The following is a 144179-nucleotide window of genomic DNA, read 5'->3' on the forward strand; positions in this document are numbered from 1 at the left end:
CAAAACACAAATACAGTGACAATAAACTCAACTCAACAGGCCAAATGTAGAAAGTAAACAAGATTCAACCGGAGTTTCACAAAAAAAAGTAGGAAAAAATGCAAAACAGGGTACAAATATGAGGAGAAGACAGGAAAGTATAACTATTTAAACTACAAATCTGCATCATAAGATTGTGTATGTTGATGTTTCTCTCTGTAGCAAATTTTTCAATGTCTGACAGGAAAACACCTCCTCTTTCTGTCTGTCAAATGTAAATCAGGCTCCCTGGCACTAGTCTCTGATGTGCTACACCAAAAAAGATCAGGGTCTGGCTTTACTTGCGTTGATTTACTTTAGTTCTCTGCCGTTTTTTGCTCAGTGGGTAGTGTACAACTGGCCTGGGGGGAGGGCGGAGGTGAGACCGACTGCTGCAAGTTTCATTTTGAATCAAAAATCAAAAGAATGGACTGTAGAGAAGTGCAGACAATGATGAGTCTCTGGTTACTGCAGAATGAAGGGTGTCATTTTTATCACAGTTTTAACTTTTAGATTTGTTAAGTTTTCTTTGTGTGTGAGTGTGTGTGTGTTCACAGCTCGATTTAGCAGATAACAAATAGTGTATAAGAACATGTCATACAGGAAAACTACCATCACAGTCAAAGCTGCACATTATACAATAGTTTGTTCCAGACAGTTTTGCCTGCAGAAAACCTGTGTGCTGCCAATATGACCATCAATACTCACTTTAAAAAAAAAAAAACTGTTAGAAAAGGTCAAAACTGTCTTTTTGTGAGGAAAAAGTAAAGGCAGTCCTGGAGACAACACCATTGACAACATCAGTCTTCTACGGATATTGGAAAAAGGTAAATATAAAAAGGAGAACTGTTACCTTTTTTCCTTTTTTTAATCATCTTGCACAGTTCAAGTTCTTGTTTCTACTACATACTATGTAAGCTTGTATATTCTAGGGTGACTAATTTGCACATTCCTGCACAGTTAAAACATTTGTATTACTTTTTTGTGATTTATAAACCCTTGATTACACTTACTGCTAATTTGACTTATAACAGTGCTTATTATTTACCTTGTAACACCTAATACCTACTACTGACAACACTTTATAATCTACACTGCCCAACCCCCCAAAAAAGTCGCTCACTCTAATATTTTCTTGGACTGCCTTTAGCTTTGAGTTTGGCACTCATTATTTGTGGCAATGTGTTGATAAGCTTCTGGGATGTCACAGCATTTATTTCTGTCCAGAGATGCATTAATTTCTCACCAAAATTTTATATTGATGATGGAAGAGTCAGACTGCTGTGCAAAGTCTTCTCCAGAACATCCCAAAAATTCTCAATGGGGCTGACATCTGCACTCTGTGGAGGTCAATTCATGTGTGAAAATGATGTCTCATGTTCCCTAAACCACTCATTTACGATATGAACCCCATGAATCCTGACATCGTCATCTTGAACATGCCTATGCCATCAGGGAAGAAAAACTCCATTGATGGAAAGACCTGGTCATTCAGTATATTCAGGTAGTCAGCTGACCTCATTCTTTGGGAACATAACGTTGCTGAACCTGACCAACCCCAGATCATAACCCTAACCCCCACAGCCTTGTAGACACTAGACATGATGAGTGCATCACTTCATCCTCCTCTCTTCTTACCCTGATGCCCCCATCACTTTGGAACAGGGTAAATCAGACCACATGACCGACCACATTTTTTCCTCGAAGATGATGGTTCTCTACTATCTTTCCAGGTTTTAATAATGCATTGAACAGTTCTTAACCTGATTTTAGTAGTTTCAGAAATCTCCTTAATTGTTTTGTTTGCTTGATGCAGGCCAGTAATTTGACCCTTTTGAGACAGATTAACTTCCTTTCTACAACCACAGGATATGTTGTCTTCCAACATGGTTGTTTAAGAAATGAGAAGCTCCTCACTGCATCAGCTAGAGTTAAATAAGTTGTTGCAGCTGAAACATATTCATCACTGCAGTAATTATCCAATGGAAGAATCTTACCTATTTGCTCAGTTAAATCCAGGTGGCAACTTTTTTTTGTAGACAGTGTATTTACTGTTATGGACTAAAGTTAAAAACCTACTTGGCAATAAAACCTTTCAGATTCTGGTTCAGTGTCAATGAACTGTGACCAAAGAAAGTTTTTCTTCTGTAAACATAAAGTCAGAATAAACTTAGATTTGCATTAACTGATCTTTGGCAGATGGCAGTGCAACACAACTATCAGAGCTTTTTCACTGACAAGCCCCAAGAACAGTGACAGTGAACCAAAACTGTAAAGTTGTGTGGCATGAAATTAAAAAAGTAAGCTGACAGATATTATTATTCTTTTTTTTCTGTAGTTCAGAACTGCAGAGTTGAGTGCAGATTGGCACATCATTACAGGCAAAACTTGTATATTACACAGGTATTTGTCATTAATCATCTGATCCTTAAAAAATATAAATGTAATAGTAGTGTAGATTTAAGATCAGGATTCTTTTTACACATTGAAGAAACAGAAGAATAACTAATAATCAGTTAATGTATTTTGCAAGTTGATCATCAGTACAAACCTAAAAAACATATTCTTTCAATTGAAGGGGAATATTCTACCAGGTGATTATAGATACATGAGTATTTGCTATCAAGGTATGTCGGCATGTTGTGTTTTTATTGTCACATTTAACACCTACACAATGTACATTCCACAATAATTATCATGTTGCTTCCTTGGGAGGCTTCTCGCAGCATCCTCATCAGGTTTCCTCTGATGAGTAACCGGCTCGTAAATGAGGCACTTTTCTTAGCACATAGCGAACTGTTGCTGTATTCTTCCTCGTCGTTGCCATGGCGATTGCAATAGGAAGTGACTGCCTGGGATTTTGTTTCACTTTATTTTCTAAATTCATCATTCCTTTGGCCTCTCCTTCGTTCTTCCCTCTTCCCCCCTCACCGTCTATCTTTAAGGGGATGAAAGGCAGGATATCAGCCTCTCTCCTCTTCTCCCAAAGCCAGTCAGTTGCAGACCCAAGCAGTGAGAGGGATTATCCCTCTATTTCTATTAGTCACACACTCATAAGCCATGTATCACTCTGAAGCTTTGTGTCAGCAACTCCGCATCCAGAGTGGGGAGACTTCTCATTATTGGTGGATTGAGAGGTTTTAGCTTATACGGAGAGCGCAATATTGTGAAAGTCGTGTCATGTTTGAAGCAAAATGCATTTCACAGATTACTCCACGGTGTAATATGTTTCAACTTTCATTACTGCTATGACTCCTTAATTGGCCTATTAGTTCAACTTGGAGAGAGGCTGCATTGGAAGGGTTCTTTAATTACACCCATTTGTAAAGAAATGTTGGAAAGATCTTTGCAAACTACACACTCAGTGTCCATGCATGGGTGTGTGCATGGAATGTAACGGCGATCTTGTATTTTATTAGTATAACAGTCATAACGGTGCTTGTTACAGTTATAGAAGGCGCACATTGATAAGTAGATGGATACATTCAGCAGGTCTGACAAGTTATTTATCCATAGCCTGCATATAGCTGCCACCATTCTGCTTCTTCTCCTGCATTCTGTCTCATCACACTGCAGGAGAAGAAGTATCTCGACACCCAGGGAGGCTGCCGACAGCAGACAGATTGTTTCAATGTTCTGACCTTGAGTGATGACGATGACAACTCCGCTTGCTGGACTCTTCTTTCTTTCTTTTCCAGCCTTCTCTTTCACCGTCCCTGCAATTTACAGTTTATTTGTCACTTATTTATCTCTTCATCTTTGCACTGCTAAACGTTACCAGTATTTGGCAGGAACGATCAAGCAGAGTAACAAACACGAATGTTTTGGCCATGTGCAAGCGCATTTTGGCAAGCCTCTTTTTCTCTGAGGTTTACTCATGTGAGCGTTCCAACTCAGATTCCCTTCTAAAGTGCACAAACTTGTCATAAATGGTTATTTCAGCTTGATAAATGCCATGTTGAACATTCACATTTACCTAGCAGATTAATTGAGATCATAAATCTTAAGTGACAAGTGTTTTTCCCCCTGTGGAGAAAGGCTCATGACTGGTGCGACAAGCATGAACCACTTGTGAGTTTCCTTTGTGCCTAATATAATATTTTAAGCACAAGAAAACTGAATGAATGTGACAAGTTCCTTTACTCTGACTGGATTCTGTATGAGGACCGTTTCTCCTGCCATTACAGCATTTGGAGAGTGTTGTTTTGTGTTCCAACACCTCTGTGACCGATGTGAATGCATATTATACCCTAGCAACTGTCCAGAATCACCATAGCAACTACCTCACACACATTAATCACCACAAAGACCCACAGAGAATTGCTTCTTTATTCATCAACGCAAACCAACCAACAACCAACAAACATTACAACAAATGAATATCACCTTTATATCATTTTTAGCAGTCCGTATGGTGTTTTCTATATATGCTAGAAGACATAAGAAAAGATAATGTAAGCTCAAACTACATTAATCCCAAAAGACATATCGCAATAAACTATTCCACATGAAACTGGAATCTTCCATCCATTATCTATACACCGCTTAATCTCCATTATGGCTGTTGGGGGAGCTGGAGTCTAACCAAGTACTTGTTTTCAGCTAGAAGATCCCCGGTTCACATCTCTCTGTGTGGAGTTTGCATGTTCTCCCTGTGCATGTGTGGGCTTTTTCTGGCTTCCTCCTACAGTCCAAAAACAAGCTGAGGTAAATTGATGATTCTAAATTGTCCATGGTTGTGAATGTGACTGTGCTTGTTTGATTCTATGTGTAGCCCTGTGATGGACTGGTGACCTGTCAGCTGGAATAGACTCCAGCCTAATGAGGATTAAGCGGTGTATAGATAATGGATGGATGTCTTTGAACATTAACCTGTTCTATAGGAAAGTCTAAAAAAATTGCATGTGAGTGAAATATTGCACCTGAAATTGAAATATTAGATACAATTAGCAAATATTGCACGTGACATTGCAATGTCACACATGATAGTGAAAATTTCACATGAAAATGAAATATTGTACTTGAAACATGAAATATTGCTCATTACATTGACATGTTTTACATTAAAGTGAAATGTTGCACATGTAGTGGAATATTACACATGAAAACAATCACACATTATACTAATACCCCAAAAGTGACAAAAATATGAAACAAAATCCGAAGCCATGTTGCTCTACTGAGAACAAACAGATATTCCTGCTTTGGTTAACAATTAAAGTGCAGAAAAAGTGAAAAAAGGTGAAAAACATAAGCACACAAAATGCACCTCTGGCTGACTTCGCCCAGGACACTGCAGGCTGTGAAGTAAAGTTCTATATCATGACTAATATAAGCAGCCAGCGCTATGGCTGAGCGTTTCTGCCTTTGAACTGCAGTGTACTGATGACCCTCCAAAAAATACACATTTTGTATGCGAAATACCTAAGAACCTGACCAATCCTGTCAGCTTAGGAGATGGGGCTTTCCGGACCACTCTTTAGCATTGATTTCACGTTCTAACATGTATAGCTCAGTTACTCTTGCCATTGTGTAGCGAAGAGTAGTTGCTGACAGATTGAAAAGTGAGCAGGTGTGCTCCAGCTGCAGCACTGAGCAGGTGTGGTTGGTGATATAGGCCTGAATGTCAAACATTTGCACATTATTCTAAAGGAAGCAACAGCAGAGTTCCTCTAAGCCATTTTAAGGCACAGAGGGTTATTAAAACTTCAAAATGTTTTGGTTTTTTTTTGATGAACAGAGAGGAATTTTTTTTAGAAGTTTAATCAATGCCAGGAGAGCAACTTTGAAATATTCATGTTCTGCAGCTCAAGAGCAGGCTGTGCTTAAAGCTGTTGAGTTTCTTGTCGAAAGCCTTGAAAGTATTGCATAATGTTTTTGAGTAGTTTTCACTGTGGATTTGTTTGTGTGTGTCCAGCTTATCTTTCGATACATGGAACGTGAGATCATGAAATACTAATCAGTTGTAACCACAGACACACACACAGTCAGTCGACAAGATATCGAAGCTAATAAAGTGGGCATGCTTCAATCTACAGCTCATATTTGTGATCACGTAGCTACCAAACATAAAACCTCCTCTGCACACAAACAGCACTCATGGTGAAGATAAAATGCTTAATCTGTTTCACTCGGGAGGTGTGATAATGATGATGATGTGTGTCTGTGACTTTGACATACTCACTTTGAAAAATACTTCCCATGTGCAGCACCATCAAGCCCAACCTGAGGAAATGTGTGTGTGTTCAGGAATAAAGGTTAATTCTCCTCATGGCACAAGTGCAAGGAACAAAAAGTGTGTAATAAATTTTAATGCACATTTATCCTGAGGCGCAGGGACACGTTGATGGCAGAGTGTTTGTGCATTCAGATGTGAAAGAAGCTCCACCGGCTGATGCTGAGGATAGTTTGATGTGATACAGAAGGCGGTGTAGCCTACCATGAAAAATCTTTTGGACTGTGCTGAAAGGAGGAATAAACATTTAATGGATCATCCTTATATTTTTCCAAATGCGTAAAAGGCTGAACACAATCTTTGTCATCTTCTTTGGACTGTATCTGCTTCTTAATCTTTCTTTCCAGTTCCATCTCTGCTGTTTATTTGACAAATTCTTGTCATTTGAACTTATTTAGACTTGAAGCAATATTTGTTTTGTAAGTGAACTAAGAATATCTAATATACCAGTGGAAGTATTCAAGACTGTCCTGCAAATGCAAACCAGAACACTCCTGGGGGATAAACCTCCTCTTTGCATCTTCCTTTGTTCTCGGTGCATCTCATTTTCAGTGACGTGACCTGATTTTTGACAAAACATAGTGCAATTACAGGAAACCGTCACGTCTAAACAGAAAGTTGAATTTAACAAGATTTCTGTGACCCTTTATCTAATGAAGTCCTTCTTAAAGAAAAGAAAAGGCATGTGGGAATACATTAAAATTTAGGCAACAAAAATATTTAGAGAATGAAGTCCATTTTCAGATTTTTTTTTTTTTTTTTTGGAGCTTTAGAGAAATAACAGGTGTTACTTGGATTTGTTCCATTGAATTGTCCCATCAAGTGAAGTCAGTGTGACACAGCATGCACAATGAAACAGAAGAAGCTAAATGGGATTCAGCCATCATTCATTTCATTATTTACACCTGTGCTTTTCCTACAGTTACATGTCAAAATATTTTCCATTAACCTCCTAACACTCACCAGTTTCAGTGTGAAATGAGTGAAAATTCTGCTGCTGTATTTTCGGTAGAATTAGTCCATTCTGAGTCATCATTTCAAAACAGGAAGCCCCACAATTCAAACAGCATAAACCATTTTAGGATGCCGATACCACAGCATCTGCAGCAGCGATAGTTTGTCACTCTGTCGTAAGGCTGAGTTCACAGAAAAACTGTAGTTTCTCTCCATTTATCATCTATTGAGGCACATTCTGATGAGTAGCTTGTATACTATTTTCCAATTAACAAGTCCATCGAGCAAGATGCTTCCAAGCTTTTAGTCTTTAATTGTAAAAAGGAGTGCATGTTTGGGGATTGCAGTGTGTTAAAGTTAAAATTAAAGTAAATTTTAAACCATATATAAAGCAAAAGAAGTAACTGCAAACTAAAAATGCTTGCATTTCACTTTAACAAAACACAGCTTTCTACCTATTTTGCCACATCATCCAAGCTCTGTGTATGATGAAAATATCTCTGCAGTTATTGTAAATCCGTCCATCCATTATTGATACACCACTTAATCCTCATTAGGGTTGCGGGGCGGCTGGAGCCTATACCAGCTGACTTGTAGTGAGGGCAGGACACACCCTGGACAGGTCACCAGTCTATCACAGGGACACATAGAGAGACAGACAATCACACTCACATTCACATCTATGGACAATTTAGAGTTACCAATTAACCTGAGCATGTTTTTGGACTACGGGGTGAAGCTAGAGAACCCGGAGAAAACCCACGCAGAGAACACGCAAACTCCATGCAGAAAGATCCCAGGCCCAGGGCAACCGGGGGTCTTCTAGCTGCAAGGCAACATCGCTAACCACCAAGCCACTGTGCAGCCCCGCTATAAATCCAGTAAATGAAATGAAATCCGATATTTTACTGAGGAAGCTCAGTTATGAATGCAGACTTTTGAATGTGTAAAAGGTTTAAACAAAAAACTTGTTTGGTTTCATATTGAGTTTACTCAATATGAAAGTATGTGTTTCATATCACAAGCTTAGATTAATAGCAGCAATGCTTAAAATGAAGAGTGGATTTAAAAAAAATCAACGAATTCAATAAATGGACAACTCTAGTGCAAACTGAGTCATTGCTCTGACTGTGAGCGGCTTTCTGTTAGCAAGTCCTGTGAGGAAAACATCAGTGAGACACCAGCGTCAGCCCTCGAAGTAAGCAGATGATGCGAGAGCAATCACTTCATTTCCGATTCCACTTGCAACTCTTTTTTTTTTTTTTAATTAAAGAGATCAATATTGTTTCCTGTGCTCCAATGAGTGCACATAAGACTTTAATTTTGGACTTTGTCTTCCTGCCAATTGGATGTCGGTTTTTTCTCTCAGCAACAGGCTAGATTTAGATGAAGTAATCAGCCTCAGTGTGGAATATGTACCTACATATGAACCAACAAAGCCCACTGGGGCCTTTTAAACATGCCAGACTACAAGCAGTGTAAACAGGTCGATTTGTTTAGTCCATATTGCTCATATTTTACCAATAGATCTTCTTACTGATATTTCACAGCACAGTTATCTTCTGCTTTTCCAACACGTGCAAAATAACAACTATTAGCAGTGAAAGCGTAATGCACACAGCGTAATATACTATGAATCTGAATCACCTATAAGTGATGTGAATATGGTTCTCGTTTTGTTCATTCAGCCTGACCACAATCCGCTCTCCCGTTTGAATATATATTGAAAACTTAACACTTCTCTTTTTTGCGTTGAGGAATCTCAGAGCACCGTCATTATCTGTGGGTCAGACTGATTCAGGTCCTGTTGTGATAAGTAGGAGGGAGGTATCAAAACAGTGTGAGATAGGATGTGTGTGGTGGATGGTGGTGGATGGTGTGTTTTCATTTGCACAGTGTGTGTTCCCGCCTTGTGATAGAGTGGATGACACGTGGAAATAGAGGTCGCTGAAGGAAACCCCTTCACCTTCAGTGCGCAGGCTTTAAAGAAATATTTAAATGCGTTGCAGGTGGGTTTGTGTGAACGTGGCTCAGGAATAAAGCAAGTCCACTCATTTGAATTCTCTAGAAGTCAGTGACGAGCATCAGTGAATGTCTTTTGATATTATATCAGATGGCTAAACAGCATGGAAGCCGTAATTATTCCAAATTTGACTTGATGAAAACTCCAAAAACACAAACTCAATTGGAAAATAGTGTTTTTCTTTTTTTCCCAGTGACAACACTTCCCTTATTGTTTATTTCACTCTGCCATCTGGAACATGCTTCCACTGTGTTGTGTGAACATGTGGTTTTACTTTGTATGACTACACCTATGCTCTGCTTCTCACAATACCATCCTGATTTTATTTATGCTTTTCAGAATGCTTTCTCAGCTCCGTAGTTAGAAAAATCACCTGGGATTGAGCTAGATCCACAGATGATATATCAATTGCAGGATACGCTGCAGGAGAACATCAGTACATCAGGCCCTCCTGACTCTGTGCAGCACAGCGCTCACACTGACAGACGGTGAAGAATTCCAATTACTGACCCTCTACAGATTGGCAGAGTCACACCACTTAGCAGTAGACACCCTGAAGGACTCTGCAGAGGGGCAGATTATTCATTTAAAGCCTCTCTGCTTGATGAGCTGGTGCAACTACATGTACAAAAGAATACTTCAAGTGTTCATCTGGGCCAGCTGCCACCCGGCAGAACAAAGCTTCCTGCTACAGTCACCGTCTCTATTCTGTAGACTGGACCACTATACCGCTGACGTTGCATTTCTGCATCACCAGGATACAGCGATCAGCCACAACATTAAAACTGCTGACAGGTGAAGTGAATAGCACTGATCATCTCAGTACAATGCAGTTAGTCTGACTCACTGGATGCAGGATGAAGGTGTAAAACTTGCATTGGCCGAGACGGGAAACAACAACCTCGAGCAGCAACACAACACAGCACACTTCATATTGAAAATGGCAAGTTGACAACTAGGGCTAGCTTGTTTTCCAGGCAATTGGTAACAAATGTCTTAGGAAAAAATCTCTTCATAAGCCTTTGTTTACTCATCGATGACAGGACTGTATGAGGCTTACACTTAGCTTAATTCTCTATCAGTTGTAATTTAACTACAGTTTCACAACCCAGTCCTGTCTAGCAGCATTCTGATCCCAGCCATCATCATTCAGTGTTGATTTTACACATCTTTTAACTCTTGCAGTGGCATGTGCCAGTGAGACTGTCTTGACCAATGCACCAATGTTTAATAAAATTCTGCAAGAGCCGCATACCACGAGCAAATCTTTGGCTTTACTGAGTCCAGTGACCTCCTCGTCCAGAGCTTAAGTATAGACTGGATTCACCTGTTGGGCATTGACTATCAAATTATATTTGTTTCTTTTCAGTCAAAGTTTTATCACAACGTAGACAGATATCTTTTATAGTTTTTTAGTGTTTTCTTCTACAGGGAATTAACGATGACAATGATCAAGTTTTTCATCTATGTATGTGAAAGTGTTCTGCCATTTGTTTTCCTACAGTACAACAACAGTGAGGTGCAGCCAGACCATTGTGTACTACAGAATGAGCTGGTTAAGCAATGCAATATTTTTCAGGTAAATCTTGGTTGCTGGCATCCGTGGTGATCTTGCTTTACCACTTACCATCCACCTCAACATTGTTACAGACCAAACACACCCCCTTATGGCCACAGCCTCCATCTTAATTTAGCAGGATAATGGACCCCATCACACCACAAAAATTGTTGAGAAAAAGTTCGAGGAACGCAACAAATAGCCCTGACCTCCAAACTCACCAGATTCTAATCTGATTGCGCACCCACTGGATACGAATTAAAAATGTAAATATCATCAAACAATGTGTAACGATAACCTTAAACCTTAACAGTGAATAACTGTGAGTCAATGCAGATAAGTTTGGATGTGTTTAGTGAATTTAGTAAGTACATCTGTAGCCTTTATGAGCGACAAAATGTGCCTTTTTAAATGCAATCCCTTTTTAAATGTCATCAAAACTGATTTTCCCTCTTCATTGCTTCTTTCATCCAGTGTTCACTAAATGTAAAGATGTAGACGTCTTTACATGTAAGTTTATTAGTGAATACCAAATATTTGTGTTGTATAGTCCTTAGTGTGTCTTTTTAATGTGTCCTCTTTTGTTCTGTTATCAATATTTTTGGTGTGTGCATCTGCAGTGACCGTATATTCTGGGAATCATTAAAGTTTCATCCTCCTATCTGATTGAGCCTCGGTGATTAGGAGAAAATGCAAGCTAAGGCTAAATTCGGTCCACATCAGCTGATAGCAATCAAAGGACAACACTAACATCACCCTGAGATCTGGATGTTTTGCTGTGTACAAAAATAGAAAACACGGTCGCACGAGGGAATGAAAAGAGTGCCTTTCATTTTTCAATTTTCTCAGCTCATTCATGTTTGCTTGTAGTTTGGCTGACTGCCCCTCCACAGCACGGGGGTGACGATAAGCTTCGCTGTTTTAAGCGTCTGGCTCCAGTACAGTGGCTATTTATTGGCCGAGAAGAGAAACTGACTTCGGAGATGTGAGGAGGAAAAGTGAGGAAAGCACAGAGAGTGAAAGAAAGTAGGTGGGCGTCCTCGAAGGTGTTTATTACGTGGCCGTGGCGTGAAACAGCAGGAATGTAACGGGCAATTTCAGCTGTTGTCCATGTTCAGCAGCAGTCTTTGTTTGGCAGCTTGTAATTATCACACACACACTTTTTTTTTTTTTTTTTAAAACAAACAAAGTAGCACTGCATGTTTCTAGTGAAACACTGCACACACCACCATAGGTTGTACTGAAACCCCATAAACTAAACACTGAAAATAATAGCTGAAAGTGTATACAGTATGCATGTGTCAGTTTGGTGTGTTTTTCCCAACTCATATTACCAAATTTGTATTTTCTGTAGTGGCAAAGATTGTAGCAGGTGTTCAACTCTAACTCAACTGTCAATATGCGTATAATAAGTATAACAGGGTAAATATATAATTACAGGACTTACATTATCTCAACTTAATAATAAGAACACAATCCAAAGAATTTTTGAATGAGCTCATTTTATTCTTATCTATTGTTTAGCTAATTAGAAGGTGGTTGTTATTCAATATGGACAGTTATTTAGTTGGTTTTTTACTGATATCCAGTCATTTTTTATTAATTAGTGATTGTTTCCATAGTAAATAATGGAATTTGTAAAGACATGATCATAATGAGCATAAAAACATTAAGTTTTTTTACTTAAAAATGTATGCAAGATATATCCCATGGACTTCAAAAGTCCCTCAATTCTATATTGACCCAATAGGTAATAAGTGTGTATGAGAAAAGTACAATAGTTGAAATTAATATTGGGCTGTTGTAAATGTTGTTGTGCAGATTTAGAGCATTTAACTGTAACAGGCACTCCAACTTGCTTTTTTTTTGTCTCTGTCTTACTTTTCCCCAAGGGTAACCTCACCAACCTCCTACGAAAAATAGTTTAATGGATTTGCAATGCGGAGTGCTGAGGCCTTTTCAGATTTTTCATAATTAGGAGGAGATCAAATGGGCTAAATGTGCCCCGATGTGCAGCACGCTCACACTTCAGCCTGATGCAGAGAAGTCATAAGTTTAATGGAACATTAGTGATGCAGAGGGCAAATCGAGGTTAAGTCCACGGCAAAGCACCGCTATTAGAACAGGCGCAATGCAGTATGTGTTGTGGGATAAAATTTGTATTTGTAGCATGTAACAGTTTGCAGTTTATTAGGTACACCTAGCTAATACTAATGCAGGACAATACAACAGCGCGTGCAATAAATCCTGCCTTCATAATGGCTATAAATGCTCTGTTTTAACATCTTTTAGAGGGGTGTCTGCCCCCTCTAAAAAGAAATCTGTAGACAAAATATTACAAAAACCCCTTATTATAATGCCACACCACCTTGAACTTCAGCCCTTGAAATGCCAGAGAGCCAAATTAACAGCCCGCTAAAACAGTTTCAGCTAAGCAGAACATTAATAACATGCAAGAAGGTATTTATTATGCTTTTTTCAATAAGACCAGGCCAAAAAAGGGAAAGAAAAATTTGCAGACAAATCACAGGAAATACTATGGAATATTCAAGAGCTGGCCAAAAGAGCAACGTGACTTGGGTCTCAAATAAAAGCTAACGTCAATCACAGTTTCTCCACATTTTCAGCATGTTTTTTTTTTAAAAATATAAGGCATTAATCAAGTCAAATACTTACACATTTATAACCCTGGTGCATTATAGACTTCTTTCACCTTCCTTTAACTGACAGTTGAATGTATATGTAAGTTTTGAATCTTTGGTCTACTAGATTAAGCAGGAAGCTATGGTGGTAATAACAGTAAGTACAGGGGTCTGTCTGTGGCTTGGAGGCACAGTTGGAGTGAAAGCCGCTACATAATTTGGGCAGGTTGAAGCCGAGTCAGGGACAGTGCATGGTTCAGGAATTATAATTGCCGACAAATAGCCTAGTGCGGAATATGCACTCACTCTAGGCAGGGTAGGAAAACACAAAAAAAGCCACAAAAAAGCTTCATGAGTGGCTGCTGTTAGGGGGAAATACTGAAAAAGGCAGAAGTAGCAGACAATGTAATGAACTCAGAATAATTAATGGTGCTTATATTATCATTGAGTGTATAATAGAATAGATTTGATTTTTTTTTTTTAAATTTTAATGACAAAAGGCTGAACCTTTGGTCCTGATTTCTATTCAGCCAACCAAGAATAAGTGCAGAGGTTTGTGTTTGAGCGTTTCTGTTTGCATGCAGCTGTGGTCTGAGGAAAAGTCCCCTGCAGTGACACCAGGATGACTCACACTGCAGTGATTAATTCAGAGCGATTTGTTCAAGAGGTTTATTAACACTGAGACTGAAAGTGTATCTCAGGTAGTTGAATACATTTTGAGGGCAATGCTCTCAATCATAGTCGCACTGAATTTATTTCTTCAAGCAATTTCTTCCACTTTCCGCAAGTCGCTACATAATTACATGGCTTAGTTAACTTGGAGTATTTGTTTTCGATAAACAACAGAAAACAGGATTTTGCTCATTGTTTAGAGTGATGTTGACTGATGGCACGACATCTCAATTTCCAGTTTGTACATTCACTCCTTTTAACACATGCGGCGTCGTGTCACACAGAGTACTATAAAAAGATTGACACATTTTTTGCATATTCCAGTTGTGTGTTTGGCCTCTTTTATGTGACAAAAGCGGAAAAGATTGTGCACTCTCGACCCTCGATCCTGAAGCCTCGCTCCTCGATATGCGTTTTAGCAACCAAGATGTCTCTTAGAATTTAAAAAGATTTTCTGGTCATGTGCAGGAAGATAGAGGAGACAAGGATCCTGAAATGAGTGAAATGAGCTTTTGCTTTGGTTTTCTATGCATATTTTTATGTCCAAGTCCCCGTATTGGCGCTTTAATGTGTTTGCTGACCCGATTGATTGGACCAGCACCCGACTGTGGACCTCCAATCCGGTCACGTCAGTCATCTCCACACCTGTTAAAAGCAATGTCAAGCTGTCAGCAGGTGGTAGCTGGTGTGTGTTGTGCAGCTCAACCATGTGTGTCTTGCTATGGGATTTGTGTGTACTTTATGAGACGCTGGTTTTCTGTCAGGATTGTGGGCTAGTTGTAGAGACATAGTGATGCTATTCTCACTTTTTGTTTTGGATAGAGAGTGTAGGCAAGGCTGAGCAGGGTTTAGTTTAGAGCTTTTATTTTGTTAATACAGAAGTTATGTGTAAGCCTGCCATTGGAAGTTCATTTCCAGCAGCTTTGTCTTTCCCTTCCATTGTCTGTGTGTTAATAGGTTGTTGTTTTTTGGTACAGGAGACAACCTCCAAGCAGCAACCTACTGAAACTAAAAATATCAAGTTTTGCAGAGGATTTGGATTGCACGGTGTTTTTGTTTTCACTAAATTATCCATTTCAATCTCAGTGCTTGCCTCCCTAAATGCAAATATTCTACTAAAAACAGTTCCACTTGTTGCTATCTTGAGGGAACACTGTCACCACACCTTTCGCTTAGACCTGCCCACTGTGATTGGTTTTAAATAAAACAAACAAGGCAGTTTTTCCCCGAAAGCAGAATGATAAGGTGCAGCCAGACCATTATGTTCTGCAGAATGGGCTGGCAAAGCGAGATGAAGGGAAGTGTAGTTGTAGTCCGGTTTTGTGCACATTTCTTTCTTTCATTTATTATTATTATTATTATTATTATTATTATTATTATTATTATTATTATTATTATTATTATTATTATTATTATTATTATTATTATTATTATTATTATTATTATTAATAATAATAATAATAATAATAATAAAAATGGATTAGATTTATATAGCGCTTTTCAAGGCACTCAAAGACTCATTTGAGTAGTATCCTCCACCCTCTGTTCCTTCATTTATTTTATACATATATAAATATCTACAACCTGTGTTGTTTTATTTTTGTTCATCACCTACTTCATAAAACCAAAATCAACTCTAATTCAGCTGCAACCATCTGGCTGTGTCATTTGTTATTTATTTTTCCCCAAGCGAGGCTGGGTCGTAACACTGTGTTTCACAGAGATTTCACAGAAAACTCCTGATAAAAGACTGAAATAATGCAAACTGCTCAGTGCCAGAGAGGATGTGATGGCCAGAGCCAATAATTATAAATTCCTGCTATCAGACTTTTTTCCCGTCTTTGTGTATGAGAGAGAGAGAGAGAGAGAGAGAGAGAGAGATCTTATCATCAGACCCAGAGGCCAGAAGGTTTTCATCACTTCACCCTTATTATGCCATTTACAACTGCAGCTTTTGGATAATTACGCCGATTTCATCTATTGAAACAGAAGCGCTGATTTCTTCGGTTAATGACCTTGGATGTCTTCCTGAAATTCGAGGTATCTCGCCGAACCACAGGCCATACTCAATTAAAAAGGAATGTTCAACTTTTAGTGTCTCTAGAAACTTTTTTGCATTCAACCGCTGTTCATTAATGTTTACTTTGTGAATGTGAAATTAAATGGCTTATACATAATAAAAGTATTTGCATCATTGTTCATGCTGTAAAGGAATAAATTTTGTTGTGTTCAGAAAATGTGAAAACAAAACAGAAGCAAAAGACTTGCAGGATGACACAGTGATGCTGAAGTTTTAGTTGCCTTTTATTCATGAGTAGGACTTCGAATAACATCATGACCAATTCCTCACCGATAAATTGCTGTCAGGCTAAATTCTAGAAAGTTCTCTGACTGTGGTTGCTGAATACATGATGAGTTCTTCCATCAGTATGACTCTGTACTGTACTGCATGCATGGGAGGAGGCTCTGCTGCTCTCAATGGGCTCAATGCAAAGATTTAGACCTTTATGTGACAGAACTTATTTTTTAACTCAGCCCCAGCTCTGTCTGTTGTGCTGCATTTTGTGTTTGTTACAGACGTAGAATTAGAATTTCTAAACCTATCAAGAGCTCAAGCCCACTTATTCGTGGATGCAAAAGCATGTGTTGCGTATGAGTTTCATATTTTGCATTCTCAGGTGGTGTATGAACTCTAAAACACTGGTTGAAATTATACAGGTCTGCTGTGCCGTGCCCACACCAGTGGATCCCACGTAATTTCACATGCACCCCATGTTATTTTGTTCTGGCACTGGGTCCATCAGTGGCCTTGTCTGTTTGTCCTACTGTTTGTCTCCAATGCAGTCTCTCACTTTGACATGTGCTTAATATGAATATTTTTAGTAACCGTGTTTCCACTCTCAGAGAAGATTGGCATGAAAGTAATCCAGCTAGACTTACTCCAGCTCTTCCAAAACTAGCCTTTGTCAGTACAAACAGAACTGCAACAACCTTGACCTTGGAATGACAAAAGATCTTATTTAGGAAACAGCATAGAAGAAGTCGGTGCTTGCACTCTTGAACTCCAAAAACTTGGCTATTTATTATGCATAGTTGACATGCATAGTTTTAAAAGTAAATTTTCTTGGCACAGCAGAGTGAAACTAAATGCAGAAGTTGAATTTGTGTTTTACAGGTTGGCTTTACTTTCAAAAGACCATTTTTCCAGCTTAAATCTGAATTTTCTGGCTGTTGAAGATGAGGCAAGCTACAGTTGAAATTATAACTACCTTGCAGTATGTTTTACTGCAAATCAAGAGGAAAATACTTTTTCAATATGAACTCCATGTTGAAACTAAGGGAGCTTCCTTTATCTGACTTTGACTCAGACTTTGATCAAGTTAAAGGTTGTTCTAAAACACAATTGGATCATATCTCAGATTAAATTTCTGAAGAACAGAGGATTGTGACAGTGACATTGGGAGACCTAAAATCAGAATGAGCAAAATATCTAGATTAAAAGTGCAATAAGTTTAGGGCACCACTAATTCTCCCTTAACTCTGCCCTGTTCCCTGTGCCTGCATTAATTGCATTACTGCGGCCAGAACAGGGACCTAGGAGGTGCCTTTTAAATTAGAAGGTGCACAGCTCCTCCAACTTGTGCTTCTTCTTGTTGATTGGTCCAGTGATCTGTGGCAACCCCAAAAGTGATAACGTGATTAAGCGGTCAGCTGATTAGATGCCTTTTCGAGAAAAAAAAACAGCCATTTACTAGGTGAATGGCTATCATGGGCTCGGGCCAGTCAATGCCGACTGCTTTGGCAAAAAAAGTCTGAAAAAAAGGCAGAAAGACAACATCTTCAATGTAACTTAAAAATACAGCACTACTTACATTTAGGCGTGCAGCTAGTTCAAACTATTATTGCATGTTAGAATAATTATACTGCTAAGCAATAATAAGAATGCAAGATTCCCCTAGATTAGAATGATTACATGCAGATGTGAGATCTCAGTGGGGAAATACTTCTCAGCAGATCTGCTAGTTACAAACTGAGCTGTTCAATTCTTTAAAATAATTTAAAGCACAGAAACTAGTGTTATTGGTAACATTCAATTAAAATTGCCACTTAAAAGCACTTTTTAAAACGTTCTTTGTAGTTTTGCTGTTGTATTTTTGGAAAACAGTCAGAAGACACCAATCTCTTTAAATGAGAATCCCTTATGTAGGCCTGTCAATGTTCTAACAGAAAGCTTATATAGTGTCCTCACATTAAATTAAATCCAATCAATTTTAGCTCACTTTTGCAAACCACTAATTAGCTGTTTTTTGTTTTTTTTTTTTTTTTACACAAAACACAGACTGCACCTACTTGTTGAACAAGTGTAGCGTGAGTGATAAACTGGCTCTTTTAGTGTTCCATACCTGCCTCCAAGCTTTGGTATTCCTCTAATCTATGCTAGGGCTGGTTCTCTTAATAGTCTAGTATTTGATCGTCCTTGTTCTCATGTATTTTTAAACACAACTATGATCAATTTTTCAAAAAGGTTTCATTATGCTGTAGATCTTTATATTTTCTAGCCATGGATATGATTTGTTCTATGTGTCTGAATCAATATTGAATGAAATATTTACATAAAAGGGCCAAATTAAGTCTTGACAGTTCTCAAGCTCTGATGTCAGAATCAAATTATCAGCCAGATATATCTGCACAAGGATTATTTTATTGGTGTAGTAGAGAAATGAGGCAGCAAGAAGATGGAAAATAAGGTTAGATAGGTGAAAAATTACATTATGAAACTAAAAATGTGTGTAAGAAAAAGTGTAAATAAACGATTATAGACAGTTCGAATTATATGATTACATACAAATACATAAAGCAGTATATACAGCAGAGTTTACAGACCAAGGGAAGCTGTTTGATGCCTCATGTAGTGTGTTAAGATACCAGTAATGTCCAATAAGTTCAGTACAATCACATAATTACACAGTTCAAATATCGTTGTATATAAAATTATATACCATATATGTGAAAAAATGTGCGATAACACAGAAATACCTATGACAAATATTCAGAGCACACTTTCTGTTTTTGCATCTTATAAATAATACAGGTGACAATTAAAATTCAACATTTTGAACATACTGTTTGCATCACTCTAGGGTTTAATTAGCATCTTGTATGTGTTTTGTGATTATTATTATTCACACTTTCGCTTGAAAGCATAGAATAATTTTAGCCGTGTGTTTATATGTTGTTTGAGCAGAATGTTCAATTAAACATAAGTTAAAAAGGTGCACCTTGTCAGTCTAGTTTCTGTTATACAGTGTGGAAGAACGTTTTCAGACACCCTTAAAATTTTACACAATCTCAAATATTATCATGAAATATTTGTGGAACAATCTTTTTTAGGTTTCATAGGTGTGACTGCATTTGACAGATGCAAACAAATACAAATTATATTTTTTTTGTTTATTGTTTACAAGAGTTTTTTTAAGGATTTGTTTAGTATTATGGCTGTGATTGTACTAAAAGAAACTGCACTTGAAGAGTGCACCTAAGAGTGATTCATACATGCAAATATATGGAGTGTCTGAAAACTTTTTTCCACTCCTGTACGTTGACATTTTTGGTTTGATGCGTGACCTGATGTGTAAAAATATGATTTTAGCCGCAGAGTTGAGGGAGGTCATAGCAGCTGTAAAAACGATCTGCCAATCAGCTGCAAAGTGGACAGAATATCTCCATGAATGACTGCAGTTGGTGTCTGAAACTGCTCAGCCGAAGGAGGCTTGAACCACTGATGCAATGCAATTGCTGCCGAAGACGAAACGTTTCATTACTTAAACTAGAAACCTAAAGTCTCACATTAAGTTCTCACATATACAATTTCCTCCATGCGAGCAGTGCAGTGAAATGATCTTATCGGTTTAAGCAGGCTACTCCCAGAGGTTTTTCTGCCGCTGTTGTAGATGAGTCACACACTTTACGAGCACCAGAGAGGAGATCCTGCAGCACAGTGGAGCTGCTCAAGAGCTCTTCACAAAGCATTTATCTTTCTCCCATCTCCTCCAGCATTCATGCTACCTGCACCTCCACTACTGCCCCTAATCGAACTGCTCTTGAAACACCTTTTTGTCTGCCAGTCACCTCTTCCTCCCTAGAGTCCATTTTCTCTCCTCCTCTGTGTGTGAGGATGTGTGTTTTGCACTGCGTGTGTTAGTACTAGTCTCTGTCTACGGTTTTCGGCACACTTTCTTTGATACCGCTCATCTCTCAGAAACGGGCTTTCATATGATAATTCAGACGGCATTATTCGGTGGTATTGTTCAAGGTGTTTTGATGTATGGAAAGAGGCATGTGGAGCTGATATGACAGCAGGGAGGGGACGTGGAACAGGGGAGGCCCAAAGTAAAACTGCAGTGACAGAAAATGTAAATGTTAGGTGCACAGAGATAGGCAAAATGAATTATGTTGTATCTTCAAAAGAGACAGATGTCTCACTAGCTGGCAGCTCTAACCATCCACACTTTGAATTCTATAGCTCATGCTTAAACCGGTGCAGTGTTGAATATTAAAATGCAATTAAACATTTTCAAAAGGAAAAAAACATTCTTATGTAGTCTGTTTCGCTAGTTAGATAAATATATGATTTACTAAGCCAACTAGGGTAACTAGTTTAAGATAATCATGTGCAGGTGCTTTGTGTGTTTCAATTTTTCCATCAGTAAATGAATGTGTGAAGCTCTAAAATTTTACTCGAGGAAAAGATTGCTAGCGAACCCTAAAAACATTATCAAACAGAAAGTATCAGACTACGATTAAATGTGTCTCTTTACCAAAGTAACAGACATATTTCACTGCTAACGACACACTAAAATCCATCGCCCCAAACTCAATTCTTCAGACATTTCTTTCCCACATTCACTTTGGTGGTTCGAGGGAGATTAGGTTTATCAGCAGTGCAATTACCATTTCTAAGAAGAGCCCATGGCCGTCTTTAAACACTGGGATGATGTGAAAGAGAATTCTTCTTATACTACATTTCCTTCTCAGAAGAGCAGTAAACAGATTAGGGGGATTTTAAAAAAAAAAAGCTCCCCTTTGCTCCTCAGCGCTCATACAGAGACTTGACACAATAATCACACTCTTATGTATTTTCTGCACAATGTGTCATTAATTTTTTGACGTGATTAACAGTAAATTCCTGGAAGTCACGCTGGGAGTGCAGTGCTGCAGCTGTAGTAGGTGAGGGATGGTCTGGCACAGTAGGAAATCACTGGAAATAGAAATGGACTGCACTTCTATAGCACTTTAACTGACAAAACACTACTATTTGCCTCTTATTCACCCGTTCATACGATGGCAGTGAACCTACCGGGTAAATTCAACATACTCACACAATATACCATTAAATCAGTAGTGCAACCATTGTGGCATCTGCCTATGCTAAAGCTAATTTTAATCATTCGATTATTACAGATATCGATTAAAACTGTGATTTAAAAAAAAAAACATAAAACTGCTGGTTGCGTTTACAGTGAACAAAACATTTGGGCCTATTCATTTTATCAATTATTAATCAATAAACAAAAGAAGTAATTGTTGGTTTTGCAAAATTGCATATAATGTGAGTTATCACATCAACAATAAAAAATATTTCATCTATCATTTACTGTTCAGACTTTTATACTAGTTCAGTAGCAAGACACACTACAGTAGAAATGAATTATCTTACACAAGAGCTCTTAAAGTGGAATTGCTTATGTAACTGCTTACATAGCAGTTCATTTATGTCAGTCCTCTCTGCTTTATAAACCCGCTCTCTTGCAGTATAATGCATTACTTGACACGGTAATGTACCTTTCATTCATATATTCATCCACCAGAAGAATCATACAGCTTCTTTACGGGGACACTGAGTGCTACTACTGATCCAACATCTGCCTGGAACACCTCCAAAAAGACTGAGGGATGAGACATCCATACTACATTCCTGAAGCACTTCAACTGACTTCTTCCAATGCGAGGTATTGAAAGATTGATACAAAAATCCTCACTCCATCTCACAGACTGAAAATAAGTCTCCTGCAGAGAAACCTAAACTCAAGCATTTATATCAGTGATCTTTGGGTCAATCATCACCCAGATCTTGAGATATGAGATAAGGTTAGAAATGAAGATTGACTGAGACTTTTTTGGTTTTCAGTTCTCCTTTTACCACAACAGCATTGCATTCCTACAGTTTTAAATCCATCACAATGCTTTTTCATCAGTTCATATTTTTTCCTATCTCAAGCTTGGAGGTGTTGATCAATCATTCGCAGCCACATCAGTCAGAGGTCACAGCTAACTGAAGCCAAAAAGAACAAGAAGGGAACTCGGGGAGCACAGACCTCTGCCAAAGTCGATGCTCTGTCTTGCAACTTTTAAAGAAAGTGATCTGAACCCACACAAAAAGACTGTAGGTTCCTCCTTCGCCCATGTCTCAGTTCTCGGCTGAGCTTCATGAAAATCAGCTTGGTAGTTTTTCCATTACCCTGCAAACAGCCAAACACATAAACAAAGCAATAAGCACCAATTAAACCAAAGAGGCATTTGCTTGGTGGAGGTAATAGCATCATCTGCATATAACAGAGATAACACCCTCACATTTACAAAACAAAATGCATTTAGTTCACTTCATTCTCCCTCCTAATGTTGACACTCCAAGACTGACATATTTAATGAATTTAAATATTTTGGCATAATTATGAATCGAAATCTCATTTTTAACATTCAATTCTTTCAAGAAATAGTTAAAATAGTTGGACATTTTTTGACAAATTGAAAGCCATCCGTCTGTTGATGCAGCTAAGGACAAACAGCCGCATCACTGGTTTGCTAAGCAACTTTCTATTAACATTGTGAATAAATGCATCAAATTGGAATATTTGTGTTTGGTGGAGCATATAGTGCTCAACAAATAATACTGCAGAATGCAAATAATGAACCAAAGATTTGTATTTATGATCACTTGTAGAGGTGTGCCATACTTTCTTTGATATTACTATTACATGCACTTTTTACTCCACCCCGTTCCTTGGCGGAGTGCATCGGCGTATGTTTGTCCTTCTGTGAATCCGTCTGTTGGCAACATTACTCCAAAACAAACGAACGGATTTGGATGAAATGTTCACGGAAGGTCAGAAATGACACAAGGACCACCTCACTAGATGTTGGCAGTGATGCGGCTTATAGTCTAGATCCACGGATTTGTTAAGGATGTTCCTTTGCGAGATAGGGGCACGGCACTACTGTAACTATGACAACAAGTGAACACTAGATCACCTCCCTGCTGACGATCACATGATTGCGATCCTACTACAAATCCACTGCTCCCACTGCATATTTAGGTCATGCAATTTGATATTCATATATAGCGTACACATGCATAACACACACCTGTGCTTGCCGCAAGATCATTTTTTCATTAAAGATGTCATCCATCGGAACTGATACTCTCTGAGAGCTGTTCTTGTTGCACAAGTGGTTCAAAAAGTGCACCATTTGTGTGCTTTTTGCTGTCAAATTACAGAATATAAAGGTTCAAAGGACTAGTGCAGGTGAGTCTTGATATAAGGTTGATTGGAGCATGGTTGGATAGAAGTGAGAAATCGACTGTAAGAATTCAAAATATCAGTACAATAAATAATGCATCGATTGAATGTACAGACAGTGATTGCTCCAGAATCCCTCCCTCAGTGTCGGACACATCGGCGCAGGACTGTTTGCTGTGCAGTTTCCCCGTGGATGCATCCATCCAGTTCAGAATCTGCCAGCTATGTCAGCCTCAGGATGTCAGACAGACACAGGAGCCCTCAGTGTGTCTGCATGTGTGAAGCTCTTACATTCATGTTTGTAGTCAGTAAATACCACAAAGCCACCTTAACACATCTAATAAATGTGATTTAAAAGAGGAAATTGTGTTGAAATAAGTAGGAAACTCCTTCTCGGTGAATCTGCGCTCTTTTGCCAGAGGAATGTAAACACTTCAGTTACAAAGTATGTTACTGAGTGGTCTCTGCGCCTGGTTTCTGGAGTAATTGGTGAGCGTATCCTCTAGTTTCTTGACATTTTCACAGGAATGAGGAGATATTTCCTCGTGTTTCAGAAGAAATGGTAGGAGGTATTAGTTTCTGACCTCTGTGAGATTGACTGTCCTCGATTCTGTGACATTTCACATACCATGAAAAGACTTTTGCATTTCTGAAGGCGCAAACATGGTGAACTTCTGCATCGGGTTTGATTGTAAAGAGAACTGCAGGCATGCGTGACCAGTCACATCGGGTTTTGCAGTAGAGAGAACATGTGTCGACCTCTGTGTGGTGTGTGGGAACATTTAATCTTGGATATTCTTCTACCTATTATTGATTTATTCAAAAAAAAAAAAGGAGAAAAATCTGTGAAATATACCTTACAAGTGCAGCAGTGAGGCAAAAGATTACATATCTGTCCTCAGATGCCTCAGCAGAAGGTTGTATCTGTTGAAGTTTTCCCTTGGATGCATCCATTCAGGGAGTTATTTCAGCCTCAGGACTGTGAGACAGGACAGGCAGCAGTAGTTGATGTGTGTGTTGTGTTTGTGTTGCAGAGGGACAGGGAGGTTCCTGTGCTCTGTGTGTGCTTGGTGTACAAATCGCAGCATATCTGTGTCCGCTGCATCTTTCTTTAGCCTTCATCTTGATTCAAAGGAGCAGCAGCTATCGTACAAATAGTCGTGTATCTCATGTACCATCTCATAAGTGACCTTTTAGTCGATTCGCAAATGTTGCTACGTAACTGTTAAAGACACGCAGTGCAGTAGATCTCACTGTGCCTTCGCATATGGTTTATGATTCAATGTAATCTGTCGTGCAATATGTGCGGTATGAACATAATGTGGAAGTGGCTGCCATAAAGTAGCAGTAACACCTTCCTTGTTGTGTCTACAGTATGAAACATGACACACAATGAGTAAATCTGCACACTGATACATAAGCATTTACACTGGTAAATTCCAGCTCTTCCAGTTAAAGTGTTTCTGACATTTTGTATGCTGTGTAGACCTTTGTAACTAGATTTTAATCATTAAGGCCAATTTTACAAATGAAACAAAATGACTCCAAAAATAGAAAGAAAAAAAAGCCCTCCTAAAGGCAGATGTGATTAAATGCCACAGTGGTATTAGCAATGCGTGCCCTATTCAAATTACAAATCAGATATTAATTCTGTTACATGAATAATTTTCTTAAAACCACATTGAAAGTGTGACACACCAGGTGCCTAAGGGTTTGTTTTTTGCTTTTTTTTCACAACTGTTAACATTAAAAAAAAAAAAATTCTGCCAGAGGTGATATGCGTCATTAATATTCTCTATAATATTCTACATAAATGTAAATAATTTACGTTGTTTAGGTGTGAACATGCTAATAGCTTGCCCTCCTGAGACGTCTGTATTTTCCGTCACATTTTATTTCATTAAGCCAGGATGGGCTTTAATGAAATGTCTTCCTTGTTTTTGATACTCAATGAAAATATATTAATTTCTTTCCTTGATGGGAGGCTTCTTTCTTGTAGATTGCAGCGGAAACCTGATCTCTATTGGCCCCCTGTCTGAAAATGTGCACCATACTGTCAAGATTGTAGGTGTCTTCCTGGATTCTTGTTTCAAATTTAATAAACAAGTCAGCAGTGTTGTGAAGAGCAGCTTTTGTCAGCTTCCCATCACCAAAACTGTTGTCAACTTTGTCTCAGAAGGACCTGGAAACTGTTATATAAGCATTTATTAGCTTGCAACTGGACGACTGTAGCTTCCTGTTTGGGTTATGGTTGACACAGTTCAACTTTACCACCTACAGTTGGCTCAGAGAGCAGCTGCCAGACTTTTACTGGTACAAATAAAAACAGCATATTGTCCCACTTCTGGCTCACTTGCACCAGTTACCAGTAAAATACTGAACAGTGTATAAAATTTTACTGTTTCTATCTGATGTTCTTAATGATTTAGCTTCACAATACATCACTGATATGTGAACTCCATTTTTCCCTCTAGGTTACTTAGGTTATCATCACACCCTGCTTACCCATAATGTCCCCACAACAGTGGCTGTCATAACCTACAAGTTCCAATAATGTTTAATGCAAAAAGTTTAAATGCAATATAAGTGATGTCAAATGATAAAAAAATTTATCAGATTAATCATAAGGTTGCTGTGGATTAATTTCAATTTATCACCATTAAATAGCACTCATTTTTAATCTATATTACTCGAGTTTCATTTTGAATGAGGAAACAAACTCCAGAAAGATTGGAATATATATGTTCTAAATGTGTTTATTAAACACATTTAGTCATTCTGCGCAGCAGACCGGTTCATTGCATTAAAATTTTTAATCAGAATAATCATGATGATGGATTAATCCCCATTAACACGTTAATTTTGACAACCCTATGAAATATACAATATTTCAAATAAAGTTCCTACAAAGTTTTAATTAGCAACGTGAGTCATAACATATTAACTGCAGCATTCAGAGCATGTTTTAAGAATGTTGTCGGGGATACATGATGAAAAAGGAAGAATATTCCCACATCATTCTCAAACTAACATTTGAAAAATGTTTTCAAGATGTCATGAAGGCCTCAAGTGGCAGAACATGTTTTATAAAACTAATGTAATACATTAACATTGATAGAACATTAGGCCTGAAATATTCAGAGAATGTTTTGGGGATGATGATGTAACATAAATAGAATGTTTTTCTGTACAATATTCCCCTAATGTGCCACAATGTTGCATGTTAACAAAGGAAAGACGCTCCCAATTAGACATTCAGTAAACGTTTTAAAAAGTTATCCTTCCTATCCTTCCTCGTCGAGGTCATTACTGAAACTTTGCAGAATTTCCTCACAACGTTTTGACTACAAAACATTTCTAGCAGTTACTCCTTTCAGTTCCCCATTCACACCTCAGAAAACCAGAGTCCGCTTGGATTTTTTTTTTTAATCAAGACCGGGCTCTGGAACAATCTCCTGTTTCACGTTAAATCCCATCCACCATTGGCCATTTTAAATCACAATTAAAGCCTCACCTTTAATCTTAGTTTCTCTTTGTCATGCCACTGCTTTGTGCTCATTGGTTTCCTGATTTCACTCAGTTTTCTGTTTTGATTTTATTGTTAAACAAAACATACTTTTTCTGGCCTGTCCTGTTCATATGACTGTTGTTACATGTGTTCAGTTTATTCTCATCCTTGTAACCTCCTCCATGCATTTGTATGCAACACAGCACGTTGATAACTTTCTGTCCTTTCTCTGCTGTAGTTTGTGCTTTGTCCTCTCTGTCCTTCCTCCCTGTACCTGTCTGCAGGTGTTTCAACCCCTTCGAATCTGAGATGGATATTTACAACTTTTTACAACTCTTCTAAAATAGCACCAGCTGCCCTCAGTGTAATTTCATGGTTACATCAACTTGCCATTTATTTGGCTTTTCCCCCATTAGATGAGCAACAATGCACAAACACATAGTGGGGTTATTTTCTATACTAAATTAAACATGCTGGGATTTTTCACCACTTGAGAGCAACAAAACTAATTTTGTCACACTTCCTGTGCTGCGAGAGTAACAACATCATCTATTTGTAGTCACGCTTGCGACTACTTGGCAAATGTTCCATCCAACGTTTACTCCTTTTTAGCTCTGTTTTTAGTCTCTACCAAGTGCTAAGAGAAACATCTGCCAAAAGCAGATATAAATCTATACATCTTATAAATATTGATTGTGGAAACTGTAAAGACACTCAACTACATATATACCAATGCTTTACAGTGTTCATTAAGACAGATGTTCATTTTGACGCACTTAAACTCCCCAAAAAGTGATGAGATTGCCCTCTATTTTCTCCTCTTTCTTGACTAAACTATGGGGAATTTTCTCACACTGTAATTCTCTTTCTTCTCTGAGGGAACTTCTTGTGTTTCTATGACTCACCCTGCCATCATTTGGTTTCTTAAGCTCCATACTGTACACTTTATTTCCCCAGTCCCTTCTGGCATCTACTTTCCACCGAATTAAACCCAATTTTCTTCAATGGTGGAAGAAATGATAAGTGAAAAATGCGTTTACCCCTGTGACTAATAGGAAATACTTATTAGTATTTTTGGAAGAAGAGAGTTAAAATCGACTAACAAAATCCCTACAATTTAGCAGCATGTTAAGGAGGAGATAATACATTCTGCCATTTTTCTCAGTCTGTCTTTCTGATGTGACTTCACTGCCAGGTGACGGGTGATGAGAGTGATATGCTGCCGAATGAAGACCTTGTTTCAGGATAATTAGAGATGGAAGAGAAAAGAGGAGAGGGAAAGGGAAGTGGATAGGTGTGGAAAGTCTTATCTCAGAATGAACATCTGACTGTTAATGAGCACCAAACCGGGAGCCTCAGCGAGAGCCGTGATTCCACAGCATGAAACTGTGACATCATTAAAATCTGAAGGAATCAGATTTGAGACCGGTGTCCACACAGGTCTGATAATGACTGGGTGACGATTGTGATTTAGTTTGCTTATGGTTTTTGATTGAACCTTAAATCATGTCACAACAGACCAAAGGAATCCAATGAGGAGGTTTGCTCCAAACCATGTGTTGGTTTCAGCTTAAATGTGACAATTTTTGGCAATTGTGAATTGCTTATCTCTGTCTTAATGTTATAGTCTTTATTCTGAAAGAAAGTTGCTAATTTTGTAGGGATTATACCAAATCTATATGCGCAACCCTATGATACACATGTGTATTAGACTATAGAATAAATTACCTTTAAGAAATTATGTCCAAATACAGAACTTTTAAATACAATTGTTGAGACTGCAGGAATGCACTGAATGAAATATGTGACATTTAAAGCTGAACTTTGTCATATATGATATATTGTATTGTAAAGAGACACAAAATGACCAAAAGGAGACACAAAAAACTCCACAACAAGACACAGAACTTCTACAAAGAACAAAACAACTACAAGAGATACAAAATCATGACAAAAGATGCAAAATGGCTTCAGTAATTTACAAAGAGTTCCTGCTGTTTCATCGAGAACTCGGTTCAAATCACTGTCTATTTTAGTTTAATAACCTGAAATCCTAATCTGATTCACTGGACAGACATTTCTACCCTCGGAGCTAGTTTCCTAAATTCATCATTTCTGGAATCAGCGAGCTGTGGCCCAATCACTCGAACAAAGTGCTTTAGTGTCATTACCACAATTAAACAGCATCCTGCCCATGCTGGCAGCCTCGGCCCACAGAAGAAACTAAATCACTTGAGTCATAAAATTAACACATTTGTAGCCAGCATGTGCACATGAAATGGATCCAAGCTGGTATTTAACATCATCTCTTAGTAATCCGAGCTCTCGTAGAGCACAATTTGCTGTCTGCAGCACACACTGAGTTGGCATCCGTTCCTAAATATGACTGACATCTGACCAAGGATTATCCCATTGCCCCACTTTCAGTGGGACTGGTGAGCAGGGAGTGCTGTGTCGTAAATAAGCTGCACAGACTGCACAGAGATCAGTGTGTGTGTGTCTGTGTGTCTGTGTGTGCGTTTGACCGCCTGTATATCTGAATCCATTCACATCTGTGTGTGTGTGTGTGTGCCTCTTAAAAATATGGCTGAAGCATGAACATCCACACACATTCACATTAGCCTGCGTGAGCATATGTTTACTTGCGTGAGGGCGTAACCCAGTGTCTGCTTTGATTCAGTGGCTGTTTACAATTTTAAAGTAGTAGTCAGAAAAACAAAGTAGACATAATGAATTTATTTGCAAGCTTATGGCCTAATGAGTTCCTGAAATAAAATGTAAATAATAAAAAGCCAGAGTGAGTGCACCACTGAGCCATATGTTCTGTTTTATGCAGTAACAGTACAGACAGACGGATTATTATGCTGCCTCTGTAGCTGCTCCCTGAGAGAGAGACACGACTTACATCCCTTAACCCAGACATGTCTTTCTAAATAATTGAACTCTGTTCAGTATTTTGAATATTGTATGTACTGAGCTCAGCAGGGGCTCCCCAGCAGCAGTGAGGGTCTGTGAGCTGAAGTGGGTGGGAGAAACTAGGCCAGAACAAAGTACAGACACACTTGGGGCCTTTTTAACACCTCAAAGTCCCAACCAAGGTCTGAAATGAAGTTCGTGTTTTTGTCACATTTTGTACATTTAACCGTTACCAATTATGTCATGTACACAGTGTATATGACATACCTACACTGTATAAAAAAGAAATTTCAAACAATATAATTGTATTTTAATAACTAATTTTTTAAACAATTTGCTGTTATTTTACAGAATTTGTGAAATTACAGAAAACTAGTAAAATCGTTGGGGGAAAAAAGTATTAATTAAAAAAACCCTGTAACTAATGCCCACATCAGGAATCTGTATTTTTATAAATGATCCAATTTTTTTTTTTATTATACAACATTTGACTGTAAAATTATGCTTATTTATTGTTTATTTTTTATCTTAATTAGCAAAAAAGCAGTATATAATAGATATTTGCAATTATTTGGAAGAAAATATATGTATAGTAAAGACTAAAAAAAAATAATGAACATATTTTCAAATTATTATTTTACAGATTTGTCTGGTTTTGTTTAATTACAAATATCCAGTAAAATAACATAATAAAGTATTAATCTACATGTGGACTCTAAAAAAAAAAAGAAGAGGAAAAAACTGTACATAATGTCCACATCAAAACCTGTATTTTTGCAAATAGTAATTTATTCTGTTACAATTACACAGTTTTGCTACTTTTAAATCAGTTAAAAACTATCATTATTTTTACGGATATTAGCTGCTATTTACAGTTTTTAAAAGGTGCAATACTCCACTGTTACTTAACGTGTTCTTTCTTGCACCCTTGCAGACAGATTTTCACCCAGTTTTTACATAATTTTCTATAGTGTGCGTCCTGTCGTCATCATCTATGTGTCTCCATGTATTTGACAGTGATTGGTTTGTAGTTGAGGACCCAGAATGCAATCCAGGTCGTCAGGAAAAGAAAATGTGTCTTCCCCATTTTTTTCATTGGCATCTCATAACTTTATATTCTGCACCTGCACTGTTTTTATCTTCAGAAGGGTTTGCTTTCTGATATCTCATATCCTCTCTCTCTTGCATCCTCCCTGAAAATACCTGGAAAGTTACTGCATTTTTATGAGTTTTTATTGTTATTGATCCAAAAAAAAAAAAAAAATGTCTTCACTGAACTGAACTAAAAAGTATGGAAGTCCAAACCAAATGAGTCAGATGTGAAAGGACCCTTAGATTAACAAGTGAACATTTATTGATTTAAATTAATTAGTCTTTTGTTATCATACAATGCATTTGATTTCACTAAAAAATATACCATAACTACCATCAGGCTCACTGCTGTTTTTATCTGTACTGTAGATCAGCTTTACACACAGAGAGAGCAGGAGGCTGGAAATCCATTTTAAAAGCCCAGTGAGTCTTGTAAATGCATTAAAAAGAGGCACAGTTTTGTATGGTGTAACCAAAAAGCTCCTTTGAGGTTTTCTGTCCTTTTGAGTTCATTAATAACCTGCTCACATCACCTGCACACAGTATTAGGGTGGATGAAACCTGAGTCTTAAATGTAATGTCTACTTTTTTTTTTTTTTTTTTTTTTTTTGCATTTATTCTGGCTGGCTTTTTAAAATATGCTGCTCACTTCCATCAGCCACCTGCAGATGATTTTAGATTTCATTTTTGAGAGAGTCAGAGCCGCATAACACCACATCCACCACAGATACCAGATCAAGAAGATGATATTCAATAGGCCAATGTGCCCTTAGCAGCTCAACTCCCCCTTTGACTCTTGGCGGGTTTGAATCTTTCTGCATCATCTGCTTGCTTTTCCAGATTTCTTGTCTATCTTGTCTTTCTCTGCCTATAAGGCAAAAAGACAATATTTTGCATAAAGTTACTGTCTTTCTTTTGCACTGGGAGCTCTGTGTATCATCTGATAAATGTATCAGGTGGCATGATGCTACTCTAGCAATACAGTAACGCACATGAAGCAGTTTTTTAAATTTTGCAATCTTGGTATGGAGGATTGGTGATTTTTTTTTATATACAGTCATGGAAAAAAATTATTAGACCACCCTTCTTTTCTTTAATTTCTTGTTCATTTTAATGCCTGGTACCACTAAAGGTATATTACCTGAAGAATACAACTACTATTGAAAACGGTCTCATAGCTACTGATGTAAGTACTTAGGTGATTTTGATTATCAAGAAAAGCATGGAAAATGTCTAGATATCAGCTCTTAAATTAAACTTTTGTGAGCTATTTTTGTTGTTATCATTATATTTGTCCATACAAATGTACCATTAGTTCTACCAGGCATTAAAATGAACAAGACATTGAAGAAAACAAGGGTGGTCTAATATTTTTTCTGTGACCGTACAATACTTTGTATGTCAACTTTTGTTTGCTGCATAGGCTTGAATTTGGTTCTGTTTTTTACTAGAGTGACAAATTGTTTATTTTCGTCCTTCAGTGATGAGGTAGTGCTGCAATGGATGATGATGTTAACTATATAGAACATTTTGCAATGGGAGAAAAAATAACCTTGTTTGTTGTAATAACAGGATTTTTTTTTTTTTTAACCCGCCAATGTGTGTTATCTGTAGCGCAGACAGTCTGTGTATTTGATGGCTTTTGTGCTCCATCTGCAGATAGCAGTTGCTTCAAATGGAAGCAATTTTTTTTGAATAATGTTTTTAAGCTGTTTGTGCAAATTGCTGTTTAACCCTGTTTTGTAGTATGTCAGTGTGTCTGTTGTTGTTGTTGAACGTTTTTACCACCTACAATGAACACTGATCAGCCTCAATATTAAATAATATTGTCTAATATTATGTTGCCCTGTCATGGCAGCTCCAAAAGCAGCTCTTACCTGTTATCACATGGACTTCTCAGTGACCACCATGTTGGCAGCTGGGTCAGTATATAATTGAAGGATTTTTGAGGTTCATGGGACATATCTAGGATGCATTTTTATCAAAAGTAAATAAAAAGTAATGGTTTTTTAGCTTCATTATCATTATGTATTATGGAAGCAATCACTTGTTAATAAAAAATGACTGGATATCACTAAAATGTCAACTAAATAACTGTCCGAATTTAATAACGACCACCTTCTAATTAGCTAAACAATAATAAAATTAGCTTATTCAAAAACTGGTTTGTGTCCTTTTTATTAAATTGAGATAATCATGGCAGATACTTGTTTTTTTGGCAATATATCAAATTTTATATGGAAAATAACTAATTGTATCTGTGTCTGAGAAATCACTTTCAAGTAAGTTATTCATTACAAAAACACCTCTCAAAGAAGTGTGTTAATTCCAGATCACATGACCTGCTCCACATGATGTCATTTCCTCCTGAAGAAAAGACTGGAATGACTCCAAGGCTTTCTGAGTTATTTAATATAAAGTAGTGTGTGAGTCAAGTGTGGATTTATCACATGTCAACAGGTTTACTACAATATCTTTATAAATAACTTTCAATTTCAATTTTACTCAGTTTATATATAATATTTAGAAGAATATTTCTCTAAAAATGCCATTTGGTGTTCAGTTATAGACAACCATAGGCCTAAAAACAGCAAAAATGTCAACTATGACACCTGTCAACCATGTTACAAAAAGTCCCACAATTGTATATTGACCCAAAAACACATCTAACATTTCCACACAGATGTCGTAGTGTCTCTCTTCCTCATTTGCCCGTTCACCTCATCAATTTTTTTAATCACAATTGCACATTTAATGACTTACAAAACTGGAAAAATGGCAAATCAAACTTGAAGGCAGAATAGAAAACTGTCAGCTTCTCCCAGTGTGCATGCAGGCATGTCTAGTCCGGCTTTAATGAAATTCCTCACTGCTATCCTGCTGTCCTCGCCATTTACCCAGCTCCTCTCCTCCTGTTGTAATTCCCTGCAGGTCCGTCCCCCTCCTCTACTGTTTCTCTCCGTCTCTTCCTTCTGTTTTTCCTCCTCCACCTCTGAGGACCGACTGCTGAGAGGCAGCGTTTCTCTGACAGCAGGTGGGACGACGGAAGGTGGAAAAAGAGGTGTTGAGCACAAATTACAGATGGCCATATGTGTGAGAATATTTAAATATATGTGAATTTTGATCGTTAAACTACATTTGATAGACATAAATTACTGTAATTTGCAAAGGATTTTAATATAGTTAGAATAAATAGGTGAAAAAGTGCAACTAACAACGATAAAGCAGCCCAGCTGCTTTGTAGCTTTTGCGGAAAGATGGAACTTGAATGAAATGAAAACTGGTAATAGGGAGATATGGTTGCATGTCATAATACTGCAACAACCGTGGTTCAGTTCTGGCCATCAACCAGTGTTTCTTGTTAAAGTCACCTCTTTTTATGTTTGTTGTCTGAGCTTCCGCTACTAGTTGTCCAATAAAGGCAAAAATGACCCAAAAATCTTTAAAAATGAACTTCTATAGATGGGGAAGATCTGACTGTTGCAGTGGCTGGAGTTTGGAATGTGAAATTGTGAGAATAATTAATCAGAATATCTGCAGAGTTGAGAGGTAGAATTGGGACCGAGGAGGAATTTGTGACATACTATTGGATCTCAATACAGTGCTTTATAAAGGATTGCACCACTGCACTTAAAAAAATCTTAGTTTTAATTGGCTGGATGGTGCAGACAGTAAAACTGAACAGACATCTAAATCCATTCATGCATTTCCTTCGGCTGTTTCTCCTTCTGGGGGAGCGTTCCACTTTGAATAGCCGGACAAAGCAGAAATGTGGATTTACAAATGTGGAATAAGGCAAGCATTGCACAAACAGTCTATTGGGAAACAGGGACTGTAAACAGTGATTTTTCCTCCAATGTTTATTCCAGCCTTCCATTATGAGTTGCTCTTCCAGATACTGGCAACAGAAGATTTTGAGTCCCACAGGCTTAAGTGAACAGACTGGAAGCCTTTTGCTCCTCGGTTTGTGAGGCTGATAAATGTAGTTCTAAGGCCTGTATAGACTGTTAACCCTCTGAACCCCAAGCAGTTTCTGGACATTTTTTGCTCCTGACACAGTTTCCCTCACTGTGGGTTCATTTTTCAGTGCAATGTAAAGTCCTAGGCCTCTATGGAAACAGCATAACCACGACTAGAAGAAAACTCAGAAATGTCCTTTGTGCAGTATTACAGTACAAAGTTATATTGACATAAATGCTACAACAAAGAAAATCAAAAGTCATAGTTTCTTGCTTATTATTTTTTCAAGAGTTTTCAAGAGTAGCCCTGTACATGAACTGGTTCATTGGCCCTTCACACAACTGCATTTGCCCTGAAACAACCCCAGATCGTCACTGATCCACCCCCATGTTTTACTGTAGGGGCAAGACAGTCTGGTTTGTAGGCTTGTTAATTCATTTGTTTTAGGCATCATGTGAGAGCTGACAACTTCTGAGTTGTGCTACAGCTTGAATGTCAGCAGGAAACCATTCTAGGCCTTTGCATGTGCAGTGCTGCTTATGACATGAAATGGCCTCTTTCATATCCTGGGAATACAATGAAGCTTAAGCATGTCAAATAGGACATAAAGTATTCTGTAATCAGCTGCATTTTTTTGTAGTGTTCATTGTATTCTTCAAGGAATGTACCTTTAGTGGTAGCAGGCATTAAAATGAACAAGAAATTAAAGAAAACAAGGGTGGTCTAATATTTTTTTCCATGACTTTATTTGACTAATTTGTTGCTATAGTTGTCTCCTATGTGCTCTGTGTGAACACTACCTGCAGTTCATCCCAGTTCAACCAAAAAGTCGCACAATTTTTGTCACATGGTTGTTTACTGCAGCTGAGTCACTTACCCTAGTTTCATGGTTGAGTAACATTTTCTGTTTTCATGGAACATAGTTATTACTACAGTTTATATTTGACACATTTTCAAATGAGACATAAATAAAAAAATATTTTTAATGGACCATTGGCAAGTTTTAAATCCAGTGATTCTCTCTGTTTTTACAGTTTTTGGCTATGACAAGTGGTGTAATTTTGGAGTTGTTCAAAGATAATTTGTCTTTCAAACCTGCTGCTGGGTTTTTTGGTCCTACTGATAAAATTGTCTGCACTGCAGCTAATGTAGTATGTGATAGAATACATGTTTGTAGTGTTGTTTGGGTAAACGTTGTGCTCTGTCATTTTGCAGGTTAACAAAATCTTGTAAATGCTAAAACAAGAGAATATGGAGAAACACATTCGTTGATTTGACCCATTTCAATCAAGAACAATTTTTTGAAAACCTCCTCTGTAACTCTGAACAAATATTTCACTCCAGTGGTTTCAGTTGTTTTAAAATGTGAGCAAAACCCAACCTCTACTGCTGTTCATTACAACGTGTGCTGTGAAAGGAGCTGAATCATGTGCCACTGTTATCACTGTGTACCTGGAAAATTGCACCTCGAAATTGTCAGATAAGTTTCAAGTCCTCTGTCTGCTCCTCCGTTGGGAGACAACAGGATGGGCACATGCATGGCTGTTCATTTCTAAATGCCAGCCTTAATCTCCCTCTTTGCCAATCAGCTTTTCCTCGCTTTATCTTCTCCTACGTCTTCCACTTCCTTCCTCAATATCCCTCTCTGCTTTGAGAAAACACCAATGACCTGTCTGCAACAATCAGTCCTTCTTCACGTCAATGGTAGGATTTTAGCATAAATTATACCTTTGGAGGCTATTTGCCGTTATAATTAGAGAGCTGGAGAGAGGATTAAGCGGCAGTTCATTTCATATCTGATTGCCAATTGTCCCTCGCAAGTAATCAGGGCCATGAGGTCCTTTGAATGAATGGTCTAATAAGCTTGGTGAGGATTGTACACTTCTGCAGTGTGAAGAGAGGAAACAGATCCTATAATAAGAAGTCCTGCTGAAATCAGTGAGCTTCAAAAGTCATGTTCTCAAAGACTATTTTGTCTTGAAACGCTGACAAAAGATACATTAGCATATCCAAATGTGGCTTTCTCTTTTTTTTCTTTGTCTTTCAATACAAATTTAGTAATTCCTTCAGTCATTCAGGGGTTTTATCTTGGTCTTATTATATCCGACCTTGGTTAACATATTCAGAAAATGGACAGTCATGCACCTTCTCTTTCCACCAGCTGCTCTTCTTCACCTGCTCCGCCCAGTTCACAGCATGTCAGGGTTGTGTTAGCATTGTGTAAGCGCTGCATAAGCAACCATCTGTCCAATACGTTCCGACTCTGAGTCAGTCCCCGTTGTGTAATCTGTGTGGGAGTTTTTAAAAAAAATTAAAAAGGCTAAACATCAGAAAAATTATCACCATCTTGTGTCAAAAGTTTTTCGTGTTTGCAACATTTCTGCAACCATTTTGCACTTCAGAGGAGCTCTACTGGCAGTCCAGCAGCTCCCAGCATATCTCCACAAAATGTCCACTTTAAATGTCAAAAGCAAAAGTTGTATGTGTTTGATAAAAAATATATATATTCTAGATATGCTGTTGTTGGATCTGTGTGACTATTCACAATACCTGCAGAAGATGCCATTAACTTCCATTTATCTTTTTGTCAGAAGGAAACTGGTGTTTTGGTTTCTTTTATGTATTTTCCAGAGAGATATGACCCAAAAAAGTTGTGTACTGACTTTGAGAAATCAGGTAGCTTTGCTGGTTTGTTTGAAGACACAGAAATACACAGTAGCCTCTTCTTTATTTACAATAACACTTTTTATTACATCTTCTTTATTTGCGCTTGAAACCCGATGAGTATCCGTGTTGAGTATCGTTGAAGGAAAAACTGTCATTTATGTTGCATATATCATAGGCCGATTGAGCTATTACTGAAAATGAATCAATGATTAAGACTGTTTTATGGCAATACTGAATTTTAATATAATGTTGACTCACCATGATGAAGATTATTCATGTATTTGTTTGCTGTATTCCCCAAAAACAGGAATTCCTCTATGGCTATATTATCCTTTAGCAATTTTCCCCAACTCATTTTCCAGGAAAGATTAGATTTTAATACGCTGTGTACACGTGTGAAATTATATAAAGTGTACTGTGATATAGGATCACCCACCTCGAGCAGAGAGAAACACTTGACCATGAGGGTGATTTTAAGATCGAAAAACGGGCAATTCTGGGTAGAGAGAAAGAGGGACCTTTTATGGAGCCATTATGAACCAATTATGGAAGAACACGGCCATGAACGCAGAATAAAGAACGGCTGGCGTTGTAGAGAGAGCTGTGTGCTCAGTATAAATAGGAAAATATTTAGTTTTGCAAGTGGATCATCACCTGTCATTTGGAAATACTTTGGTTCTATGCCAAATGACAACAAGCAATTACTGATTGGCTTATGGCCACGATGCAGAGCTTTACAATACTGCTGCTGCTGTGTCTTGGGAAAATAAATGACGCAGATTTGCCTCACAAATGTGATGACTTTTGTCTTGAGGCATTGCTGTTACACTAATGGGACAGATAGTCACGCTTTAACACAATCAAATGTGTCCTTTTATTACCACTGCTACCTTACAGGGCTGCTACATGGTAGTTTTTTAAGGCAAATTTATTGCTATTTGAAGCAAACTTAGCGTACTTTTAAATTGCTGAATTTACTGTATGCATAGTTGTATTCATCCAAAGACGGTTTATTTCTGTCTTTTCACTGCCTGTTTCACTGCGCAGTAATGAAAAACACAAGCAGCTGATGGATTCATTAGAATACACGACTCTAATTTGGAAACCCAGCTATTCATGTCACTCAGAACAGAAGCCTTATCTGCTATTCACAGAGGACTCCCGCAGATGAATAATATATCCAGTAGCCATGAAGGATACAGGTATTTTTCTGCTGCTTTTTCGCTGTCAATCACAGGTGTGTATCATTATAGCCGGCAAATGTGCTCTCTGCAGCTCTGGAAAAGTTCCACCCGTGGACGACAGAATACATATATAATAGCACGAGTCTGAGTGGGAGTGTGAACATCTGAATAATACAAAAAAAGCCTTCTCTGTTGTTGAAATTGAGCTCCCACAAGGCCTACATTAGGCGCCGTGTGAGTGCTAAATAGACGCAGCGGTAAGTGGGACTGACAGGCACACTCAGCACAGGTCACAGCTTCTTTTATTTTGAATTCAAACCAAGAGAGGAGGGACAAGGATGCACACTGATAAATTACACCAGGTATCGCTACATATCAACTAACGACATCACGATATCTCATTAAAGCGCTCTTGACAACGGATCCAACGTTACAAAATTGGGTAGAATAAATAAATAACAGAATAAAATAACAGTACAAGAACAGAACTTGGCTGCATTTGAAGCCCATCTATGAACATACACAGCGGAAAATTGGAGTTTTGGCAAAAAGACACTGATATGCACAATATCTCCTTTCCCCTTTCTGTAACATTGTGTTTAATGAAGCTACAAGACTGGCAGCTGAAGCAATATGCAATTAGCTCACATGAAGGAATTGTAGATCTATTTAAAAAAAAAAAAGGAAGAAGAAAGAAAAATGTCCTAGTAAAAGCTACTACAATGCATACACACAAAACTAGCCTGAATGCACAACTGTATGTACAGCTGGGGTCACTGAGGGGGGATTTCAGGATTTCAAATGTATGGCACAGCACATTGAAAATGTGATTGTATTTATAGCTACCAAACAGCCATGATGGAGAAATTCATTCAGCCAACTGAGAGTAAATGTGGACGGACCAGCTATTTCAAAATGTGTTACAGGAGACATTTTGGGTCTGAACATGAAGTGATCTGTGTGTGTTTCCCAAGCATGCCTGAGGTTAGTTAAAGGCCAGAAAGAAAAAAAGTGGGGCTGAAAATGAGTTTACAGTAACTACAGTATACACACTTGAAAAAAAAATTACTCCAAACTCCAGAGAATCTCACAAAGAGGAAGCGTGAAATTCAGCATCGACTCGTGCCTTTGTACAAAGAGTTACCTGGTAATCACATACAAAACATCCATACATTACAGTAAAAAATAAATATATCATGACAGTCAATGAATAATAAATTAGAGGAGGGGAGTAAACATGGTAATGAGTGAGCAGACTGTGTGTGTGTGTGTGTGTGTGTGTGTGTGTGTGTATCTGCAGACGATGATAATCCCAGGAGAGCAAACATCACATGCCCCTCGATAAGAGAGGGGGCACAAAAATGGGCAGACAAGGTAATCAGAATATGACCTAGCATGTGCTTGTATGTTTTAATGTCTGCATGCATGTTTTCACTCTATATTATATATGTAGCTGCTGTTAACACGTGTCTCTTTTGTCTGTCGTTCTAAATATTCACCTAAATGTTTGTGCGTCTATATCTGCCTGTGTGTCTGTATACACGTCTTCATGTCTGCGTCTGCATGTGTCTATGTGTGTGTTTACATCCTTTAACTCAGTGGCCCTCGCCGCTCGGGGGTTTAGCGTCGTGGCCTCCCGTCCCTCCGGGGAGCCAGGGGGAGACGGAGTGCGAGGTGGTCTGCTTGGCCATGCTGTAATGGCTGATCACTGTGTAGAAGCGGCCCCTCGAGTTGGCGTCCTGGGCGGCGTAGTAGGCCTCCAGAGAGGCTGGGATACACCGCTTGTGCTGCGAGGGAGCAAGAAGAACAGTCAGGTTAATATGATTTGGCAGGACAGTACCGGGTCAATAAAGAAAGCCAATGAAACGTTGAACAAATAGAGAAAAATATCAAAATCCATTTTTCATGACCACAACTGGAAGTGGAATATATATTAGAATCATTTTCTACAACTTATATTTCATAAAATATGATGTTTGGTGGTTTTGGTTTACATATTTTTGAATAAAATACGTTTCTGTCAAGTACACTGATATATCTTGCTGACATATTGAGAAGGTTCACAGCTGTGGTTTAATGCTTTGACACCTCTGACTCATACGTGCATACACAGTTTTCTGATTTTGTGTAAGCAAACACACATACATTAATTAACTATAGCTGATCCCCTTATCCAAAGTTGGCCTGGTTGTATGAATAGATCATAAAGTCATTATGTTGAAACTCATTTACAACAAATGCAGCTTAATGGCCCAAATCTAAATAATTATGCACTTTTTTTTCTTAGTATTTTGTCGGTCAAAGGACTGGTATCTAGCCGGCCAGTACCAATTAGCCCAATTTAAGCCATTTTAATAAATAAATGTGTTGAAACCCAAGTTTAGACTCTGTTATTAAGAGTAATGAATAAGTTACACAAGCACAAATAAAGACTTTAAATGGGATTGAAGTTAATGCATTGTTTAATATTGCAATGCCCAAAGTAATGAAATGATAATTTGATGGGTTTTAATCTTTGCTAGTTAAGGTTTAGAAAATAACAATTTTCTTCACTATTACACTCACAGGCAACCGGCAACTACAAACAACTTTTGAGCAGGATTGTTTTCTTGTATGTGCAAGAATTGAAGTTGTGAATCAATCAACCCATCTTAAATGTCAATATGACAACAGAGACTATTAGTTTTTTATTGGCTCGTTTCCTTGACATGTGCTTTAAGTGAAGATCGGATCTCCTATCTCTTAAAAAATGCGGATGAATTTCACCCGGATTATGCAAACTGTAATCAGCCTATTTCCTCACTTGGGGGGAATAGTGTAGTCGTGTCTTTCTGGTGCACTCTGGCAGCACAACATCTCTGCTTCACAGCTCCAATTACTGTAGGTCAAAATAAATAAATCAAAATCAGACAACCATCTGTGGCACAGCATAAATTATAATGTTACCAGCATCCAGAGAGCATTACGTAAAACACAAGAAATAGTTTTAAGGCTAATTACCTGGAGCTAATTATTTTTTCTGATTCCAACTGTCACTTGCTACAGCTTGTTAATATTTTTCTAGTTAACAGTACAATCATGGTTTTTGCGAATTGAAAAATGGACTTATTCAGTCCCCATTTTCAAACACAAAAGCTCAAAGGAAAGAAAAACACCAAGATGCTCAACTTTTCCTCATTTTCCAGTCTTTCTAAATGTTTCATATGTGAGTAGCCAACTTAGTGTTTGAACATGACCCACTCTGTTCTCTTACTAACTTTACACTATATTTTATGGTCCCCATTAAAAATTGCAATAGAAAAGAAAATTGAGTCAATTTACAATGTTAATTAAATGTAACCTCAAAAGAATTTGAACAAAACCTTTTCTGAAAAGTTCATTTTAATCGCAGATGCAAAATAATGGCTTCAGACCAAGAATGTCTCACAAGAAAGTGGTGATGGACCTTGGAGAGCTTTGATAAACAACACTGTTTACTGCCAAGGTCACATCTGTCCCATCACAAATCAAAAATAAATAATGAGCATTTTCATGAATCCCACTTTGATTTAATAGTAATAGGAATAAGAAAGAGGAAACAGACTGTGTGGAAACATAATGAGAGGAAGAGAACTCAAGGCCAAAAAATACTGTAATGGAGCGTATGTGTGAATTAGCATATTCTGAGTCTGTGCGGAATTCAAATGTGCCTGATTGTGTGTACATTTGCAACCTGAAGGTGTGCTGTGTGTGTGAGCCTATCGACACTTTTGCACCTCGTGAACGTGCATGTGACACTGCTAATAATACTTCAGCAGACTGCAGTCAGAGCCCCTGCAGAGGTTGTGGGTCTGAAACTAGATTTATTCCACCTTAGATCTGTCTAGAGACGCAGCCCTCCAAGGTGACCTCTTCCGAGGTACAGTGGAACTTATAAGTACAGTGCAGCGGAAATCAGAGGACGGGAAGCCGTGCACATCCACACACTGTAAAACCCTAAAAGTGTGATGTACAGTGTTATTCCGAGCGGCAGATTGTTGGACAAAAATGGCAACGTGAGCCATTTTCTTTTACGAGCTCAGCCGTAATGATCGGGAGTCAATCATAATTGTGGTAATTATTGTAAAATAGGCAGTAAGTCTGATTTTTCTAATTTTCATTTAATAGTCGACACAGCTAATGACTTCTGAGAGCGGACTCAGCGGAGCCGCTTTCTTTGGCTTCTGTATCAAGGAACAAAAGCATGAAATTACACTTGATTACACTGGTCCTAACAAAATCACTGATATCATTGATTGATGATTGCCCATCAGATGAGGCTTCATTAGCGTCTTCGGTTGCCATGACCTCAGACATTAGTGAAAGTAGGGCGGAGGTATTTTATTTTCTCTTCTCCCATAGGAGACTGTGCTCACCTTTAATTCTTTATTTAGGTAGGAAAGTAGAAAGAGAGACAGTGAAGGGCAGAGACGACACTTTAAAAAGGTGAATATCTGCCAACATGGCAGTCTAAGTGTAGCGTAAATCGAATAAAGCAATTAATCACTTACTTAAATGACAGAAAAATACAGTGTCAAGCTTTCAGTGTGAGGTTTTGCTGCTTTAAAGTGAAAATCATTTGGGTTTTACTTGTTGGTCTCACAAAATAAGCAATCTGAAACCTCTGGCTGATATTTTTTTGCCGTTTTTGTACATTTATTTACCTTATTCTGTGTAATTGTGACAGAAAAACAAAGTGCAGAACTTTCAGTGTGAGGTTTTGCTGCTTTTAAGTGAAAATCATTTGGATTTTACTTGTTGGTCTCACAGAACAAGCAATCTGAAACCTTTGGCTGGCTTTTTTTAAAATTATTTTTGTACATTTATCCACCTCATTTGGTATAATTATGACAGGAAAATAAAGTGAAGAACTTATAGTATGAGGTTTCATTTGGATTTTACTTGTTAGATTCACAAAACAAGCAATCTAACACCTTTGTCTGGCATTTTTTAAATGTGTTTTTGTACTATTTTTGTATATTTAACCACCTCTTTCCTTTTAATCATGGGTGTGAATTCCAGTTGTTCTCATCAATGAACCAGCATCTGTGAAAGCTGCTTTGTCCAGTTTTCACCACATGACTTTTGAACATAGATTTTCACACCTTCAAACAGTTTGACATTTTGAGAAATAAGCTTATTTTTTGCAGAGTTGATAGATAAGGGAGTAAAAACATATAAAGCAGTTGCTAACAACCAGATATCTTAACAAAAAAGCTTGGAAACAGCAAGATATATGATGGTATTTCCCAAAATATCTAAGTATACTCAGGGATTGAAGAAGCGTTCCTGGTTAGCCATAACAAAGAAAGTTATCTTAACATTAGCTAACTGATCGATGATTTTAAGGCTTTGTCTTGGCTCTGTGTCTTCATTTTAGATAGACAAGCTTCCCTCCACCTTCTTCAATAAAACACACTCAAACCTAACTGCTGTGGAAGCACCGATAAGCCACAGAGCTTGAGAGATTGTTCATCTCTTCTCAGCATGATCACATTATCCCATTCGAGATGTGACAGTCTGCGCATCATTTATTTTTCTTAACTGCGAAGCCGCCATCCTCTGACCCGCCGTACAGTCCAGCTGGCCTGTTAACCACCTGACTGTCTCTGGATAAACGCGCCCTCGGAGCTGTATAATGACAAATCCAGGCCACTTACGGGTCTTACCTTATAAATGAATCCATCTGGGCAGGCGTGGTCGTAGGTGAAGGCTTTATAAACCACCAGGAACACGATGCAGGCGAGGAAGGCCAAGGCCAGGATGATCAGAATTGTCACCTGGAGGGAGGACAAACGCTGGTTAATGTGTGTGTGAGTGTGTGGGAGCAATAATGGAGGATGTGGTTTATATATATGAGGCAGGGTTAGGGTTAGACAGTGAGAAAGATGGAGGATGTGCACCGGTGCTTGTCGCTGTGTGTGTGTGTGTGTGTGTGGTTATAATAAATGATACGATGCTGCTGACTTAGGTCAATAGCTCCTCAAGGCAAGGTGTTCCTGTTGAGTTATGTGATGAATGAGTCGAGTTGCGATGCTTAAAAACTACCTTGTTTCCACGGACACAGAGAGGGAAATCGGTGAGGTAAATCAGCAGCACTGGAGGATTATTTCGCTGCTGTTTAACGCTGTTTGTTCTTTTTTTTGTGTGTTGCTACATAATGAAGGATTTCTCTGAATCCATTGCCTCCAATTTGCCTTTCTCACAGCCAGACATTTTTGTCTTATCGCAGTAAGAAAACAAAGGTGTTACTAAAAACATTAATGGTGATTCGGTCCTATTCAAGCATCCCAAAGAGCTGTAACAGCGAGCTAACATGCACAACACCAACTAAAGCAGTTAAAATGATTTCAACTATCTTTTTTCCCCCCTAATATTTGGAGCACTTTTTCTGTGACATATAAAAATGCTCTCCTGAAAAAGGCCTGTTGTAAATATGAACTTCTAATTAGCTGTGGCGAAATTTACACGCATGCCTCCTCCTCGTTAGATTACAAATGTCGTTCAAAAGTGCGAGAACAAATTAAGCTCATTAAAGCTACTTCAGAGTCCCGCAAAATTTTCTTGTAATCCTAAAAGATTTCCCCTCCTGCTCTGCAGATGGTGAAGTTTTCTCATGTGCTGTCAGCTAAATGTGCACGACTGTAGTGAATTTATTGCTCTGTGATTGCATTTTCACCTGCACATACACCCTGCTGCATTATTGTTACCAATGACTCCAAGAAATTTGTCATTAGTCCCCAAGAAAATTAGTATTTTGATTATTTTTAGCTGATCTGAACAACTATACAGCTACACTAATCATCAGTTTGATTATTTTGTATTTAATTTGCATGCATTTTGCGATATATATCATTATTGCTTCTTGAGAGCCATCTCCAATGTTAGAAAAATGCATCTGATGATATTATTAGACATTAGCTAGCATTTTGGCGCCATAGATTTCAGTTGTGTTTTTTAATCAGCCACATGAATCAATCAGGGTCCTTCCTGCCACAAACCTGCACTGATTGTCATCGCGCTCAAGTCAGCAAGAGAAATTAATTAGCCCTTCATCTCATTTCCGAATGTTTCCACCTGTTAACTGCCAAAAGCAGAAATTAAAAAAAAAAAATAAATAAAAAAGCTCTCTATTTCTCGCTGTAAACAAGGAGGTGGCAAAGATAATTATGGATTTTTATTCCCTGACAGTGCAAGCAGCTCGGAAGTGTCAAAGCCAAACTAAGCTGTCATTTGTTGTTTGTCTCAACTAAATGTATTATTTCAAAAAGAAAAACCGAAACCAACTCAAATGTTCTGGTCAGTTTTCACAACAAGGAAGTATGAAATGTTATTAGCATTTGCTTCGACGAGCACTTGTACGGAATCAAAAATAATTATGCAGTGTGAAAAATGCTTAACATCACCCAAAAGCAGAGCTAATCTAAAAACGATGGAAATAATACATTTATTTTCTGCATGCCGATGCAAATGTGTAGTTTGAGGTGTGAAATATTCATTTCCCTGGCAGGCTAGACAATGCTGTAGTAAAGTAGATTAACATATAAAAGGATTTGTTTCCTCCTACTTTCTACCTGACACCCTGATTGGGTGCTTCCGAGTGAGCGTTTAATTAGAATTATGCAAATCAAAGTGCAAAGGATAGCTGTAGGTATGTGTGTGGTAAATGCATATGGCTTCATCGCCCCACATGCACAGAATTTTTTAAAAAAGAGGCGTCATTATAAAATAGAACCTTCGATAATGGATGGATGTTTCTAATTTCCTGTTTCCTGCCGGTTTTTAAACCTCTTCCCGACTCACTGCTCTCTATACGATCTGTCACAGCGAGATGTCAGAGCAATTACACATGGGTGTGATCATCGGTCTCCATCAGCGTTATGGGGGTGGACAGGGACACGCAAGCTAAGTGACTGTTTACTTGGTGTCAACTGGGGGACACGACTCTCAGCCTTGGTTGCCGCTGACAACCTCAGTAAATTACATCTCCCCAAATCACACACTGTGATACATAAAAAGGACACGTTTAAAGTCACGGTGACCCGTCTTTTGGAGCGGGAACAGACGTGGAATGACTGATTAAGACCCTCCCTGACCCCCTTTTTTTTCTGAATAGTGATGCACATGAAACAGCTTATTAAGAAGAAGGATTACTGTAAAGCTGAGAGAGTGTTTAACGCGTGTGGACTTTGCACACTTTGAAACATGAAACGAAGTCTCAAGTAGCTCATGACAGAAGAGATTTGCACTTTTTGTGTAAAAGTGGATGAAATCCAAACTGTACATGCATTTGGATTGTTTGAAATAGTGGCTGAGGCTGTTTCCCACATGATAAAATATCTGCACACTCTTTAATGACTCTCAACATTAGGTCATGCCATGACACATACAAGAAACAGATTAGTGGGATTAACCCTGGCAAGGAGGCGTATGTTAATGTTGACTCTTAATTGTAGATTCAACAGCAGCAGCAGCAGTCGGAGCAACAGTTCAAGCTTTCTTTGTAACAGAACTGGTTGCTTTAAAATCCCTGTTGATGCAGCCGTAGCCATGTGGCGTATAAATCCATTAAAAATCTAGCCTGACCTTTCTCCATTATTCATAATCTGGCTGAACTCTGCAGTAAACCTTAGGAGGTCATCGTGGCAACGCTACAGCTCAGGGATGACAACTGCCTTCATGCACCAAGTGGATTCCTACTTTTATTTACTGGCCTGCTGCAAATATTCCTCTGTGATGGGATAAGGCTCTTATTTATCTGATGACAGCTGAATCTGAAGGGTGCAGCCACATTATGCACAAGCAAATGGGCATAATAGAAAAGAGCACAATGCAGCTGAATACAGTAGAATAACACAGTTCTGGTCAATACGGAAGGATATCATCACCCAGCGAGGCCGCTTCACCCACCCACATCAGCCTCATCCTATTTTCTATTCACTACAGGCAATATGACTGTTTTGTCATTAGCACTCCGCTACGTGCCATCCTACACCACTATCACCTCCAACACACCCACCGTCCTCTTTGCTGTGTGACACAGATAACAGACAGACATTTGTTTGTCTTGGATTCAGGTGGAAGCGCAGCATGTTGCTACGATTTGGACAAAGAACAACGTGTCCTTAACAAGGATTGGCTCCATAAGTGAAGGTTGGATTGACTGCGTGGCACGTAGCTGGGCCCCGCTGGGCTTTAATCGTTCCACCAAATACACCCAGGGCTGATAGACAACCTCATGCGTCTCTTTATGCAGACTGAAGAAACATTCGGATTGTATTTAAAGCTGCACAAAGCAAAGAGTTTTATCCCAAAAGGCAGTTTTACCAGCATCCCAGTTTTCGTGAGGATTCACACCATTTGACTGGAAGTGGCAAATACAACACAGATATTGATATTATACACATAACTGCAAAAAAAGTTTTTTGTTATAGATTTTTCCAACCCGATTTTTAGCACCTCACTCAGTCTGCAGCTTTAATAACAACCTCATAAGTTATACATTAAAATGTGCGGTTCAGTCAGGAATGTTGTGCTATGACTCTTGGTAGCAATTCGTAATATGGTTTTACAAAATTCCTATTGAAATGAATGGGAAGTCAGCAGGACAACTGCCAAACCCAGCCATCTTTGGAACCCTGTAGCTCTGGCATATTTTACAATAGAAACTTCATTCAATGTTTAAACAGGTCAAAAGGCTTTAAATGTGATTCATTTAAATCTGGGTGTTGATATGTTTTCAGTTTTTTACGCAGTCATAGTTGAAGTTTAATGAGTTTTTGAGTTTTGAGCAAATACTTTATTCTAAAAGGTGCAGTTCACCTTGTTTCCTTCTCACAATGTTTCCTCTACATGAATGATTTTTGTATCAAAAATGTAGCCATTTTTGTCTTCTTTCACACAGTGTGAGTCTCATTGATGTATGTTTTTCTTCATAAATCACGTCGGAGCACGGAGTGTGTCGACCACAACTCTCATTGACTCCCATTATATCTGTGCTCTAAAATGTACAGCAAAAACTGCAAGGCACACTCAAAAGTTCTTCAGAAATGTTCTAGTTATAATTTAATTATAAATCCAGTATAATAAAATTCAACAAGAATCGCATAGAGATAGAAAAGGCATAGAGAGGTGTGCATCTGACATATTTTGCTAGATATGTCTGAATGGTTTCAATAAGCTTGTCTAACTCTCAGCATGACAGTTTATTTTATTTACAAAAATGTCAAATTTCTATCTTTATGATTTGTTGCTTTTGCTGTTAAAATCAAATAAATGTCAGGAAACTATTAAACTGTTGAGCTATAAAACCTCAGAAATGATGTAAAAAAACACCCAGCTCACATTGCCTGATTTGTCTGACCAACATTGCAAAACTAAAGAAAATTTTATATATTCAAAGAAACATAAAGTAGCAAAGCATTTCTGAATGATCCCTCTGATCTGATGCGTACGAATCTTACTGTCTTTTCTTCTTGCGCAGCATAGAGTTATCAGTGTGACGACAGGCAGCTGCAGTTGTGTATTATAGGCAAAGACAAACAATCAAAACAGATTATAAAAGATCCATTAGGATTGTTCCTGTGCTCCCCAGCCTTCTCTCATCTCTGACTGCAGATTAAGCATCTAAAGTTTACCCACTGTTTACCCACCTTCTTTCACAGCACACACACCATCTGCCTTTTTCCTCAAATGCCGACTCTCTCTGGAATCTGGATTGTAGAAAATAACTGATTGTGAGTGCAGCTTTTTCCGCAAAAATGCATTTAATTATTTACGGCTACATCGCGAGTTCAGAGGCGGTTTGCTAAATGGATATGCCTCTCCACAGCCTGTTTTACCATCGTTTGACATATGATTTGTCTCCTTTTTTTTTTTCTTTCCCAATGCCGTGCTGTGTTAGAATGCAACACGCCACCCACACTCTCACTGCTGTAAGTTGACAGGCCATATGGGGGAGCAGACACCTCCTCACATCCACTCGAGGAACAGAGGAGGATCTCGTGTGTCGGGGTGAGAGAGAGAGGAGAGGAAAAGGTGGGTGTCTGGCAGGAGAGAGAGAGAGAGAGGAAAAAAAATGGCTGATAAAAAACATAACAGAGTGACAGAGTGAGCAAAGTGAGAAATGAGGGAAGGGATGACAAAGACAATAAAGCGGCGAGCAAAAAGGCAGGCAGAGAGCGAATGATGGAGATCCAGGGGCAGATGGAGGATCTCGATCCCTCTATTGGCAGCAGGTGGCAGAGGCAGACAGACAAACAGAGAGGCAGGCAGGAGGGCAGCAGACTCGATGGGATATCGGTTGATGCATCAATCAATACACCGCGGAAGGAAGCATAAACAACTACTCTTCATTCATCTTCCTATTACCCCTCCAACACCTTCTCAATAGCAGCACAAAAGGCGGTTTCATGGATTATTTCCTTTGCGCCACACATGCGAGACATCTCGAGCTACATGCATTAAAAATAGCTATTAATATCAAATGAAGAAGTATTAAATATGTTTTATCTGGGCTGTAATATCTCAAATGCCTTCGGGCGAGTTTGTTGATTAATGAAATTAATGAGCTCGGTGACAGGTTGAGTTAGTGCAGAGCAAAAACCTCGACTAAAATTATACATTAAAGAAAGGAAAAAAAAATCTTAAAGGTCAGTGAATTGATTGCAGTGAAAAAGCCAGCATGTTGATCAGACTCAACATCATAAAATAAAGAATAGCTGGTGTAAGCTGCCCCTGAAAAGCCAGTTCAGGGCTATCGCACGTTTGCTCTAATTCTGTTCATTACAATATAATAGGTTAATCACTGCGATTTCACAAAACAGCTGCATCGCTAAAATGAGGTCAGGAGAGGCAAGAAATGAGAGTGGACTGATCATCAATCACTTTGTAAATGGACTTTCACTTTGACAAAACTAAGATACATGAAGCCAATATGAGAAGCTAAGAGAATATGGGGAAATTTCCACTTAACTGTCCAGACTCCAGAGCAAATCTGGGTTCAAATTTGACTCCAATTTCTATAATTCGATGTTACCAAATGTTTCCTGATTATCTTAACAACCATCTTTCTCCAAATTTTGGCTTGTAATGATCTTCCAGATGCTACCAATCACCTTGGTGAGTACAAAAGTATCACCACAGATGAAAACAATGACTAAAACTAAAAGGAATGCAGAGTAAAACCAAAAAATAGTGCTGAAATCGCCTTGAAAATGTTGATTTCATTTCATTTCAGCTCTACAGGCTGACTTGGGTTTCCAGTGGCTCTAAAAATTCAGTAAACCAATCAGATTGTGTATTCACAGCAGCAATACCAATCTACAAATGTGCAATCAGTAATTGGAACTGGTGATGAAATGATTAGCCGATGAACCAACAACTGCAATTAATCATTTAAGGCACTGGCCCGTAACAATCGCTCCAGTCTGTTCAAGTAGGAGCTAAATGGAAAACCGTCATCATTTAGACTATTTTTACATCTGTTCCTTTGTTACATGTCAAAATGTCTGCAGTTAAAATTTTAGTATTCATAAAGTAAAACTCATTTTTTTGGTTGCAGCTTTCCATTTGCATCTCTTCTCTGTTTTATAGCGTTGCACATGTTAGGGTTTTGGACTGTTCCTCATATGAAAACAGATCGTGCCTTCTGGAAACTTGCAAAAGCCATTTTTCTACTTTTCCCCCCCAAACCAGTTCAGAACATAAAAATACACAGTTAAGTAAAAAATATTCCACATTCATTCCCACGGGAAACTCACCAACCAATCTAGCCACAAGATTCAACTGCGGAATGGAAATGTGCCCCGCAGAGGTAGAACCAACCCCTCAGCTATTCAGCACATGTATAAGCATTTAAGTCAGGGATCAGCTAGCTACATAAAAATGTAAATGAAATATTCTCTTATCCTCTTAAGGCGGTTTTGTCAGGATGAAATTAATGAAGTGGGTGTCAGGATACCTGTTAGGGCAAGTGGTTGGAAACTCCAGCTGATAAATGAAAGGTCACAGGTTTGATCCCCGCATGTCCTTGGGCAAAATACAGCCCTCATACCTGCTCTGTCACTATACATGGAATATAAATGTGCAGGCTGTGGATATGGCCATTAGGTAAATGATGCCCAATAAAAATGAATCAGTGGACTACTGTACCGGCGCTTCAAGGCGGTTTGATGATCTGGAGACTAAAGCAGTTTGGGAAAAGACAGCAGTGGTCATCTGGGCTCCACAACTAGTGCATTTAAAATCCTATTAAAGCAAAATGACTTGTGCTTGCAGAAAATCTACACCTATGACTAATATATTATATATACATTGGATTATTAATACATTTTACTGCTGCGGTTAGTTGAAGTAGAGGTATTTTAAACCACTGGATCACAAGTTCAGATGACTGGGATGACATGAAAACACAAAATTCTGATTCATTTTGCCGATTTTTCTCAAGTCTATATCATTCACCTCTTTAGGCTTAAATAATTATTTAAAATGAACAGTCTGACAAGATCATAAGGGGAATTTGTCTCTTATTAAACTGTAAACAGCTAATGAAAGTGAAAAGGACTCATTTAATTAGCACTGCTGCATTTTATAGCGCTCATTACTTGTGTTGTTTCTGTAAAATATTCATATGAGAAGTAGCAAGCTATCTGATAATTATGGTGGAGTAAACAGAAATACATTGTGTGTCTTTGAAATGCAGTGGAGAAGCAGTATAAAGCAGAAAAAAATGAAAAGGTACACATAATACCTGAAAATAATACTCTAGTACAAGACCGATTACTGGATTTTTGAGAACGATACAGATTTTTAGAGAGTAAAAAAATCAGATAATGACATATCTCTTGATATTCTGATAAGTAATATTGAGAAGGGAACATGATGGGCTTATTTTTTATTAACTTTCTAGCAATTTGTTTAATAAAATGGTTAGCAGCAATGGTTAGTGTTAACATGAAGACACCACATGACTCCGCACCACTGTGTGGGATACTCTGCTACATGTTCTGCAAACAGTACTGCAAAAAATAGAGTTGGAGCTGCTCTGCTGTAGAACTTTCCAAGTTATGGCAAACATCTTTTTCTGCATTAAGTTCTGCACAAAAATATTGAACAACTGTAACAGGCTAGTCTTAGGCAGTAATGTTGGTCAAGTGATGTATCAGTCGGCTCTATTCAGTAGTTTCTCTCTAGCACTATAGTTGTTAGAGGTATGTTCAGATACTAGCATGGTGCCACACTTCAAGAGAAAACCTCTTTCTTTTTTTAAAATATGGATTTTTACAGCTATTTTGTGCTACATTTGAGGAGAGCACACTTCACAGGTTTCCTTCTAGTTTCCTTTTTTTGCTATACTGAGCGCTAATCTTCTACGCTGTTTTCCCCCCACAAAGACTCGCAGTGAAAAATTCTCTTTGTTTTTCGTCCCCGGAACAAAGACGACTCTCAAAGCAGGCCTTGTTTGGGGAGCCAGCCATGCCAGAGCAGAGTATCTGAGACAGGGCAAGAGGAATGTCAAGGAGACGGCGTTGGGGGATTTGGGCTCTCAAGGACAGGTTATCCGGTTGAGACAAGCGGAGCTACAGTGGTGTGGCAACAAAGCACAAACACAAAGTGCACTGTCGCGATGCATCGCGTCTCGGATGGAGACACAAACTGTTAAAATGCCAACCCTGAGAAAACACACGATTTTGCTCTGTGTTCAGGTCAGCTGAGGTCTGCACACAAGAGAAAGTCTCCTCCAGAGCCTTGATTCATCCAGGCAGCTCAACAACTACACTGTTCACTCTTTTCCTTAAGAATGTGACATTGGGGTAGAGTTTGTTAATGTAGTGCTCATGCTGTTTTTCTGTGTAGATCCACTATTTCATATAAAGGTCACTTAGGCTGCAGTAATGAAAAGGACTCACTCAGTAAAGCCACATCAAATTCTATGTGTTGAAGTTGACAGATTTTTAAAAAACTGTTGCATTTAAAACCTACATTCGAGCAAATATAATCTCCCTCTCTCTGACTGCGCACATCCAGAGGTGAATGAGATACAAACATTTTGTACTTGAGTGTCCTCTGCAGCCTCCTACATAAAAGCACAGTAAGAGTTGCTGAATGTTCTTTTTAACCAGACCGCGCTGGCTATTGCACTGAACTGTGGGAACAAAGTGAAAGCTTTGCATCCTACAGATTACGCGCTGAAAGGGAAATATACAAACCGCATGCAGACGAGAGGACTTTTTAAAATCCTAACCCACCGTGAAAATAACATCACGTCTAACAGCTGACTTATAATACAGATTATAGCTATTCAGGTTGAAAATGTGTGGTTTTTAATCATCTTAAACTGCAGGATGAGCATCCATATTAGTCAATTTGATTCATAGTAATTAAACATTTGTCAATGTTGACGCCGATGTAATGATGAAGGATCCAAGTGCTCCAGTGCTTTGCTGGGAGATTTAAATTCTGCACACTAAAAGATAACGTGAATCTGTCCATGGTGACTTGGCCTATTTTTCTGGAGAAAAGACAGGCGATATACAGTCTCCAAAAAACTTGTTTTTATTGAAAATTTAGGATTCTTGGGACATGAAGCTGAATGTACAACATGAAGGGCTGACTATACTGGAATACTAAAGGTATTTTCTGCGCGTGTCTATGCACAACATCAATGTGAATTTTAACTTCCTCCTCTGTTTTGTAGTAAGACGCATCGTTAAAGAACATCAAAATTCTCTCACATCCACAGAGAACCCACAAGCTCAGTACCAAGCGAGACAGTGGCGGTTCAGCAGGAGATGAGTGCTAATTATGCTAATTTTTCCCAATTAAGCCAAGTCTCTATGGAGACAAAACTTCAAAGGTTTTGTCGCTGCACACTGTCGCATTCGTTAGAGACGCTGCTCGGAGGTGAATGCGCTCTTGGGGTACAGACTCCAAATCAAATAGCAGGTGGGCTTTACAAAAAAAGACATACATAAGAAACAGTATGTGACAGAAAATGCATAAACAGGAGCATGAAAAATAAAGGTCACATGCAACCCTGAAAAACCCTTCAGTCCAGGGATATGATGATACTCCCTGGAATATGAATCGGAAGCCTGCTGTGCTGTATGTGTGTGTGTGTGTGTGTGTGTGTGTGTGTGTGTGTGTGTGTGTGTGTGTGTGTGTGTGTGTGTGTGTGTGTGTGTGTGTGTGTATATATATATATATATATATATATATATATATAGTCCTTATTCACATATATTAACCAAAAATGTTAATATTTTGTGTGACCTCCTTTGGCCCCATTAACACTTTTTGACGGTGCTATTGAGTTCCAAATAGTTTCTAGCTGTTCCCAGAGATGTCTTGGATTTTGAATTCAATAAATCCCAGATCTGTTTAATAGGATTCAAGTCTGGACTTTGACTTGGCCAGTCCATCAGTTCCAGTACTCCAGATTCTTTCTCTTAGTTTTGAAGTATGCTTGGGGTCATTGTTCTCCAGCTTTTCAGGGGACGTAAACACAAAGATGCTGTTCCAAGAGTTCAAACTTGGACTTGTCCGTCCAGAGTACCTTCTTCCAATCATCTACAGTTCAGTGTTTGTGCTTCCTGGTAAATTTGAGGTGTTTTTGGATGTTTGCAGGCCTCAGGCCACTCTGTCTTTCTCAGTGAGTTCTCTACTCTTCACCATTTTAAACAGGAGTGAGGAATTTTAAACTGAATTCATGTTTTTATACCCAAATTTGAGCCAGCACACTGGACTTCTCAAAGTGAGAAATGAGTCAAGAATAACATACAAGTCCTAAAACAAATTTTTCTGTTCAGGAATTTTCGCAAATAACTGTAATTTGGCATCTCAATCAAAAAATAATATTGTGCTTTACTATTATATTTTTTCTGCTGTTTTGTAAAACAGTAAATTTGAAATTCATAGGTAACAACAACAATTCTATTTTAGCATTAAAGATGTTGTTTTGATTAAAGAGCTTGTACATACTGGCAGATTAACTATTACAGAAACATGAAAAAATATTTTGGTAATCAGCAATACTGTTAATTTAGGGCAGTGGCGGCAAACACCTTATACTATTTATGTATATATGTGTGTGTGTGTGTGTGTGTGTGTGTGTGTGTGTGTGTGTGTGTGTGTGTGTGTGTGTGTGTGTGTGTGTGTGTGTGTGTGTGTGTGTGTGTGTGTGTGTGTGTGTGTGTGTGTGTGTGTGTAACACTCATCAATTATTCCAACTAATCTGAATGCATCCTGAATAATGTGAACAGACTCGAGAACACTTAAACAGACACTAATCATGAATCCGTAATAAGTCTCTGAGGAGACGCTAAACATCTGGATTATATTTGCTAATCAGCTCCAGCTCTGCTAGATGAAGATGCTGCAGGAGACGAGAGATTATTAATGATGAGACTTTCCTGCTAACACAGAGCACACCTCTAAACAGCTGTTTACATCACAAGACAAGGTTCATTACTCTAATGTCTCCCCAGCTCGCAGTCTCCTGGGTACTTTTTAGGTTTGTGCACGTTTGCCATGTACACAGTTAACTGCCTCTAACAATGCACACACTCCCCTGCATTCACCTTTATATCAAATTGTATTTGAATTTTATAGATCACTAACCTCAAATAGAGGTTTTGGAGTCTAAAACATTCTCCTCGACCAGATTATGTTTATATTTTTAGTAACTGATTTGAATTCTTGGACTTGAAATAGTTGCTTTATAATACCCTAATTTCTACATTATACAGTAGCAGCAGCAGTCTCTGTAGACTAGTATTAATCCTAGAATTTCTATGCTATTTTTAATGTTTTAGGTATCTATTTGATGTCCATTTCCAAAACATTCAACAGTACAGACAAAACATAAACTAACTTAATGTATTGGATCAGCCAACTGTTCAAAATTTCCAAAATCTTCCAAATTCAGAGTCACCGTGTCCTGACAGTTCTATTATACCATCAAACTGATCACCAGAGACAAGTGTTCAGAGAAAAAATATGAGAAATAAAAGCTGAGGGGACAGATAGAAAGGATTTCTGCACTTAGGGAGTCGATGGAGAGATTCTGAAGCAGCGTAAAATTCAGCGGGGAGTATGGAGGGGTGGGAGGATTTGTCTTGAAGAGAAGAGCTTTGCGGGTAAAATAGATGATGATCTAAGCTGCCTACTGCTCTAATCATAGCTGGAAAGTTACTGCACCATTTTTCACCAGTCAGTAAAAAGAATCCAACATGTCAGTCAACACAACTGAAGCAATTTGGTAGATGCAACAACAGCCATGATTTCTGACTCATCAGCCTTTTTATTGATAAATGAGAAGTCAACAATGAATAAAAGATATATTTCTCAATTTCAAAGCCCTGTGTTGGCTAATCCAGTGAAAGTGATACAACTGATATCTAGACTGCAACTATAGCATGCGTAGCGTCCAAAAAATAGCTAGTCCACTTGTGGGGAGAGATGTTAAAGTGAGAGAAAACAACAGAGAAGTCCGGAGTGGAGGGTCAGACCAGTCATCCGGAGTCTGTCTGTGTCCTAATTGCTCCCATGGCTCAACTTGTCAAAAAAACACAGGAGCAAAGTGAAGGACTCTGGCTGAGGACAAGGAGCACAATGACTGCTCACTTTCTTTCCTCGGCATGGAAACATAAAAGCCAGGCTTTTTCTTGGTTTTCTGTCTCCATTTTTCATCTTTTGATTCTTTGCTGCGGCAGAATGAGCAGAAATGTTTGGGCCGTGAACCCGAGCGGCTGCCGTTAAGCAGCCGAGCTGCAGCAGAAATTTGTTATTTGAATGAGTGTAAGGCTTTGTGCAGACCACAGACAAATCTGATTTGTCCCTCAAATCAGATCTTTCAGGCCGACTGTCTGCACTGTTATTTGCAAACCCTACTGCATGAGTTGCTGTGGTAACATTGTAGGCGTCGGGACCTGATTCCTGCTTAATCGGAACAGAAGTGCAAGCAGATGATTTATTTTAGCATGTTGTTCTCCATTTTCTCCATAGTGCTTTGCTTGTAGCAGCGTGGCTCCTGCTTCGAACATCTGTTACTCTATATGGGATGGTGCATTTCGTGTTGCAAAACACTAATAAATCTATTTTGAGTGGATACAGTGTCCGGTCTGAGACACATCTGCAGAAAAAAGATCGTAACTGCATTTCAGACCATCTCCAAATGAAGTTTGGATCCAATCTGCAAAAATAGCTTTTCATTTGGTGTTTCGCTGTCTAGACTTTCTAGGGTCAACCAAGAATTTGATCATTATGTTAACCCCTTGATGCGCAATATGGGTCAAAAGTGACCTAAATCCAATGGAAAATGGGTATCTCCTGACCCACACTGTGCATCAAAGGGTTAAATTCATAATCATAATAGACTAAAGAGTCCACTGTGCCACCTAAACCTAATACCCTGCAGAATGATACACACTAGTGCCTGATTTGATGCCCTTTTATCATCAGGATGACATAATTTTTCTGCACCTCTGACACCATTATGCTAAAGGTTTAGCAACTCGGTTACAATCGGGGGAAAATATCCATTGTGTTAAATATCATCTATCCATTTCAGGGTCAAAAGTTTTGTTAGGTGACAGTTAGTAATTAGTAATTACTGTTGTACTTCATGATTGTAGCTCTCATTTACTTCTCTAAACTACTCAGGATTGGCTCCACATACCAGTCGTGACATTTGGAAAAACTGGAAACCGCAAATCTCAAAAATGTGTTATTTTAAAAGCACAATTAATTTTTCATTTAAAACACACCCAGTCCTAGCCAGTCACTTGATACATGTGCCAGTTATGGTCTTCAAAAAATGGCTTATCTTGCGGCGTGAAGAAATCCTTTAAAAACCACTGGATCAGCACCAGACGCTAATTACTTTTTCCTTGGGCTACGGCCTAATTTTCCACCAAATTTCATTGAAATATGCTGACACGTTTAAGAGAGACCCTGCTCGCTATCAAAACAAAAGGCGCGGATAATAATTATGTTCACAAGCAGTTTCCAACCAACCAATTAAGCCTAAAGAAACTCATAAAACAGACCTGAATTAGGTGGTGTGGTGATGGAGAACATGTCAGGTATATGCAAAACATCATGGATTGTTATCATTGATATTCCCTACTGTGGTGGCTTTGAAAAACAAAATCTGAAAAACTGACTGAATCAAACAAGACAGGCTGCGTCAGAATATGAGGACCAAGAGATTTAATAGTGTCGGACTGTATGCGCTTGTTGGCCATCGATCAGCCTCAGAAATCCTTTTTAGTCTTGGCAACCCCTGACAACTGAGTTATTAAGTCCAACAACAGAGTTTTGGATGCAGCCGCTGCAGCGTCCTTGTATCAAGATGAGATAGGATTGTCAATCTTAGATGGATTCAGGATTCACAAATTAAATATCCTCTTTGCTTTGACCTTTAAGATCAAACAGGACATCCAGTTAGAATTTGACCCAAATGTTCCATGTATGCATGTATCGACTGCATCGGTAGGAGAGATGATTTATGTACATGTATTCATATCTGCTGATACTGATAGGGAGACGGCAATTGAAGTGCGCTGTCCTTTGAGGTACGACTTGATATGGGATCTGAAACAAGAAGTAGAGCAGAACGGATGCCATCTGGACTTCTAAATCATCCTGAATATCACTCACCCAGCAGTGGTGTGTGTCTCTGTTGTTGTCTGTCTGTCTGCCTGCCTTTCACTCTAGCCACAAAGTTTTCTGCCTGTCCAGCCTGTTTGTCATCGTCTCAGATGGCAACCTCTTTGCATCGACAAATGACTCAAATATGAGTCAACTTCGAGGGTTTTGGGACAGCACACTGACCTAAACAGGACTGTGTCTGTGGTTCAGTGGAGCGTGAAGACGTATGTAAAGCACGATGGAGACCGTGTTGCTGTTTTCAGCCTGTTTTTGGTCTGTTTTGCTCTGATTCCTGATGTTCCTGCTCACATGAAGCTAATACATCCGTCACATCCAGCTGAGGTCCAAACTGAACACTTCAAATCATAATGACAATGAGAGCCTGCAACTCAGAAGTGTCCACACTTGACGTCTGTGTGCACGCCAGGGCTCCGGGATCCAGGGATCACATCTGGCTAGTGCATTTAATCAGAAGCCAATCTTGAACAATAAGGCGTCTGTTTGTATCTGCCAACAGGAGCTGGCACAGCTAAAACTGTAAGAGTGTTTGTGTTACAAGTGCTTTAAAATGCTTCCCGGCATAGAGTTTGATGAGAGAGTCTGAGCAGACTGCCGCCGATTGTTGGCTTGTTATGACATGATGGAGAGGCAGAGAAAAAAGGAAGAAGTGGGTGAAAGGAAGCAAAATGGCAAACAAGGGAGCAAACTGGACTGATCATGAGAGGGAGAGGAAGTTAAGGAGGAAAGATGTGCAAAGCAACAGAGGGATGAGGATAGAAAAGACAAAGAAAGTAAACAGCCATGAGGAGCAAAGGCCAAACCGAGTCCCAGAACAGGTTAACTTGCACCTGTGTCACCAATTACTCTCAGTCTGCCTTTGGGCGAAACCACAACTGCTGAGGTGCAGATAATAACAATACAAGTCTATTACAACATTCAACTCAGCTCAGAACTTGTTAAATATGAATAGCAATGTATGAAAAGTGGAAATAAGTAGCCCTTAGGCATGTATGCTTTAAGTTGCCTGTTCATGAATATATTCACATAATGCTTTTTCTGCATTTTGTTCCTTAATATTATCCTATAAAGAAAAAAACGTAGTTTCTTGCTGGCAACATGTATTGGTCTGGTTCAATTTCCTTTGCTAAGACTCTATATTCTGACTGTATGTGTTGTCAAAGACTGTAGTTAAGCTGTCGTTGCTTCCGTGGTGCAGAATCAGCAGCATTTTCATGTTTTTCCCTCACTTTCTTTCAAACTTTGTCTGACCTGCTCCTCTCAAGCTTGACTTGAACAACTTTCGGATGCACATGGCATGAAATTTAGGTCAAAATCCGCTGCTGCAGCACTCTTGCTTTGACAAAATATACTTGTATTTCAGGGAAACCAAGTTTAAAAAATGCAGCAGTTTTAAATGTCGGGTTTTTAAAAAATAGATGATCACAGCAGTAGTCGATGCTCATATACAAACATTTTTATCTGTGTTTTTATAACACCTGCTGTACTGTAAAGTTGAGATGTGGTTTCTCCCACGTTAAGGAGAAAAAAAGCATCTGGCATCCCTCCCTCTGATGCTCTCATTCCATAAGCGGCACACCACAGTGTATAATACTAGTAGTGGAGATGAATCAGTTGTTCCACCTATTGTTCACTTGAGTCCGTGTGTGCGCATCAGTGTGGGTGTTTAACTGAGATCAGACGAAGGCTACGAATGCTCCCTACAATCAGCGTACTATTAGTCATCTATACAAAACAAGGAGGAGCGACACTCGGAACAAGAGGCTGCATGAGGTTTCAAACCACAGCAGTAATTACCTCCAACCTGACGAACAGCGAAGGCCTTCTGTGGAGGTGGCAGACTGCAGCAGAGCTTTTATCAGAAGGCAAAATGGAGGCAATAATGGGATAATTGTTTTGGACAATGGCGGCTTCTCCCACTGCTACCTGCACAGGCCTGCTAACTTCTGCTGGCACCATGCGTGCTCTACTTGGCAGTCGTGTGCTCGGTGCATGATGAGGTTTGTGTTGGCATTTATCGGGGAGTATGAGTCTGTCAGACCTGGACGTATGCATGTGGGTTTGAAGAGTGCGTGTGTGGAGGATGGGAGTCGAAAACCGGCCAACTACACCGTGTTTTCTGAACAGGAAGTGAGCCAGAAAGCAGGCGGGACAACACGAATTAAATCCCCCCTTCATCAGTCTCCACACCTGCATCTCTCAATCCCTGCCCTGCTGCAGTACACTAATCTTTTCCTCTCTTGCAGTCCACATTTTCAAAGATGATCTCCATCGCATCCTTTCATGAGAAGCTGAAGCTGAGCACAGAGGAGTAGATCAATTGTAGCAAAGGCAGTGAGCTGAATTCAAATCGAAAACACTGCAAGGCATACTTCTTGTTTTTTTTGTAATCAAAACGTACCCTCTTGACTCAAGATGTTTGGTTTCCATGTTGCGGTGTCTAGTGTGCACAAAGAAACTGAGAAAAGCGAGTGTCTTTTCCCAGACTGTATGGCCACTCATGTGGACAGAATCAGTTCCAGGGAGTCAATTGCTTGCATTTGAAATCCAGACTAGATAGTTCACCTTCAACGCAACAGATGACGGCAGCTAAATGCTCACTGTCACACATATTTGTACACATAAGTATAAAAACACATTTAAAATTAAAGTTATGAAATATCTATACTACGTAGAGCTACCAAATTTTCTGCTAACACCTGTAAGCACAAAAATGCTGCACATGTTGATTCCACCTCTTTCAATTTTTGTGAAACATATAATCAGGAAAATGCAACTGTCTTTTCTTATTATTTGGTATGATTTAAGTCAGTACAACACTGTTGTCCTGCATAAATAACATTTTTGAGTTCTGTCTATTTCTAGTCATGGTTGTGTTGCTTCCATAGAAGTGTCAGACTTGAAAAATGAACCCACAGTGAGTAAAAATGTGATGATAGCTTGAGCATCAGGGGGTCAAAGTTTGTATTAATTTGTCTTTAATTACCTGTATTCTTTTCAGCTTTTTGCATACAACACTTAAAATAACATATGTTAGACATATATGTTGTATTTTTTGGTATTAACATCTGACAATAAACTTAGATATACAGATTATTTCATTGGACAACATTCGGTCGGTATGTCTTCGCCTCTCTTCTTCCTTATCCATTTAGGACCTCTCAACTTGCTCTACATGCAATGAAATCTAGGAGCTCTGTAGTCTTGTCTTCATTGCAGTCAGTTAATGAGTTGGGAAATGTGCCCTCCTCGGTTCTTTCATGGAACAAAACAGCTACAGGGAATACACTGCAGCCTATGTCAGCCGGGAGTAATCAGAAAGACAGAGAGCGAGTGGGAGGGAGGAGGGTAAAAGACAGACGGCGAGGGACAGAGCGAGAGTAGGAGGGAGGGAGGACAGGGATGGGAAGCGATGATACATGAACCTGGTCTAAAGGGAGCAATCTTTGGGAAACAGAGGGACGGAGGAGGGATGGAATAGATGATACAGACGAGAAGAGAGCAGGAGGGAAGGGTGAAGCCATCACCACATATCTGCTGTTAGGACCAAGTCCTGCCAAATTATACTTGCTATTTTCTGATGTGTTTTTTTTCCCTGTTTAAGTAACAAAAAAAAATAAATCAACCAATCTGCCTTTACTATCCTGCTTTCCTTGCAGATGAATCACTGTGTTCACAAGAACACTGTATAGGATCTGCAGCCAAATATCTGAACTGTGACATTTATAAATGAAGCTGCATTGCTACTTTTACAAAATAAAAGCTGTTTTAAACCAAAAAAAGGGATAAATCTGTCTTGCTTACAGAAATATGCAAGGAGAGGAAAGAAAGGAGTAGGATGGAGAGTGGTAAGCAGGAACAAGTCGGTGAGGGAGGGCAGATTAGAGAACATTTTACACTCTGAGCTCTTCATCCATCAACACAATCTGTAAAGCTTTGAAGAGAGAAGAGATGTGCAAGCTTTTCATCCAGAAATGTTTGCTCTGCACTGCACAGCGAGCAGTGCTCGGTGCTGTGCATGTGTGTGTGGCTGCAGAATCAGCTCTGTCAGTCAAGCAAAGCAAGCGGGTTCAGCTGAGCACCCAAAAACTAACCGACATTGCATAAAATCGCACAGACTGAAATGCATTTCTGCCTAACAAAAGCTGATGCGGTGTGGCAAGCTGGAGATGACGGTAAAGTCTGCCGCAACATTTCAGCCAGCTCTGATGAGCAGCGTTCCCGCAGTGTACATTTCTGACACGGTGTCTTGATTTGTTTCCTCTGCCGTAAGTGTCACATAAGTCTCCAAAACACCTGTCCAGTGTAGCATGAAAAGGCTCAACAGGAACACTCTGAGTCCACGGCTACACCGGCAGCTCTGTGATGCTGTGCTGAGGCACTTATGGTTGCCTATGGAGTGATTTGAGCAAAATGGCATGCTGACATCAGGATGTTAACATAATGCCTGTGTTCACTGTTTTTCGTTTAGCATGTTAGCATTTGCAAAACCTATAGTACAGTCCAGCAGTGCCACCTTTAAAACCAAAAGAAGAGCCAGTTCTTTCAAAAAAGCTGAAATTTTACTGTCATGGGCTCATTTTCTGTGAGTAAATTTCCCTCCTTAAAGGCAAAATTCTATATTTTCTTCATCACTTTGAAGAAGTAATTGGTTTCTCATGGTATTAAAGCATTTTTTAATAAAACAGGTATTTATTTTATTATAATCTAAACTGACATTTCTGTGTGATTGTCATGTTTCACCCTCTGAAACCCAGTTTCTATCAGTTCGTCTGCTCTTGTCACATTTTTAGTCTCTGTGGGCTCATTTTTCACTGCAACATGAAGTCCTGCACCTCAATGGAAACAGCACAACCATGGCTAGAAGTACAGAGAACTAAAAAATCCATAAATGTCTTCTGTTCAGTACAACACAGGTGCAATGCCATACATGTTTTTAAAAAGAATAAAAAACAAACGAATTTCTTTGACAATATGTGTTACAAAAATCGAAAACATCAGGAAACAATAAGCACAACATGTTTCCAAATGCCCGAAGGTGTTTCCTATTCTGGAAAAAAATGGCAGCTTATCATAGCACAGGGGGTCCTTGGTTTATGACGTCCTCGACCTACGGCGTTTCGTTGTTACGTCAGAACTGGTTATGTGGAACTAGCTGACGAGCGAAGCAGACGAATACGTCGTCATGCGGCGCTATAAGATGACTTTGTGTACATTCTACATTCGCCGGTTGTACGCCACCTTGGATTGTACTACATTTGCTAACTTTTTGCCCTTCATTATGGCTCCCAAGCATAAGTCAGACTCTTCTGATGACAGTGCTGCACTTGTTTTACTCATCAACTATTTTCCTCTCTTGTCGTTCCCTCTCTGTTCTGTGTAAACACAGCGTGCAGTTCAGCTGAAAACTCAGAATTTTTGTCAGGTGACTGTTGGTCAAATCTGAGTCACTAATGGCTTCATTTTTTTATACCAATGAGTTTCTTTTTTACACAATCCTGTTAGTGTAAATGGTTTATTTTTTAAGTATTTTTGATGAAGTATCACAGTTTAAAGCTTAGATTCGGTTAAATTTACTGATGGAATTGCATGTTACACATTATTTGTTCAAGGACCGTCGGAAAGTTAAAACTCCATTGATTCTTTCCGTTTTTCACAGTTCCTGGCGCCGATAAATGGTGGGTGTTTTCAAAGAGAGCATGTCTTTCAAGCCTATTCGCAGCTTTTGCAGTTCAGGGGGTTAAAACGCTTGTCAGTCGAATTTCTGAAAAATACGCATCGTGTCATGATATATAAAGATACTGTGACTTAAATAAAATAGGATATACTGTGCGAGAGATTTTTTTCACACCACCCACTCCTAACCCTGTTTAACCTGCATAATTTCATATAGAGTTGATAGAACACTGGAGGACTTCCAGCTCTTTACATGGATGTATTTAAAATCAATAAGGGAGCAGCTGGACTCGACATCACGGACAAAACTGATATTCTCCCGGCATAAAAGATTCTTGACATGCTCATCCATTAATGCCAAGACCATCACATTTCTGTGGAGTACAGGAGGGACCCGCTTTTCTACTTAACCTTGACAGCTTGAGTACAGTCTGTGAATATATACGTCTCATCCAGACAACTTTCCCAGCTCCCATCGGTGCCCAGTATCTAGTTCTCTCCTCTCCTGCTTTAAAAGACATTTCAGGCCAGTGCTGAACCGCTCATTTGTGCACATATACACCTCTGCACACAAACATTTGCACACCTCTGCTTGTGCACTTTTTCTCCTGTCTGGCTCTCTGTCAGGGTTGCCATGCAGGGAGGTTTTCTTTGCTGCCATGACAACATGAATTCTCTTTGGTCTCCCCTAACGACAGGAGAACGGACCAGACAGCGCCTGGGTGATGTAGATGTTTTTGGAACTCTGTGATTCACACACACGCAGCTGAAATCACCGTTTCCACCTTTTTCCGAGGAAGGGCGGTGGTGGAAGACACACTAAACTCCTCTGCTTCAGTAAAATACCAACACAACATTCAACATATAAAAATACTGCGTCACAATAAAGGTACAGCTCAAAATCCTACTTAATCCTCTGAACCTCAGGCAGTTTCTTGGCGTTTTTTGCTCCTGTCACACTTTTACTCAACTGTAGGCTCATTTTTCACTCTAGTATAAATTCCTGTATCTCCATGGAAACGGCGCAACCATGATTACAATTACAAAGAACACAAAAATGTTTTCTGTGCAGAATAACACACTCATAATCCCATAAATCATAAAAAAGAAAAAAATAGATCTTTGATTATTTACTTTACAATTTTTAAATTAAAAAACAGAATCACCATATAAAATGTTAAGATATTTTACTATGTACATCTTAACTAGTTTCCCTTTATATTTTGGCATTTTTAAAAAATAAGACATGAAGTAGGACGAATAGTTCAGGGACTGTTATAAACTGGAAAACCTAACGTATCTCTCTGTGTTTTACAGTTTGTAGGTATGATAACCTGTGCCATTTTGGGGCTTTTTTATGTTGTGTTTGTTTTTCTGTTCAAGTTAACATGCAGTTGAAACCTACTGGCAGGTTTTGGGGTTCAGAGGGTTAAGTAACGATACACAAGTGTTGTCAACAAAATATAGTTAAAAGTAAAAGTGCTCCGGCAACAAAACGCCCACTGTGATCGATTTTCTCAATACATTATATATAACATAATTAGATTTTCGATACTGACGAATCAATGTTTAAGCAGCATCTTTTAGTTTTACTAGAACTGATTGATGTGAATCTAGTTTTTACACCCATGTCAGATAAAAGTGATGGGCCACTAGATGACTAATGTTAATGTGAAGAACGTACAACAAAGTTCTGCTTTTACGCTGTTCTCTAATCCTTTTGCAAAATAATTGGATAGTTTAGAAGGATAGATGATAGAAAGCCCTGATCATAACTAGCAACTGAAACTGCACATGGATTTAATTTTGTTAAGCCAACAGGGACATGACAGATGAATCAATATCCTGCATGTAATTAGAGCTGTGTTGGAAAAACACCCACTGGACACCCATTGTGATTATTGTTGGTTTTGCATCACGGATCCTCGACGTAATGAAGTACAGCTCGAGGTTTTATTGGCTTAAGTCTTACCTTGAGTCTCTCAGACACCCCGTCGGTGAAGCTGATGGTGAACTCCTCCACCTTAGGAACCTTCAGCCGCTTCTTCTCTGTCTGGTACTCCGTGCGAGTTTTCACCACCACCTGGAGAAAGAAGTAGTAGTTAAATACTCACAGTTTCCATTAAAACCTTTACACAAGACACAATAAATGGCAGCCATGTTATAATTGTGAACATTAATGCATCCAGAACAGCACTGCTCAGGCTGAGGAAAGTATTGCATCACAAAAATATATATACTGTATGTCGAAAATGAAACACAAAGTGTGATGAACAGCTGGAATCATTTGTTACTCAGAATTTCAATCAAAAGGAGACCTGCGCAAAGAGGTGTCGGTGTTAAAAGGCAAATTTAAGGGGAATTTAAAGCATTAGTGTCAAATTTAGTGTTTTTTAACCTGTAAACTAAATAAAAGGACTGTTTAAACATGTAGATGCTGGTGTTAATATTAACATTTCTTGCCAAATGTAGAAAAACTGTGGGTCAAAAATGCTGTTTTAGATGTCCTGAACCTTCCAAGGTGACATAGACTGGCCTGTTTGGGAATTATTTACATCAAGAAATTTATATTTTTACCTTCCCCAACTCCTGCCCTTGAGTGGGAGATTAATTATGAAACAAGTTTTCAAATATATCCTGATCAAGAATCATCATTCACAGGCGTTTACGATATTCTTTGCTGACCCTTGATTCGGTATTTTTCAGTTTTGGCACAATGGATTGGACTTGTGCTTTTGACAGCTGCAGAAACACCACAAGACTTGTTTTTTTCCCTTCAGACATTCATATGGCTGCAGATGGCACCGCGACCCCTCGATAGCAACACCGCTGCAGGAGAGCTTTGGCTCTGGGCGTCACTGGGGCTCAGCCAACGGTTTAAACCGATACGGCTCAGGACCACCGCGGTCCTCCACCACTCTGATGTCAGCCTCGGGGGAATCTGGAGGGGAAAAGTCCTCCACCTCAAACCCAGCCCTCTGTGCCGGAGGTGCCTTGTGATTCTGTGTCACTCTCCATTTTTCTCCGGCACCGTGTCACTTAGCAACTCACATATCCTCCCCCATCCCCCTCTACTCTCAGCCTTTTGCATACTTTTTAGCATTTTTTCAAATTTATGCAGTAGGTGGAGGTCGGCTCGGAGCTGGGGGTGAAGCCACACATTAAATCTAATAGAATAAAAATGTGTTCAATGCTTCCTCTAGATACATATAGCCAAGAGGATCTTAAGCCACATGGGAGCAAAAGAAAAGATATGACAGTGAAAGCATATCAAGAGTTGAGACATCTTTCCACTCTATTCTTGTGAGGCACAAATGCCATTAAAAAGTCATTTTAGAAAGGAAGGTCGAGGCTCAATACCCAAAGGTGAGACTGACTGGGGAGAAGAAGCATGGGTTGCTATTGTATCCTGTGAAACATGAGAAAAACAAAGACATGAAGACACAATGGAGGCACTATGTGTAAAGAAGGAGCATGAACTCAAACCTTGACTTCAGAACTAAACCCATAACAATCAGAATCAGTACACTGTCAGACAGCTGTTTAGATCTTCTAAATTCTGGTGTCCACAATCCAAGACCCTCCAATCTGAATGGAAAACACTGTGGTTTTCTATTTGGGGGGAAAAAAGAGGCAGGGCAGTGCAGTCCTGCCCTAGTACTGTCAGTCTTACGCTCCTCAATCAAACAGGTTTAGAGCTGCAGTCAAAACACAGAGTAAATTCCCAAACACCTAACTTTCAGAGTGTATCAAGAGCCATAAGTTCAAATACAGCAGAAATTCTCTCATCGATCAACAGTCAGCTGAAGGATAATGAATCCTTTTTAACCATTACATGTCCTATAACCTGTCCAAAAGACAGTCATTTTGGAATTTCTGGTTTCGAGTCGGTTGTTGTTCTTTGTCGTCATTTCGTAAATGTTTGAGGTCATAAGGTTAATTAAAACTAATTAAAAATGCAGTAAATAAGATGTTAAGAAAGGGAAAATGTACACCTTTATAAACTGATGTTTGGCTTAAAATCTAATGCTGTTTTACAATGTTCATTTGATGTAATATGAAACAAGTCACTTGACCGTGGTTCAGTTCAGGGTCACATGTGTGGGATTGTGGGTCAGATGTAACACGGCTGCACAGGAAAACGGCAAAATTACCAGAGAGGAAAAGACATGGCCTAAAAAACCTAACTATTCTATACGGTCTGAGAGGCGCACACGGTAACTGTGATTTTTTTAACTGTAACTCTGAGTTTTATTTAGTTTCATATTTGTTGCCATTATTTGTTGAAGTGCGTTGTATGGACGGTTTAATACAGTGTTGTCATAAGCTAGCATGTGGGACCCATCTAACAACAGATAAGTAGCTTGAAAGACTTTTTGGAATCTGTCTAATTGGAGACATTTTGGTGAAACTTTGTGTATTTCTGAAATGTTCATAGTTTTCATGGCTGACCGAAGAGCAAATAAACGTTAAAAGACATCTGTATGATGCGTGGTCTTCTATACATCAGACCGGAGTAGTTACAATCACAGTTGTAGCTACATGTATAGATAGTTTTCGCATATTTGTACAACCTGGTTATCATCAGCTCCCACTTCACTCCTTCAGCTTACTCTGTTCATTTGTTGCACTAATGAACAAGAGAAGCACTTTTACCAGTTTTTACTTAATTTCCGCAGCTGTTAAAAAGACAAAATGCCCCTTACTGTTTTATGCATTCGCCATATACTAATGCACACCAGCGGAAAGGGCAGAGAACGGGTGTGCAAAATGACAATGCACAGGAGAGGTGCACGACAGACAAAGAACCAGAACAATGTCTCGGTGTCCTTGTGGCTAATTGTGCTGCCTCTGAGCGGCTCGCCGTCACTTTGAGACAAAGCAGAAACTGCTGTGCGCACAAACCGGCCCTGCTATCTGAATAACAAAAACTGTCAGGTGGCTCTAGAAAGCGCTTATCTGAGACTTGAAGGCCGCAGTAGGTAGACTGACTACGGTGTGTTTGATGGGACCCCTGAGGCTCCGGTGCCCCGTGGCTCTCGGAGCAGCAGCAGCAGCAGACGTCAGGCTTGCCATAGTCGTAACTAATGTCTCAATTTTGGCTCAACTTTCTCATTCTCTAACTCATTTCACAATAACATGCTCAGAGGCCCCTGGGTTCAAACACACCAGTGCTTTCTGTTGCTTCATTACTCTTTTCCCCCTCCTCCCCTCCCTCACACTCTTTTATTTCATGATGAAGTGGCCATCAATCAGCGTTGCCTAATTTACGCAGCCCTTCAGCTATCAGCAGCTCATAGAAATCTGCTGAACAAAGTGGCACCTTTTCTGATTAGACAGGTCCACGTACGCTCTGGGAAAACAGTAATTTATGAGCAGCAAACTCATATTTAACGATACTTGATGTTAAAAAAACAACATACATATAGATGACTTAGCCAAGAGCAGTCATGATAGGAAGAAGGGAATGTAATTACAGGTTGTTTTCTCATTATTTCACAGAAACAGCATTTGCTTTTTCATTTGTGATTTCTTGCGAGAATTTGTTAATGTATTCAAGTTGTCACATGTAGTTTAGTTTTTACCTAAAATGTGTGGCTCTTGGGATGTTGGTGTTGGTCAGGCAAGTGGCTGAGATGAAATAACTCAATAACCAAAAGATGGATTTGCATTAAATGTTGCAACTGGACGTCCACAGAAAAGAGCAGATAAGTCCAAATGGCTTTAGTGATCCCTTGATTTTTCTGTTTGCATCAACATGAGGTTGACAACTTTTGGTTTTAAGTTTAATTCCCCAAACCCCAAGCTGTTTCTCAGTGTTTATTGCACCTGTTATATTCTTTACTCACTGTGGGCTCATTTTTTTCCTGAAACATAAAGTCCTGCACAAACAGCACAAACATGGCTAGAAGCAGAGAGAGCTCAAAATGTCTTCTTCATTGATTTCGGAAAAAAAACTGAGAAAACTTGAAAACAACATGTACAACATTTTTCCAGGTTCCCACAGGTGTTTCCAAACCTGGAAAAAAAATGTACTCGACATACTATGGATATTTTACAACTTAGATTTTAAATTTGAATCCATACTTCTATCTACTTCTCTCCTACCTCCTAAACGCAGCCTGCAGTTGATAAGCCACAGCTGGAGCACAGATTTTTTTCATTTTTATGGGGGTCACTTAGAAATGTCCTTATTTTTGAAAGAAAATCCTTTTTTTTTTCAATGAAGATAATATTAAATGAATCAGAAATCCAGTCTAGACATTGTTAATGTGCTAAATGACTATTCTAGCTGGAAACAGCTGATTTTTAATGGAATATCTACATAGAGGTACAGAGGAACATTTCCAGCAACCATCACTCCTGTGTTCTAATGCTACATTGTGTTAGCTAATTGTGTTGAAAGGCTAATTGATGATTAGAAAACCCTTGTGCAGTTATGTTAGCACATGAGTAAAAGTGAGAGTTTTCATGGAAAACACGGAATTGTCCGGGTGACACCAAACTTTTGAACGGTAGTAAATACATATGTATATGTGAGACACACAATAAAGTGACATATAATGATTTCAAGTTGAAACATGGTTATGTTTTCAGACAAAACAACATGTCATAGATGAAGTTCAGGGACTGGCGTGAAACTGAAAATCCTTTCTGGCTCTGATAAATGGTGTCTTTTTCGCTATTTGTGTTGTTTTAAGAGAACATGCCTGTCAAACCCTGACTTTGGTGATCTCTTGACTTTTCATCTAGCAGAACCAGCCACTGATTATTTGATTCAGGGAGACTCTTGACAACTATTAGATGGACTGAACAGATAAAGACATTCATGTTCTCCACAAATGAATGAATAAAACCTCCAATACACACTTTATACCATTCTGTTTAACTGTCCTATAGCTTTGTAGCTTTCTTTTTTAAGCCTAAAGGCTTTTTTTTAAAATGTAATCCATTGATTATTATAAGGAATCTAAAGAACATAAGCTGGTGCACTGAAGCATTTATGCAGTGGGAAAACACCTAACCTGTTCAGTCACATATATATATATATATATATATATATATATATATATATATATATATAGATATATAGTTGTACTCCATGAATGATGAATGAATCTCTCATTATTTGAAGATTCTTTGAGCTTCCTATCCCAAACCACATGCAGTACTCTTGCTTCCCAGTGTAGTTCCATGTAGGTACGCAGTATTTCAAAACACCTTTCCTCAGTTGTTGTTCACCATAGTCTTGTTTTCTTCCACTGAACCAGTTTGATACAACAAAATGAGACTGGCTGCTATATAAAATGTTATACTATGACTTTTAACCTTTAGCATAGCAGTGGACCCTGTTTTATATGTCAGTCAGACTGACAGGCTCTTTTGTACGAGGAAAAAGCAGGTTTAATGATTCCAGCACATATAGAAGTACAGCCTGTGCTGTATTTTCCTTTAAGAAGCTACTTGAATTAGTCATGTATATTTTATGTAAACATCTTGATTCACTGTGACCCTTTCAAACCTGCATGTCTGGCTCTATTTTAGATCCGTAATAGAGCTGCATAGTTTAGTTCTGTGCTGACGCCTGGAACACAGTGTGATGTTTCTGACGTCAATGGAACTTATAGATATGTATTTTAAAAAGACACATTTTAAATTTCTTTCATTTCTATATTTGAGTGTGTGAAGAAGTGAATGACTAACACATGAAGAAGTACGCAAAGTACAATTCAGAAAAGACGAATTTAACTCGTCCAACTGTGAGCACAACCCTGACATTTTCTAATCTTTTAAGTTGCTGCACTATGTTCACCAGCTTGTCTTTTGCTTTGTCTCTCCGGTGCTGGTCGGTTCAGTAGGTTTTTAGGGCTTTTTTTTTTTTTTTTATTACTGAAAACAGCTGCCTGGTGCATCTAAAAATAACAAAACAGTCAAGTTGCAGGCCATAAAACCAGAATAATCCTTCAGTCTGAGGACTGAACACCATAGTCAACCTCTATTATGTATATGTAGTAATTTTCTCTTTGTCAATATAAAATTATTGATTATTGCAAGTTGAAAAAAGCATTCCAATAAACCACAATCCATCCATCCATCCATTATCTACACCCCTTAATCCTCATTAGGGTCACAGGGGGCTGGAGTCTATCCCAGCTGACTTAGGGTGAAGGCAGAGGACACCTGGACAGGTCACCAGTCTATCACAGGGCTACATATAAAGAAAAACAATCACTCTCACTTTCCACCTATGGACAGTTTAGAATTACCAGTTAACCTCAGCATGTTTTTGGATTGTGAGAGGAAGCCGGAGAACCTGGAGAAAACCCATGCATGCACAGGGAGAACATGCTAACTCTGAGCAGAAAGATCCCAGGAAACCCGGGGCGCGAACCGGGGATCTTCTAGTTAGGCAAGATCTTGTTTCTAGACAAAAGTGCTAAGCACCAAGCCACAGTGCAGCCCTTGCATTGTGACCCAATCACTTGGCTCAATCCTGAAACCCTCAGGGTGAGCACTACTGGTTCTCCTGCCATCCAGATAAGTGAGAGCAGTTATTTGCATTCCCCAGCATCAGAGCTATAAATCAATCTCTATTTACACAGCAAGAGGAAAACCAGCAGGGCTCTGAGTCCTGAGAAGTAGGACTGAAATAAACCCATCTAACCAACGGGCAGCACTGCAGCACTATGGGATTACTCAGCACACAGAGGCTCAGAGAGGCTGATAGAGAATGAAAGATATACATTAAAGCAACAACTACTGAGGGAACAAGGTGCATGCATGCCTTTCATTACTGAAAAAACAATAGATTTGAATATTTCCTTTGTTGCAGTTAGTTTATTCTGTTTGTTTCCTAATTTCCTGACTTATTATTCCGATGATCTTTTTTATACATTATTGGATTTTTACTCGTATCTGATATTTTCCCGACTCATTTTGGCTGACTGCCAATATAAGCACCTTTTATTCTACTTAGTTGCACAGAAAGTCTCTCCTGTAGTGGAATTAACATATTATTAGGCCTCCCGTTATCTTGATGGCTCAGGCAGGTGCCATCACATACAACACAATGCTTTTCAAATTTACACTTTCTCTGGGCAAAGGGAGAAAACTACCTCGCCTTAAGTGAAAAACATGCCACATTTTCAAAGAAAACTTTAAACTTTTAGCCTGATGGGCATCACTGGCCTGTCAATGTTGCCGGATTTTTCATTTTAAAGCCTTTATCAGCCGTTATTAACGATGATGATGCCGATATTCCCATATGTAAAAACTAAACTGATTAGTCACTTAATTGATCGAATCAAAATTACTCATCAAATATTTAGAAAAGTGATGAACTGTCTTGGTCACTGTTCACTCACAAAGCCAGACTTTCCCTAGTTCCTGCCATTTGCTCTGTTGTGAGGCTCTCATATGATAGTAAACTGAATATCTTCAATTAGAATGAATTTAAAACTCTGGGTATTTTGATCGATATTTTCACGACTTTTAATTGATTAATTGAGCAAATTGTGAAAATTCATGTCATGAGCCAGAGTTTTAACTGTTTTAACGTATGTTGCGTGGATTTAATCATTAAACACAAATTGTATTTTAAAATCTTTCAATATTCTGTTTATAAATCGAGCAAAAACTGACAATTTACAGTCTATAAAGCTAGCAGATGCTGTGCAGGACTCCCTTTTCATAAACTACTAATTACTTTTTTGTCTCCAGAAGTCGCTGCTAATCTGGCCTGGAGCCTCCGTGCACAGCCAGCCACATTAATGTGGGAAGAGATTATGTTTAATTTGTGGTTATTTGTTAAAATTAAACTTGGATGATGGCTCAACTGATGATGAGGCCTCACATCGTCACAACACATAAGAAATCACTCATTGATCCGTTACTGATTAGACAGGCTGACGGAGGGTTCCCGCTCGCAGGAGTTCCTCTCTAATTTATGAGGATACAGTCAGAACACACAGCCGTAAAGAATGAATGAGACTTAAAAGTCTGCTCCAGAACAACCAAGGGGAGGAGAGGAATATAAAAGGATGAGGAGACAAGAGAATCATTGTAAGTCTGTAATAGGCTTTGAAGCAACTCTTTGTATCTTCGCTTTGTTCTCAGAGAAATGACAAACAGAGAAGATCTGTGAGTCTGTCCGTGAGTCAATCTGTTTCTCTCCATCCTCCTCTTGTTGTTGTTCTTGTTTATTTCAAACTACCAGCAATCCAATCAAGATATTGGCGACCCGGCGGAGGCTGTGGTGCGTCCTCGCCCAGATGGAATCAAATCTAATACCTTTCTAATGCCTCAGACTCTGTTGGCCGCAGCAGCATTGTCATGTGTGTGTTTGTGTGTCTGCATTTCACTATAAAATCCCCCTCACCCATTAACTTGGCCCTGCCCTTGCGTATATCAGTGGGTAGCCCTGTAGGCGGCGAGGTCATGCAGTCATCAGGCGGGATCAGGGTGAAAACAGCTGGGGTCGTATTTGTAAAGCCGATCTGGGTGCTGCTCAGGTCACATGACCCAATAAACCTGCCTTTAACTTTAAAGGACAGAGAAGATCAAACTGGTCTGAGATCAGATTCTGGGTGGGGCAAGTGGGGAAAAAACAACAACCTTTAAATTCGGTGGGATTAAGGAGATTTTCAACACAAAGACGTTATTAGTGTCCATATTATCAGTAATCCAAACTCAACAAAAGGTACAGCATTGTCCTTAAAGTTGCCACAATAATATTTCTACAATAAAAATGTATGAAATAACAATGCGAAACAGGTTCTCTGCGACTCCTCTCAGCTACAGCTCATTGTTTAGCCATCTGAGCCACAACTTCATTGTTTCGGTTCGCTCTCGCAGACCTCACCGTGTTATTTCCAGGCAGCAGGCAGCTGCTTTCAGTGCAAAAAGCTCTAAAAAAAAAACCTGCTGCGCTCCACATGGCAGACAGACAAAGTTAGCAACTCGCTGATGAACATGGTGGAGCATTTAGCAGCTAAAGAGCCAGATGTTTCTCTCAAGAAGAAAAAAAAAACGAAGCTAAACAAGAGCAAATGTTTGATTTATGTAAATGAGACGGCCAGAACACGACTCAGAATGAATGGTGATGTTGCTGCTTAACAGCTGGATGTGTAAGAAAGCAACTAGCAAATTCATAAAAACATGATCATACACGTGATTTGTGTTAGTGGCATCTTTCTGCTGCCCTCAAATTTTCAAGAAAATCAGTTATTGCAGCTTTAAAGATTATAACTTTAAAGCAGGATTATAAAGTAATATTGAAAATTGGCATGGAAAGGACAACAAAAATACTTCCACATGCTGTTTTACAGGGGCAGAATTTGGGACGCATTCAGATATACAGCATAGACGGTGTAGAATTTCCATTAAATGAACTCTGCTCACCATCATCAACACCCCCTCTGCTAAAATGTCTAATCGCAGATTTCATTATTTCTGCGCCTCAGTTGCTTCATGCATCACTAAGCAGGAAGACAAATTCTCACACTTACAGCTCCAGACAAATTCATAGATTTTGCCACAAATTGACCTTTACGACGCCCACAATGTCCCAAGCAAGAACAAATTGACCCATCTGCATGTGCATAATGATATATTGCATATATTGATATATAAACAACTTTTTTTGCCTAATGTTTGTCAGTATGGTCAACTTAAATCAGCCCATGCAGCGCCTGAACTAACCATTTCTCAGTCCTGTGAGCAACAGAAACCGCATTCAAAATATGCATCAGCTGTCAGCAAATTTATCCAACAGCAGCAAGAAAAAAAGCAATCTTTGTGGAAGTGTCTCCTGAGGCATGTAAAAATTCACTAAGAGTCAAAAAAACACACAAAAAAAACCTCCAGCGAGCCTTCCTCTTTGACCCCTTTTCCTTTCAAATGCCACCGGCAGTAACTCACTGAGCTTCTACGCGACTCGCTCTCAGTCAATCTACCTGCTCAGGTAATCAGTAGAAGCTAAACACACTTGTGCAATCACACCACGCAGCAACAAAGCAGTGTACGTGTGTGTGTGTGTGTGTGTGTGTGTGTGTGTGTGTGTGTGTGTGTGTGTGTGTGTGTGTGCTTGTGTGTGTGTGTGTGTGCGCTTTGACTACAATATCCAGCAATACTCCAGAGTCGAGTGGGACCGATTTAATCAGTGTAAAATGACTGACGGCTCTATGAATGTCATGTCACGAACTGGTGGCTGCTGACAGAAACGACTTGTCACTCACACAAACACATGACTGAACTGTACATACACACTACTAGAAAGCGCACACACTCACGAAGAAGTGCAAGTGTGTGTGTTTGAGTGCAGTGAATGACAAGCCTCCCCAGTTAACAGGTATATGGAATGGAAAGAGACTCTGCCTCCCTCAGCGGAATACACAATGTGGGTTCAGGCTGTGTTTGAGTTTCTGTCTGCAGCAGTGCAAATGGATGTTCGTTGTTAGGATTTTTTATTTTTTGTGGGGGTAAGGGGGGATGTTTTCTGTGAACCGTCAATGATAAAAACTGCTTGAGTCTTCTCGATCCAAAATTAGATATCTATCACGTGAAGAATGTGCTCTTTTAAAATGGTATCAATTGCATTTTAAGCCTCTGAACCCCAAAACCCAGCAGGGGGTTGGAAGGCATGTTATCTTTTACAAATTTGCCAACCGTTTTTAGAAGGAATCGTCAGACTTTCAACTTTCCGACAGTCTTCGAACTACTCTTCTGTGATGTGCAGTTCCAACGGAAAACAGAACCAGATTTAAGCACAAGATCACTTTATTCTGTTTGTCTGATTTTTAAAATTCACCATTAACCAGATTGTGTGAACAAAAATGATGCACAACCGTAGGCTATGAGTGGCTGAGATGCAACCAAAAGTCATGTGACAGAAACTCTAGGACTTTTCGGCTGAACCGCAGGCAGTGTTTACACCGAAGTAGGAAAATATCTATGTATCATGTATCAATATCATGTAGAGTCGCCATTTTTTTTCAGCTTTTTGCACTTGGAAAAATGTTGTACATGTTGATTGTAGTTGATTTTTTAACCCTTGTGTTGTCTTAAGATCCTGTACACTCCCCTTGTCCTCAGGGTCAAAAATGACTCGCCTCCGGTAAGCCTCTAAAATAGAGCAGTTTAATTGAATTTTCAACCAAAAATCTATTTTACATGAAGAACTAACCTGTCATGCATCACATACTTTGTGAAGGTCTGGGTTTTTATCTCTTCAGAGGGCAGAATGACTGTATTTAATCAGTGGACACCGCTCATTTTTATTACATCACACGTTATGACTGTTTTCTTTGCTGAAGTAGAGGATTGTTATCACTATTATTGCTGCTAAAGGTGCTAAACATTATTTGTTTAGCAAGAGATAGTACTTCTGTACCCTAAGAAAGTACCAGAAATGTGCAGAAAGTAGCTTGAAATGCATTTTTGAAGGGAAACAACAGTGCACTGTATACTGTACAATGGAATGGAAAACTACAAAACTCAACCCTGGGTTTAGCAAAATAAATAATGAAATAAATTCTATTGTATTTTCATTTTTTCTGATTGATGGCATTATAACTGTGTCACAATGCACAAAGGGCTTTTTTCAGTTTACCCTACTCCGACCCACAGTTGTGCTGTTTCCATTGAGGTGCAGGATTTTAGATTGCAATGAAAAATGAGGTCACAGTGAGTAAAAAATGCCACAGGAACTGGATTTCAGAGGGGTTCAAAGGCAACAATGAAGCCTTGTGTACCTTTTGCCACATATTAACATCCCAAGACATGACATTTTTATTTCCCTAATGTAATGTATTTTCAGTTTTGCCACAAATTGCTCTAAGCTGTTAGTTAAACCTGCAATAAAAGGCTTTTTTTTGTCCACTTGAGGAGCAGCACCATTTAAGTGTATATATATATATATATATATATATATATGGAAAACATGTTCATGTAGCAGCCAGAAGCTCATTTACACACCCAGCAGTCATACAGCGAAATAATCATTCATTTGGATTCATGTTTCTGGCCACCTGGGAAAGTGATTCCAATATTCCCTCTCTTTAAGGTCAGTTGCTCTCCGGAGGGAAATATCCTGCTGCTCTGCTGCTAAATGCTTCACCGTGTCCATCAGCTAGTAGTTAAATTTGTGTGCAGGGCAGCTACTTAACAGTGAAGCTGAAACTCAACATAAAGCTGCACATCAGGTGATAATTCAGTTTAAGTTCATCTCTCCAAATGAACCCTTTGGTCAGGGTTAAGTGAGCCATAAAGAAACCAATTATGGTTGCTTTAAGAATGAAAAAATAAGCCATTTATTTGGTAGGATTTGGTTCATATGCCCAACCAAACATCAATAGCGCAGTCTTATTTCATTCAGCAGCTCTGCAATAAACTGATCAGCAGCACAGAGGAGAAATATGGACTCACATAGCTGAAAAATGAAATCATCCAGCTGTAACTGTTGCCAAGTAATGCACCCACAACACCGCAACACAATGGATCCACGCTAAAGCTTTTATACGAGTGAGAAACGACAACAAGCTCTCCTATTGTCTAATTCCATTCATTTCTATAATGTGCAATCAGTGCAGCAATGCCCCCCCCAACCCACAGATCCACCAAACCGGCTCGGCACTGCCACCATGGTAACTGGATTAACGAGCGGCGGTGCAGTTACTATGGGATGTCAAGATGATAAATGACAGTCTGTCTGGCACCAAATCTGTCTCCTAATCTCAGCTGGAAAACAAAGGACATGGCCGGGAGACAGCTGAGATGAATGAATGAAACGTTATGTGTGTGTGCAGGTGTGTGTTTTCAGCATAAAGAAGAGGTTTCAGGATGGCACAGGTCAACAGCACTGAGTTATTAGGGGCAGAAAGCGATAACACAGATGCGCAAACGAGCAGGAAAACACTCTCATTTGGAGTTGGTGGGAAGTCTCTCACCTTGTCAGGTGCTTGGCTCTGGAGGCTGCCAACATCCAGCGGAGTGATGAGGGGCACATTCTGAAAGCCGTCCTCCACGCTCACAGGTTTGGCCCCTTTGTCTTGAAGATTACTCCCCAGTTTCACCATCTTCGTCCTTATATATTCCCTTATTTCCCTGCAGACTGCTCCTGAATGAAGGAGGTGTTAGAAAAAGGGATGTTATTTCACCTCAAAGCCTTCCAGGTCAATAAAACCTGACAGACACAGGCCATTTGATGAAGGAGGTGGCAATGTAGATGCATTAAATATTGAATTTCTTGCGTTTTGGCTGTAAAGTACATACAAATTGATTGTTTACTGGAAGCATAACATCAAATTGCGCACCAATTTGTGAATGATTAGATGAGCAAAACAACAAAACTACCAGAAACCTAATTAAAAAACAACGTTCCCTTCACATCAGAATCTTCCCCATCATCATCACCATCCGTCAGCAATAAAAAAAACCACAACAAAAAGCGCATGTAAAGGCAGTAACTTACAGCTGATCGTCCTCGTCCGTGCGCTTCCTCCGTGCTGCGGCAGTGTTTGTGTCTGGACAGAGGCGGAGGGAGCGCAGGTGAAGCTGGAGGCTGCGCTGCGGTGTCGCTGCTGCTGATGCTGCGGGAAAAGCAACGCTGGACCGCCGGAGACAGACTGGATGTCAGGCGGCAGGTTTTCCTACCAGCAGGCAGCCCAACCCCCTAATCCAAACACAGCCTCTTGTGCGCTCTGCTGCTACACCAAAGCCGCTGGAGCCGCCGCTAGGGGGGATGTTTTTCTTTTTGTTTTTTTTTCTCCTTTCGGGAGTCTGGTTTGTTTGGCCAAAAGTGGAAGTCGAATAAGTGTTGCATTTCAGGGCTCCTCGTAAACTTCTGCACCCGACCTGCGCATGGAATTTTAACCGTTCATTCAACGCTGTAGTTAACTGATCAAAGTGGATCGATCACTGCAAATACTCAGAGTTTTTTTTTGTTTTTTTTTTTTTAAAACAGATTACACGTGTCTAAGCAGTTTTTTCATTAAGGTTTAATTATTTACCCTGAGCCTCCTGAACATCATGTCTGGGCGGCTTAGTAGCTGTAGACAAATCTCACTTTCGCAAAAATGTAATTTGTGCATTATTTATTTATTTATTGTGAGCTGACAAATGCAACAAAATAAATACATCCCACAGCACCTGAAAGCAGCCGAAGCTATGCAGCATTCACTGGTTCTTCTGGTCCTACAGCTCCACCTGGCGGTATAACTAGTGACACACAGTTACACCTGTCAAGCTGTCATTTAACTCTGAGCACAAGCATTTATTCATTCATTCAATCCATCATTTACTTGTCTATTTATGTATTTTCTGTCCTGTTATTTCGGACAGAATTCACACAACACCGTCTTAGATTTTGTTCAGACTTTACTTTATTTGGAACCAAAGCTGAGTTCTATAAGATATTTACGCTTCATTTTGAGAATTTCATATGTTTTCAAAACTGGAAATTTCTGTATTTTCTTCCTCCTTTGTCTGGGAATCCATTTTAAAGGTTCAGCTTTTTTTTTTTGATACTGCTGAAATGACAAAAAAAAAATGAACCCTTCTGTACCATTTTTACTCACTCTGGGTACATTTTTGAGTGAAATAAAAAAGAGATCTCACTGGATGTTTTTATGTAGCCAAAGGCTTCATTGTTGCTTTTGACTCTTTGAACCCCAAACAGTTTCTGGGTGTTGCTCTTTTACTCTCTGTGAGCTCATTTCTCAGTACAAGTCCTGCTCCTCGATGAAAACAGCACAACCATGACTGCAGTTACAAACAACACAAACATGTCATCTGCACAGTATGACACAGCTATAATGCCATAGATCAGAATGAAAAAAATACAGTAAAGCTTAATTTCTTTGATTACTTATTTTTGCAAAGAATTTAAAATGAAACCTGGGCTCAGCTTGCATGGCAATTTCTACAGGTCTAACTAGTACCGGGGGGAAAATGGTGACCCTACATGTTTCATATATTTGCCAACTTCTACTAATATATTTTTGATCTGTGTCCATCTTTGTCTCCTCTCTGCTCTGTGTAAACACAGCCTGCAGTTCACCTGAAAAGTCCTTAATTACAGCAGAGTCCCTAATATTTTTTTTTATTTACAGAATTTGGTTGAAGTGGAGTCTCTATTTTTAGTGAGTTTTTAAATGAGACATGTAGAACAAAGTGATTTGGATGAAATAAAGTTAGGTCCATATATATTTGGACACTGACACAAGATTTGCCAGATCAGAAGGCCATCCGAAACAAAAAACAGTTTTGAAATATTTTGCCAGTGTTACACCTTTAAAGAAATGTTCCAAGTGGCTTTTTCTGGGGGTTTTTTTTTGTGGGTTTTTTTTTTTTAATTATTAGATTTTGTTTTCTTTGTGGATCCACTCTTCTACAAAATTACTCCAATCATCAAGTCATCTGATGATTTTTTAATTGTTTTGTACATATATCTAAGATTATCAAAATATTCCAATCTCAGCATCGTGCACCCTTAACCTAGATGTACTAACAATATCCTGCTATATCAATTACAGGACACAGAAAGCATTAGGTGCAGTATCACTTTATCACTGTCAAATTTACTGTGATACATCTGTATATGTTCTATAAAATGCGATCCTGTTTCAGTGTGTAACCCACATCTGACACCAGCTGTACTATCATATTTCACAGAGCCTTCTTTCTCTAAAGGGCCTCTAAAGGAAGTGATTGTACATGAGCCAGTTTGACCCCACGGGCGCCTCGACACTGTATGTACTGTTTGATGAGACAGCCATGTGCTATTTCTAATCACATCTTTATGCCAAAAAGAGTGATTTCTAGGAAATTTTTTATTTTTTTTTCCTTTTTCTGCCACTACATTACCTCCCATTGTGAGAATCGCAAAGCTCAAGCTCTATTTGCAGTAGAGAAAAAGCATCTTCTGGTTGTTTTGTGCCGGTGGGTAATACAGCTCACTGCCTTGTTTAATTTCCTGATACATTCTCGCACGCTATCCTTATTTGTTCATGGAAATGAGATGATTGATTTTTAACCTTTCAGCAAATAAGCCGATGGCTCAGTCCTGTTGTGATCTTTTCACATTCACACAAGTGGGTGTGCAAGGTCTGTTTTCCTGCCTCGGTTCCTGATAATAACCTGCCCGTTCCTGTCTTTTTGCATGGATACTCTCACCAGGAAAGGTAGCTCACCACTGTAATTCATCAGTCTATCATATAGCAGGCATTATACACAAATAGAGCATTCTTACTTGGACATATTTACATTTGACCCCCCCAAAAAATGAAATGTACATAGCAAGAGCTTTTCTAAATTAAATATCAGCACAGGATGCAGCCAGATGGTGGTGTCACTGAGCTGCTGGTAAATTTGAGAAAACACTACATGAACCAGTCATCTCTGGGTTATTTGATTGGTAGCAGTTCAGTTTGGTTTTATTTAGCACCAATTCACAACATTATGTAATCTCAAGATCCTTCACATAGTAAGATGAAGACCTTACGATATTAAAGAGAGGAACCCAACAGATCCATACAGTTCCCTTTGAGGAAGCTCTTTGGCAAAAACTCCCTTTTACCAGGAACAAACCTCCAGCAGAACCAGGTTCGAGCACAAGACCAATCTCCTTTTACACCTAATTATGAGCTGAAAAGCTGGAAAAGTGGCTTAAGGTGTTGACAGAAGTACTTATGTTAAAATATCTGTCCAATCTGAACTGTCAAAGCTGAGGTGTATTATCTTCGTCAAACTAGTTAGAGATTTCATTGCTGATTCAGGTCTGCAGAACATTTCTTGTGTCTCACCAAAGTAGTCGATCAATTAGTCCAGTTAGGCCAGATTTATTTAGAGTTTTATCTATAAAGCCAAATAATGTGAATCAAATCTATGTAGGGCAAAAATCTCCATATAAGAGTCAATTTAGGCCTCAAACTGCTCCAAAGTATGCCGTTAGTGGTGCAGTAACTATTTTGGAAACTACATGCTAAGTTCAAATGTCAAATGTGTACGTATGCTAACAAAAACTACACTCATAAAAAAGCACCGACCCTTCAAATGTTTCAGAAAACATGCTATCCTAGCTTGTTTGTCTCACACCTACTCTGTTGTTGCGCTCAGAACATATTTGCAAATGACTCCACACTCTTTGCTTTTACTTCCTTGCACTGTATTTTACCTCATGATGCCCTCATCCATTTTTCAAAGATGTTTGTTTTTTCGGCCCAGAAAGCACTTTTACAAGATTTTCTGTTGAATAAGGTGAAGAACTCATGAATATTGCATTTTACACATCAGAATGGGACCAGATTCAGTTGGAGATATAATACACTTCTCCACATTTGACCACACCCAGGCGTGATGCTGAGATTTAAGGTTAGCGAGGTAACTCAGTGTTGTTTCGGATTACAACGGTAGTTCACTTCTTACCCGGGTACGTGGGAAATTACCCTGCTCACCTGCTCCACGAGGGCAAGAGCTTTCAAAGCTGCAAGCAATTTCAAAGCCATTTTACTGTTCTATTGTATAGAAATGTAATCCTAAAACAGAAACTAATGAAAGCACTAAAGCCTTGTACTTGTTGACCCTTTAAGATCTACTCGTGCTGTATATGGGACAATGATATTGATAAGCCTATTAACTCATGCATTTGCACAGTCTGCACCATTTTTACCAGCGTTCATTGCATGGTTTGGCTGCTGCAGCTTCATTTAGCCTGTAGTGTATTTTTGAATTCTTCATATTTGCTTAGGGTTATAGTTTGGTCCTCTTGGGGAAAATATGTAGATCTATATGTATCTCATAGCTACATCAGCCACAACTCTTCAGCCACTCTTTAATCATTTGTGGGTCTTTTCATTCACCAAAACTACAGAAAACCTCTAGGGGTGTCCTGTGGTGTCTGGTACCAGGATGTTGGCAGATCCTCTGGGTTACTGGGTGAGATCTCTTGGGTCTCTTGCTTGCCAGCACCCTGCTGATGCCTTTTTAAGACTGAAATCTGAAGAGTCTGGAGGCCAAATCAATGCTTTGGACTCTTGGTTGTGTTCTTCCTTTCCTGAGCAGATTTTACTGGGTAGCATTGGTCATTGTATTTTTCTTGCCACTGTCAACTTAGTGAAGCGAAATCACGAAAAGATATCCTGGATATGTTGAACTTGTTCTGTAGTACAGGCCTCAGATGTTTTAAGAGGTTACAAAATTTCAGCTGCAGTTTGCAGTGAAACTTTGCTGTTAAAGAGTAAGAGCTGAGTGTTCGGAATGGCTACTCATTTACACAGCAGTCAAATGGTGGCGACAACAAGAAGGCGTGTCAGACTACCGTAGAATCGTCTAGTTGTTAGTACTTCCCATGACAGCTTAAACTCACACCATAAATAATCACACTGAGCACATACTTTCATCACAGTTAAGATTTATTTCATTCAACATTTCACATTACAAATATTTAAAAATTATGCATACTGTTATAAATAGTTGGCTGCAAACAATTAAATAACATTAGATTTTTCTTTTTCGTTTCACTAGCACTTCTACAGACCAACTCCTAGAAATATGGACATATCCGTATTACATAACTTAATTAGAAAGGAAAATACAAAAATAGGAACTTATAAAGTGAAATGACAATAAAAATTAAGGTGATATTTTAAGTAAAAAATGCTATTAATAAATACAACAACCTTCCCATACACAGTTAAAAACTATTGAAATCTTGCCATTAAGTAACATCATTAACAGACAAATATTTAAATATTTATTTTCCTTCAGAAAATGTGAACCATATATTGTGGAGCACAATATAGCAATTAGTAAAAACTAGACACTTTAACATATTAAAAGCTTCACCTCAAAAATATAACAAAAATCTGATCAAAATTATAAAAATCAATTATACATTCCAATTAAAAATATACCAATAAACAGCTAAATACATTGTTGACCTAATAATTACAATGCAATCAATCACAGTAGCTTAAAATAAACAAAATAAGCAAATGAGCACAAAACCTTTAATGTTTTAAAAATAACTTCAATTATTTATATTAGTACAAATAGTTTGATTTCTTTTCTTTTTTACAAACACCAGCATGAAAAGGATTACAATAACAGTAGAAAATGACTGTGAAAAACATATTAACATCTTCTTTAATTAAATGTCTGCAATTAAAAATGGCATTAAAGAATTACATTGCAAAGAGTCTTTATCTGGAAAAAGGTTCAAAAGAAGTATTGCACATAACAACTTGAAGTTACCTTGCAACATTTACCACATTCAAGTCTTTAAGCTCCCCTTCCTCCAGATAGGTCTATATAAGATCACCTCGACAGACAGCGGGGATGAGTTCTCAAGTCTTTTAAACAGTGTTCTATAAGGATGCTCAAAGTCCTGCACTGCCAAATCAATTTTAAAGTTTTCTTATTTTATTTTATTTTTTTATCTCTCTGTCATGTGCATCCTGCAGAGGTCTGCGAATGGGGAAGCGAGGAGTTTCAACACGTGGGGGAGGGGTAGAGGGGAGGAGGGTGAGGTGAGAGTGGGTTTGGGGTGTCCTTAACAACTTAATAGTTGAGAAACATTTGGTGCACACCACAACAATTAATTTTAATAGCTAATTCATGTACTTGTCATTTTCTCTTTTTTTCTCGTCATGCATGCTAAGGATTACAATAGGTGCTAGTTGGCAAGTTCAAGAATATATATATATACTTTTTTTCAAATATTAAAATATCTAAACACCAAACATCCATTCTTGTGATACGAGATTCAGCGTTAAGCGTGAACCGAATTTTGCATTCTCCTTATAATAAGTTATGCTCCATCTATGGAGAGGAAACCAAGACAGAAGTTACCATTTCCAACTAGTATAGCCATGTTTAGAGACATTAACATCAATTTGAAATTACAACTTGTTTTTTTTTTCTCTCGCCATGCTGTTATTGACCAGATTGACTGGAAACATCTAGTGTACAAAAAAGCTAAGACCAAGAGAGCGATACACTTTGGTCTCTCCTCTGCAGATCTGAAGTCGCATCAACACAAGTGCGCACTTAGTTGTAAAGATTCCTCAGCACTGAAATGTATAAAAAGCATAATTGAAAATAATATATATTGAAATCACTCAACTTTTTTTCTTAAAATGAACATTTCCATATATGCAGATCTCTCAGTAACAAAAGTACAAAAGCTACCTTTCACAATGTGAAAAATTGAGGTATTGCAAAAAGGAGTTTCCCCATTTGTGAAAAATGTGCCTAAAATGACTGTTGGAAAAAGAAAAAATATTTAGAAAAGTAGTGCATAATAAATGTTTATATGTGCATGACAAAATAATTTAGCTAGAAAACACTGTACCAAAAATCAGCAGGCCATGTATAAAATAATCTTTTTTTTCATCTCATTTAACAGCAAATTCTTCACAAAGTGTTTTAACTTCTAAAATGCTCACCCACCACACCCACAAAACTAATGTCCAGGGTGCAAAATTGGTGCAATGACACCACGCCGATATGAGGATTCTCACTAGTGTGTGTGTGTGTGTATAATCAAGTTTCTGTACTAACTCCCTGACATTTAAATGCTCAGCTAGTAAGTTACCACTGAGTGACTTAAAACGTCAAACAAATGTGAGGATTAGTTTTATTTTCTCTGTGGGAACGTGCACTTGTTGTTAATTTTCCCAAACACGCAGACCTATTTGAGATAAAAAATAACCAGTGCCTGACAGCGCTCACCTTCATTTTGAGCTATGGAAAGTGTGAGGCCTTGTTTGTGTGTCTGCAAGCCCTGCTGTTACTTCACTCGGTGTTCTAATGGTTTTGACTGCACTGTCATACATATACAGCATGTATATGTGTAGAATATACATACTGTATAGATCGTGTTCAAGGCCAATCTTTGGTTTGCTGGATTTCATCAGGGCTTGACAGTTAAGCAAAACTGGGCAGAAGTGACAGATTTAAGAAAATATATATGAAAAAAAAGAAACGTCCTAGAAGAAATGAGAAAGAAAAACAAGAAAAATCTAAACAAGAACATGAGCTACAGTGTGACCCACTACTGCACAGCCATCTTTGGTTCCCAAAAGCCACTGGGTACAGCTGACTGGACCTGCAATCTCGTTTCCAAGAGCAAAAACAACTGCATGTGGGTCACAAGTGTGCAGTAGTAGAGCGCACTGCAGAGACTATCTTCATTTATGCTTCAAAAACACTGGATGCTGAGTTGGATTAGCTTGGCAGGAGAAAGGATCGAGGGTTTGCTGAAAGGGCAGATCCCTCCGTGACTCATACGTGTGCCGACGATTCGAAAAGCAGATAAACTTTAATTGCTTCTTTCATTAAATGCAGCTGACTCTCGGATGCAAAGTAGAACTTCTTTTTCATTAAAGACTTGGGAGAATTGCACAAATGCATTTTCTAAAAAAAAAAAAAAAAAAAAAGAAAAACAGGCATTTCCTGTTTGGTGGTAGCCCCATAAGAAACTGCAATAAAGGCGGCCACTTGACCAGCCTCCTCTCGAGGAGTTACTTTAACCTCACTCCTGAAAGATCTGGATCCAAGCCCCGCTGTGTGCGGACACAGACGGCAGGCTGTGATCCGTGAATGAGGCCCTACCCTCTGTTAGCTGCTAGCTTAGCTGCAGAGGCCGCAGGCGTACATGAGGAGAGGATGTGGGGCTGGATTTATCTCTTTACCAGTAAGCCTATGTCTCCTGTAGCCTCCCTATGCCATACATTCCCATAATATACTGTACGATGCTCTGCTCTGTCCCTAGCACAACCCTGGGTTTGATTACAAAAATAAGAAGGTGATGAAGCAAGTGAGTACAAAACTGTGCCAGTCACATCACTCTCTGCCTGTTACATTGCTTCCCTCTGATTATAGTTCTAAGGAAAGGAGAACACCAGAGAGCGACCGTGTTTTCTTTCTTGCTTGCTCTCATTTTTTTTCTCTTTACTGTATTCGGCACATTAGCAGCTGAGTTTGAGGTATTAGTTTTTGCATGTCAAAATGGAGATCAAAACCCAAATTCCGTGTTGCTAAAATTTTGTTGTCATTTTTCAAGTATCATCAAAAGATTTGTATGGTCTTGGAAATCATAAAAAGAGAGAGGTTCAAACATTTTGATCTGGAAGGGAAAAGAATCCATTTCATTCTGCAGTAGGCCCTCTCTATTCTTCAAAGTTAATTCAGATTCAGCTTTGGTTAACTACTAAGGGTCTCATATACTGTATCTTCACTCTTTAAACAGGAAATAAGTGCACTCTTCTTTAGCAACACCTTTTTAATTCACATTTGCTCTGGAGCCTCTAGTATCAATAGCAAACTTAATCCCACCTCTCTGAAAATAACAACCAATGACATACTGTTTAAACAGTATTTACACTGGAGACTCGGTAGAAAATAAAAAGCAATAGCTCTGCTACAAAACAAGTTAGTCGAATGTCAAATGAAGAGTATTTGTTTTGGGGCCTCTTGTATCAAAATTAAAAGTGAATACACTGTTTAGAAAAATATGCCAATTGAATAGCAGAGTACCATATTCCACACCTCAAACTACTTTCCTATATATGTATTTTTTCAGAACTAATAAAAATATCTCAAAAAATCAAAAGCATAAATAAAATTATGTTACACATCTTTTTTTTCCTTGCTGGACATATTTGGATATAATTCCAGTTTTTCTTTTCTATTTTCAAAATATTGATATATATTAACTTTAAAAAAAAAAAATGAGAAAAATGTTGGGTGAAATTAGAGCAAAAAGGAACCAGCAACAGAAAAGTGCATTTATTTGTACAATGATTTGCGACTCCTGCACTACCTGCCCTCCTGCTCCTCTGTTGCCTCTCCCTCTCTGTCGTCCGCTCAGTTCCAGCGGAAGGAGATGTGACGGGGTCGGTCACCCCCCTCCTTCACCAGGGGTTTGTGAAACTCTCGCCCTGCACGCGAGTGGATGGCCGCCCAGCAGTACTCACAGTAGTACTGCAGACAGGTGACGTTGGCGCAGAAGAACGGCGCAAACTTTCCTCCACAGCGAGTCCCCTGGCACTCATCGCACAGCTGGTCATCCAGCACATATGGCTTCACTTCCACCTGAAAACGGAGGTGTAAATTACATTTAATTATTTTGGAAGTCGGGTTTTTCTATACTCCACTTCCTTTATCATTCCAGACGAATACCTGGAAGGTAGGAAAAGTAAAAACTTAGTGGACTGCAACTTAAGGCACAAGTATTATACAGGGGGTCCTTGACTTACGTCAGAGTTCTGTTCCTACAGATTGATGTAAGTCGATTTTCACCATAAGTCGGAACTCCCGAGAAAATGTGAACAAAGCTGTTCACGATATTGATCAGTTCTTCATAAAAGTCATGAATAACAATGACTTTCATGTATGTATGGATCATTTTACAGGAAGATAAAAGAATATGTTTCACTGTCTGTATACGTGGTCCTGTGATAGACTAGTGACCTGTCCAGGGTGTCCCCTGCCTTCGCCCAAAGTCAGCTGGGATAGACTCCAACCCCCCCGTGACCCTAATGAGGATCAAGTGGTGTATAGATAATGGATGGATTTCTATGTCGAAGCATTTCCATCATGGGTGGCACCAAATCATCCAAATTTTACGGATACAATGACAGCAATTCTAAATAGTCCTTATTGACTTTTTAGAAATAATTACAATACATACTTGGATCATGACATATCTGAATCATTAGTTCAGGTTGTTTAAGTGTCAAATAACACTACTAACTTCTCGATAGTTGTCCAAATGCTGAAATTTGTGGATTTCAAACTTCCTTTTCAGGCCACACTGTTTTGAAATGGCTCTTACTTCCTTTTTCCACTTCTCAGCAATGGGGGATTGTGCTGTTAGCCAGTGAAAGTCACCGAGGCACTCACAAAATTTGCACACCAATTATGCAAATGAGTAGCACCTACTATTATTCCATTATTTCATATTATAATGTTGCCTCTACACTACATATTTCTGCTGGGCTTCTGCTCAAGTTATCCTCACTCACCTATTGTGTAAATGTGAATAATATTTGTGTCATTAACAGACTATCGTACGCTGTATAACAGACCTGTAGGTATTCAGTGCTGACAGCCTCATAAGTATCAATATTACACAATTGTGCACCATGTGAGTGACTGAAACTCAGAAAATTGGTGGGAGAATTTGTAGCCTTTTTCGCAGACAATCATTTTTATGTCACAGTAGGAAAAGGACAGGGGTGACAAATAAATTTAATGATGCTGAGTTAACTTAGCTGCTTAAGTTTTAGGGCTCTGGGACTAAACGTGCTGTTGTACAACTTACTGCAACATTTGAATAGATATAAAAGCTAACTATTAATATACACCTGTCCTTACTGTAACAAGCCAACATATCTCCAGTAGCAGCTGACTTGTACAAAACAACCAATAGAGTCACAAAGTGGGAGGAGGAATTTCAGACACCCCTGATTCTCGAAGTAAAAATCCCATTTGCTGCTCCCACAGAAAATGTGACTCACGAAGCATTTCTGCGGCTTGGAACGGCATGAAACTTGCCTATTGAGTTAAAATGATTAAAAAGACATTTTGTAAAATGTCTTGGTTCTTTGAAAAAAACTCAAAGTCACAAGCCGTGCATAAAATCGTCAGGAGAGAAGTTAACTATGACTACCAATTTACATGCCAGTGAGAAATAACCAATCACTGAGCTGATAATTCTGTCAACAGTTTGATCAATAACTTAGAACAACCTAGAAATGAATCTCGCTTTATTACTTGGTTCTGCAAACTAGGCTGTCCTAGTTATTTTGCCTCTCACTACAACTGTTGTAAAAGATAATGCTGTTCATAGGCATATATGCAATTAAAACCACCCTGCATAAATAAAGCTCAGATAAAAATAAATGAGATCTTGTTAGTTGGACTTTATTTAAATTTGACAGCAGTTTTTAGAAATACTGTTGCTGTTAATATTGTTTTCTCACTCTGTAGTAAACACACTCATTTCATATATAGCACAGCATTTTATTTTTACTCCAACAGAAACTGTGAAGACCTTGTATCTCTGTAAAGAAATGGGGCAAAGCCAAGAGAGTTTGAGTGACTAGAACAGGAAGTAAGGTGGGGGGGTGATACAAATGAAGAAAGAAGGGGACTGTGAGGGGAGACAGAAAAACACTGAGCTCTCTTTTCTTTCTACTCACCCGTTTATCGATTTCTCCATGCTGCAGCTGTACAAAGCGAGCACTGATAGCAGCAATGTAGCTCTGCTGATTAGAGAAGGCGACCCGCCCCGCTCCCTTGGGGTACTTCAGCTCAGGGTCTGTGTCGATGCCAGCGTAGCAAACTCCACCGTACAGGCGGTCCATGATCATGGCCAGCTCCACTGCAGAGAAGAGGAGGGGGAAGAAAGAATAAGCTCAACAACCTTTCGCAAAAACAAATTTGATAATGAGAAGCAAAAGACACAACAACAGCTATTCTGGGTAAATCCAGCAATTACATGCATACGCTAAAAGGTTCAATACAAAAACTCATGACCGTGTAGGCAGTGAATACAAACACCCCACACGCTGAGTTCATGAGGGCTGTTGATCTGAGTGTTTAAACCATCAACAGGGATGGATTAAAGTCCAGCAGTGTTTCATGGGGCAAATATGAGAGCAGTGCCCTATGGACAACTGCAATAAATCCCAACAAGTTTATTTACAGTTAGTGTTTTTCCTCAACAAAAATTAACAAATATGCTAATCGGGGGAGGTAACCCTGCAAATTTGCAATTCAGCTTTACTTGTTAAAACACAGAAAAGTCAAATGGCAGTTTTTTGATATGTAGCCTTTCTTACATGTAAATTTAGACTCTGTTATTACAGAAGGTCATAAAATATTTAATCCGCAGCAGGGTCTTATGACCTTTGTCATTACCACAAGTGCAGCACTGAGGTCTAAAACAAGGCAGAAAACATGAACACAGAGTCAACAAAACATTGCTATCAGGAAAAATGAAATTTAATATTCTGCACAGCACAGCTTGCCATGGAGAGTACTTCCTGATATAACCACTGTAGGTCAGTGCCTTTTTAGCTCTACCCTCCAGCAGGTCTAATTTTATGATGAACAAAAGCTGATCACATTGCAGTGTACGCAAATAAGCATTTTGCTTACAGCTGACATTTAAAAAGTTGGGAAGGAAACACAATGAACACAAGCATAGAATGACTTCTTATTGTTATTAATGTGTTGTGTATGTTCTAAAAATATGCAAAGATACACGGAAAATACAACATTTTAAAGGCCTTTGATAAATGGCTGAAAATATGGGAGAGAGACATTAACAAACACTTGAGATTCAAGCCGTATGCACAGTATATACTTCAAATGTAAGTGTTTGCATGACAAACACTCCGTTGTTGTTAATTCACATGGTGGAAAAAGAGCCTCATGTAAAAACATTAAAGCAAAGAATACCTGCACGGAGCGGACGAGGAACTCCTCCCACAAAAATGGTTTTCCTCGGGTCCAGAGGCTGAGATCCATCCATCACAAAATCGCTGTCATTCAGGTTCCATGGGCGGATCTGGACCTGTCACACACAAAACCCACAGGTTTCAGCTGCAGAAATAAATTTGCAGGCTGCTGGTAAAGTCAAGTAAAAGTCATAATCGCTGAGTTCAGTGGAAACAGCAAGAGATTTAAGCAGATGGGTGCATTTGTGTGTGTGTGTTCTCCCACTGACCGGCTTGTCTTTGATGGTGGGGCTGGACACGCAGAGGTACAGCTTGCCGTCCTCCTCGATGCAGGCATCGATCAAAGCCTGAACTGAGCTCTCATCCTGGAACAGCAGGAAGGCATAGCCTACACAAAATACAGTGGGGTTATTTATGCCGCTGGGGCCACAAAGTATTGACAAAGAATCGTGCTGGAATTTAGTGTGCTGATTACTGCGACTGTATGTCTGATCACGACACTCTGCATTCGCAGCAGGAGGGCGTAAGCTTTTGCAAACAGACAAACACTACAGACGTGGTTAACAAATGCTTCATATAATAGCCCGAAGACAAAAGCAGATTGCACAGATGCATACATATTGAAAGACGTAGACTGATGAGGCCAAAGAACATATCTGCCTTTTTGCAGAAAGATGCTCGATTTAAATGAAAGCGCTGTTTGACATTTCACAGAAAAATACAGCAACATGTGAACAAGCTGGAATGGCAATTCAAGATACCTTTTGGGGGGAAATAGGATTTGCTCTCAGCTTTGTGAGGCCAGTCCACGAACAGGTGTCCAAAACGCCGGAAACTAGCGGTTATCTCATCTGTAATTAACAAAACAAGATGCAAATTAATTGTCAAGTTTTACAAAGAAGCATTCACAGCACACGTCCTGCCACAATTTCACTGCAAAGTATAATTAGTGTTGCGTAACATACCTCCAGTGTTCTAGGTGTAATCTTAGAGTATACCTTTTACTGCAGTTTCCCATCTTGTAAATTTACATAAATGCAGAAAAAGACTAAAATTAGCCCAGGAATTAATCCCTCGTAATCTTCCTGTACCTTCATCTATATCCGGGGGCAGTCCTCCAACAAAGACCTTGCGTGAATAACGTTCAACACGCTCTCCGTTCTGGTGTGGAAAGCAGTGTGGAGAGCCGAGGCCAGCGAGACCCTGATCGGCACGCTCATCATCGGGGAAACCATCCTCCATAGGGAACAGAGAGGAGTGGCCTGGGAGGGAGAAAAAGAGGAGGACAGCAGAACAGATTTATTTCCTGGGGAGAGAACTGGGTGTAAAGATAAGTGATGCCATAGTAATGACGCGAGAATTTTTTTCAGAAGACTTCATTCACTTTTCCCTGCATTCAGCCATCTCGTTGGTACGAGGTGAAAATGGAAAAAGCTTCTTCTTTTTTTCTTGATCTAACCTCATTTTCTACATCACTGTGGATGCATTAGGGGTGCATTTAAACATTTTTCTATTTCCTCTGGAAATCTGTAGTGAGAACGAAATGTTTTACATCCGCAAATGTGTTCAAAAGCACAGCACAGACTTAATACATGAAAATACTGCTGTCTGAAAGCAGAAAAAAAACCAGACAGCACACAGAGTTTGGCAGGGATCACTTTAAACTAAAAATGATACAAAATTAAAAGAAACATGGATGGACAAATATAAGAATTCATTCCAGTCTAGCATGGAGATGTTGAAGTTTTAAAGACACATATCATAGCCTTATCAATAAGAACCAGAAACAGAAATGTGCAGTGTTTTATGTGTGATTTGATTTCTTTACTCCTAATTAATTCACATAAATCACACATGGGCAGCACCTGTACTGCCTTTGAGCACTGAACATACAGCAGTAACCAAGTCTAAATAGTGAGTGTGTGTGGTAAAGGTTAAGCTCTCCCTGGCCTATTCTTGCACCCATACAACCTGCCCTGAGCTGCTTTATAAAGATTTATGCGAGGGAGTTAGCCTTAACTTACAGCATGTGCTGTGTACAAGTGTCTGTGTGTTTGCCAGGCCATGTGTCAGCTTCTGCTGGGTGTACATCCCTCACAACACTTTGTGCATCTCACTGCCTCATTACCTTTTAACTAAATGTGACACTCACTGCTATTGTCTGGCTTAATCTTTCAGTATGTATGTGGAAATGAGAAACAGCAAGCGGAGTGAAGCGTAACGACGATAAACAAAAAAACGTAAAGATGCATAAAGTCACTTCACAAGCTTATACCGAGGCTTAACACTTAGACAAGCATGCAGACAAACACCTCACTTTAAGTACATATACAGCAAAGAATCATTCAAAACTTATATGCCCATTAATGCAAAAACAAATCAGCAGCCCGATAAAATCAGAACAACATGGTTTCACATCACAAAATCAGTCAAAGCACTGAGACCTGCAGAGCGAAAAAATACGCTGAAAATGAGACACGATATAATGATTATGTTTTACCTCGTCTCCTGCTATAATTCCTGGCTGCATGTGGAATAAGCACAAATCAAAGAAGAGGATGTTTATAAAAAAAAGGTGCATAATACACTGTACCAATAAAAGTGCCAGGTGGTCCATGACAAGGGAGGAATTTTCCATTGTCAGGCCCTTTATTTTGTTAATCAGTGATGGATCACAATCTACTGATTTAGCAACACTAGCATGAAGTAGAAGAAGAGTTTGGATTTATTTTTTCAATAGGGGAAAAAGGTTGTGGATAATTCGAAATTGTAACGTGAACAATAATTTGAACCCACTGTATTTAAAAAAAGAATGGAGATATTTTACATTTCATGGTGGATACTTGTCACAAAGTGATTCATTATCAAAGAAATAAAAGAGACCATCATAAGAAACAAATAAGACATCTCAGTTAAACAGTAGGAATTTCAATGAAATAACTCCCATTGCAATAAAAAAAAAGTCACTGAAAAAATCACTGGCATTGGGATAACAACACTAAAACAACATGAACTTTAATGTTGCACTACGTGTATGTTTTACCAAGAGAATCCTAAAACTGATGCTTTAACTTTGCCAACCAGAGTTCTAAAAGCAGAGCATTGTGAGCCCTGAGAACATACAACAAAAATAGCACAAAAACCTAAACTTGTAAATTAGGCATGACTGAAAAAGCTTCATATACGGCAAACAAAAAAAAAAACAAAAGGGCTTTCGGGTTCTTCAAGGTGAAATAGTGTGCAGAATTTGTAAAAGCTCCTGTAGAGGAAGTGCAAAAAGTGTGAGGCATGCACGGAAACATACTCGGGGATAAGAATAGCAGCTTTGCTCGAATTTAATTGCCAGATATGATTAGATACTCAGTAGTGCCGAAACAGCTGTGCTGCTTATCCAGTTCACTCAGCTTGACAAAAGAGCACTAAAATAAAGTTCTTATTATGACACAAAGGGAAAGGAGAAGAAAGAGAGAAAAATGATCGAAGACCCAAACGTTAAGGTAATCAAGGAAAAGATCTGTTAAAGCCACTACATCAGTCAATTCATCAAAATATTCTGCAAGGCATCAAATGCATCATTGAGGGTGAGCAGCAGTAACCCGACAACAGCAGATTCAATGATAGAAACAAGAAATTTTCCCAGTATGTTGCCATATGTCAAACTTTTCCAAGGGCAGGCTAATGCAGAGGAACCACCAGTGTGGCTAACCTTGGGGTGGGGAACAATGTTTCTTTCGGAGTGAGCTGAAGTGAAAGAATTAAAATGTGAACGCCGGAGTGATTTAAGCATCGACCCATCTAAAACTGTAAGAACACGGAGAGGATGAAGAAGTGGCCAGAGCACGCAAGCAATAATCCTCGCCTCCCTCCTCTCCAACCCAGATGGACATTAACTCCAGGGGGAAGGTCAAACAGAGCTAGAATCAGAGAGAGAGAGAGAGAGAGACAGGAAAGCAGATTGAAAGAGAGCGGAGAGCGCTATAAAAAGATGTATGTGTGTGTGCGCGAGAGAGAGGGAAAAATAGATTGGAAGAGATGGAGAAACGAGCTGATAAAAAAGCTGTGTGGGGGTGAGAGAAAATGAGAGTGAGCGAGAGAGAGATCAAGAGAATGAGGAATGCAATCTGTGTATGCTTATGAGGCCGAGAGAGGGCTGGTGTGCAACCTCTATCCTCTGCCTATCCGCTGGCACCATCTGTCTCGGGGCTTGATGACAGCTCCTGACCATGTGATCGCACCATGTGACCCGGCAATCTTTTGAAGAAACTACTGGCCTCTCCCGTTGTAAGCCCCGGCCCAAGACCAGAAGGCAAAAAAGCAACAACGCCACAATTACACAATGATTAAGGAAATGACATTGAGCAAGGGCAAGCAGAGGTAGCTGAATATTAAAACTGCTATTGCAGGAACTTCAGCATATCAAGGGGATTTGCCGATTTTTGTTCAACCGCTAGAGATGTTCAGAGTCATGAATATGCAATTTAAGGCATTCTAATTTTTATTAGTCGGAAACACAAGCTGGAGTCAAAGAATCAATACTGAAAAAATAACACATGAATGTGTTTAAAAGCAAAATCAAATTAAAAAAGGATAAAAGAGTCACAATCTGCATCAAAAACCTTAAAATTAGGAGCCTCACAGCAGCCCAGTGCTCCAAAGTACACACAATCATCCCCCTCTATGTTTTTGTCTGCTTCTCTATTGTATCTATCAAATCATTTATTATATCTATTAAACCATTTAATCAAACCAAAGGTCATTTTTCTATCTCATTCTGTCCCTTCAGTCAATCCAGTTATTAACTGGCTTTAAAAACGACTACTTCCTGTCTCTCTCTTTCATTCTCCTCTTTGCTAATCTATTAGTTTAAGGGACAATGCAATGTGAACAGTCAAAATGAAAGGAGACAGACACCACAAAACTAGGTGAAAGGTTGCGGCAAAAACGCATGTTAGTTAAAACTACTTTGAAGCGTCAAGTGTGGAAATTTACAAAGCAAAGGGAAACAAAGGACAGACACAAAACTCCGTGCTTGGATCCAGTCCCAGGCAGGCGAGGAAACAGGAGGCTCCACAGTCACCAGACACAAACACTCAGGGTTATCTCACACCGTCCAACTATCTCCACCTGCCATACTTAGTGTCACCTACATAGAGATTTAACAGAGCTTTGTGCTTAAAAAAAAAAAAAAAAAAAATGTCACTAAAATTGGGTGAATCATTCTTTTCATTCCTTTTATTCACATTAGTTGTCCACATCACTAATAGGAAAAACTGACATAATTCTCCTGAGGGAGGTACGTTCTTAGTACAGGAACTAAAAATGATCCTGTGTGGGTTTTATTTAGTCTCCCAGGTGGGCGCATATGAATGACAGGTTGATATTCAGTCAAATTATGTTTAATGATTCTATTTTAAATTTTGGATACAAACTCTGTGATGATTTTAACCCCCAGTTTGTAATATTAGCAGACCCTCGAATGTTATGCGGAGGTGACCATACGTACCATTGAGGGGAAGGGGGTTGTCCCCTCCTGGGTGGGGAAACCCCAGACGACCTACACAGGAAGACACAGAACAGAAATATGTATTATATACAATATATATACTGCTGTGCATCAGTCTTACTATGAAGCCAGTATTTTGTGCTGATTCGTTATGCTAAACAAAAAAACCCAATGCTAATACATTGGGTATTACAGTTGTGATCATCGCATAGCCTCCAGAAATGTGTTACTAAAACGGCAACCCCATTAGACAAACAATATGAAACAAACTAGCACCACTAATACTATTAATTAGAAATTCCCAACTTGGCAAAAGGCTGCGACCATGATAATGCTCTTGATTATTGCAACATATGCAGTATTAACTTGCTCTATTTGAACTGTTCTGCACACAGCATGGGGACGTAGTAAAAGACTGCGTTAAAACTAATTCGAACTGTTAATACGGAACAAGCTTTGGCTGCAAGAGCTATGAACACACCAAGTACTTCCACATCAATCTCATTAGATAGTACATCTGTTGCACTTCTCTCTCTCTCATCGACCTCCATTTCTCCATCTGAACCTCATATCATACGGTCTACATTGAGCCATTTGCCAGCAGGCCCATCTCGCAAACACACCCGCACCCACACAAGTGCATGTTATGATGCCAAACAAGCTTCAAAGTTATGCAAGGCCTGCTTGCTGCAGAGGGATAATGAGATGAAAGGGCTCAAATAGTACGACCATTGTTGTATGGGTACAAACCGCCCTGTGATTGGTGCATTCCGATGGAAATCTGCTGGCCCCTCCCTCGTTCCTCGCCCTATTGAGCCCCACACAATATTACTGGCATCAAAATATAACTTCAGGCCGTTGGCGAAAACGTTCAGTTTAATCAAAATAAAATCAGATGTGCCAACGCAAATCAGATTACACAGAGGAGCTCAAATCTTCTGGAGTATACTGCGGAATGCACCAATTTAGCTCCCTCTGTAATTTACCTCAGCAATATACACGCTGATAGTTGCACCACCCAAAATCAAAGTCCATCTGAGCACAACCTGCCATATCGAATTTTAAAACCCTCTAATGATCATGGAGAGGGAAGCGTGCAGGCGTGTAAGTGCACACACATCCCTGAGCGACTGCAGAGTTGTGTGTGCCCGCTCTGTGAACCTTATTTGCATGCTGCTGGCTGCATATGCGTACAGTACAGTAACACTTAAAGCACATGCATGCACGAGCACACACAACGCAGTGGTGTGTGTGTGTGTGTGTGTGTGTGTGTGTGATGGCTGAACAGAGGGATCCTTTCTGTCAGTCAGGACAATGCTGGAAGCGATTCAAAGCCACTTCTACTGTAGACATTTTGTCTCGCCCGTTCCCTTGCTTCATTGCTCTCACTTTGTTCAATATGTTTAGCTGGAATGAGAAATCGGCGCTCTGCTTATGTGTATCTAAATGTCCTTGTGTACGCATGCCATCTGTGTTTATTGTATTTGTGTCCGCATGCATGTTTTTGTGTGACAGAGAGCAAAAGAGAACAAGAGTTGGCCTGGAGAAGAGTCAGTGCTCAAACGAAATGTGCTGTAATTATGTTTTGTTTTTTACTTTGCCATGAGGGTGAAAAGGGGAAAAAAAAAGTCTCACTTAAGTCACTGCTGCACTTGGCACAGCATTGTACAAGTCTGGATCATAATTATGAATACACAAATAAATACTATAATATTTTATAGTAAGCCAAGGGCTACAAGGCAAAAAGGAAGATAAGTAATATTGGATGTTGTAATGCATCTGGTGAAAGCAGTAAAGAATGGGCTTCACTATAAGAACAAAATCGGAAAAGGACAGCTGAAGAGTTAGAAGATTAATTTGCTGCATAGCAGAAATACACTGCCCAGGAAATATTTCCTCCACATATATGACTCTGCTATAGCATAAGTGGACCGAGAACATATGTTCAACTATTACAGGAAGATGGGGTCAAAATGATCTCGGCTGTAAGTAATTTCATCATATATTCAAAACCCTGCGTGGTTTGATTTCTAATGAAGCAGAAGCTTTGGGCTTTCAGTTTAGAAGAAAATTTGCTTAGTCTTCTAGCACCAAGCTCCTGGATCTAACAGTCGAAGGAATCTGTGCCAGCATGGCTGGAACTAAGATACCAAGACACGGCTAATGAGGTAGCCTTCCACTCGTCCTCTCTTAATATTGAGGGAAGATTTACTAAGGTTTGACAGCAGAACATTAGATCACAGCTGGATGCAGCTGAGCCAAGTAGGTCTGAGGCTGAAATACATACAAGGTGATAGTGAAGCGTCTTGACTGCAGAGTTTTCACTTTCCTCATTATTCTGGTCGTGAAACCAGAATGTGTTTTGCATGGTCTTTATTGAACATGAAGCTTTGTTTAAAATAGAACGATTAAATGGGTAATCAGTTGCTTTTTAGGGCTGTGATTTTGCAACTAGGAGTGTTGCATGTGTTATATTTGAGATTAATTTTCAGCATTGTAGCATTTAAATGTTCAAAACACGCCTTTCTTATGGCATTAAACAAACAGGAGGACTAGACAAGGAAAACATGATCCTACTTCAGTTCTGATATCTTTTTATTGAGGTTAGAGCTCATACAGAAACCCAAGTTTATCAGTTTCTATTGATCAGCCCATTAGATTGTTACAATCAAATTTAAAAAAAAAAAAACAAAGCATGCAGTTGTTACCTAGGATTAAGCCTTGTCATTTAATAGACATAGAAACTTTGCTGACAACTAGTTTGCACCCAATCCAGCCACAGTGCCGCACCCAAATCCTTTAAACTCGGCTAAAACCTTGAGAAATCAAAGGTGTTTCCACCGAAACGAAAGGTCATTACCAGAACTACTCCCAACAGCTCCTCCCTCTTGGCCAATATGTCCTGCTGGCCACAGCCTTTCTGTTAGCTAAGCACTCTCTGTCTGTAATTACTAGAGTTACACCCTTTAAAACAATAAACAACAGTGGCTACCTGCTGCATTTAATAACCAATTCACTATTATCATTCACCTAATACCAAATATTGGTTAGTCTCTGTTAATCAATAACCAAAGTCGATTAACCAATTTCAAGTGGATAATTGCTATTTTCAGCTAATTCCAAGTGAGAGCCCCTACTTTGCAATGTATGAAAAGAGAACAGTATATGCATGTGTAAAAAGCCAAAATAATAATCAAATTAAATTATTTTGTGAAGAATAAAACCTCTCGACCTCCACCTACAGTAAAAGCCCACATCTGTTGATAACCACTGTTTGCGATCTGAGAAAGATGTGTCTTTATATGCTTTTTTAATAGCAATAAGTAGGAAATTATGTTAATTCTGGTAAACAGACACGCAAACACAGGTAACAGCAATGTGCATCCATCTCAAATGTGCCCAACTTTTTTGGACAGAAATAATTGTGCATGATTGTGTTGAGAGGATTGTTATCATCCTTCAAAGGGGGAGAATGCAGCAGTGATCATTAGAAACTAATGATGGCCAACGACTTCAGTTCAGATCAGTGGGAGTCCTTCCATCTCTCTTCCAAATCCCCTCTTAAAAACAAAGCCAAAGCTTCCATCATTCTCTCTGCTTCTCTTTCTCAAAATGCATGAGAAAAAAAAGATCATAGTGAAATGAATTTGTGCACAATTAAGAAAGCCTTTCTTGTTTTTAGTATTATTATTACTAAAAGTGGGAAGGAGAGAGGGGGAAGAGGGAGGTGTGAGCTGATTGCTACACAGACTGACCTTTCTTATTACTGTTGATAATAACACCAAAAGCAGATCTGTCTGATCTGTGGAGGAAGTGAATCTTCTCCGCTAAAAAGTGAGGTGTTAACTTGTGAACAAGAAGCGGTTCTGAGCACTTATTAGCTTCACCTTCAGAAGGCCTATAAATTACAATCATGGAACAGGAGAACTGGTGCTTGCACAGTTAAAATACAGATTGAAATTAGTTTTTTTTTCTTTTTATTGCACATGGTATAAAGCTAAAGCATTCTCGACTTTTAGCACCTAAACCACCTATACCACAGCACTGTATATGATGCAGTAACTTTGTTGTAATCTATAGAAAGTGTTCGAGATTATTTGTAAAGAGTTAATTACCTTTGTGCTTTCAATTTATATTTTGAAACTAAATTTAAATGGAGGTGATACATATCTCTTATAAATATTGCCTGCCAACCACTAACAGGCAAGGCACAGTAATAACCATGTAATCACTTTGTAGGGAAACATATTATGTCTTTAATTATGGTAAAAATACACATATGCTCAATCTGAAACATCCTCTAGCACGGATCACATTCTTATCAATGTCATGGCGTGATGTTAGACTCTATGGACGACATATTTGCTGTCATCACGATATAAAATGAAAAGGTAGTATTACCGCTCGTCTGCTTAGTGTTTCATGTTCTGGACTGACAGCTGTCATCTTTACCTTTCAGGGTGTCCTGCTCAGCCCTCATGATGTCAATCAGGGAGCTCTCCAGAGTATTCATGTTGAAGCTGTCAAAAGACCTGGTACGTTCCTGAAGAGACGAGAGAAAGACAGAGTTTACTTTTCGTTACCTGCTTTATAGTCATGCAGCTCAAAGAACATTTTTTTAAAATTGTAGCAGTCACATTGGATTAATTATACTTTTAATGTAACACTGACTTAATTAACTCAAGCTGACCAAAGAGTACAACTACTCGGGAGGAGACAAATTTATACAAGTAAATGTACCGTTTTGTAAGTCTGAGCACTTAAGACACAGCGTCAACACTTGTGACTAAAGTTATAAAAAAAATTTTTAAAAATCTAAGTAACAGAGCAGCCAGATGCTTCTCTGCTACTTCTTTTCTCTTCATTCTCACCTAATCTTATTTAAGAGAAAAATACAAAAGATGTGACAGACTGTTTCATTAGTGTAAATGCATATTTCTTTCTACCTTGCTTTGATGAATATAATAACAAACTCCTGCCAGTATTCAAAGTCTTGACAACCTTCTAATTAAAGATTCTGACATTTTGGCATTGGTTTAAATGGTGGAAAGGACAACAAAAGTAAGGAGTGGGCCCTCTGTTCACATAAGGAGCACTGGATTGTAACCTGAATCACTAATATATTCTTATAAGTAAGAACTGAGAATAAAACAAGTTAAAAAGATTTTTCTTTAGGCCTTGAGATTTTTTGTTCTGCACATACTGTAGGGTTCTGACTAGGCCTTCCAAGCCACCACTCAGGAGCTCAAAAATCCCTCAGAAACATCACTGTGACACAGATGCTTACAACAATTTATTTTATTGACAAAAGCTTTCTTTCTTTTGTAGAGCTAATCTAGTTTTTGCTTTCAGTATTTAATTTCTCTTTATCACTGTTGTCGTGAAATGCCCAAATAAGTTCTTCGCATGCCTTTGTGTGCTTTCACTGCCGTGTTACTTACAAAGCTTGCTAAATAACAAAGCAAAAAACACATCCATTCCATGAGGCGGCATAATGAAAATCAACAGTAAAAACAAGTGGTAGAATCTGGCAGGAGCCAAGAGAATTCCTGGGCGACAGCTTTGTCACCTAAAACAAGGGCTTCCTTGGCATACCAGCCATACTGGATATGTTTGTATGCCCACACAAACACATGTCAACACACACACACATACACCCATGAAACGTGTATACACAAAATATGTTCACACACTGAAAACATGTTCCCATACACCAACACACATACTCAAAGTGCCATGCTGATAAGGTTTGTCTTGACTCCACCTCAGCCACACAAAACATGCAGCCTATGACAACAACTTGTTGACGACTGATGAAGTCTTTTGGTTTCCTACAATCCAAAAACAATGCTGCTGATGTACAAAATTCATATCCTTATTGTTTACGTCCTTAGTTGGTTCGAAATGTCTCATGTGCCCACAACATCACGCGTTCAAGTGTCTCATTCCTTCCTTCCTCCTCTTCCCCATTTTGCCAGTCCTTCTCCAATAAATGCCACCTTAAAAGCAGAAATACCTTCAAAAAGTTTCATATTCCTCACCCATGTGTCAGATCTCTCACGCTGCACAGAGCCAATAATGACTCTTGTGGCTAAAGGCAGTTGTTCAGTAAGCTGTACCTTATGACTAAAATGTTTAGTCATGTTTATTTTCTCTTAACAGTCTGGTCACGACTGAAGTAAAGTCTTTTTTTCTCATTTTCTGCATCATATCTATTATATCGAACACTTGATTATGTCACAGTGCTGCTATGAAAAAGGAACAAGATGAAACACTTTAGGAATATCGGTTGTATGAAACCATTAGTTAACCATTTGCAGAGGTACTCTAAATATAAGCCATCCATTAGCATTTTATGTAAATAGGTTGAAATGTATATGCAGAAATTTGAAAAAAAAAAAAAACAACATACAAGAAATTCAACACCACACTAATAACTTTTAACAAAGAGAGTGGAAGAAGGAGAGGCTGCTTGACTACAAAGATACATGCTTCTGAAATTTCAGACAGAAAACATTTGATGAGCTAAATTTTAAGGATGGAAAAAAAATCTGCTTGGAATTGATAGCTACTGAGGAGATGCTCGACAGAACACACTTTGAAAGCTCACAGACCTTGTGGTGTTGAACAGAAGCATCGTACTGCAACAACACGCCCTATCCTTGTCTACACTTAATGTGGTGCATAGTGTAGGGAGAAATGTGGACGGTCGTAATGTTTTTCAAGTTTAAAAATTAGAAGCAAGGGGCCAGGGTTGGCAAAGCAAGCAGTGCATTCATCCATTCAGGTATAGCGACCGTTTATGTGAAGGCTGACTGAAACAGAGAACCATCATAAATCTATTCTACAGAATACCACAAATCAATTTTGTCTCAAGAACACAGAAAGTGAAAAGACAGAAAATAAACAAGTGGGTTAAAACGACCTTGTGCTTAAGCCCATCATTTACAGAAAAGAACAGCTACAATTAGTGTCAAGATATACAGTGGTAAATGTGCAGCTTTAGGTCAAATTCACCTCATTGGAAAAGTCTGAAAAACACCTTGGCAAGAATGTCAACATTCTGATGAGCGCCGCCATCGGCTTGACTGATAATAGACAGGCTTTTCACAACAAGAATTGTTTAACATTTCAGTCAACCTATAAGTAACCTGTCCTGTAAGTCATTCTTTTCATTCACTATGTTGTCTTCCCAACAAATGCTTTTATGCCTAAGCTCTCTAGTGTTTATCCAGCAACCAGGTCAAACCCTCCCAACAAATTGTAGCCACTGTCAGACTGACAGAAAAAAAAAGCCTGAAAGAAAAACCACCCTGGGAAGAAAAGGCTCATAGCATACTATGTTACCCTGGACTCGTCAAGGGTCAAATGCGAAAGGGTTCAGAAAAACAGACCTACGTCTGTGAACCATATGACCAAGGGTCCGCCAGGCAGGCAACTCACTTTTTCATCTACTCTCTGGTGTCTACTGTGGCTCCCAAAATTCAATTTCTGCTTTTACTATCTGATCAGGCAAAGAGCGTGGTTGGACATCTGGCACGCTGGCTGGTAAGACAGCCAAACTTCCCAGCTGTAGCCAAAATTTGACCAGCATTTGGGCTGGAGTAGATTTCCCACACAGAGTGAAAAAAAAACCCACTAAAACACAAATGACATGGTAGAAGAACACACCCAGTGCACACTCTCTCCCTCAAAACAAATATCAACACAGGGATATAGGCCAGACTATGTCTACTATTTCTCATATCCGCTTCAGAATCATGTGGACTCGGGCTATCGCTTCAGGTCAAATAAGCCAAACATTCAAAGACAAGAGAAGCAGGCACACGTGGACGCCTGATTACTGCGGGAAGTATACATCACTGATCAGTCAGTATATGCTAGCACAGTGACAGGAAGCTTTGTGATACCACTTTATGCACCGTCTTCCTCGGGTGGTGTGGTATCATGGGGTAATTCTTTTATAGGCTGTTCCTGGATAATAGGAATTCATTTTGTGGACTCAGTATGGTGGAGTTGAGGCCTGGCTGGTGCTCTGCAGTTGCTAAGCATTAGCCTGGAGAGGTGCAGACGGTGATTAATCATGAGATTTGTGCATCCTTCTCTCTCAACAACTGGCCAGCTGACCAGCAAAGTGCTTATCCCTGACAGATTGCAGGGCGTGCACAGACACACACACATACACATTAGCCACAAGCAAGACACGCACAATTTATAGTGTACTCCATGTCATGTGTGTCTATGAAGGCTTGCCCACACTAACCCAAGGCCATAGGTATAAATATAAAACACATGGCAGCACAAACTGTCTTATTTGCAGGTAACAGCAAAATGTAGCCCAGGGTACTTGGGCAAGTCAAAAAATATGAAACCATGAACCAGGCTAGTGAAGCTACATGCATGTACAAAGTGAGGCAAATCCATTTTTTTTTTACAGTGGCTCTCACATCATGAATTGATTTGTATTGATAACTGTCGGCAGCAAGGCAAAGCAAAGCCCTTTGTGAACGTTCGACCCTGAATTAACAAACGTGCTGAACCGATCTAAATGTACCAGGATTACGTAAGTAGTGAATGAATCATCAAATCTGAAATATCACTTTAAAAAGGTAGTGTGTCCTCTGAGAGTGTGAATATCTTTGACTGTGCTTGTAGTCTTAGCCTGCAGAAGATGCAAAAATAAAATCAAATCATGGAATAATTTAGAATTGGGGTTGTGGTAGATATAGAATTGCACTTATGAGATACAGCCATTACTTTTAGGTTTATTTATTGACGTTTTGAAAATCAGACATTTTAGTCAACATACAAATACATAGATTTTGTCAGCACAAGTCCATTCCTTCGCTATGTTTTCTCACATTATGAGCTCATTTGAAAGATCTGGCAAAATAGTACTGAGCATTAGGGAAGTGGCATACACAATATGCTAAAAAATACATTCTTAAGCAAAAGAACTGGTTCACCTTGAGTGAAACTACAGAAGGTGCTAATTAGACAACTTAAGAAATACTACCTGAACGCTGAACTATTAAAGTTGAAATAATTAGTCCATTAATCTGCTAGCTGGTCAATAAACATGTAAGATGATCGATCAAACAAGGCATTGCTGACATCACCTTAAGCTTTAGGAAACTGTGAAGGGTATTTTTTTTTTTTACTCCTGTGTTTTATAGACCAAACAACTCATCATATAATTAAGAAAATGACTGCTAAAATCAATGGATCATGAAAATAATCATTAGTAGCAGCCCGAAAGAATGCGAACTACTAATGTGGATTGAAGCCTGTGCTTGGCCAACATGTCACAAATTTACTTAATACTTTAAATAATTTACTTAAATGCAAACTGCAGCCATTTGATACTTGTCACATCAATTGCATCACACCGACTAATAAAAAATGAGTAAAGGTACAGTAGCAGAATTGTGCCAATCCAGGTAGAGGCACTATATTAGTTGCTTTTGTGAAGAGTCATTACCACTAATGTGCAGTCTTACATAGAAAACACCACATAGGAGGATTTAGGATTTACAAGTATCATGCAGCAGTGGTGTTTTTCTATTGACACTTGCATTTTCTGCCAAGAGAGACCGCTGTGATTAACCAGCACACCTTTGTCGCCTTAGTTCCAGAAGAATTCAAGTCAAACAAATGTCCAAAAAACCCCTAGCTGGCGTTACCAGGGTTAAACCTAACCGACGCTGTGTCCCAGCTCACTTATTTTACATACACTTAGTCATCACCACCAGCCGTCACATATCAGCAACAGATGATGGTATTGGGCACCTGTACAACTCGATCAAAACATTCACAAAATATAATATAAACAAGGTAAACAGCTTTATCAACTGTAAACAGGATTTAATCCAAGGCAGCACAAAAAAGAGCAACCTCCAACAGATTTTGATGACATGTAGAGTAGAAAAGAATGATTAAATACAGCATGCTGTGGGTGATTAACTCCAACATTAATCATCCATGTCACCTGCCTGTTAATGAAAAATGGAAGCTGAGGAAGGGTAGAGGAGTGGAGAAAATGTTGAGGTAAAGGACATAAGGATTCTGTGGAATTTTATAGTTTTTTGTTTTGTTTTGTTTTGTTTTTAGAATTTGGAGATTGTTTCAGCAGTCACCTCGAATTCAATGGTTGGAATGCTGAGTTTCTAATCACATCCCTGAGACAACAAAAAGGGAGAGAGAGAGAGGAAGTCCTGAAGCAAAGAAGGCAAGATGGAAATGGCAATGAAAGAAAGGCAATGATGGAGAGAGGGAAAGCAGGTCGTGAGGCAGGGCGTTGTAAGAAGAGAAGAAAGGAGGGCAGGAAAGGGAAGCAGGTTGAGCTTTTGATGCTTGCGATTATGGTTCTTCCTGGTCAAGTATTTCAAAGCCTTGCAATGACATTAAATGCCCCCAACTGTCAAAAACAACCAATTACTCAGTGTTGGCTGAATGGCTCAATAGTGTGTGTATGTGTGCATTTTGGGGGTTTAACAGGAATGACAGAGACAGGAGTTCCAACAGTATTTGCACTGCTTAGGGATTAGACTGAACTCACTCCTTTATTGTATGCAATGAGCTAGGCTAAATACAATATGACACTTCCACGTAAACTCTGCTTTGTCTTCTTTCTTTGTTAAGACACGAGTGCTGAAGACCTAGGCCCAGGACTAATTAGGGCTCATGCACACACACACATACGCACACACATATACACAAGTGCTCTTTCTCCCTGTTTCGGAGCGTCTGTCAAGGGTGTGAGAAGGGCACAATGAGGTTGTATGAGTGCTGGAGTTTGCCAGCGCAGCTCAGGCCGTTCCTTAGTTTAAAAAACATTTCTCACATTTAACACCACTATCACAAGGAGCAGAGGTAACAGCTTCTACAGCGTAATGACTGAGTATGTACAAACGTACATACTCAAGAATTTGCATGGCCATGTCACTACTACCTGAAATGACTAAAACTGTCAGGTTCAGTGTGATCCTGTTCCCATCATAGAAATCTCACGCCAAACAAAGGAAAATGGGCAGATGAATAGCTATTTCACTGCCCTATAAACTGGTGAATGAATACAATGAAGCATATAATGTAGTTGTAGACTACTACTTAAGAATGATGATATTGTTTCTGTGGCTATGGTAGTTTCTGTTTCTTGGAGGTAATTTCCTCTGAGCAAGAGACATGGAGAAATGAAATGCCAAACATGTATAGAAATGCTCAAATGTACAGTTACAGCCAGCCCTGCAGCACTGTACATCAACTAATATGACCACTGGCTTCAACTATTACAGAGCAATACCTTCCCCCAGGTTTTACATGCTAATAATTCATCATTTGCTGATCTGATTCTAAAAATAAAACTAGTTTAATGGATTGCTTCTTGGTGAAAACTGAAGCAAAGCCACATTTGACAAGAAAGACTTTCTGAACGCATAGAACTGAAGAGGCAGTTTAATAATGTACCGTCAGATAACAGCACCATAAAACACTGCAGCTTTTCTAAGCTACAAAAACAGTGAGGAGGAAACCGTAACCAGCAGTTACCCAGGTGGCTTACTGAGACAATATCCTGTCCTGGCTTACTCTCCTTCAGGCCCTGCAGGACTTGACCTGGTCACAGGCCAAACTTACCAATCCGAATCAGCCCAGTACACCTGACACAGCAGCAGGCCTCTGACCTTGAAATTCACCGGCGAGGCATTAGGAAACAAAGAAAGAACAAATACCAAGACAGAAAGGGGAAAAAATGAAGGCTTTATTGACATTAACAAAGTACAAATTTCTGGTCAAAGGCTATTTACTAGCTGAACTGTGCATTAGCGGCTAGCAGCAGTGTGCCTGGACAGGAGCCCATGCCGAATACTAAATCTGCTCTAATACAGCAGTGGCCCTCCCTGCTGCAACTACAGCCACAGTACTGGAACATCTTGTCCCTCTGTGCGCCATGCTGCTGTACACCACTTTGGATAAAATATCTGTCAAATGGCATGGCTGCTCTCAAACTGAATCTTCTCATTTCCTTATATGCACAGAGTTACATTTCGCAGCCCGAGACCATCACAAAATAATGCCAGACTCTTGAAAAGAGGGCTGAGTGAGGGATCTTGTCTTTAGCAGCTAGCCATCGGCATGTAGCATTTTAGTGATAATGTTACAAAAATGTCATCTTGAAGGGGTCAGTTCTTTGCTACAGTCACGTTCGATAAAAGAGACGTACAAAGAAACAGTGTGATGCTGATTGTAGAAAGGCAGAACTTTAAAAAGCAAAAGCCGCCAATCCTTCATCTGTCATGTCAGTGCTAAAATGGAAACTATGCGAGGCTGTCGGAGGAGGCCTACAGTGGAAGAGTGTGACAACAGTTCCTCATGGAGCCTGTTTAGTTCAGAGTTACACAAAGTGCAGTATTTCATTTACCAAACACAGGAGTGTGTTGTGTAAGGCAACATGCGTGATCAGTCATCTGAACAGTGCATGATCCCAACAAACACTGACTAGCTCCGTTTTGGGTTTTTTTTTAAAAAGCAAAACAAAGCTATTTGTCGAGTGATAAAATTGGAAGTGAATGAGAAGGAAATGGCCTGAGCCAACTGGTGTGACAGATGTGGCAATTTTCATGTCACATCTAAATACAAGCACGGACACTCAAAGTCAAACAACACTAACAGATATATTTAAGACCCAACTATACAGAGGAGGCATCTGACAAATAAACTTGACACTCGGTTGCCTGTGCAATAATTTAACAGTGGTTGCTCCAGTGACAGCTTCAGCACTGCAACATGATCCCAATGCTCACACCAAACCGACACATTTTCATATTCAATTGCTGCAGTGAAACAATACCATAAGCTCATAGTTAAAATAAAACCACATGATGTTTGGTTCAGAATTTGATTGACTTACAAGATTCTTTTAAAAGAATAGAGTAGGCAACAACACCTTAGTTGGAACAAACCCTCCTTTCCAAAGCATATGAAGTGAATGCTTCCTAGCAGTTGCATTATTCAGCGTGAGGCGAGCGACATTAATCCAGGCATCAGTGGAAGATGTGACTATCTGCGAAATGATGCAGATCCACATTTGGCAGCAAGAAGTGAGGCAAAAACAAATCTGCCGGAGTTGAAAATGTTCAACTTGAGCAAGCACTTGTAATTATGCTACAGTGAACTCCTCCCTAAATGCAGGGATACAGGAGCTGCGAGGAGAGAATCCGGAGAAAAATAAGTAAAAAGTGGAGTTCTAAGCAAGCTTTGAAATTATTCTGCTTGAGAAGCAACACAGGCTGACAGTTTTCAATAACCTCTGACGTATTTATCAAGTCGTACGGTTTAAGGATTATGTCTCAATGCAAATTTTAGTTTCTTAACAGCCATCTTCATATTTTCCTATCATCTCGACCTATGTTGTCAGTTTCTTGTTTATCACAAATGGGTTATACTTGCATAATCAGTCCTTCTCCCTCTCTCACACACAGTAAGGCCATTCTATGCCCATCCTCCATCTGCCCTTGCGGTATCAAGGGGGCAAGAGGACAATGCTACTTTAGCTGATCTGATTCAACCACAAGGAAGAGCAACATACTGCAGCTACAGTAATTCTAGCTTTAGCTTAAATCTGGCAGGGGGATGTGAGAGGAGAGAGGACGCTCAAAATGGATGCGGAATCACAATTCTGATTAAAAAGCAGTGACTAAAACTGATAGGAGCTACTTAATGGTATTTGCAACCTTTCTGTGTAGCAGCTATTCACTGATAAATCAGTTGAGAATTTTTATTTAAATGGACTGATTATAAACAGGAATTTTACAACAATATATTTCCAAAAGCAGGTCAGACGTGAACCTGACCCCAAGACAACCTGCTGTAATAATGTGCTATTTAAAGTAATCATATATAGCTGCTGAGGAGTACTTACTCCTGCTTTGTGACTAATACAGTAAAAATACTTGAGACAAGACATGTCCGTACAACGGCCTTTCTGTTTATCCTTTGAAGCCCCTTGTTATTAACGGCAAATCAAGGTAAGAAAATACCTGGAAAGGTCACAGCACAAATTGCTTTCGAAATTTAAATGAGGTTGCTTTGCTTTTTCAGGGAATTTTAGGTAATCGGTTAAGAACATATGAGTTTATTGACAGACCAACAAAGTCAAACAATCATTCAGTCCATTTAACATTTTCTAATCCATGACATTGAGAACTAAAGGCATTCAAGTGCCCCTGATTGACCCCAACTTAATTTAACAGAATACTGTCCAAAGGTAAGAAGGCAAAGGACATATACAGTACTTTCATCAGGCCTAGCTCAGCCTATAGCGACCTCCCTCTCCTTCTTCTTCTTCCCCCACCTCGCTGTAACGACTGACACAATCAATCATGACCTAGATCAATAAAATGAATTTATCTCCATGCTCCCTCTACCTTTTCCCATCACAGCTGGTTCCCACATGTGATAATACAATTACTTGAGACATCTTCATCGTGTGTAGATCCAACTCTTCATAATTACACTATGAATAGGACGGTATATTTAAAAATGGAGCTATGACAAAAGTGATTAATAAAACAGTAATCCTGAAAATCATTAGGCTCCATTTCGCAAACTGAAATAGACTGATACCCTGTTACACGGAGGAGGTAAAGAACAGAGCCTCGACCACTAATCTACAATATCATCTCCGCTGTTTTGATTATTTCCTACTGGAAAAAAGAAATCCCACGGTGATGCGTTCATATTCACCGGTGTATCAAGATTTTTCTTTACATCGTAGTCTTTGTCAGCTTTAGTTGTCTGTTCCCGTGATTGTTCCTCAATCATTAAGTAATTTCTAACCTCCCTTTCCTTTTACCATTTCTCTCTCTCGCCATCTTTTTCCTTCCATCCATGATGCCTCCCTCCCTACCCCCCTCCAACCCCTAAACCACCCCCAGCTCATATACGTGGCACACACCACTGCAGTGACAGAGCCACATTAGTCATCATAAGGGACATACAGCTGTGGAAGTGCAGAGTCCAATGACAGATTTAACACGGTAACAAATGCATCGCGTAAATCCATGCCCTCCCCCACGCCCCGTGTCTAAAAATAGCAGCTATGCCACATACTGCAATAATATTAATAGCTAACATAAATGACACATTGATGTTTAATAATTTAGGTGACAAGCAGCCACTGCTGAAAAATATTCATGCACTGTGCACATCCATGCTTAGGTATACAAGCTAAGAAGAAAAAAAAACAGCACAATGTGTAACAGATAATGAAAAGATGGAGAATTACTGCTAAATCATTCAAGGAAACTATCATTGGCACTAACCTGAAAGGGGAAGATGTTATCACTGCGGCCGACTCCGTCATCCATCCAGGACTTGGGATTGAAGCCTGCGGGACTGTTTCGGGGGTACTTCTGGGATGCCACATGGTTATTCGGGAAGGTCTTCTTCAGTGGAGAGATGGAGTTGATGGGGGTCATCCCACCGTTCAGCCCACGACGATAATCTCTGCCTTGAGATCCTCCCCAGCCGCCGCCACCACTACCATAACCTCCTCCGGGACTCCAGGAGGTGGAGGAGCCAGGGGAGGGAGAGGGGCTCTGGTAGCTGGCCGGACCCCAGGGGGATGGGGGCTTGTTCAGGCTGTTGGACAAATGCGGCAACTGGCTGAAAGCCGGATTCCTGTGTGGGAAGGGCGGTGGAGGGTGGGGAGAGGCCGGGGAACGCCGATGCTGCTGGTGTTGGCTGTGGGGGTGCTGGAAGTGGGGATGTGGTGGGGGGGCCGGGTGGTGCTGGGACAAGGCCGCTGCTGGTCCAATCTGGGGGGAGAAGTTCCCACCAAACCCTGGACTGACATGATGCGAGAAGTTCTGGAACAGCAGAGGCCCGTTGTTAGCAGAGGCCGGGTTGAAAAAGCTGACGTCCTCATTGATGATTGTTGACGGCGCAGGGGGGATGGCAGCCGACCAGTTGTTGAAGCCAGTAAGTGATGACGAGGTTGTACTGGACTGGACTGGGCCAGTTCCCCCAAGACCAGATGTCTCTTGGTAATCGAAGCCTGTCAGGACAGGTGACTCAAGACGAAGCTGCTTCTCCTTTCCATTACTGCCTTCAGACGTGCCATTCTCGGTCTTGGCTTCCTCTGACCTGGCTTTTTCCAGTTCTGAAATTATCCCACCACCACTTCCACCCTCCTGGTGACTCCCTGGAGACAACTGCTGCTGCTTTTCTTGCGTTTCTTGCATTTCCTGTTGCTGCTGTGCTTTGGGCTTCTCCGGGCCCCCCAGGATTTCGTCTTGCACACTGTTGTGGGTGGCAGAGGCAGGGAAGAGCCAGGGAGAACCTCCTGTGGTGCCATTCCCTGCGGCTGTGGTGCTGTTTATGAAAGCAGCAGGGCTCTGCGACACATTTTGGTGGTGGTGTGGGGGCTGCAGATGCGGGTGGATTCGGACCGGGAAAGCAGACTTGTTGCCAGTGTTGTTTTGAACCAGGACTCCGAACCCGTAATCCCCCATTTGTTTTCTCCCCCCACAAACAAATGCTATCCCGTGATCGTTTGGTCCTATTGAGAGAAGAGCACACAGGATGGCATGCACTGAGTTAGCAGTCAGCTCCTCTCATTTCCCTTTAGATCAAGGGATTTAGAAACAACTAGACGTGGAAAGATTCCTACACATTTAACAATCACACAGGGCTGTCATGAAAGAGCTAACCTTGCACTAAACCACCCACCCTTATTACCCTGCGTAGTTGAAAAGAAGCCAACCGGTTAACATTACATCTTTAGCTAATTATAACCCCGTGACGTTGCCAGCTTGTAAGTCTACAGCTGAGCTGCTGGCAGCCACCAATAAGGCTACGAAACACTGCTGTGTCGAGCACATATTCTCCACTTGGAGTCGTTTTAAGAAGGCAAATCAACTGACAGACGACTATTACCCACGGTTAAACCTAAACGAGAACACAGTAACAAAAAATAGCAGGAGATGTTGAAAATATTAGCAATAAATCGACATAACGTTCAGAAATAGAAACGCTCGACCTTGTTTGACAGCTGTCAACATACTATTGATAGTCCACTGTCAAATTTCATCAGATATAAGTTTACTTTAACCAAAATGCGACTAATACGCAAACTACTACTCGTTTTTTCTTTTTTGCTCTTGAGACAACCGTCGACAGTGAAGCAGTTTGGATAAACAAGATGTTAGCCGGCCAGCTAACTTTTCCATCCGCTGCTAGCTTTAGCCTAGCTAGCTATCAGCCGTTAGCACGAATGCTAGCTAGCCGGACAGGCTGCACACAGGCGAATAAAAAATGATTTTCACCTTCTGATCACCACCTTCGACCTCGGCGATGTCTTTGTCGAAATCCTTCCCTCGGGCTGAGAGCGAGGTGGTGTCCTTGAAACAATGAGTACGGCAGGCAGAAGCTTTGCAGAGGCGATTTAATAGCTGACTCGTACAGTGCAGTCGGTCAGCTTTTTTTTCTCTCTCCCTTCTCCTGACGTGTCCTGCCTGCTCAATGACACAGCTCACTATCTGCTGCCTCTAATCTGCTCTCTATCATCAAACTGCTTTGTTAACGTGGCAATGTGTGCACTACGCTCGGCCGCGCTTTCTCTCACAAGCCTTATTCGATCGGTTTCATTGTTCGCTTGGTTTCGGTGTCTTTTTTTTCCTCCTCGCTAACTGTCTCTCCTACAGAGCCAGCCGATCCCTGTGTGCTTCTTTGGCTGCCCCTCTCTCCTGGAACCGACCGTGGCCGAATGACAGCGAGAGGATCAGCCGAGACACACTTCCGCTTCTGGCACCTCCCTCCGCGTCGTGGCCACTCCTCCGCCGAGCCACACCTCGGTACGCGATTGGACCTTCCGACCGGCAACCTCGCCCTATTTCTTCATCATTTAACAGCTATGCACCAATAATACGCCCATGCCATCCGTAAGTACTGCCCACTGAGGTCAGAAAGACAGGGAAAAAAATAGAAAAACCCTCCTCCCAGCACGGTCCTGTCCTTTCACGATGCAGCCGGTATCAGGTCGTGAGAAAAATGAGAAACCCAACCCCCCTGCTCTGAAGGATGGCAGAGCCTCAGTAAAAGAGCATCCTTGGCCCACGCTTTTTGATCTCAGGCTTGTTTGTTGTAAATGTGGGGAAAAAATGGAACAGGAAGGGACGGTGTCATTTCACTGGCAGTTTTTTTTGTTGTTTTGTTGTTCAAGGTATCTCCTTTTTCTAAGCTAACCCAATTTAAATCTCATCTTCTTTGCATTACCTTCACTGTTCACTGCACTGTGCGGCGTCTTCTTTTCTATTCTCACCTGTGAGGTTGTAAAAGACTCCTATTTTTCCTGATTTTGCTTTGTACATTTAAAGAAAACATATGGCACAATGCCTTAAATAAAATGATCAAATTCTGCAGTTTAAATTCCTCTATTTAATCTCCAAATTGTGTCTCATAATAATATTAGTTACAGCTGTACTCATGCTTTTTTATAATCAGCATTAGTGATTAGTGTTCCCATATGTTTATAAAAAACACCATTTTATTGTGTTTTGTGGTTGTTATACACTTAGAGGTGTAAAGTAAAAGCTGTTATGATGTGAAAATGTTTATTTCTGCTGTTCCTCCATCCTCCCCCAGCGATACAAGGCAGTAAGAAATGTACTCAGCTTCTGCAATCCAACTGACAAACCAGTAGTTTAAACTTTGTATAATCCTACCCTCTCAGCCCTTCATAAAAAGCAGCTACTTAATAGTTTGCCAGGTTTATTTACTTTCTAGAGCTGCTTCTGCTAACTGTAAATGTCTCGGCCACAAGTAAAGCACACCACATGATCTGCTGTTGGCTGCAAGAGTGAACACAGTAGTCCTCATGCACTCCTAGCATTTGAGGAACTGAAGACCCAGTGGATTACTTTTATTTTTGATGGTAGCGTAACCACAACAAAATGAAAATCCTTTGTGTTAGCACATCGTAGATAGATAGATCGATAGATAGATAGATAGATAGATAGATAGATAGATAGATAGATAGATAGATAGATAGATAGATACTTTATTAATCCCAAGGGAAAGTCAAGAGAAGTTCATTGTGCAGCTAATGTGGCAAAAGTTGCTGTTAGTTCTGGTCCTAAGCCCCAACGTTGGAGCTCTCTGCAAACTGTAAAGCTGAGGAACATTGAGAAATTATGGAAATTTTAAGACCAATCTTCAACCAATAAATAACTACTGGGTGGATTATTGTGTTTTCATGCTGTTAGTTGTGCTTCGGTGGTCAGGGTTTGCATCCGTTTGCTTCTCTCGAGCCGTCCGCGCTCACATTTCTACGTATTAATGCAGTCAAATTCCCATTAAAGCAGTTTTAATTTGCATATTTCTGTTTCTGTTCTCAGACAACAGAAAGAGATAGCGACTGAAATGCAGCCCATTATGAACGCTTTGACACCTGAATTTATTTACAATTAAATAAAAAAACATTTTTTTGTGTGTTTTTGCTTTCCAGTTGATGCTAAAATAAGTGGGGATTGTCAATTTATCTATTACACATAGAACATAGATACATAGATATATAATAATATTAACAGATATGTAATAATTAGGTCCCACTCCGACCGGTCCTATGAGAAACCAGTGCTTGCAAAAGGTTCAGAGGTATGTATTGAATATGCACAAACCGGCAGTGGGGGAATGGATGCGGTATCTCGGCTGCAGTCTGAATGAAGGTGGTATGTTGCGAATTCGTGACAGTAGGAGTCAAGGAGTGAAGATGACATGTTAACCAGGAGTCACTTCAGACCTATTTCCTAGCTGCTGCTCTACACTGCTAAGCTACTGATTTTATAAACAGTATGCTGTCTGACAAACTCTCCATACAACTGAGTTAAAAACAAAAATGGGTGCTGTAAAATTCCATGTAAAATGAAGTCATATCGAGAAAGAGGCAATACAAAATTGTGCACGCTCATTCACATCTGTGTCTGGTGGTGTGCGTTCAGCTGTTTTTCAGTCACAGATGCAGAGAGAGTCTTCTTCCTGAAAGGGGCATGGACAGCAGCAGGTCAGCCACATTTAAAACTGCACACACCAAAATCAGGGTCATACAGTCATGATGTAATGAATCGTCTTTGCAGTATTTTGAGCTGGAAAAATGAAAGATACATTCTGTGGACATGTGAGATTTTCAAGAATTTGCTGGAAAGGGGCACAGTATAGAACCTTTACATATGTAGCTACAGCCAGGACCCCTATCTTAGCTTAAAGAGTAGAAACAACAGAAAACAGCTAGTCTGGCTGTGTTTAAAGACAAAATCTACCCACCAGCACCTCAGAAACTCAACCTTAACTGTTTAATCTGTACAAATCCAAACATTTCTAAGAACAAAATTAAAAGAAGACTGTGCACTGGACTATTTCTTACTGCATTAACCTCCTGGGTCTTGTTGTCATTTTGAGGTTGCTAGTCAACCAGAAATAGTTGTAAGATGACATAACATGCTTCAGAGTTGTAGGAAGGCGTTCTTCTTTTGACTTCAGCACAGAGGCAGGTTAGTCGTTTCCAATGATTAAAGTCTTTATGCTAAGCTAAGCTACCCTGCTGACTGCAGTTGTATATTTAATGAACAGGCATGAAAGGGGGTTCAGTGTTCTCATTTGAATCCTAGCAAGGAAGCAAATAAGCTTCAGTCTATTCTTTTAAAGATGGACCGCCTCTTTTATCTAGAATTACAATACATCCACCATTCTATATCTGACATAACAATTAAACTTGATTCATCACAAATGCAATATATCTCAGTTTCTTCCATTTTCTACATCAGAACAGAGCCATTCTAAGAGTATCTATGTCTGCTTTACGTCTGTCTGCCAGATGTCTGACCATCCAACCTCTTTTCCTTCATCAGCCGCCCACACCATTCCCCTCGTCTCTTTATCAGCCTCCCTGTCCTCCTCTGTGTCCTTCTGTACGGTCATTATCACGGAGAGGTCATCAAACAGCTCTGACTCCATCGGTCTCTCCAACCCTCAACTGGCAGTGTTACACACGGCCGCAAATGGCTATCTAATAAATCTGTCACTTCAAGTCCAGCTGGGATGGAGTGATAAATTAGAGAATCTGTAGTGTCCTACATTATTAAATATGTACCGAAAGGATGAGCAAGCGATGGGAGGTTGCGGGGGGCAGGCATTGGCAGGGTTAGGGAGTGACCGGATTAAAGTAATCCGATTAGGAAAAAAAAGGGAAAAAAAATAGATTACAGATGTCTGATAATGGCGCTATTCACGTTCAGCCTGCAAATTGGTGTGAGTAAATACCTGCACTTGCACAGATATTTGGAGGTAAATGGTCTCAAAAGTACAATTGAGGCCTTTATTTGATGATAAAAGACTTGTACACCATGAGGAACATCTCCATCATTTATAGAAGATGGGTTCCAAGCATTAACCCGAAGCTGTCACTTCAAAATTGAACAATTAAGGAAACAATGTGTAATTTTATTTTTCATTTTTCAAGGCACTTGTCATAATGTACTCCATCAAAAAAAGCCTGCTCTTTCTGAATTCAGAGCACAAAAAAATCACCCCTCTTCATATTCTCAGAAAAATATAATTAGTCTTTTGATTGTCCAAAAATAATCATTTTACCTTCATTTCATTTTAATCAGTAGAACTGGTTTGAGTGCGGCAGCTTCACTTGTATCATGCATTTCAATTACACATCATCATTTCTACTTGTGACCTCCATTTCCTTTTCCTCATTTTTTACATCTTCATTCTGTTCCACAAACAAAAGTGTTCAAGGGAAGTCTTATTCATACACTGGAGGGCGAGAATCAGCGGGAGGAAGGAGTAATGTTTGATAGTCCTAAAAGTGCTACGGCTTTTTGCAGTACTTCTTGCATAGGGCATGGTATTCCTCTCACAGTGGGGTGGATGATTAAGCAGAGTGCTTGGCACCATAAATGGATTTCCAGGACAGAATAACCGGTCTTACTGGCCTCACGCAGGAGACAACACCCTCTCCTTCTGCTGTCCCTTTCACTCTCTGTCACACACACATTGTTTTTTCATAATCAGATTCTTCATGCCCAGAGCAACCCAAAAAATAACAAAGCATACAGCAAAAAAATGAAATGACATACATATTTATGAAATAAATTCTGGGATCTAATGTAGCATTCTGTATGTATAGTTTCAAACCTAAAATACTGTATTCCAGTCTATTGAGATGTGTAATTTATCTACTGTATGATATTGCTAATGGCCAGTTTCAGCATGCACTCTCTTTCTGGCAGTGGTTTTCTGTGTGCTCTGCCATATCCAAGACTGGATAGGTACTATGAATAAAACATTGAATCCATTAAAAAATTAATCGCCTCTACCTTAGGCATAATTATGGTGCAATTCCTCCCAGAGCGCATGTGTGTGTGTGGGTGTGTGTGTGTGTGTGTGTGTGTGTGTGTGTGTGTTTGTGAGTGCAAGTGTGCATTTAAAAGCGTGTATAGGAGAAAATATGCACATGCTAAGCTCGTAACTTAGCACGATTCATGTCTCAAAATCTTACTTGAGCAATGTCATGCTACTCTGATGGTTGAAAGAATTGTAACTGAATAAAGGACCTTAAAAATGCATCATAAGCTAGCTAAAAATACGACTGTTTTCCCAAGTTGGCATTGGAGAAATACGAAGTTTTGACCTGACAGCTATTGTTTTTTGTTTAAATTATGTAGATGTTTACATGTACGCTGTTAGCCTCATGACATGCAGTTGCATAGAGTTTGTGTCCTATAAAATATTCAGAGATCGCACGTGTCCCTAACAAAACGGTGTGGACGTACTCCTGAGCAGCTCTGGGATGCAAAGGACCTCTGGGCATGAGGTGGAAAGGTTGGGGGAGGGGATGTATTGATCAGCCTTAAGGTGACTTTCATAATCCCTTTAAACATCATTTGAAATATAAAGAAAGGCCATCAGTTTCTTTCACTTTCTATATTACAGAACAGCCGCCTCCTCAGTTTTTTTTTTTACGTCTTTCTGACAGCCTCAGACCTTTCACATCCTTCACCCGTCCAGTGCATTTTGCCCTGTTGTGTTTCCCCGGGGATCCTATACTAATTAAGCCAAAGAGGTCTTTCTGGGTAGCGGGGTGGGATGACTGTTTGAAAAAGACACACTGACTGTGTGTGTGTGTGCGTGTGTGCCTGAGTGTGTGTCACAAAGGCCAGGCTGATTTCATGACTCCACTGGGTACAGAAGGGATAATAAATTACAACAGAGCAGCAGCTGGGGGTCTGTGATGTGAGTCAGTGTGTGCGAGTGCGTGTGTCTATGTGTGTACGTGTGCTTGCGTTCACACACTAGATTGAGCAAATATGTGGTCGAGTGTGTTAACACGCATTTCAAAATTCAACATTTTGCACTGCGGCATGAAAAAGAATGGAAAATCTGCTAGTCGGCTCATTTTTAGTCCTCAGTTTATCTGATGCCGATGATGTAACTTCCCACATTCAAATATGACAACTTTATGAAAAAAAAATTGTCTTAATATGTTTAATAATTTATAAGCTGCAAAAAATTAATTTTATTTGGAAAGGCACCGACTTCAAAGAGCAAACTGGCAAAATTAGCATAATTACTGTAACTTGCATAGAAAATTAGCAGCGGTGGATTAGGCTTTTTTTTTTTTTTTTTTTTTGCCCTGGTGTTAGCTGGAATAATGAAATGTGAACATCGCACATTAATGCACCAAAGTTTCATAGAAAAATGTGTGAAAGTCCTTTAGTGAAAGAAGATTTTGCCTTCTATTGAAACAGGGACTGAATACTGTGTCTTAGTGTAGCCAACATGTTATTGATCTCTCACTGTGGGGAAACTGGGTCAAGGATAGAGAAGGATGAACAGAAAAAGTATAACAGCGTTTGTCTATCTTCATAATCTTTCCCTACATCCCGTTATGTTGAGTGATTCTTGTGCTATATGTGGCAGTGTGCAATTTGTTGTTGCCATGGTGATGTCAAATTTGGGCTAGTTGTTCATTCATTCACTGCTCATGACATATAAAAGGGATTCTAATTCTGCTTGTTTCCATCTATTTGCATCTTTATTTTTCTTATGAATCAACACAAGACAAACATTTGGAAACAAGTATTGATATGGTAGAGGTCCTGTGTGTGTGTGTGTGTGTGTGTGTGTGTGTGTGTGTGTGTGTGTGTGTGTGTGTGTGTGTGTGTGTGTGTGTGTGTGTGTGTGTGTGTGTGTGTGTGTGTGTGTGTGTGTGTGTGTGTGTGTGTGTGTGTGTGTAGTTTAAGAATGTGCACAGACGTGTGTGTGAAATCAATTGAGGAGCTGTGCCTCTAAAGCCAGAATGGTTTCATTTACCTTCTGGGCACCTCTCCATGGCTGATGAGTCTGGCTGGGCGACAGGCTGAAAGGAGCCAGGTCCACAGTCACTAGATAGATGTGGTGGCCAGACTCAAGTAGAAACAAATCCTCCATTTTTATCATCTCCAACATTTTGTTTAATTGCGTGATGTCCAAATCACAAATCATGTCAAATCTGTACGAGTCATTTCTTGAAGAGGTGCTGTAACATGAATGATCATAACATCTAGAGTATATAATATTTTGTAAGCATGTTTCCTCAGTGTGCTAACAAACTTGGTTTCAGTGATTTTTCACCTTGCTAGTGGCAACGCACCATGATCCAGACTGAAACATCACAAAAACTATTAGGTGGATCAACATGAAAGTGGGTTAATCATGTCTGCCTTGTAGTGTAGTATTTTCAAGGTACGATGTGCTAAAAGTAAAAGATGATATAATTATGGCAAATGCTATTAGACTGAGAACCAGAGTTAAAACATATGTATAAAATACATAATGATGAATATTCTAGTAATGACTGATGTTTTGATGGTATGGTGTGTGTGTGTGTGTGTGTGTGTGTGTGTGTGTGTGTGTGTGTGTGTGTGTGTGGAGGACATACACACACATGTACAGCTGGAAGGTCACAAAGTATAACCTGCAACTTTGGTGTGAAAATACATGCTTTTTAGAAAATGATATGTGGAGTACTCAAAATATAATGGTGTAAACTTAAAGCAATATAACTTTTAAAAGAGGTATATCAGAAACAAAGCCATACATAAAGGTATAATATGCATGAAATCTGTCTCACAATAATAGGGCAAAGTCTGAACATGTCTGGGCATGTCCTCTGTAAAACATGATAACCTAATGATAACTTAATGCACATGTTCTCTATAGGGAGTGATGTAGGGGTGAAATATGATAACCTGATGTCATGATCTGACCAATAGATTTAGTAAAGTATAATAGTGTCAAAACTGTCACTCCTATCATACACCCTATAGGCATGGAAAGATCTTTAACAATTGAACATGGTCAAGTCTTAGACTATGGCCCTTGATTTGTGACTTAGGTTCTACTTCAACCTCTGAAATAATGTAATAAGAATTGTAACAACTAAGTGTATGCCTCACCTTGAATCATCATCGGGTCCAAATTTCACTTTGTCCAATACCACTTCTTCCTAATCAACTAATGGCATTTCCTGCACCCTCAGCTGTAATTAGTATTTAGTGCTAATGAGCAAATGTTTGCAAGCTAACAGGCTAAACTAAGAGGGCAAATGTGCTAAATATTACACCTGCTCTTCAGATCTGGATTTAGCTCAAAGCTCAACCGTGCCTAAATGCAGTCATGGATGACGAACACTGGTCCAGAGGAATAGAAATGTACGTTTTCTTTTTATTACATACTGCTGGCAGCTCATTGACAAGTCAACAAGCCAAGAGTGGTGAAAGAAATATTCAGATATTTTACTTAAGTCAAAGTAGGAATACAACAAAGTAGAAAAACTCCATTACAAGTAAAAATCCTGCATGAAAAAATCTGCGTTAAGTAAAAGTACATTAGTATCAGCAGCCAAATATAGTTAAAATATTAAACAACAATGTTGGTTTAGTACCACAGAGTGATATATAGTATTATATATTACATCACTAGATTATTAATATGGAAGCATTAGTGTGTAAGCAGCATGTTACTGCTGTAGCTGCTGCAACATGGAGCTGGTTTGAACTATTTAATATACAGTTTTATATGCAGAGACAGCAGATAAATCTGTGGGATCATCAAATGAAAGAAGAAAAAACAAATCTATTTTCAGGTTTTGGTGAGATGTTGGATCATTTAAATAATAATTCAAATGAAACCATGTAAGAAGTTTAGAGGGCAAAACCCACCCACACTGCTTTGGAAGCCAAAAAAGGTTGGAAGTTGCTGGTTGAATCTCCAAAAATGTGTTGTATTTTAAAAGCTAGTTGTGTTATTGTTGTGCAACATCGTCATCTGGTAAATAACTACTCATTATAGTTGTGAAATAAATGTAATGAAATAGAAAGTACAGTATTTTCCCCAGAAATGTAGTGAAGTATATGCAGAAAGTATCATAAAATGGAAATACTTAAGTACTTTAAATTTTACTTAAACATGTGAATGGCTGAAATTTAATTATCTCACAAATATCGTTGCTTCTCAGCTTTTCTGCCACAGTTTTTGACACTTTTGTAGTTTTTTTTTCCCACCAAAACAGGGAATATTGTAGCCCTCAGAACCTCCTCAAATTTCAGAGCTGAGGTTAACACTGAGTCAGCTGCCTGCCAACATGTTTGTCGTATTAACATGTTGTATTGAAGCCGCAGTCGGTGGCAAAATCGACATCTCTGCCTCTGATGTTTGTCACCGATAAGATTTAATTTCCAGTCAGGCTTCTGGAAATTGCTGTTGACCCACAAAACAGGATCAAAAAGTTTGTTTGTTGTCCGCTGACTTGCTGGTTGTACACCAAGTTGGGCTGTGTAAGATCTGTTTGCATGGGGTTGTGTTTGTCTTTCTCGTTTTCCCTTTTGTGTGTGTGTCTGTACATATCTACACACACACAGTGCTGACAGAGGCTGAAAGGAAGAGCAATGGACAGAGGAATGCTGAGTCAAGCAGACCTGAGCCTCCCTCTGCCCCAATAAAGGTACAGAGCATGTGGCCTCATCAATAATGGAATGTGCTCCTTAGTGCTCTCAAAGTCACTGATAGGCGAGTGTGTGTTGTTAGCGTTTAGTTGGCTTGTTTATTAAGACGTCGTAGTTTTCTCAGGGTTGCGTGTGTTTTATGTGTTTTCAACACTCATGTTGCGAGGACATAAATCTGTTTACAGAGTCACATTGTGGCGACTAAAGCAACTCGCATCACATAAATCTGTAAATTTTAGGATGCAGACTTAGTTTAAGATTAAGCAAGCATTGGTTATGGTTCGGTCTAGTTAAGTCTGCTCAGGATATAAGCTCATGTGTGTGTGCTTTGTGAGGGGATGAAGCAAGAGAGAAAGTTTGGCTCATGGTACTTCCAGATCTCTTTAACTTCGAGGTGGAGCTCCAAGAGTCTCTTATCAGTCGAGGCAGCTGTACCTCCGAGGACACTGTGATGCACTGTGATGTGTGTGTCAGCCGGCAGACGGAGTGAAAACCGGTCTGAATAATGTGAACGCTGTGACTACCAGCCGGAGTTCTGCAGACATGACTCCACGTTACTTCTTCCAGCAACTCTGTAGTCCCCCCCCCCAAAAAAATCTTAGCTTCTACAACTGCAGAGTGAAAATTAAGGAATTTCTGGCGAATGTTCCTAAAGGCTTTAACCTTATGCTGTGTGCATGGAAAGTGTCAGCTGTTTCACTTTGCGCTGCTTTGATCTATCAAAGACATCAGTTGTAGACATTAATTAGGTGTGTTTTGAAGTGCTTGGGCCACAGCTGAGTTTATTTACTGCTGCGTGTTTTGTAAGAGTTCATGCATTTTCCCCCAAATCTTTCATATAATATAAGAACTGAAATCTTGACAGTGGTCTATATAACAAACTGCATTTATGTGTGTATTTTGGGTTGTCTATTTGCTCTGTTAAATCGAAATATCTCCTGTACTTCTGGTGTAGTCTGATTACATTTTCCAGTACCAAAACACAGTTGTGAACAAAAGTTTACATATACTTGTAGAGACTATGTATATCATGGCAGTCCTGAGTTTCCAGTGAATTCTGCCATTTAAAATTTTCTGTGATGGAATCATTGAAAACAACATGTGATTTTGTCACAAAAACAATCATGCAATTTGGTCCTTTCATTGATCTATTAAAGGTCTTCTAGAAATCCGACAAAAGCTGTAAGATCAAAAAATATACATACAGTCACTTGAATTATCAGTTTTGGTGATGCAGAAAGCTGTGTAATTTTGATTGACTACATATTGTAAATGGGTATTAAGAGCCATTTGACATTAATCCCAAGAACACTATACCTACTGTTAAGCATGATGGTGACAGTATTATGCTCTTGGGTTGTTTTGCTGCCAGTAAAACTGCTGCTTGACACAAAATAAATGGAATAATGAAGAAAGAGGGTTACCTCCACATTCTTCAGTAGCACCTAAAATCATCAGGCAGAATGTTGGGTGTTGGAAGCAGTAGGGTGTCACCGGAAATGGCTAAATTAACCTTAAAATTAAGGTTTCAGACTGGTCTCCCCAAAGTCCTCACTTAAACCCCATCGACATCCTTTGGACTGTAATGAAGAAACTAATTTGTGTCAGACAGCCAGGAGCCAACAAATTTAGTTTTGCTGTACCAAATCTGTCAGGAGTAGAAAAGATACAACCAGAAGCTTGGGAGAAGTTTGTAGATGGCTACCAAAAGATGAAAAACGGCCAAAAGATATTTAGCCAAATATTTTTTCTGTATGTACATTTTTGACCTGGCAGATTTTGTCAAATGTCTGCAAGACCTTTAAAAATCTATAAAAGAACCAAAATGTGTGATTGTTGTTTTTTTGTTTTTTGTAACAAAGACACATGGGTGTCAATTATTCAGTTGTTGAAAAATAAATGTTGAAAATATATTGAGTTATAATACAAATTATTGGAAAAGTCAAGATTGCCATGATATACATGATCTTTACAAGTGTATGGAAACTTGTGCTCACTGCTGTATCTATGGCATCAACATCTGAAATTCAGAAATGCATACTGCATTCACTGCAGGCCTTCAGAGCAATTTCAACGTGGGTTTATAAGCTTCATCGTGCGTAATTTTCTATAGAAATCAGGGGGAGTTGTCAGCCTTAAAAGTGAGTCCTCCTTGTCAAAGATTCACATTCTGAGAGCCAGATTGCTTTAACTTAATTACTCCTCCAGCTGTTTCTGTCCACACTGTGGTCTCTTCAGACCTCACAGCTCTGCCAGCCAAAAGCTAAATGAGGTTATCTCCCTCAGTCATTGTTTGCTGAGGCTTTGTTCTCTTTCACTTCGATGTTCTTTCAGATTTGGTTGAGAAAAAGAAACTACAGCAGATTTTGACCTGCAGAGTTACGCCTGTACATCACTGTACCACCAGGAGCCCTGACTGCTGACTTAGGTGGGACGCCTTATACTGCTGGGGACCAAGTTTGCATCACAAGGGCCAGAGTTACTTAAATTGAATACCTCACAAAATCCATAACAAGTAAGAATAGCTCTTGATCAGTTGTAGTTTTGCTCTCAGATAAACCTTTTGTCAGATTTAGAATCAGCCCTGTTGGCGAAGTTTGGTCAAGTATTTGGGTGCAGTCATTGGTGACTGTACAGCAATACAGATTATGCAAACAATGCATATGTTATACAAGATAAAAATGCTCAAAATATTTGTTCTGGGGAATTTTTGTGCCTTTATCGAAAGAAAGATAACAGATAAGAGTATTGATCTGCTGTTTGGGTGCAGATAATTGCATGCGGACTTCTGCAATGCCTGCCACAGGGGAGGAGTTGAAGAAGATTGCGTCCATTGTGTGAGGGATCTATAATGATTTTCCCAGCCTGTTTACTGCTCCTTGAAGGGTTTGTGCATGTAAGGGCACAGTTACATAACACGATACGCCACGTGATTTGTTAATCTGCTATCAAAATGCTGATCTCAGACAATATCTCAAGACCGAGCAATTTTACACACTGATCTGAGCGAAGGCCACTGTAAAAGGGAGGTAACAGATCTGCATAAGGTCAGAAGAGTTTACGGGCTTTCATTAATCCCATTTGATGTCTGTGTTGGTGATGATTGCCATGTGAGCTGCGTTAGCATTATTATCAAGCAGAAACATTTCGTGACCTTTTCCAGTGAGCGACAGTGCAAGGCCTTCCTTTAGCGGGCCTTTAGTGAAGAGATTGACCTCCCTGCCCCTCCCGCTCCGAACCCCTCAGGATCTGCTGTATTTATTGACCTCAGTTTGCAGAGTTCACAATCTGGCCCATCGGTAGTTAGAGCCATTGATTGGAGAATAACACATACATGATCAATCTGTTAAAATCGCACTAGCTGGGAGCTCAGCCAGCCACCGGCCTCTGGGGCCACGGGAGGCATGCAGCAACGTGACTGCTGGGTGGGCTGTAGCGGGGTTGCCTTCTGTGTGCATCCACACAATGGAGCATTTTCTGTGCATTCATGCATATCTGTATCATACATTCATCAAACGCACTCATTAACATGCAGCATGTGCCCTGTGTAAACATACATTAATCATAGCATGCTTCCACACACAAATATCACTGCACCCAACAGTCGATACCTCGCAAAATCCATAACAAGCTAGCACATTCTTTGACCGTTTGTAATTCTGCCATCAGAAGAACCTTTAAAAGCAGGACAAACCAGTAAACGAAGAGCAAATGTCACAGTTTCTTTGTTTATCGTCAGAGTAGTGACAAAGTCATTTTTATAGCACCATCGGAAGCCATTTCCAAAGTGCTTTACACACATGAAACAGGAATAACAAAGATGGAGAAATAAAATCAAAAGGCACTTTCCAAGGATTTGTTTTGTTTTATTTTGATTTGTTCCAGTATAAAATGGACATTTAACAAAATGAAAGTAACCTTAAAATGATCAAACACTGAATGAATGTCTTATGTGTAAAAGAAGAGGTTCATGCCAGAGAAAATCAAACCAGGGACGCTGCAGTAATAGGCACAGGTATACATTTTAAAGGTGGAGTCTGTGGTTCTTGAGAAACTTGGGTAGTTAGCACATTTTAACCCTGTTGCAACACAAAATAGCATTTCTATACAACTAGATTGCATTCTCAGTTATGTTTTGGTGGATATTATCTGTCACTCTGTGTTTGTTTTTGTAATATCCCAAATCTATTTGAAGTCAAATCATATTTTTGCCATTTATTTTGTTGGTTTACCAACCATATATAATTTGTGCAGGAATTGTCACCCAATACCCAGGACATTATGGAAAAGCATGAAATGTGCAGCAAAAGGGTCACATTTGAATTCAAACCATACTTGCCGAAACCTAATCAAAGAGCAGGTGGAAACCAAAAGTAAATAACGCGTGAAAACAAAACTTAAGCCAAAGAATAATGATCCCACATGGGAAAGTCCTGTGCCAAATTAAGTATCCTGTGCAGGAGCATGGATATGGACAGGATGTGCTGGAGTAGGGTAGGGAGCGGAGTGAGCCACTTTGATTATTTCCTATTTACAGAGGAAGCAATGTGTATCTATACTGTTTTGTGTGTATGGACACCTAATGAACTATGAGGAGATAATTGCTAAATTTGACAAGAAGTATACAAAACTAGAGCTGGATACTCCACTTTTCACCACTAGGTCGCCATTAAGATCTTCCAAATGTTTGATTAAGTCCCTATTTGAATTTTCTGGTTATCTAATAAACCGTTAACTTGCTACAGCAGGTGAAACACAGGTGTGGCTTTAAAACCCATGGCTTGGTTCAGTTAAGTTCTCAAGTAAGCCATGGCAGTGCGTAAGAATGCACAATGCAAGGATCCTTCAATAATCTCACCTAAATAGACTGCATGTTATGAAATACCTCTGCTTTTCTTGCAAAGACAGGCCAAAATGTCAAAATCCCATGTGAAAAATGTAAATTATACATTTGAGTTCCACTTTCTTTGTCATTGTTCAGGTGAACATCTCTATGTATGGGTGAAATTTTATCCCACAGTAGGAAAGTTTGTACATTATCGTGCAGGTTTCTCTGCTTTTTTTGCTTTTATTGTTTTCAACATTTTCATTGTAAAATAACTGTAATGGATGGATGGATGGATACTTTAGTAGTATAGTATATCTTGCTCATTTGTATAAAAATGGACTATTTCCATTCAGCGTATTTGTTCCATTGTAATACATTATTTTGCACATTTAGAAGCAAAAAAATGTGTTATTAAAATGCTTTTCTGCTGGAATTACATCAATATAATTATCAATATATCATTTGAGCCTCGACATTGGGATGCAACTACAGCACACATCACAACGTAAAGGATGAAACAAGGAACTGTAGTTCTTTTGCTGCTTGATACAAAAAGAAACCCTGCACAGTTCTCATTTTCAATATCAAATCTACAAGAGAGGACACAGAGTTAGTTGACTTGTAGGCTTTATATGTACACAAAAATGAGAGGAAACAATAGAAAGGATGATTTGATTGCAAAAACAAACACAATATCAGTTGCATGGAAATATTTCAGCTACAAAAAGGAGAATATTACTGAAAACAAGTACTTTGTCAGCAGTGTCTTGCAATTGTTACAACTCTAACACGAGGCTGTGCAACTTTTTAAAAGCGCCACAAAAGTCTGAGTGCAAAGCCAGATCTGAATGCTATCCAAAGCAGAGAAGTACTCTAGATGTGTTTTCCAGTGTTGCACCAAATTAGAAAAGTTTTAAAACATTTTTTCAGCTTTTCTTAAAAAATTATTTGTAATTTTGATGTAGATGTACTCCCCTGCTAAATGCCCCCAATCATTCTGGAATGAAGCATTATTTGTAAATAGAGTGAATCAAATCATATGGTGAAAAGTCTAGTTTTTTAAAATACTATATATTTAATAATAAATATATGTTGCAGAAGAACAAACTATCCCACTGTCAATATCCAATTTTCCAGTATCGTGCAGCCCTAATTAGAATGCCCTGTATCTGACTTTCTACAGTGCTCCTCCTGTCTTTGCTAGATTATAAACCTGTTTGCAATGTAAAGCTTAATAACAATAATGATAATAACAGCAACACAGCATTTACATATATTATGCTATTCCAGCTACATCCAGCCACTATAGCTTAGAGTATTATGGTTTATAGAGGTGAGTCAATGCCTCAACATTAGATGAGTGACATGTTCATCCATGTTTGTTCATAGTAAGTGGAATTCTACTTAAGTTATATACAGAAGACCAGATTATATTATACCATGCAAACATTAAAGTCTTACCATCATACATCTTGCATCATGAAGCTTATTTCGTGTAAAATTAGCATTACATGTACAACAATCACACATTGAGAGATGAGTGGTCAGTTCTCTGTAATCCTGCCTACATGATAACATGCTAATATTATCTTATTCTATATCGTGGTCTGCGTTAGCGCTGCTTGCGTCTCTCTGTAGCTCTCTTTCTCTCAGCCGGCAGTAGTGGACAGATGGTAAGATCAAACCCCATCAAACATTTACAACCTCCCTGACACAGCCTCATCACGCTCACTCCCTGACATCACAGAGACCCACCCTCACCACCCCCACATGTACAGACACACACCTGCCTGAGCCGACAGCGAGCTCACAGTATTTTCTAATTGTGAGTTCGATGGTAGGAGTCTGAATGGCACAGAAGCTCTTCCTCTCTGCACCCTAAACACTGAGTGATTCGTTTATTTGGGCAATAAAATGGTCTTATGTGCTCCACTGGACTTCAGGTTGATGGCATGTTTCCTTTACAATGTTGAGATTTTGGTCAGGGACGTTCATCAGGACATATTGAATCCATCAGACTTGTTTTACTGCAGCCTTGAGTCCCCGGGATCCTGCATCTGAAACTAACGGAGAAGGACGTCAGGGAGGACAAGGATGATGAGTCAAAGGAAGAGAGAGAGAGAAAGAAAGAGCATGAGAGGAGGAGGAGGAGGAGGAGGAGGAGGAGGATGACAGTGTTGAGGAGGATGGGAAGAGAGAAACACAGATGATTAGCAGGCGGGGGAGAAAGAGGAGGAGGAAGAGAGGTGGAGGTGGCGGAGGAGGAAGCACAGAAACTAAAATGGACAGCTGCACTGCTGTCACGTTACAACGTCCTTCAGGCTTTCAATGAAACAACAACCAGAGTTTTGCGCCCACAGAATGATGACGATAATACGGAGAAAAACTCTTTTGCACAGAAAAAAAAAACCCAAAAAACTTGCAGAAACATGGTTGTTATTTCTTGCATGCCGAGCAGCACTGAATCATACATTTAGTGTGTGCACGAACTCCAGCTTTTCACATTTCTATGCAGCAATTGTGCAGCTGAGGAAGAGATGTTTTTGCGACTGCAATCCTCGCTGAAACACACAGACGCATTTAAGCACACAAATATTATCTATAATGACATGCATGCAGACAAATAGATGCAAGAGTTAAAAAAAAATCTTAATAATCATCAGTCTGTTTCTATCCCAGCAACCCCACAGAGATTTGGTTGCCAAGTCAACCACTGCCACCTCGATGACAACCAGGCAGTAGTCAGCTTGTCTTCACCTCTATTCTATATTCAACTGAATCATGCTTGCTGCTCGTCTCACTGTGATTGTCTGTTTTGCTCACTTTTGCTCAAAAAAGGAGTGCGGAACAAGCTTTCGGGATCATTCCAGGTTGGCGAGGTTTACGCCACTGGTTTCAATCACAAGCTTATTCACTGTGATTGGTCTATTTTATACCTTTTGCAACACTCAGTCAAGGCCAAGTCTGTCATTTGGTTCCCACTCCAGGAAAGCAGCAGGAGTAACTTTTTTTAAGCCTGGAATGACCTTATTGACAGCTCAGTGCAATGTTTATGGGATGGAAAAAGAGAAGAGGGGGAAAAAACAACAGTGTTAATGTACAGGAACAAGGAAACAAACCAGGAAGAGAGAAAACACTTTTGGCATGTGTACCAGGTGACAAATTTTTACTTTAATAAGTGGGTAGAATCCCAGAACAACACTTCCTGCTAGAGCCCAACCTATACTCGTTTTGGAGCCAATTTAAATGTGTCAAAAATTCCAATGTTGATTTATCTGTATTTTTTAGATAATATATTATGTAGAATTATTACAAGGGAAAATGATGACATCATTGTTTAATAATAATGATAATAACTCCAGAAGTGTCTCTCACAAGCTAGTCTGCAACTAACAGTGAGGACACTGTTTGACTCCGCACCACCACCTACTCAGCTATGATGCAGACTCTGCTACATGTGCTGCAAAGCAAACAGTGATAAGAATACTGTAAATAAAGTCTGTGATAACGCCGTTTCAAAATTATCACAAATAAAACATCCAGAGGGTTGGTTGGTTGGTTGTTTTTTTGTTTTTTTAGTTAGTTAGTTGGTTGGTTGGTTGTTTGGTTGTATTAGTTTCCAAAATGTTCTCTGTAAATGTTTAGCAATAATCTTCAAACCATGATACCCTAACACTCTTTTTTTCTGAATGTTGCTTTAATAATGTCTGTTCTTTGGTATAACACAACATTGTACAACATCATGCGATTGTTTGATAGAAAAACATTGTGTTTCCTCAAAAATGTCCTCAGAATATTGTACCTTTGTTCACATATCACATCACAGGAACATTTTTTTTAAAAAAGCTTCTGATATCATCCTGAAAACATTGGTTGAATGCTGGTTAACAATGATCTTCCATTGTTTTCTGTAACTAAATCTGTGACCCTGTTAACATCCTCTAAGCATCCTCTGAATGTCGCAGTGAAAACATTAATTAGCTTTTCACCATATCGGAACATTATTTGAAAGAATTCATATCATTTAAACATTTTTGAACCTTAGATTGGAAAAGATCTCTTTATAACAGTATTAAAATATGAAGGTCGTGTTAACTAATGTTGCAGGAACATTCCCTGCTAAATGACCAAGTGAGTATTTCACAGGATTATGGTAAAAATGGACCTCAGAGACGAACGTGTGCATTTGAAGCCAGCACTGCTTTAGCATAATTAGGGACAGCAACACTTGCACCAAACTGAGAGTTACTTGGTAGTGTTAGTATAGTGTTCAATATCCAGAAATTCTGCTTTGTGACCCCCTAAAATGACACATGCTATGCTGCTCATGCCTGTTTTAATTTCACTTCTAACCGTTGCTTTCTTTGGGTGGACAAGTGTCTGCAAGTGTTTTCATTTGAGACAAATCCATTTAGCCTCTGTGATAACAAGATGGCGTGTTTACACTAAAATCTTGCATGGTGTAGCTTTAAAGTTTTAATAATTGAAATCTGATTGCGTTGGAGCCTCTAAAGGTTTACTGTTAAAGTCATAAAATGTTCTCCACTGGGAGTAACAAACAGTGCAGTGTACAGACTGGCTGCCGCATGACTTGCGACCCGAGCAGAGATATAATTTGACCCGACGGCGCACAGTTGTGAATGCATGAAGGGTTATGTGTACATTGCTCTGAGTGCACACACAGTAAGCGTCAGAAGAGCATACTAGAGTCATGCATAAACTACACAGAAAGCTGCCTGCTCACATGTGCATGGACTCACTCACCACCCACAGAGAGACACATTCGCTGTCCTTGCTGCTGATTGTTACACCTCAGCCTATAATGAGTCATCATGCCGTTTCTTTCCCCGACAGTTAATTTACCCATAATGACACTGGGCTGCAGGTCACCAGAACGACAGAGGCACAGACGAGCGTCGAGGTCACAGTAACACGGTATCTTTGCCTTTATGTCAGTCAGCTCATCTGCTGTTTGCAGAGCAGCAGAAGGTTCCGGCGTCCTCTGACCTGATAAGACACGCTGTAGATTAAAAGTCCATCTTTTATAGGAGGTGATACAATATTTCTCTCCATCTCTCTCTCTCTCTCACACACACAAACATCTCAGCGTTCAGAAACTCAAACCCAGAGCCAGCGATGACACTGAATACTCTCCCGGTGTTGACAGTGTTTGACTCATTCTGCAGTGTGCCTGCAGTCATTGAGATGCATAGCGAGGTCTAAACGCAGCTCTGCCAAGTTGTGGGCAGCCATTTAACCAACACAACACACACTCGCACAGACACACCAATGCAGGCACAGATGCGAAGGGGAGGGAGAAACACAGGGACCAGGATCATGTTAAAAGGCAATTAACTAGGAGCTCCTGATTCTGTGGTGTAAATTCCAAAATCTGTATTTGTTGTGATGATCTTTGTGAAAAGAAAATGAAGTCAGTATGTGTTGCATTGTACCTGTTTAACTCCCCGAACTCCAAAACCTGCTAATGGGTGTGAAATACATGTTGTTTTATCAACAAAATATGGCAAAGTTACACCATTTATTAGAGCCATAAGCTGTTTAAAAAAAAAAAAAAAAGAGAACTGTCAGAGTTTCAGTCTTTTTTAACTTATTCATTCCAAAATCACTTAATTCCACCTGTCTTGTTTAAAAGATTTCCAAAAAATTAACCAGTTGTAGTTGATTCTGCAACAGAAATCCCAAAATTCCGAGTTTGGGCGCGCAGATAGCTCAACTAATGGAGCGGGCAACCCATAAACAGGGGCTATAGTCCCCGACACAGCGGCCTGGGTTCAATTCCAGCTTTGCTGCAGGTCCCCCCCAATTCTTCTCCCTACTTTCCCGTCTGCCCCTCAACCTGTCAAACAAAGCAAAAAAAAATTTAAAAAAAATAAAAAATTCAGAGTTTGTTGGTGTGCCCAAGAATCCACGACTGACTCCACTGCAACAGTCTCATGAGAAAAAAATCTGGGACTATTAACTGATTACAGATTAATTAAAATCTAAGTAGTAACTTATCTGTACAATGCGGAGCGACCATTTCTTTTATTGATTATTGGTAAGATTTCTAATCACTTTGGAAACTGATGTACATATTGATTGCAGAGAAAGAAATTTTTATTTTCTCTTTATGGCACTACAACTGTGTCATACTGCGCAGAAAATATTATAAATAAAACATACAGTATATAATATGAGCTCTCTTCATTCTAGTCATAGCTACGCTGTTTCCATAGAAGAGCAGGACTTTTTTCTTGCAGTGAAAAATTAATCCACAGGGACTAAAAACATGACAGGAGCAAAAAAATCACCCAGAAATTGCCAAGGGTTAATTTTCACTTTCTATTCACCACTATTACCAGTGATAAAACAAAACCTAGAAGAGTGTGTGGTCATCCTAGCAGGTCTAAGAAGCTGTACCAACATGTTCACAGTGACAAGGCTAACAAGAATACAGCTCACTTTCTTAGTTTAGCGCATCAGCATGAACTGCTGAGGCTAATAGATATCATTAAATTAAGGTATTTAGTCAAAGACCTATAGAAGAATTTAAAATAAGTTCATCATCATGTTGACAATTCCTCCCGGGAAGGACATGAATATGAATATCTTTGTCAAAGTTTGGTCCAGTTGTGGAGTTATTTGATTTAAAATCAAAAATGTCAAACTAGAGGGAAAGTCAGTGGACAACTAAAATTACTTGGACTCATCCTCTACTCATTTCCGCACCAAATTTATAACAATCGATAAAGTAGTTGTTGAGATATTGTCCTTACAGCGCTAGGTAGTGGTAAAGTACAATGAAAACTTTACTTAAATGAGTTTGCTCTTATTCTCTTTATTTGCAGACAGTTGCTTAAGATGCATCATCCTCTGTACGACCAAACATTTCCTGTTGCCTTGTTTGTTTCCTCTGACTCCTCTATACCACTGTAAATAAATGAACAAGTGTTAGCACTATAAAGCCTTGTGTGGAGCAGTTTTCTTTGCCTTCTCCTTTGAAAAGATGACGCTGCCCTTTGCAAGACAAGTATCACTCAACATGCTTGTTGGAGATGACGAAACGATGCAGAAACGCGTCTTTAAAGGGCAGGTTGTGTTGGGGTGTGAGGTAATATTTCTAAATATGTTTTATAAAAATCAGTGTGAGCCTGACATCCAGGCTGATGCTGCAAATAGTCTCATCATTGGTGAAATGTGATTATTTCACACGATTTCGCATGATGGTTTTTTAGGCTGCCCCAATTAGATTTACCAGATTTACATTTTTATTGAGATTCTAGAGAACATTTTGGTTTAGAAACTTGTATTTTTGGTTCAGAAAATAGAAACAGACTGTCATGAGATTCAGTCCCAATAAACATGGGTCCAAACTTAATCTCTCAACCTTTGGTGAGCCCCTAAACTACATCTTGTGCCATCATCATGTCAAAATTTTAATAGTGATTGGTGCGGATAGCTATGAGGAAAACTGGCTAAGCTAAAATGGTAAACCTAAATATTACCAAATAACCATGTTAGCATTGCTTCTGTGAATACAGCATATCGTTGTTGTGTCCTGTTTTACCTATATGACTACATATTTGGGCTCTGTGTGCTTCCAAAACATGAGCTATATATACACCTACAACTCAGTTCTGCACCTGAACACCTCCTGAATTGACAGATGGAGTACCATAGCTACTGCTGTTCTGCAAGAAAAAACAGTTGCTGCATCGCCTTCGTCAAAACTGACAAAAATATGGCCATTTCGTTCCTGGAGGACATTAAATTCTTGTTCAAAGAACCCTAAAGGTGAATACTTTTGCCTGAAATTCATCACCAATCTATTTATTCTTATTAATGATATCCAGGCCTTCTACTGACCATCTGAAGCCCAAAATCTGCAGGCATGCAATCTTTAAGGAACCATTTGTAGAGCCAAAAACTGCAAAGAAAAAAAGAATTGTTAAATTTTCAACTTTCTGACAATTTGTGAACTACACATCTGTGACTTTCCAGCTGAAAATGTAATCAAATCTATATTTAAAATTGTAATATTTAATCAAAATTACTTCATTCTAAATATCTCATTTAAAATTTTACTAAAAATAACATTTTTCTGCTGATGAGATTCTGTTAAAAAACAAAAATTCTCCACTACTCATCCCAAACATGAAGCCATTAGTGACTCAGCTGTGACAAATGGCCAGTTTTTTAAAAATCTGTAACTATTTGGCTGAACTTTAGGTTGTGATTGCACAGAGCAGATAGGAGACAAGTATGGAAACAAATTAAAAATGGAAGTCTTAAAATACAATGGGTCCTCGGTTTGCGGCATTATGTCAGAACTGGTTACGTGGAACTAGTTGGTGAGTGGTGCAGACCAATACGTTGTCACACAGCGCTATAAGATGGCTTTGTTTACATTCACCGGTTGTACACCACCTTGGACTGAGCTACATTCACTAACTTTTTGCCCTTCATTATGGCTCCCAAGCGTGATCAAGTAGATCAAATTGTAAAAACAGTGCCATATATTCTATTATCTTCTTGTAAAATGACTCAAACATGCATGGAAGTCATTGGTATTCATGACTTTTCTGAAGAACTGATCGGTATAGTGATTCTCGGAACGGCTTTGTTTACATTTTTGCAGCAGTTCTGACTTCCGAACTCCGAAACAAACTTAAGAAAATCGACTTTTGTCAGACCGTAGGAACAGAACTATGACTTAAGTTGAGGATCCCCTGTATTTATTGTATGTAGAGTTACAATATTTCCAGTATTTTAAAGATGTAGTACATGTAGATCACAGTTTTTTTCATGGTTTTGTAAAATAATTCATCAATGAAATGCAACTTTTAAAAAAAATAGCATTATAACTGTTGCCATGCTGCACAGGAAACATTTCTAAGTTCTGTCTACTTCTAGACATGATTTTGTTGATTCCACAGAGATGCAGAACTTTATATTGCAGCGAAAAATGAACCTAAAGACAGTAAAAAAAAAACAACTGCTTGGCATTCAGTGGGTTAATGGAATCACCAGATGTGCGGTTAGCCAATTAGTTTGTTGTCACATCTCAGATATTACTGTGCAAGCTGCTGCCTAACTTAGCGATTTCCTGGTGAGACTCCACAAATATGTGCAGCGCAAATAGAAATAACAAGAAAGTTGGGACTTAAACACATATTTAACATGCAAGCAGCTGCATATGAGCCAAACACCGTGATCTGTAATCTGTAAGAAGCATTTAGTGGGACAAAGGTCATAATGTAGTACTTTTATCTACATGCATGTAGGGGGAAGGGTTGGCACCATGAAGGGATGATCATGTGTTTGTATAAAAGGGCCAGCCAGCTGAGCATGATTAAACCGGTAATCTGGCAGCGACACTTTCGCCGTGTTTAAGCTTCTTCTCTCTCAGGTTGATGATGCAGTTTTAAAGGTAACAGCGAGGTAGAACAAAGAGGAGATGTTACACTACAGTAATTGTGTTTGTTAGTCTCCTTGTCATTCAGTCAGCTGATTCACCGCCTGCCTCCAAATCACGATGCTGTAAAAATCCATTGACTGGGAACTGGCGACCATAAAGTTTGATGTGGCCATTCATGTTCCCCAGAGGACGAATGCCAACGATTTCTGTTATTTTCTTGGTTTTCCATCACATTTGCCCCTTGAGCAACACTTTCGAAAAGGCATCTAAAAAAGTGATCGCCCAGATTGGAATGAAGTTTGCTGCAGATATCCATTGTCCTTAAGTGATGAAACCTTATTTTCTTATGCCTGTGTCAACCAATAAATTCCTGTGGCATAAAACAGATATTAAAATCTAATGTGCAGGTTTCCATTTTTATGATATTATAGCTTTTTTTTAGCATCACCCTGAGGAAAAACTACTGATACTGGCTCTTAACCCTCCTGTTGTCCTCATTTACAGGCAGCAAAAAATATTATTCCTTTGTCTGAAAAAAATCCAAAAATTCAGCAAAAAAAGCCCCAAATTTATTTTAAAAAAATTGCAAAATCTTCAAGAAGAAAATTCTTTAAAAATTTCCCTTAAAATTTTTTTTTTTTTAAATCCCTAAATTTGGCAAGAAATAAAACTTTAAAAAATAAAATTTTTAAAAAAGTAAACATTTTCAAAAGATGAATAAAAATCTTCCAAAAAAATCCTAAAAATATCTAAAGTGGTTCCATATATATCAGTAAAACTTCTAAAGAAAAAAATCAACCAAAATCCAGCGAATTTTGCTGGATTTTGGTTGATTTTTTTTTAATGTTCTTAAAGAAACATTTTTTTTACCATTTCATTTTTTGCATCAAAAAATTTTCAAAAATTTCCCAAAAATGTTGAAAATGTGGAAGTTTTCACTGTGAAAATATGTATTTTTTCCAAATTTTCAAACTTTAAAACAGGTTAATTTGACCCACAGGACGTCAGGAGGGTTAAAGAAGTAAAACTGACAGTAAGTTTGTTGTTTTAACCAACATAAGCCTACATTTTGTGAATTGCATGATTTAAGTGTTATAATCAGGGGGAATGTGACATATAATAATTCATAGTATATTTATTTAAGCATAATGAAATGTATACATTGAAGACTCATTTCAAGAAGTGTCTGCTCTGGTTGTTTTTGTGACCCCATTTAACCCTCCTGGTTACAGCCTCATTTTGGGCATTCACTTGAGATTTGCTGCCTGCAAAAAGACAGCACATTTACCATCCAAAAGCATCACATCGTGCATCATGCACAAGGACACTTGGCAAAAACACACTCTTGTTGCACCAGTGTGAAAAACAGTTTTTCACTGCGTCTATTAGCATTCCTTCAGTTAATTTGCCTCTCCTCCACAATCCCCGTGGCAGAATAGATGTCTAAATCTTTTTTTTAACAGAAAAATGATAATCACCTGATCCTCGTGTTATAATTGGGGTCAAGGAGAACTCATCATTTATGAAGAAATATTCCCCCCTCTTATCCCTTTTCTCTCCCTCTTCCTTTCTCTCTCCATTTTATCATCTTCTGGGAAGGGTGTCATGGCACCCAGAAAAAAACTGTGACCTTGCTGTTCCACTCCAATTCATACCCATTTCTGTGTGTGTGTGTATGTGTGTGTGTGTGTGTGTGTGTGTGTGTGTGTGTGTGAATATGATTGTGTGCATATGTGTGTGGTCATCTAAAAACGGCCCACAAGAGGGTTTTGGCCCACAAAGGCACCTGACAGAAATGTCTCAGAAGCCAATACCACTCTAGGCTGTTTACACACATATGCAAAAAATGAACTGACACACACCTGAAGGCAGAAACAGAAGAAGGAAATGTACAAAGACAGTATGTACATGCGGAGCTACATGCACAGCCTTATTTCCTCTGAAGCTCTTCACAAACTCCTCCACCGAACAGAAACTGCATCGTCATTCCTAACAGAGATGCCATTTTGTTTTCAAAGGCAGTGCAGCACCGGAGCATCAAGGTTAGGACTGTGTTACCCACACAGGCACAAGTGTCTGTCTCTGAACATCTGACACCATTTGTCTTTTTTATTTTTGCTCAGACAATTTCTGCTTAGCAGAGGCTTGACAATACAGTCTCCCTGCAGTGCCACAGTTTGGTGACTGCATATTATGAATACATCTTTGACTCAAACATGATTCTCTCTGTCACGACCGCTCTTATCTTTTCCCCGACTCTCCTTTTTTGGTGTCCTGATGCTGCCCACTGCCACGTGTGGCAAAAATAAGATGATGCGATTACCATGACAACGTGAAGTAGTGACGTGGGGTTATTTCACAGATGAACCTTGATGACACTGATGAATCATGAGCAGGAAGAGGACCAGCATGTGTGACACTCTTCCTGTTTAACATTCAGCATGTATCCTGTATGCTCTAAAGACTGTATGAGTTAGGTTTTTCCAGCGTAGTTTGGACATTTTTCAACTTTTATCATCCATGTTGAGTGTTTTCAGCATCACTCTCATTCACCTTCCTTTAATGCTTTGCTCATGGGCACTTTGTCAGTGTTTAGAGGACAGAGCTACAACACCTCATTCAGTTTCCTCGCACTGAGCTGGACAGAAATGTCCTTTTTGACCTTTACGATCGCAGTCTTGTTTCACACACCTTCCTCATTTTTGCACACAATCCCTGACTTGTTCTCTTTCACCTTTCTTCATCTTCCTTTTTGTTTTCTTCACCGCCTGCTGTTGCAGACTGATCTTGCCCTATTTTCCCTTTGTATTCCTCTCCCTGCTCGTCGTCACCACCGTTTTCCTACAGCCCTAATCTTTCCGTCGTTTGCAGGTGGTCTTTGCGATCTTTCATTTTCGCACCCGGAGACTCGTCATAGCAACAGAAGTGACTGTGTGACAGGGCTGCATGTCGAGAAAGAGAGGCAAAATAGAGGGATGAGAAGCCGGGAAAGAGGGACGGAGGGAAGAGTTGTGCAAAAAACAGTCGCCTGCTTGATGAAAGATAGCGAGCGGGAAAACGCCAAGCTTTGGTATCCGAAAACATAAGTAGGTCAGTCCTAATCTGGGGTTGAATTTAGCATATAAATAAAGAATGAAGTCAGCTTCACAGTAAAAACAACATCTATGTGGAAAACCTCGCAAATATGAAAGCCCACTGTACTGTACTGCACTGTGACCTATATACAGGTGTTGTCCTTTAATCGTAACATCTGTAATCACAATTTCAGGTTTGATTTCTGAAGTACAATGACACTGATTCACTGCCACTGCAGAGCATCAGTGATGAACGGACATGTGGTGATCGAGGCAGATGTTGTGTATAGCCTGAAGACTGTAAGAGAGCCAAGATTCAGTAGATAGTGTGGAGGTTATCAGTAGCACATTTAGTCACTGCATGGATGTGTGTAGTATGAGAGAGAGAGACAGGACTGGACTTTGCAGGGGAGATGGCACTATTGGTGATATGAGGTGCATTAGACAGATGGGGCATGCGCTATCTGGT

General features: G+C 39.3%; 2 protein-coding genes across 3 annotated transcripts; both read right to left on the bottom strand.

Moving 5' to 3' along the window:
- Positions 1-39292: 39292 nt before the first annotated feature.
- Positions 39293-81143, bottom strand: nsg2 (neuronal vesicle trafficking associated 2). Its single transcript, XM_023277148.3, has 5 exons — positions 80841-81143; positions 80317-80486; positions 67344-67454; positions 44695-44805; positions 39293-40794 (listed from the first exon to the last, which is right to left on the bottom strand). Exons 2-5 carry the CDS (start codon positions 80443-80445, stop codon positions 40603-40605), a joined length of 543 nt encoding a protein of 180 aa, XP_023132916.1. The 5' UTR covers positions 80446-80486; positions 80841-81143; the 3' UTR covers positions 39293-40602.
- Positions 81144-85761: 4618 nt separating this feature from the next.
- Positions 85762-117118, bottom strand: cpeb4b (cytoplasmic polyadenylation element binding protein 4b). 2 transcript variants are annotated; one of them, XM_023277120.3, is made up of 11 exons: positions 116665-117118; positions 114661-115898; positions 103793-103883; positions 99341-99391; positions 96338-96361; positions 94929-95099; positions 94599-94688; positions 94107-94225; positions 93839-93953; positions 92575-92756; positions 85762-90463 (listed from the first exon to the last, which is right to left on the bottom strand). In XM_023277120.3, the coding sequence occupies exons 2-11, from the start codon at positions 115849-115851 to the stop codon at positions 90236-90238; spliced, it is 2262 nt and encodes a 753-aa protein (XP_023132888.1). In that variant the 5' UTR covers positions 115852-115898; positions 116665-117118; the 3' UTR covers positions 85762-90235. The 2 variants fall into 2 exon arrangements, with proteins under 2 accessions (XP_023132888.1, XP_023132895.1); XM_023277127.3 differs by lacking the exon at positions 96338-96361.
- Between the last annotated feature and the right edge of the window lie 27061 nt (positions 117119-144179).

The sequence above is a fragment of the Amphiprion ocellaris genome, chromosome 14 (genome assembly GCF_022539595.1).
Source record: "Amphiprion ocellaris isolate individual 3 ecotype Okinawa chromosome 14, ASM2253959v1, whole genome shotgun sequence".
Classification (NCBI taxonomy): Eukaryota; Metazoa; Chordata; class Actinopteri; family Pomacentridae; genus Amphiprion; species Amphiprion ocellaris.

Excerpts from the sequence above, each read along its gene's own strand:
- nsg2 (XM_023277148.3), bottom strand. The coding sequence starts at position 80,445 with ATGGTGAAACTGGGGAGTAATCTTCAAGACAAAGGGGCCAAACCTGTG. Across the intron at positions 67,455-80,316 it reads AGAGCCAAGCACCTGACAAG|GTGGTGGTGAAAACTCGCAC; the intron begins GTGAGAGACTTC and ends TTCTTTCTCCAG. Across the intron at positions 44,806-67,343 it reads GGGTGTCTGAGAGACTCAAG|GTGACAATTCTGATCATCCT; the intron begins GTAAGACTTAAG and ends TCCTCCCTCCAG.
- cpeb4b (XM_023277120.3), bottom strand. The coding sequence starts at position 115,851 with ATGGGGGATTACGGGTTCGGAGTCCTGGTTCAAAACAACACTGGCAAC. Across the intron at positions 94,689-94,928 it reads GCCCCCGGATATAGATGAAG|ATGAGATAACCGCTAGTTTC; the intron begins GTACAGGAAGAT and ends TGTTAATTACAG. Across the intron at positions 90,464-92,574 it reads ATGGAGAAATCGATAAACGG|GTGGAAGTGAAGCCATATGT; the intron begins GTGAGTAGAAAG and ends CTCCGTTTTCAG.